Source organism: Mytilus californianus, unplaced genomic scaffold, assembly GCF_021869535.1.
Source record: "Mytilus californianus isolate M0D057914Y unplaced genomic scaffold, xbMytCali1.0.p SCAF_5, whole genome shotgun sequence".
Taxonomy (NCBI): domain Eukaryota; kingdom Metazoa; phylum Mollusca; class Bivalvia; order Mytilida; family Mytilidae; genus Mytilus; species Mytilus californianus.
This window is the reverse complement of record NW_026262701.1, coordinates 35326131-35444543: the sequence shown is the minus strand read 5'-3', so window position 1 is coordinate 35444543 and position 118413 is coordinate 35326131. Positions and strand designations below refer to the sequence as shown.

The window sequence follows — 118413 nt, the reverse complement described above, 5'->3', positions numbered from 1 at the left end:
AGACTAAGTTTTGTGGCCATAATCTTTCATTTTACGGGAACGTTAGTGAATAGTATGCATAACAACAAGGTAAGCGATACGGACTCATTGAAGCATCTAGTTTGTGTTTATCTAAGTTACACGTTTCCAAATCACACTATTCGAAACATCATTAGGCCACATTAGTGTATTTGGTTACATAATCGCCATACCCAGTTTAATTACTATATAATGTAGAAATGTAAATCAAGACGGTAAAGTAAAAACTGCCGGATAAAAATAAATATCAGTTATATCAAATGATAAGAAAGACTAGGGATTAAGGATGGTTTTTTATGCAATGGACAGAAAAGGTGCTCCGGAAGGGTAAGCAGATCCTGCTCCACATGTGGCACCTGTCGTTTTGCTCATGTAAGTACAAATCCGATGATAAGTCTAATTCGGTAGGTCACATTCGGGGGAAAGGGGACGGTATAAATAATACAAGGTATATAAAATCAACTTAAAGGCCTTGTATTCTATTTACCTGCGCCCAGAACGCTTAGAAACAATATTTCGAAAGTCAACCGGATGGATTTATAGGTGCTAAGTATCCAAATAGAGACCTAGAGAGAAAATGAATCGTGTTTACTGACAGAAAAGATTGTTACGTATGCAAAATTGGATGTAATAAAAGGTATATAAATCAACATAAAGACATTATCTATCATATATTGTACTAGTATTCTATTTACTGCCCCGAGAACGCTTAATTAGAGCCAATATTTTGTAGCCAAACGGATAGATTTATAGGAAGCTACGTATCCAAATTAATTCCCAAAGGGAAACCGAATCGTGTTTCAACCAAAAAAAAAGTCCTTGATTTATTGATTAAATATATAGGTAATTCAGCTCAATTCAAATCCAATTTTGTGCCAAATGGTATTAGGAAATATATTACGTAAACATTTTATTACAAAATATGTGTGAAGATTAAAAACCTTTAGAAGTTCAATATCATAAAGCCTAAACGACCCAAACATTCGGAACTGATATAATATCAATGCAGAAATAATTCATCCAATTTATTTATTCCGTAAAGGGATGTGTATTGACAAGAGTCACGTGATTTAAAGACATTTATATTAAATGTATATATAAACTTTTTGTGGTTATTCAAGTGTTAATATCTAACAAATGCATCGATATGAGGCGTATAATGTCATTAATATTGGTGTGAGCCTAGGGAAAAGTTTATCAGATGAAATACTATCACAAAAGATAGTCTTTGAAGGCTTGTCAACGGATTTTTTTTTAATTTGGTAAGTACTTTTTTTATTTTCTTACATTTTTTGCTGATTTGTAGGTAAGCGCAACATGTCTTCTTTGGATACAAGTCTTTTGGAATGGACAAGCTGTATATATGATTGTTTATGCGATATAGCGATCAGCTTGCGAAACGATGTTTTTGCGAATGCAAATATCCAGTGATGGATTGTAAATCTTTAAAGTACGACATAATCTTATGAAAGGGATATAAACAAACTTATAGTTGGAATACTATCTGATTTCTACCGTCGTCATAAAATCAGTAAATAAAAATTGCATTTTTGAATTCATTGATAAAAAATGGCTTAGCACTATATGCTACGTGTTTGATCTTTTTATAAATTTCAATCATTTCCACAAAAAGGAGCTTTTCTTTCCGATGTCTTTTAAATGTTGCTGCAAATCTCCTCTGTTCAGTTTCCTATCAAAGAATAAAGGAAATGTATTTGGAATTTTTCGTAAGGATCATTCCAAAATTTTAATATTGATTTTAAGAAAAAAATAACATAAAATTTCGCTCTTTAATATCTTTTACTTTTTTTCTTTTTGATGTCTATAACTTGTCAAAATCGATTCCTATGCCATTTATCAAAATTGTATATATTTACTTTAAATGTATCGAATAAATATTGCATGTCAAAATTGTTACAACAATTTGTTCAGTTGACGTAGCAGTGATAATAAATGTCCATAAGACTGACGACAGTATACACACATCAAATATTTAATTTGGCACTAAATTTCTTTATGTAAACCTTGACTCTGATTGTACTCAGAAGTAATTTATTGATTATCTTTATTTGGCCCCAGACACAGGCAGCATTGTGGTCAGAGCTTATATTAGACTAAGTAGTAGATAAGCGGTATTAGCATGGAATGCGTCCTTGTTTTAATGCATGTATATGCAGGCTTTTGTGTACTTATATTTGTTTAAATAATAAGATTAAAATAATAAGAGTTGATTAGGATATTTATTGTTCCCAACACATGTCTGGTATATGTTCCTTGGCCACCGCTTAAGACCCCGTTTCTGTTGCTATATTCGTAACAATAACATTTAGTTGATTACAATGCACCAGATTGCTGTCCATTTAAGAACAATACACACGTTTCTGGTTGTACCGATCAGAACCTGTGTAAAATCCTTACAATTTGGACATGTTTAATGATTTTTTCCTTAGCTAATGTATAGTTGAAAATATATTAAAAACATAAGAACTATGGAATGGAGGTCTAAGAACCGCATGTCATAACATACCCGGTACTAGGTAATAACAATTATATAAAGGGAACATTATTGCTGTTCTACATCTCCACAGTTTTATTTCTTAGAACGAATTTCCTGTAACGAGGATGTTTATTGCTTGCACCTGTCATGTGACCTGACACCAAGATTATAACGACTTTACCTCATATCCCTTTTTTATTCAAACAAATGTGAACGACAAAATTTACAAAAAAAAAATGTTCAAAACATAGATTATGATTCTGCTTCAGTCTTTCCAACTCGATTAAGTTGTAGTGCGGCTTTTGATTATTTTAGTTGTCACGACCTTTCCACTTGCCCATATCATCACAATTATCCGTTGACTGTCACATGGGGCGCCATTTCTTAAAATGATTTTTTAATAAATGACAATAAGAACTTCATTTTCTCAGTTTTATGCTTCAGTCCTGAACAGTTATTAATTTTATAGCTGTAAATGTTGTCATTATGTCAAGAATCATGATTTAATGTCAAATTTACTTTAAAATTTATCCCATTCTTTTTTCCAGAAGATTTTCGACTAATTCCTTTAATAGGGTTATTGTTATTCAACTTTATGAGTTTTTTTTATGGGAACACCCATTCTAAATACGTAAGGACACGCAATAATTAAATTGTTTTTTCTGTCAATGGATAATATATGTAGTTCAAATGAAATGTCATAAAACTGATGTATTTGTTTTGTCAGTTATTTAAAAGACATTTGTATTAAGAACTTGACAACAACATATTATACTGTTAAGGTATGCACGAAAAATTGAAAAAAAAACTTCTTTGGTTTTACTTAGTAAAGTCTGTTATCTATATAACCTTAATAACCGTAATGTCGGTATGAAGTATGTTGCTGTTTATAGCTACAGGGACCAGTTTGCCCAATTTGGGGTTTCTCTATCACCATATGACCCTTGTTTTTTCCTTATCTCTTCATCATGAATATTTATGTCTTTTCTTTGAACTCGCTTACCTCGTTTTTTGTTTTATTGTTGCATTACAATATAAGAAAAACATTAACTGTCTATGCACATGATCGTGACGTCATGAAAAATGAATGAGATATCAGCCTGTCTACAAAAAGAAAAGACAAAAATTAAAATTAAAATTAACAAAAATACCGAATTCTAAGGTAAATTAAGATAGGGGGAAGTCTATGAAAACTGACAAAATCAATCGTTTGACTATATCAACCAAATGAACGAATGGAAAACAACTGTCATATTCATCAACTGTCATATTCATAACTTAGTACAGGCATTGTCCGAAGAAAATTGTGGGTAAAACCTGGTTTTGAAGCTAGATAATCTTCCCACTTAGGCAAATTGTGTGAGCAACCCAAACAGACATAATTGGTTTTAAGTGTGAATAATTGGGACCCTGCAGCCAAAACTCTGTAAACATACATCAAAGACATGCAACAGAATATTCCTTTAAAAAATATTTGACATCTGAAAAACGAGTGCATTAATGCATGTATATTATTATGATTACTTACAATAATGCGAAGTTTGGCGTATTGTGGTTTTCGTGGTCTTTTCATTAAAATATTTATAGTTGCTACATAATCAGTTTGTTAATTGTAGAAACAAAAACAAAAAACCACAAACTGTCAGTTGATATATCAAAAAAGAAAATCAGTAGTTTGTTTTCACTTCATATACATATTAAACAAAAACAATGTACAATACGTGTCCGTTGTAATATTAGTTGTATATAGTAAACTTAAAAATGAAATTAAACTGGAAGACCACTTGCACAATCTAAAAAAAATTAATAGTCGTCAACTTTTAACAACATTCCGTATAAGTGACCATAACTTGGAAATTGAAAGAAAGAAAATTCCAAGAGACCATAGAGTGTGTAAAGTTTGCAAAATTTTAAATGATGAGAAACACTTTTTCCTTCATTGCCAAATCATCAGTAATATTAGAAAACCACTTATAAATGCAATTAAAACCCATTATCATAATTTTAACCAGCTTGACTCAAACTCTTATCTTAGATCCCAATAAAGGTATTTTGTCTAGTGTTGTGAGCTATATAAAGCAATCCATGGAGTTGAAAAAATAAGTTACACATTGGTCAATTATCTATATACTTATATATGTATATTATTAATATTAACTTGACTTGTTTAGAACACTTTCATATTACCAGATTGTACGAAGCAGGCAGTTTACTAATAATATACTACTAGTACTAGACCTTTTCACACGTGCAATTTCCAATTCATTCCTGTGGTTATCTTTTTCATCTGATTAGGTATAGGGTTGCTACACTGAAGGTCCAAAGTCAGCACCCCCACATTGTATATGGGGCACTTACAGATTCTGATCCCTTCCAAACTTTTATAAAATAGAGGCGGAAGATATCAAAGAAAGAATGAAGTAATAACTTGTAACTCGTTAAACTGTATCTTAAATATCATCCACTGATCAAAACTTATATGTGTACTTGCTGTCAATCTAAAGATAATCAAATGTTACTTGCTACTTTTAATACTTTAAGGATAGCAAGCAGCATTTGGGATGAAAAGAATAATTCATGTGAAATGTGATTTTTCAAAAATCCCATAAAACCCGATTTGCGTATTTGAAATACAAACTTGAAAAAATTGCTCTGTCATAAATGGAACAACATGTTGGTTTTTCAACTTTATGACCTTTTAAACCTATTATCTGGACACGAAACTTAATATATGGCATATCAAGGATTTAAATTAGATTCTGTAAATTCTCCATAAAGTCATTTGTGTTACAACATTGTATAAATGAAATTTCATTTCCAAAAAGACATTAACAGTTTTATCGCTTAAAATCAATTTATACAAATCGGTAGTTTTCAAAAACGATATGTAATTGAAAATCGTTTAAAAATCACCAAGATCAAATAGTATAGACGATTTTAAAAGAAAATAAAAGACTTTAATGCCACTTAATTTAGTCAAGGTAGTTCGAAATGGTTTTACTACGTACAGAAGGAAAAATTACCGCTTCAAATTATTATCAAAATAAATGACAGGAATTTAATAATCTGAATATATAATGATCTCTTGGAGGTTTTATGGATTGGATTTCTTTAGTTAGCCCTCGGAGATGTATTAGTTGCCAGGTATAAGTGATTTCCTTAAAGTAGTCACGAAATCAGTTTGTTAGTAGAAAAAGTTGGAATATGCTTAGGTGGAAATCGACAATACAAGGTTAATAAAACAAAAGATATATAGCGTAGGTATATTTTTTACATACACAACCACATATCAAAATGCAAGCTTGCAAATGCCAAATAATTTTTCCCCGTATCATCGCGATGAAATAGGAAAAATTTGGTTCGTAGAAATTCTTTTTTTGTTTGTTTAGATTATCAAAGTAATCTTTTTAAAAATGCCATGTGTCTAGTAATCCGAAAAACGAAATAACACATGTATTTCCTGTTTAAAAAACTTTCCTGAATGGTTTGAATATAGAACAATCCTATCTTTTATATCACCTACAACATATTATGCAACTATATCATTTACAATAGTTTTATCACGTGTAACAAACGACTTTGTCCCGTAAAACTATATACTTGAAGACCTGAGCATTTTATAGGTATGCATGTTTATAAGTATATCGGTGACAAACTCGTTTATTTTTTTTATTTTACATTATTGTTTCGACATCTTGTACATGCAGTACTTGTCTACACGTCCGCAATAAGCTATTTTTACATTTCAGTAGGTTATCATTACTACAACATTACAGATAGCACCATTACTTAAACACTACATAAAAAACCATTACTACAATACTACAGAAAAACCATTACTACAATACTACAGAAAAAAACATTACTACAATACTACAGAAAAAACCATTACTACAATACTACAGAAAAAACCATTACTACAATACTACAGAAAAAACCATTACTACAATACTACAGAAAAAAACATTACTAAATACACTACATAAAACATCTGATTACTCCAGCACTACACAAGACACCATCATCACAACACTACATAAAACGCTATTACTACAACACTTCATAAATCACTATTATTACAACAACACTTAATAAAACACCACACTACAAACAAATCATAAATACAACACCACAGAAAACACCATAACTACAGAAACCACTATTACTATTACTCTACATCAAACATCATAACTACAACACTATACAAAACACCATTTCTACTACACCACATACACCATTATTACTACAACACTACAGAAAACCATTACTACAAAATTGCAGAAAACACCATTATTTCAACACTACATAAAACACAATTACAACTTCACTACAGAAAACACTTTGTATGAATTCATTATGGTAATGTATCATAGGGAAAACTTGACCCTGCAGACCATTAATTGTATTCCTCTATTAAACAAATTGAATAGTATATTAGACATACAATGTACTCATAAGCGTGAATAAAAAGCTGAAATTATACATAAAGCACTGTAGATGTGCACGAACAGTCTTTTTAGTCTTTAATTCCATATAATTTTGATCTCTGAGATTTAAATTAAAAAGTTAATTACAATACGATGGTCAATATAAAGTAAACGACATAAGATAAACAATTTTTGATAAAAAGCAGTCCGACGCCGTATCCATTATATATAAGGCAAATAAACAAAATTAAATTTCCCAAATTACTTTTGTACAAATCCGGAATGAACAACCACCACTGGTTTACAATAAAGGTGACTTGTTTGTTCTTGGTATAAAAGTGGTTTTAGTTAGAAATTGACAGGTGAATTAAAAGTAGACCTTATATTGAAAAGTCAACAGAATCGTACAGTTCATTAAAGGACTAGAAAAATAAAGCCAATAACGTTTTAGATAAGTATTTCAAATAACAGGTGCGACTAAAAGGTCAACATAACTTGTTTAAGATACCATTTCGCCAATGCACAGTTTTACTTCCAAATACACTGTATAACTGCATGATATTGGAATAAACATCGGTTTCTGCAAACTCAGACCTAAATAATATGAACTAAGCATAGCTATAAAGTAAGCTCAGCAACTACGCTGCGTTCACAATAGTGAGGATACAATTGTTTCCATGCCTTTATTACACAATCAAACGACGGAAACGGTTATAATACACATTTCATCCGAAACTTATGATCTAGTTATGAAATTTAAAAAAGATCGCTGTATCTGCATTAGTAAATTTAGGTTACAGTCCATAGCATACTCAACAAGTAGACATGATGTATAAAGATTGGCTGTGTCGTCCATATCTATGTGACTGTTGAGATGAACTTTCTGTGTCGTCCATATCTATGTGACTGTTGAGCTGAACTTTCTGTCTCGTCCATATCTATGTGACTGTTGAGCTGAACTTTCTGTCTCGTCCATATCTATATGACTGTTGGGCTGAACTTTCTGTGTCGTCCATATCTATATGACTGTTGGGCTGAACTTTCTGTGTCGTCCATATCTATGTGACTGCTGAGCTGAACTTTCTGTGTCGTCCATATCTATATGACTGTTGAGCTGAACTTTCTGTGTCGTCCATATCTATGTGACTGTTGAGCTGAACTTTCTGTCTCGTCCATATCTATGTGACTGTTGAGCTGAACTTTCTGTTAGGTCCATATCTATGTGACTGTTGAGCTGAACTTTCTGTCTCGTCCATATCTATATGACTGTTGAGCTGAACTTTCTGTGTCGTCCATATCTATGTGACTGTTGAGCTGAACTTTCTGTCTCGTCCATATCTATGTTACTGTTGAGCTGAACTTTCTGTGTCGTCCATATCTAAGTAACTGTTGAGCTGAACTTTCTGTATGGTCCATATCTATATGACTGTTGAGCTGAACTTTCCGTGTCGTCCATATCTATGTGACTGTTGAGCTGAACTTTCTGTCTCGTCCGTATCTATGTGACTGTTGAGCTACATTTTCTGTAAATTATATTTGAGATTAAGCCTTCAATTATCTTGGCATTCTTCGCTGTGTACTTATTGAAAGCTTGAAAGAACATGATTTATTTACAAGTTTTGACTTTCTTCTAGCTTTCAGTAATTACGAGCATGATAGATTGAATGTTTTGTCTTTTATTTTATGATAGTTGTTTTTGTGCTTCTTGCAGATCTGATGAGTCAAGTCATTTTTATCTGATTTTAACAGTTAGTTCTTATGTTTGTGCTCTTACACTACTGTCCCAGAGTAAGGGGAGGGTTGAGAGCACATGCTCATAAGGCTTTTTTTATCGTTTCAACTGTTTCACATTTTGTCATGTCACTGTCTATAACTATAACTGAATATACAGTACCATTTATATTAACTGAATATACAGTACCATTTATCTTAACTGAATATACAGTACCATTTATCTTAACTGAATATACAGTACCATTTATCTACTGAATATACAGTATGATTTAGCTCATTTTTGAAATCCGTATGGTGGCCCATAGTTGCTTAAACCCGCTTCATTTAGACTCTGTTGGATAGTGTCCCTTTGGCAATCAATCCACATCTCTCCACTTCTATAGGTCACCGTACGGCCTGAAAAAATTGCTTGGTTTTCTTTAAATTATTTCACTCAAGAACAGTATTGTTGTCGTGTTTGAGCTAGTGTGAAGCAAGTTGTTTTGTTACAAATCAAAGGTTGAGTGAAATAAACTTTATTATAAGCTGAGAAGATATTTTAAATTGAAAAGAACAGTTGATGCACCTACGTATGTATGTATATGTATAACGATATTGTGAAGGTTACTTTTTAATGTGCAAAAACCAATATCGATTTTTTTCTCGCATTTTGTTGTTTGACCTTAAAATGCTTACATACAAATCTCATGTCGACATATATTTATCAATTCAAATTTATCAGTTCACCTTTCAAATCTATAAATCCGGTCAGAATTTTCTATTCTGTTTTTACATTGGTAAATTAAAACAAGACTGAGTATATACGTCATGTACTTGGTGACTGTGAACTGAGAAGTTAGCTCAATATAATGCAGAGGTAAAAATTGCCAAAATGAAATAAAATGTATTTGTGAATACTACAGGGGCTTATCTATACTGTGTGGTTATTTGATTTACAATCTGATTAAAGGATTTCGTTACAATCTTACGACTGGAATGCACATTACAATGCACAGGTCACAAAATAAAAATCGTTCGTTCATTTTATTTCATTTAGATGCAATTTAAAATTTCTATAAACATAAATGTTAAATAAAGTGGTTTTTTTTAAATGAATAATATATTTATATTTTTTGGTAAATTAGTTTGTTACGTTAACATATAGTATACTTATTTGAAATTTCAAAAAGATGGTGCATTTTTCTTATATCATGAACATGAAAAAAATGTATTCTAGTACATATAGAAAAACATGATCCCACTATAAGATAAGTGGTTTTGCGTCGAATTAGACATTCTAATATCAAGGAAGTTATAAATTATATCTTATATAAACTCCTTGGTAATTGTAAATATTAACAAGGGAATGTTGCCATGCTGTTGTGTCCATGGAGAGTAATCGAAATGTGGTACTGAGAGACCGACTATTCATATAAGTGTATGTGTGTGTGTGTGTGTGTGTGTGTGTGTGTGTCGGGGGGGGGGGGGGGGGGTGTGTGCATATTTTTGTAATCAACAGTTTGATTCTAAATGGTTAAAAAAACAAAGTTCAGATGGAAAGTGAAACTAAATAGTTTGATTCCATTGAAAATCACGTGACAATATTAATTCACAAATACTGTGTTTCAAAACAATTCTTGATCTTATATTTTATTGAAAATTTTGTTATTATTTTTTTTTTGTTAAAGTTGAGAGAAAAATGTTGTCCAAGAAAAAATCCATGTCCCCACTAAAATGAATAGTCGGTGACTAGGATGAACAATAAGTTATAGGATTCACACATATTTCAATATTGAACTTCACAAATTGCAAAACTAATCCTTTTGAACTGTTTAGATTTCCGGGTAAGCGGACAGGAATGTCCAGTAAAATTAGTCTAAATATCGTATTAAGCAACCAATAAAAAGATTTTCCACTTGAATGTTGACCACCGGATGATAAACCTGTCATCCCTCAAAAATAACAATAGTTAAATTAAAATAGTACCAATTAAAATTTAAATTTATGACAAAATCTTCAAAGATGAGACACATAAAGAAAGCAAATATCAATCGACGCATAAATCCGGATAAAGCTTTGTAAATAAATTCTTAACCTTTTCTTTATGGTACATTTCAATAGGATTTTATACCTATTTATAAATGAAAACAACCCTTGGTACTTTAACTTGACCGTTGTTCCGAAGCAAATGGAATGAAAACACGAAAATTTTTAGACTGTACATTTAAGAAGTTGGATTTCAAAAACAATTTGAGCCCTTACTAAGTAAAGTAGATAGAGAGGTTAAATGGTTCACGCTCGACTGGATACAAAGTGTTGAAGGATTGTTTAAAATTTAATCTTTTATTTACATGACATCAATATATATAAATCATTTGGATGTGTATTGAATGTGCATGTTTACCTAAGAATTTAAACTAATATTTCAAATTAGGGGTAAGTTTAACTATCTAGTAACAAAATTGTAAAGATTTTAAATGTCATCTTACATATATTCGAATAGTCTTGATAATTTTTGTACTTGCAACTACTAAATGCTGATCTGGCTAATTTCATTAAAATGTATTTGTACTAAATAGAATGCATATGTTTTAGATAAAAAAAAAACAAAACAAAGTACAATGGAAGTACTAATGTACATAGACATGATTGTACTTTAGCAACAGTTTGACCATATTTCATACTGTCTATTTTGAATGTCAAGGACAGATGGTAAACAAAACATTTCGTGACATGGAAAGCGTTTTTGCTAGTAAACATGTCTTTACCTTGTCTTATTTATACCGATTCCATCACAGATTTTATAAATTCGTTTTAGTTTGCAATTGTTACATGCAGAAATAGTTTTTAAAACCAGTCGACAAAAGCCGATTTCACAAATGTATTACTATGCAATGATGTTTAAGGCACCAACGTCAACAGGCTCAAACTTTCACCAAGCTTACCTTTTATACTTAGTCTGGTAAGGACGTCAGAAGTCAAAGATCAAAATAGCACAAAAGAATCAACTTTCTAGATGCCTGCACTGAGGTATTAAACAGTCCTAGGTTTCAAGATCAAATGCCAATGAATGGAAAGCAGTCATACCTTTGGTCTTGTCAAGCGTGTGTAAGGACTTTTGTCATGAATAAATATACTAAATCCTTTCTTTTACATAATATTAAATCTTCTGAAAAAAAACTGTTTTCCATATAATTCAAAAATAAGAAGATGTGGTATAACTGCCAATGAGGCAACTCTCCACCAGAGACCAAATGACATTCTCATGCATTACAGGTCACAGTACGGGCTTCAACAATAAGCAAAGCCCATACCACATAGTCAGCTATAAAAGGCCACGAAATGACAAATGTAAACCGACTCAAATGAGAAAACAAACGGCCTGATTTAAATACAAAATAATTAACGAAAAACAGATATGACACAGTAACAAATTACAACCACCGAATTACAAGTTCCTGACTTGGGACAGGCACATACAGAATGTGGCAGGGTTAAACTAGTTTGAAGGCGCCAACCCTCCCCTAACTTTGGTCAATGGTGTAACAGTACAACATAAGAACAAACTTTAAAAATCAGTTGAAAAGGGCTGAACTTTTCAGATCGATACAAAGCCGAATACATCTTACAAAAACACAGATCCGACGTGGCAGGGTACTTGTATATCCCCACAACAAAAAAGACACTAAGTACAGATTTGAGAACTCGCAGTTACTGACAGCTAATTCAAAGCCAATAACAACTAAGACACAGTATAGAATAATAAGTGTGTAGATGTAAGTGTTAGTGGTCTGACCACGTGTAGTTACCATGGCTGTTCTTTGCAGTTGTGCTTTGATATCAACAAATTGAACTTCCGACATTCACAAGCTTTTTTTTCTGTTTTCTAGCTCACAGTCTAAGATTACATGTCATTGACAAGAAAAAGTGACAACACGAATGACGGATAGAGTACATGCATGGAGTGCTTCAGAAAATATTTGATAATAAGCCATATGTATATATAGGGTATGTTTCATAGTAAGTTTTTCTTTTTTCTGTATACAAAGATCAATGTGTGGTTTCATCGCGTGTGGTCAGACCAAAAAAAAGTAAATTTAAAAATAAGTATTTACTTTCCATAATGTACAGAAAACATTAACGCAAGATGATAATATGAAAAAAACCAACAGCAATTAAAAAAAATCTTTTTCAAATAGCCAGAAGCGGATTAACAAAAGGATGAAAATTTATTAATGTCCCGTACTGTCATTTCTTTATTTCTTTTTTTTTAAACAACTGTAAAAATAATATTTTTGTTCTTTTGTATGTGAAGTAAGAAACGCACAAAATATTCTATCTTCATTTAATTTGGAAGCATTTTTGAACAAACCAGAAAAAAATCATTCAAATCATTTTCTCTGGCGAAGCATAGCTTCTTGATCAAACTAAAATCATATGTTTACTGCGTAATTTCATATCAGAGTTTAAGCACTTTTGCTTATATGAATGAAACCAATCATTTATCTCTAAATCTGCGAATAACCTATCTTAAATAGATTTAAACTTCTCAACTATATATAACAGTATTACTGGTAAATACATTTGGTCACTCCTTCAAGTTTTAGCCCTTAATTAGTGCCACTTAAATCCTGATGAATATATTAATTATCCCTAAAACCACTTAAAATAAGTACTTAGAGATACTTCATTGTATAATATTTAAGTTCAAAGTTTTTGAAAGGATGTATAATATTTCGTATTTAAATTTAATATTTTTTCATTCTGTAAGTAATTATAGTTTTAATAAGGCATATGATATTTAAAGGTTACGAAGGGACAAACTGCTTGGTGGTCCTAACCATTCAGTGCTGAGAAAATATTTTTCACCTGCGTGCAAACTACTTCTTTTAATGAAGAAATAATGGTAGGATAAAAAAAAAATCGTTTTACTATAGCTTCGTGAGGTGTTGCGATTCTTTGATATATAATATATAAACATTTTGGTTAATTGAAAAAGCATTATAAAATGTTAACTCTTTGTGAAGTTCGGCAATTTGAAATATTACGTTTCTGTAATTATGAAATTACTTAAGAAGTATCGATAGGTGTCAGGATATTTGTTTTTCCAGTTAAAGCTCTTTGTTATTTTACTTACCAATATCAAATTTCTATGTATATACTTGTATAAATGTATGTAATGATACAAATGTCACTATAATAAATAATTACTTACTAACTTACCAGTTATGTTAAATCGGGGATGAAACGTATTGTTGACCGTCAAGTTCCATTCGTAAGTAGTTTGCATTTTTTTTTTAAAAGAATATTGAATTTTTGTTCATATCGCACACCCTCAAAACCCGGCATATCAAGCATTAACAATGAAGCAACTATTTAAATAGAGGGTGTGTTTTCCTTTGAAAAAAGCCTGTTTAGAAGCATGATGTCATTTGCATACGCATGACACTTGTTACTGGAATAATCGTCATGAGGTACACAAGAGACAGAAGGTTTGGAAAGGTACAAATTTGAAACTTTTGAGAGCAAAAAAACAAAAACAAAAGGATCAAATCAGAACAGCCAAACCGACTGGAAAACCTGTTTTCATGCATCCTAAAAATAATTAATCAATAAATATATAAGAAGATGTGGTATGATTGCCAATGAGACAGATATCCACCAAAGACCAAAACGACCTGATTTATGTACAGAAGAATTAATGACAAAACATATATCACAGACAGCAACCAACGACAGCCAGTGATTTACAAGCTCCTTACATGGGAAATAAACCTACATTCTTACCTGGGACAATGGTTTAACAGCGCAACATAACAACACACTATACAAATCAGCTTATCTTGCATATATGTATAGTCCAGCCCTTTAAATATCTTTAAAATTATCAGACCACTAGTTTTATTTAATGTAATATTAACATTGCCTATTCGGCACAAAAACATATATGATACATTTATCTGGTAGAAACTTCTTGTTGGGATATTCATTTCTAAGAGTTGTTCAAAACGTTTGCACTACAGCGCCTATAATTGGCAACCTCTAGGAAAACCATAAGTCAGTCGACACGTCGACAAGTACCTTTCATACATTGATAATGCGAGTGAGCACTAATCTCAAAAGGCTAACAGGAAGATGTATTAGATATTGAAAAGGCCAGCGATAATCAGCCATAAAAAAGATAACTTCCCTTTGGATGTTTATTTACCACTATATACCTTATATTTTTCATTTTAGAGGTTTCTGTACATGTGGCGTAGATCAAATATTCGTTTAGCAATATTTCAAATTAACACTATAAAAGTTTTTGATGAGATGAACATTCTTTAATCTTATTCGTAAACATGAACGTTATTATTAGCAAACTTAATTTTAATGTTAATCAAATATTAAAGATAAGTGACCTGGCTTGAGAAATCATAAGCAATAATATTTAAAATGACACTTTCGATGACTGTTTCGTAAAATTGTTTCTTTATGATCTCTTTGAAAACAAACCAAATTTTTAAAGTTAATGTACTTCAAAAAATAAAATAAAAAAAGATCAGACGTTGTTCTTAATAATGACTGTAAATTAACTTTGATAGATATGACATCTATATGTTAAATGTTACCTTTAAAGTTGCATTAAATATGCAAATGAGTATAACCCAGTGACTGTTACCTACCCTGCAGATCTAACTTTACAACCGTGATGATTGTCTTTTTAAGATAGAAAATTATCACTGAAGCAATTTGTAGTAATAAAATGACAATAACTATTTTATATCATCAACCTTTACATACTTCTACGTTTTAATGTTGCTTTTGATATGTTTTTGTAAACTGAAAGTGTACTTTTTATAGACGATTGTAGAATATTTCCCTATTCCCGTAATTGCTGTGTGATTTAATACATATAAGGAAATTCTTGAGTTAAAGGAGAACGGAATTCACATAAACGCTCTAACATACTGTAGATCTTAAAAACATAATTCACAAATTTTCGTTAAATCTACATGTTACTTTACGATATTCGAGTGAACCATTCATGTCATTTAGTTTATGGCGTTGTTGGGTTACTGTCTCCTTTCGTGTATACCAACATCCACATATGATATAATAGTTTTAATAAAGCATATAATATTTAAAGGTTACTAAGGGACAAACAGCTTGATGTTTAGTATAAAGTATTAGACAAACTGTAAGTGCAGTGATGCGACTTTACGCGTTTATTCATTATTGCTGGTAAGATTTAATTTTCGTCCGAAACGGACTCTATTTTCCAGACTTAATAAATCGTTGTTATTCGTACGGTCTATGTAACAAACATATATTTTAATCCTGATTTTATTTATATAAAGATTAATAAAGAAAGAAATGCAATTCTAATTTTAAATCAAGAAATTAGAGCGGATTATGGCAGTAAATATATTCAATATAGACTATGTGTTTCAACGTTACATTCCATATCACATAGAATATATAAAACAAAATCAACCAGGGGATCGTCGATTATTGCATATATTCTTGGAGATATGTATGTAAGGGAGCTTGGAAGTAATCAATATTGCGATTTTTCAAGGACTTAACAGCAATTTCATATATATATATACTGTAAATTCAGAAATTATTGCGAGGTTTTCATTAATGCGAAAAATGCGACTGGGTAAATATCACAATAAAAAGAATTCGCATTCTGATATCTGATACATATATCTGTATGCAGATTTTCCTGAAATCGCAAAAATTTATCTCACAGTTATGTCAATTTTTCAAAAATCGTAATAATAAATGCACGCAATAATTTCTGAATTTTCAGATTATAAATATATATATTCGTAATTACTCTAAATATCAGCACAACAATGTTAAATCTGCAAATTTTGCGGAAGCAAATTTTTGTTCTTCCCTCGTCGGGATTCGAACTCATGCTATTGGGATATCGTGACAACACCGCCTGCACTGTGTCCAGCGCTCTAGGCCACTCGGCCACCTAGACTGAACTAAAAAATTCAGATTTCGGTGGCCTATTGTTACCTTTCCTCGTCAGTAGAATCTAGAGTTGTAACACAGTGCATGTATATATATATAGCTCTTTCAATCGACATTAGTATGCATTGGCGGTGGAATATGCTTTTGGATGAAAAAGTGCAAAGAGTTCTTTGTCAAAAAAAAAATGTCTGTCATCTTTAAAGTAGTAGCATGCCTTAATGAATTAATTGATTTTAATGGTCAACATTTTGTAATTAACTTTTCCACAACTTTCAATATATTTTAATGAAAAATGTAGCTGGCAGTTGATATTCTTGCTCATTATAGCCGTGTTTCGTGGTCCACGCTATTGTATTGATATAGCAACATGCACAAATAGAGCATAAGAATTCATAATAAAAGTTTTTAAAAAAGAAGCGGATGATACCATTGGGACATGCAAAATTCAACAGTCTAGAGAAACTGACAACGCCAATGCAAAACACGAAAGACCACTTAAAGATAAACAAGTTCACAAGACACTAACTCTACTTAAAAAACTACAGACTGAGCAACATCAAAAGAATTTGAGGTGATCTCGTGCTCCGGAAGGGTAAACAGATGCTGCTCCACTATTCGCATCCGTTGTCTTTTGGCTTAAATTAAGCACCTGAATGACTAGAATATAACCTTTTAAACCTATCAGCCTCTAAAGTTATTGCCAAATTTGCGACCTTTAAGTACTAAGCTGACGTAAAAACCTTTATATCAGATTACAAATGTTCGTTTCACCAAAAATTTATTACATACACTGGGTATATGATAGGATCTAAATCGCTCCCAATCACGTTTTCAATTCCGGACTTATCATAGATACAGATCTTTAATTTTACTTTTCCTTTTTGACAGACAATATGTGAGTCAAGTTTTTCTTTCTTCATTGTACTATTAATAGGGAATTCAAATGAAAGTAGATTTGGGGTAAAGTTTATTGACAGTAATAAAACATAATTTCATATCAAATTATATTAGTTCAATACTTAATTATTTCATTAGAAATTGAAGGCTGAAATAGCAAATTTATGTTCCATTCATGCTAAAAAATGCTTAATTTTTGGCGAAAATTTAATGAATAATTTAATGAATATTGCTGTACATGATACGGGCAAAGTTTGCTTTTTTGCAACATCATCATGTCTGCCTAGTATGATCCTAATGTAAACTGTTGATATGTCCAGTTGCTACACTAGCCCCCTATTATGGGTATGTTGTAACTGATTACTTGCTCTAAAAAAGTTTGAAATAAAATTTAAAAAAACTTTACACTAGAAATTAATACATGTTATCTGTTCTATCATCATATTTTTGCTCGGAAATATATCTCTTTTCTCCTCCACATCTGGAAATCAAATTGTTGGGGTTGAAATCAATTTTCACATTAAAAGATAGAAAATTCACAGAATTAAAAAAATAAGTCTTTTTCTTGTGTCATCCGTCTTGTACTTTACGAGTGAATTTTAAGTTGACACAGTGCAGTTGCATGCATCAATTATAAGTATATGCATGATGATAATACACATGTAATATTAATGATAATAGTAAAAACAACAACACATATTAGTTGTATACAGATAATTTTAGCAAATTCTGAGGCCAGAAATAGAAGGATATAACAGAAAGATACATGTATAAAAAGTAATTTTAAACTTCAAATCGGGTTAAATAAGGTAATAAACTAAAAAGATGCCAGAGGTAAGATATTAGATATTTCAATTTCAACACAAATATATTCTTAAACTATGAATAGACACATGAACTGTTTGTAATATTAGTATTGTCATACGACCTAAGGCAGAGTTTATTTACATTAAAAATAAATTAAAGAATCACATCATAATTCCATCTTAGGAAAATTACAAGTGAATGTGTATTGCATTAACAAAATGAATTGAATTAGGACGTGTGAAATTATAATTGGACCGATATTCTTTATATAGGTTTCTCGTTAATACCGTTTGTACATGGTTATTAAAAGTGTTGATAAAAGTAATCAGAGTAGATATTGTTGGCATTGAATAAAATATAAACCAAAACTGAAGATAAAACATGGCATTTTAAACGGAATTAATCTGCTTATAAAATATTTATTGGCACTCAAGACCTCTTTTCTTTAAATACATACATATTTTTTTTTTAAATGTTTCAGGTTAAGGTAGAGTATTAACCCAAACTGATTTTTTTCTTGGTTTTTCATTCGTTCTCATTTGCTCAATGACATAAGCAGCTATACAGTATCTCACATTTCCTTCCATAGCAGAAAGGGGTCATTGACATCTGTGGTACTTGATATGTGACTACATTTGTATAGGCTACAATTATTATTATCTGTAGTTCTTCATTGTTGAAGGTCAGCCGCTTCGATTTCATTCAGAAGTTACCCTCTCTACAAAAAAAAAAAAAAAAAAAAAAATCAATAATAATTAACAGTAGCGATTTTACTTTCTATAGGATGTATTTTCAAGCTTTTTATGAAGAAATATGTGTTTCCATGCCACAAGCTATATAAGCTTGGTGTCTCGTTTAACTGTGGTGTTCATTTCGTACACTCATTTCTAAAAACGATCCCTAACACTAAAACAAATATATGACACAAAAAAGAAAAGTTATTTAGTAAGATTGATAAAGGGTTAGTGAAGTAATTTGACAGAAACGAACCAACAATAGCGAACTATTTCTATAATCGAGGTTGGGTCTTCAAAAATACGACACCGCCTCGCCTCTTAGTACTCGCCTCGGGTGTTGGAAGTTGTGGGTTTAATCCAAGACTGGCTCAAACCAAAGACGTTAACTCGGTATTTGCTGCTTCTCCGATTGACAAACGGATTATAATTAGTAATAGTAAAGACACTGGTCGGCTAGGCGTCCCAATAATGAGTCCGGATTGGGTGACATGTCTTTCGAATTGCTACTTTATGAAAATCTAGCTCAGCGTGTCAGTCTAGTACATGTACAAAGCAGGGTCCATATTCATATCACATTAACATCTTCTCATCATGTGAATGTAATACTTGCCACTGGACCTTACACATTATCATCATCGTAAAAAAGTGACAACTATTACTACAATGTATTATACCTTTTATAAAAACGATAAGAAAGTCACACAGTATAGCATTAATAACATATCAAAGTCAATCTAAAAATTAAAAAGGGAAATGAATGATGATCATTTTGAACTTGAAAAACTTATGACCAAAAGTTGAAGAAAAACAAGCACTGAAACTAAATATTTTTATTAGATCTATTCTTTAAATTGAAAGAAAACACTCCGTGTTTATGACGAAAGGCCGCTGATGACAAATTTTTAAAGTCCATACGCATACATTATCCTACACTATAATAAATATATAAATTCCTCAAACAGATTTAATAATTTGCCTGAGGTATCTACCTATGAAGTATATTGATAGCATAAAGGTGTGATTTGTTTAGCTGAATATTCGGACGAAAATGAAACATGTGCAGAGTTTTAATATTCGATATTTCAAATAATTAATCAGAAAGTAAAATGTGGATCTGATTTATAATTCAGGTAGGAAAATAAATAAATGTGTTTATAATATTGAAAACAAGGTGAAAACAATCGAACACGGTTTGTTTTTTGGCTAATTTCTTCCATGAAAAAGTGAAATTGTCCTCATGTCTATTAATCGTCATATATATATCCGTAATAGTATCAATTATTTTTTTAAAGCATACTCGAAAAATCTTACTGAAAGGAAATGTATCTCCAACATCATAGTGTGTTGTCTACGTCGATCCACTTCTCAGTCCGTAACAAAATACTTTTATCTCTGACAAAAGTTTATGCAGTTTACATTGAACAAAACTAGAAATGATTACTTGATACAATGTGTATATCCCTTTCATCAACATTGATTTATGGTGTTTATGGGGACTTTGTTACTTTAACATTTGAAGAAGAATGTCAATGTAAAATAGCATTCAGTTTATATAGAAATAAAAATAAGAAGTCAAGAAATACTTCATACCATGTATAGTTGTACACTTACCTATAGCTCTGATTTTAAATTAGACTGATTGTTGATATGTCAAATGGCCTTTGTAATTTCTACATTTGTGGAAGATGGTCAATGCTAGGTTTTTACACTGCACTTGGGACATGGATCGACCTCCTTTTCTACTTCCTTTTTTGGGGTTTTTTTGGAAAATATTCTTCAATATTTAACTTGTATTCCCTTATTTGATATATGTTCTTGCTTATTCATAAGATATTTAAAATGACAGTAGTATATATCGGTTTTTAATGCTCTTCAACTTTGTAGTTTATGTGGCCCTCCAATTGTCGTGATTTGAGCGCCACTGATGATCTTATATAGAAAACAAAGCGCGTCTTGCATACCAAATTATAAGCCTGATATCTTTGATGAGTTTACCCACATATAATAGACTGATCCTCTATTCTTTGTTTTATCTTGTGGTTTTCGTGTAAAACAAAGAAACACTATTGTTGCTATATGAAAAAAACCAGTCTAAAAACAATTCATATTATCAGCTGCTTAACACAATGAGAAGCATATTGAACTCGTTCGCTGAACTCATTCGTCAAAAAGCTTTATGATTGTGACTTGCAGTTTTTATTTCATCAATATGCAAAAACCCTGATAATCGGTCCTGATGACGTTGTTGTATGAATTCCTCTCGTCTCACTTTTAAAAGTAGTCGTTGATATTAGTTTAGGACTGCTTGATTTTATTTCATCAGGTTAAGATTCCAATTACTACTAGCATTCTTTGATACGGTGTTGTTTGAAATAGTTTTGCTTTTACTTGTATTTTTTTTAATCTATTATAACGTTATAATAGAGTTAAGTAATTTTCCTGTACAGATTTTTATTGTACATTCTTGTATGCATATTTTGTTATTCCACTGGTTGAGCCAAGCCACTTATTGATGTGTCTCACTTAGTCGGGAACCATGTCAGTGGTGTCTTTTGTTATATTAGTCGGGAACCATGTCAGTGGTATCTTTTGTTATATTAGTCGGGAACCATGTCAGTGGTGTCTTTTGTTATATTAGTAGGGAACCATGTCAGTGGTATCTTTTGTTATATTAGTCGGGAACCATGTCAGTGGTGTCTTTTATTATATTATTCGGGAACCATGTCAGTGGTGTCTTTTGTTATATTAGTCTGGAACCATGTCAGTGGTGTCTTTTGTTATATTAGTAGGGAACCATGTCAGTGGTCTCTTTTGTTATATTAGTAGGGAACCATGTCAGTGGTGTCTTTTGTTATATTAATCGGGAACCATGTCAGTGGTGTCTTTTGTTATATTAGTAGGGAACTATGTCAGTGGTGTCTTTTGTTATAATTCAATTTTTTTTTTTTCATTTTGGAGAATTTGCTGTTGATGGCAGAACTTTGGTAGTCTCTGAGACAGCTACCCAAACGACCTAAAAGAAAAAAAAGACAAACAAAAAAACCAAAAGACAGCTAGAGTTCAACATGCGGTCTTCAACGATACGGACAGTTGTCTTTAAAACCGGAGTCTTGAAAAGTTGTGAATAAATTAAACAGAGATGATCAAAGATCTATCATCAAAATAAAATTACCTACATTACAAATAACATAAAGATGTAATATATTAGATAGACTACAATCGGCAATTTTTGGAATTTGCTACATCCGATATTACTTTGATAAGAATACAAAAATGGTTTTAATTTAACTGGACTAGACAGACTACAAAAAGAATAGTTGATACAACATATTACATAATTAACAGGAAGAACTAGATATGAAATTATCTTTTTTTGAAATTTTTATTTTCTAATTTTAAGTAACTCGGGGTATGACCATTGCGTGTATTGTCTATGTGTAGACACAATATTTTAAATGTTATCTTTTTGTGAAATAATTGTGATATTTATCAAGATATTTAAAGTTCTTATGTTTCATACAATGTGTCTTACATGGTGTGTAGGATGATCATAAATTGTATAAACAAATTTAGATACAAATCAGTTACTCGGAACTACATTTAATACTGTTCTATTTCATATCCAAAGTTCACTGCGCTTTGAAATACGACGAAGTGACTTAATTAAAGTATGTAGCTTTTGTAAAATATAAAAGAGAACACAGTATATATTGTATTTCATATTAATATATGAACTATTCATAACTTTAGATTCTTTTTTAACGACACAATAAATCGGTCGAAAAAGCAGAGTGGAAAAAAGGATTTTAATGATGAATCACGGAAAATTATAATAAATAAAAGATTCAGCCATTTTAATCGGCTAGTCAGGAGTACTGAAGGGTGAAATTCATTTTCATTTTTTATTTTTAACCGTATGTTGATTGATTGGTGTTTAACGCCACTTTCAACACTATTGTGCTATTTCGTGACGGTCAGTTTTTATTGGTGGAGGAAGCCGGAGTGAACCACCGACCTTCGGTAGGAAAACTGACAATTCTAGTCAATTAAGATTGGAGTCGAGTGCACCTGCCCCGTGCGGGATTCGAACTCACAACCTCAGTGTTGACCGGCTAGTGATACAGTAGTTCGACTACTTAGACCACTCGACCACCGAGGCCCCATTAACCGTATGTCTTCACAAGCTTACAAATTATTTCACTCACAACTTTTCCAATTATTATTAGATTATTTTGAAACTTTAGTAAAAGAATTTCCGTTTCTTTGAATCTTACAAGCTGTTATTTTGTTTCTCCACTGTTTGTTAACTGTACTTGCAAAGATCCCCTATATTTGTTTCACTAAGACGATAAAAACAAAGAAATAACACAAATTTTAATATGAAAATTTTATTATAGTTAAATAAATATTTGTAGTTTAAAGATTTATCATAAATTTTACCAAAAATTATTTGACTTAAATGGTATATGATTGTAAAATTTTGCAGCATCGGTCATCCAAAACCAAACTGAATAAGTTTTATTGACATCATTTTTGTTTTGATTTTGAAGGTTTTTCATAATCAAAGACAAAATCTAACAACTTGTAGTTGTAAGCCACCTTTTATAATTTATGATTTTAATACGACATAATGCTGTTAAAACCTATATTAGAAAGTGAATACATGCATTTTGTTTTATTAAAAATTGAAGTGATTGTGGTTTATATATTGAGGGGAAATATACCCTGACGTTGCGCACGATGTTGGTTCTACTTAGCGTTTCACGACGTTCCTCAAAATAAGGCGATTTCGACGATTTCAAAGAAAGTTTCAGGCGTTCAAGCATATTATTGATGATGTCAATTTACTGTTGTGAATTTGGTAACCGATTTCGGTTTGTCTGAAAAAATGCATCAATTTACAAATAAAACTCAAAGTGGTCGTATAGATATTTTTTTAATGAAATTCATTTACAGGAGTTGTCAGTCTTTCCAGGCCATAATTGATAATTTTCCTTTCGGCAGCAGTTCGCATTAATGAATCCGATACAATAATTTCCAAATTTACACAGATTTATTTTTAATATAAATTTGATTTTGAATTCATATTCTCCTATTTTTTGCATATTTATTCCTTTTGTTGCATTTCTTCCCGTTTCCGTTTCCTTTCTATATTTTATCATTTCCCGATGCTTTCTTTGTCGCAAAATATTTAAGAAGTTAAACATTCGGGACTCATGTTTTAAATTTTCTCATTTCCGTATTTTTGTGGCATATCCTTTGTTTGTTATAATTGCCAGCAATGGGTTTTCTCTATTTTATTTTATTAACAAAAAAATATACATGTTACTTTTGACGATTTAAAACTTGCAGATAGACAATGTTCCTTATATAAAACAAATATGCTATAAAAAAAAACCCTAAGATCCCGATATTTTTTTTATATCGATCTCATTTGGTCAACATTTGAATTTAAACTTAAACTATTCCTTTCTCATACATTGGTTGTATTGTAATTTATACATGTATTTTTATTTTCATTCGAATTAAACTGGAAACAAATAATTACGATATAAAATTAAAAACCAGAGCATGACATCAATTACGTTTTGCGAACGTTGGGACAAAACGGCTATACTTTTTGAAACGATCTAAAAACCTTGTTGCCTAACGAAAAAATATTAAACACTATATTGTTTAAGAAGAAAAACAGAAAAACCTTTACCGCCAAGTTTTATTTTTTTATGATCTAACTATGCTTATTTGATAGACATCTCGTTAAAACCTCAATTTTAAAGAAAATACAGCGTTTTTTTCGTTGGGACAAGATGGCTATACTTTTTGAAGTCATTGCAATAGAAACTATACGCATGGTTTCCGGCAAAAAAATATCATGAACCAGGAGAAAAGTAAAAAAACTTTCAAAATATAATAAATATTTTTTCTCTCAGCTTTTTCAATTTCACGGTATAAATGCGCAAACCCGAAATATACTTACTTTGCATACGGTTGGACATTTTTCAGACCATTTACAAAAATAACATTTTCCGGATTACGGTTTCAGTGATATTGATTTTGCTTTAACACGCGAATAATTATAACAATAGCAATATTATTGTGAAGTTTTACGATGATCAGAGAAAAAATACCGTAGGAGAGAAACGGAACTCTGATCTTTTGCACACAAAATGAAACGTTGGACATTACGCTTTTGCGTAAAAATGGGATAATTAAGTGTTATAATTCCTGGTATTTTAAATTTCGGTTCCTTTTTTTCTTTAATTTCAAGTCTAATGGAATGAATTCAATCAGAAATCATTATATTTTTATCGAACTGACCAGTCTACGTATTTATTTTTATGCTAATCTATAGCAAAATGGAATTGGTACCAACATCGTGCGCAACGTCCCTACCTTTTTCACGCACGTATAGGTCAATCAGTAATAATTATCGACGGGGTTACCATTTTATTTATTGAAAATAATAATCATTATGCATAAACTAGTATACCGTATTCATACTCTTATAACATAATTAAAATTGTTTCTGTTATTTCAGTGGATAACTAATTTGAGATGGAAACCATAAAACAGATAAAAGAAGAATTTCTCGTGTGTCCGATCTGTATCCAGCGATACAGGAGCCCTAAACTGTTACCATGTCTTCACACGTTCTGTAAAGACTGTCTGGCTAAATCTCTAAACAAACTGCTGGACGATAGTCAACCGGAAGTAGTTATTAGTGGTGATGAAAATTGTAACGAGACTAGTAAATGCTTCTCTTGTCCCGTATGTAGATCAGAAATACAACTCGACATTCCCATTGGAAACAGAAATGTCCAGCAATGGGCAGAGGTTTTCCCGGATAATCATTTTATCGAAAGTTTAATGGAGAAACTTGATATGCACTCAACAGAAAAACACTGTGAATCTTGCAGTATAGAAGGACAATCTCGTAGAAATAAAGCTGAAAACTGGTGCCAAACATGTAAAATTGCATTTTGTCAATCTTGCATCAATGCTCATAACGTCATCAAAGCATGTCGTGAACACGTGGTGATCTCTTTGGAAGACATGCGCAGCAATCCAATGCAGTCGATTTTGAGCACGAGAAAGGATATCCCTTGTTCTTATCATAGGGACAAAATAATCGAGTTTTATTGTGTCGATTGTCATGCTGCGATTTGTTCTTCTTGTGTTGCAGTTCAACATCGACGATGTGAAATGGTTGAAACTGTTTCAGACGCTGTTCAAAAATTAAAACCAGAAACTGAACATGTTTACAAAGATTTACAGCGACAACGAGAAATTCTGTCAGAGTGGGCAACCGATCATTCCAAAGAGTTGTCGGAACTTGCAGATAACAAGACACACTTAATTGCAGAACTATCAGACGTTAGATCAAAAATAAATGAACTGTTACTTAATCTAGAAAACAAACTGATCGGCGAATTAGAAGAGAAACATAAATCAACTATGAATGAAGTCGATGTTAGGCTGAAAGATGTTGACGAAATGAAAAAGAACGTTGAAAATACAAACAACTTATTACAAAACTTGATGAAATTCGGAAGTGATTCAGAAATACTGTCTCTCTTTGATACTATCAAAGTCCAAGTTGATGACATGAGGTCTGCTATCCAAAAGGCAAAACTAAACAAACTGAATACGAGATACAAATTTTCCATAGATCCATGTTTACAGCGAATTCTTGAAATGAAATCGTTTGGTAGGATTATTGATGTTGTAGATTTAAACAAAGAAAACTATTTGAGTATGAATGGCTACGATGACGACGAAAGTCAAAATCGTACAGGTACCATTAAAAGGACGGGTACATTTAGAGTTGAAAAACCATCAGGTAAATCTTTAACTCCGACAAATAGTATGTCTTCAACGTCGAGTGAATCGGTAAGTTCACAAGAAGCCGCTCCTATTCCTCCTAGACGCCGAAATACTCCCATGCGAGGTGTTCATAAAGACAATGTGAAACAGAATGAAAGGAATGTACCTAACCGTGCCGGCACATTACCGAGACAACCTAGAACACCGAGATATCCGAGTGTATCTAGAGCAAAATCGCACAGTAATGCTGATATAAGAGAAGAAAAAACAAACCGAGAAAGCATAAAATCTTCAGTTCGAAATTTAAATAACGAAAGTAGACGAGATTCAGTAAGAACGTCAACACAAAGAAATGTTTTATCGCCAGAAAGAAAAGCTGACTCTGAAATTACTCCTCAGGGAAATATTTCTCGTACATCGAGAACTTCAATTAAACCACCATTACCACCTGAAGCTACGGTTACTCCATTTTCTCCACCTACTGGCAGACGAAATATAGAAAAGAAAGAACAAGGTCATGCTTTGTCATCATCCGTAACATCTAAATCTCAACCATGTCGCTCTAAATCTATAGAAGATGGAATAGACGACACAATCCCTATGCCTAAAACACAAAGCCAAGAAAGGAACAGAGACGAAGGCATGTCACCAAAGAAGATAGAAAGTTTGAACACTAGCATACCGTCTGACAGCTTAAACGGTCAGTTACAACAGAATCCGGTAAAATTAAATGCCAATCAAATATCACCTTGCAATACTGAACCACAATCGAATACAACGTCACGTCCACAGGTACCTGCTAAACCTGAAATGCAAAAGTCGAAGAGTATACCCCTGTTATTTTCTTTTAACGGAAAGACAGATGGAGATTCAAAGAAATGCTGGCCAATCGATATTGCAGTTCTTGAAGACGGTACGCCGATAATTACAGATTTTCACAATAAGAAAATTAAAGCATTTGATCCAAGTGGATGTGTCGTGGGAGAGGCATCAGTACCAAGTTGGCCTCACGGAATAGTAGACATTTCAAGTACAGAGTTAGTAGTCACACTTCCGGAACTTTCAACACTTATATTTGTAATACTTAAAGACGATGTAATGAGAATACGGAAGCGAATCCGAACTGCAAAACAATACAGAGGAGTTGCATGTGATGCGTTCTCCGTTCCTGGAAATCCATGTATTGTGGTCTCTTGTTGTTCTTCTGGTGGACAGTGTGTTGACGTCTTGACGGTAGATGGCGCAATTTTACAAACCTACCGCGATGACTATCGTCAACACGGACGACTGTTGTTTACATGGCCATATTATATATGCACAAATAATCAAGGGGAAATAGTTGTCTCCGATTGCCAGTCAAGAAACAATTTGATATGTCTAGGTAGAAACGGTAAAGCTAGGTACGAAGAATCGATGAATGAGAGTGTAATTAAAGATCCAAGAGGAATGTGTACGGACAGACTCGGAAACGTTATTATCGCCGACAAAAATGGAAACGCCATTCATATGTTAGGCATTGATGGGAAGTACAAATATGTAGTAATGACATCTAATGACGGTCTGGTTAGTCCTATTGCCGTATGTCTCAGTCCATTTGGACATCTAATTGTGACACAGGAAAACGGAGACATTAAAGTATTCAAATTTTGACAGGAAACGAACATCTTTCGTCCTGCCTAAAATATTTGAAAATTCATTACAGCCTGATCTCAATTTGGACTTTAAAGAAAATAAGCTAGTCGAATCTAGCTTAGTTTCTGCACAGTATTATGTCAGTGACAAAAGGGAAACAACTCTAATGACTATAATTTTCAAGATGGTCACCAATTTATTTTATTTTTGATAAAATACAAAAATTTTATTTTACAATGATCAAATACAAAAAAATAGTCTTTCAAAGTAGCGCCAGTTCATACTGATATTAATATTCATTATTACATAGCATTGTATCATATTTAATGTTATTTATTACTAATAAATTGTTTAATGTTTATCATTATATCGACATTCAGTACACTTATAAAAAATATGGTATATTTCTGATGATACATGACGGTAACACTAAATGAAATACATGTAAAAATTTTGTCGATAATACCACAACAGCTTCTGGAAAAAGGTGTATTTAGGGCATACGATACGGTTACAGGGGAGATAATGACGTCGCTAACGTAAAATGTTATTTTTCACGACATCAAACTGTGACATATCGGGAAAAGGTGCATTTTTCTACTGATTTTTATCATTCAGACTGATTTAACTTGAAAACGAGTTCATGGACCCCTCTTTTGAAAAATGACATTTGGCTTGATAATGTATGAAGATTATTTGTGCCATTTTTTATGAAAAAATCACGGATGGATTTTTTTTAAATTAGATAAATATACAGAAAAAAATGCCGTGTTTTTACTATAGACATGAAAATGTGATAAAAACGAATTATTTCCAACGCATTATTAAACAAATTCAAAGCACTGTTATGCAGAGAAGATAGTCCGAATGATGTTACAAAAATCCGCTTGCGTTTATCTTCTGAAACAAAAAAGTTCGGTATGTCTTTCTGAAGGATAGAAATGTCCAAGAAACCGAAATTTCAAGTAAATGTCTAAAATTTCGACCCAATTTATCTCTAAAAGTAGCACAGGAAGGTATATTTTTTATTACATATTTGAATTGACTAGGTGAAAATTAGCTTGTATGCAAACTTTCGTCAAAAATTCACCGTGGGATCAAAACTGTATCGTATGCCCTTAAAAATACCGAGCTCCCAAGTAAATTCAAAAAGTGGAAGTCCTTAAAATCTAACAAAATCAAACGTTATATACCAACGGACCCAGCGTAAAACAACTGTCATATTCCTGACTTAGTACAGGCGGGTAAAAATTATCTCGGACAGAAAAAAAGAACATTTGTCATGGAAATACATGAACATATACCCTGAATTTAAGCTTTATATCTATCGTATTTGAACTCTCAAGGAAAAGTAATTCATCTTAAGTGAAAGCTTAAGTTTAATTACTGTATACAAATAATGTTAGTTGAAATAAGTAATACTGCTTAATACTAGTAATACATGAAAATTGGTCCTTGTAGCTCATTTTTTAGTTTTCTATGTAGTGTTATGTTGTTGTGTCTGTTTTTATTGGACAAGATGTCTTGGTTGCGGATGCCCCTTGGTGTCTTGTCTCTCTCTTTTCTTTATACGGAACAAAGCTGACTACTGCCTGATTTCCTTTTAATCCAATTTCTTAAAAAGTGTACAATTTCAACAAAATGATAAATTTGATTAATTAATGGATGTTTTACACCCAGCGGTCAATATTACATGCATTCTCAGAACACATCAATCCACACCGAACTCCGATTATATAATCATACTTTGCACTATACTAATAAGATTTTTAACTTTCTATAGGACAAAGGCACAAATCCAAGATTTGAGGTAAATTGGGGCGTAATCTTAAGAAATTTCCGACTTGTTTTATTCACTTAAAAGAATTTTCTTCAGATTTAGGTGGATGCCAGGTGCACGCCTGCATTCATCGAGCCTGGAACAGAAATATAAGCTATTTTAAAGGCTTTGGTTAAGCTGGGGATTGAACCCAGGTACTCTCCGTTCTCGAGGTGAAATGGACTACCATCATACCAACGAAGAGGTACAAAATAGTACTCGATCTACACACAATTATAAGATACTTTTACTATGCTGGCATAGTTCATCAAAACAATATGAATGATTAAAGATGCTTCTTTCAAAATATGCAATGTTTACGTTTTCTTAATATCAAATTACGGTCTATGGCAAAAACACACGGACAGTAAAACATGTACTTAATCGTAAATTACACCCCCATATAAACCAAAATTTCAGGTAAAGATTCGTATAAAGTTTACTTTCGAAATTAATGATTTTTCATGTAAATGCATGGCTCAAACTAATTGAGATGTAATTTAGATTGTACAATTTTTCTCGTTTTTTGGAATCCTGTTTCTAGCTAACACATTCGTTTTTGTAAATTTGCAGTTTGTATTAACTTTTGTATGCGGAATTCATATTCTAGCATTTGTTGAAATCACAAATATTATTCAAAGTATCAAATTGTGTTTAACGCCTTATCACACGATGGAGCATTTTTTCCCGTTGAAAAATCATGGATCTTTAACCATTGATTCTTATTTTCTTAGAAAAAGTAAGCGGACAAAAGCCGACATATTAGCAACATTCACTATTAGCTTGCTCGAATGATGATCTGCAATAGATGCATTCACGTTAGCAAGAGCAAATGTTAAATGACTAGACTTTGGGAAGGATTTGTAGCACTTAGTATCATCCTGACCTTAGCTTAACATGAGCAATCTATGAAGTCAATGGGTGCAAGTACTCGATGAAGAGTATAAGACATAGGAACACCTGAGTACTCGCGACGTATAGAAAACACACAACTTCTCAAAGCTTTACTGTGTCCCCGTCCGTAGATATATATTTGTAAAATTAAAATCCTGATGATTAGTCAACGATTGACATGTATATACTTTTCGGAACGCATTGAATATATGTTTGGAAAAGCTGAAAGCTGAATACCGAAATATGTTATCGCTTAAAAAATAAATAAACAACATGACACTTATGTCTTGGTGAGCATATTTTTCTTACAATTTTGAAGTCATATATATATTTTTGTCTAGACTTCAATGATTTAATATTGTTTATCGATCGAGTTGATATCATAGAAATCTAGTGCCTCCCTTGCATTCCTAAGATAACTCCCGATTTTTTATGAGATTCGTGTTGCTTAGTCTTTAGTTTTCCTATGTTGTGTTTTGTAGACTGTTGTTTTTCCCTTTTGGTCGTTTTTTCGTGTTTTGCCATGGCGTTGTCAGTTCGTTTTCGACTTAAGAGTTTGAATATCCCTTTGGTATCATCCGCTTCTGTTTTGCAAGCAAACATTATTATGTAATCGGATAAGTTTATCTGTCGTCTTAATAGAGATAGTAATAACTGAATATAACAGGTTCCTGACTCGTCCAGGCACATATATAGTATTTCATGAACTACTGCAATGAAGGGTCGTACAATGGGTTTAGCGCTAAAAACATGTTTAAATTTGGACAAAGGTAGTTTACCCGGTTTTCAAACCTCATAAATCAAATGGTATCAGGTCGTTCCGGCCACAAACCGATCTGATCCCAAGTCGATCCGGCCCCAAGTCAATGCATCGCAGGTCGACCGACTTGGGACGGATCGACATTAAGGAGATAAAAGTTTAGGTAACAAACAAAAATTGAGGGAATCGCATGAAGTCCAAAAGGAGTGAGACCGTTAAACTTGTGTTAAAAGTTAATATTTTTGTGCAATAGTTTTCACAATTGACTACCTTTCATGCATATCCCCTCAAAAACAACAAATATAACCATAAAAATTCAAAGTTCTGATCAATTCGAGGAAGTGTATCCCTAACCCCTCCTTCCAACAAAAATTAAAACCAATTTTGTAAAACATTTTCTTTAATTCACAGAATCACAGTTTCATATGCCTACTTAATGTTTTTGCGTCAAAATATCTTAGTTTTGTAAACTATAAACCAAATGAAAGATGTTTTCAAATTGAAATTTTGAAGGATTTTCACAAATGATTGAGTATATTATTAAGGTTGAAAAGAAAAGACATTCCAAATCAAAACAAGATTTTTTTAAAAAGTAAAACTGTTGTCTTTCAAATACGCTGTAAATACTTGTATAATTCCTTTGTTTCCAGATGTTTTTCAATGCAAAATATCCGAAAATATGCAATGTTTTCTTATAATTGTATTCAACTGCTATGCTTGGGTCTTAATAACATAACGTTTATATGGATCTTTTTTAAAAAGTTTGAAACAATCTTCTCTATATAAAGGTTATGCTTTTTTTATTCGAGCGTCACTGATGAGTCCTTTGTAGACGAAACGCGCGTCTGGCGTACAAAATTGTAATTCTGGTATATATGATGAGTTTATTTGAAACATTCAAAGTCTATTAAAAAGTAAAATCACAAAAAAACTGAACTCCGAGGAAAATTCAAAAAGGAAAGTCCCGAATCAAATGGCAAAATCAAAAGCTCAACCACATCAAACGAATGGATAACAACTGTCATATTCCTGACTTGGTACAGGTATTTTCTTATGTAGGAAAAGGTGGATTGAACCTGGTTTTATAGCTAGCTAAACCTCTCACTTGTATGACAGTCGCATCAAATTCCATTATATTGACAACGATGCGTGAACAAAACAAACAAACACAATAGGTAAAAATGTCAAAATAGGGGTACAGCAGTCAACATTGTGTTATCATCTTAATCTATATAAAAACAAACAAATGTAACAAAGAAGCACAAAAAGGCATACATCAAATTTAACATCCTCATTATGCTTTTTTATTATACGAGTTTATTTATCTATGTAAAATCCACCCATAAAGGATGGAAGGTTTTAAGTTCTGGTGTAAAATCGCGCGTTTGAAATTCGCACAGGTAGACATAAAATAATTTTGTCGTTAAACTTTCATCAAATTACGATAATGACTCTTTATCAGAGGCAAGGGGAAAATGAGTGAAATGATTCCATCAATATATACAAATAGTATGCGAAGCAAATGAATTTAACAGCAAATCGCACAAATATTTTCATAAATATAACATCTTGCGCTATTCACTTGAAAATGTAAAGCTGTTCGTAATATATAGTTACTAGTATCCAACTATGTCTCCGTAACTACTAATTTCAGCATTCGTTTTGCCTGCTACAAGGTCTTGAATTATGACATTGACCATAATCAAGTGGAGGTATAGAGTACACAGGTGGTCTTATATATAGCATACTTTCATCTGTAATAAATTCACTGTTCTAAGATCTGAAATAAAAAATCAACAGTATTTATTTCTAGTCTCACTTGATTTTCTTTTTTCTGATTAACTGTAGAAATGATAAAGCGAGTGCATCATGTGTGTAAAGATATATTAACAAACATAACTCACGAGAACTGCAATGGCAAAAAAGTCGTGAATTCTGGTTGAGACCGTACAGATTAAAAGCTATTTTGAAACAACCACAATTATATATTTTTCAAAACTATCTGTTAAAGTAACATTTTTATTAAGAGTTTATGCAGAGACTGTTGAATCTTTAGTTTTCACTATATTGTTATGAGGACTGTTGATTGTCTGCTAGCTGTTCACCTTTTATCACGGTATTGCATGTACTACTTCACCTTCATATTTCTGATTACTACCCTTGGAATCTCCTACACTTTTTAAAACATAGTTAATATTGCGTTCGTTACATACATATCTGAATAATTTTAACTTTTACGGAGTCCATATTTCCCTAGCTTTGGTCTAAAATTTTGTTTGTCGTTAACATTTATGAATGTAATAATGATTATGTCGGCTTGGGTCTGACTTGTATTGTTCTATGGATAGTCATCATCATTTGTTTTTTTTCTCATAGCACAGTGACTAACCAGCTTTGATATGGTTTTCAAAGTTTTACCTCGCTCTCGGTCAGATCACAAGCCTTCACTTCTTTTGGTAATAATCGACAGCTGTAAACTGAGATAAGGAAGTTCAAAGCAGCTTGAAATCATGATAACTTTTTTTTATGATTGTTTTATGTTATGAGTTCAACTAAAATGCTACGATACTTCTACTTCAGAAAGAAATGTTATTTAATTGAAGCTTATTCATAATAACTCTTCGTTACAGCAGTCAACATTTATTTAAAAACAGATACATGCAACAGGTATTAAAAGACTTTCTCTATGAAAATGCCTTTAAAAGACGTCTGCTATAACGGTTTTTAAAATTTAAATGGAATGTTTAATATTTAACATGGAAATATTTTCTACTGTAAATGCAGTAAGTGCCATATTTTCTTGAAGAAGTCTGATCACTCTCTTTAATTTTTTAAAATATTTATTTTTTTTTTTTACCTTTTTTACTGTAATCAAAATTACATTCCTTTTTTGACAATGGAAACATAATTACCTACCTAAAATCTGCGGAGGTTTCTGAAAAATATGTGCACTTTCTCTTATCTATGGAGATACACTTTACTGTAATACAAATGGGAAGTTTAGCTTGCTATAAAAACAGGTTTAACCCACCATTTTCTTAAGAAATAACTCCTTTTGAATTTACCTTAGAATTTTTTAATACTTTTTTCTTTGACATACGCTGAATGAAGTTTATCAGAAACTTCAGAGTATGAGTGGCATTCAATATAATAAGCATACTCACAACGAACTTTGAACTCTCTCTAAAGAAACCGTCTCAGCAGAATTGTTTGTCACGTTAAGCTGTGTTTTAAAACTGTAAGAAGAATTGAAGAATTGTTAGAATTAGTATTAAAAATATATGTTACGTGAGTATTTCTGATCAAAACGACACATGAGTATTCTTATTTTTGGTCAAATCATAGAAATATAAAGGTGTTGCATGCACGCAAAATAAAGACTACATCATCTGATATTACTTTCCTTATTCAAGGAACCTTAGGTTAGTTTAAAGTTTTGCACGTTTCTAACTTGTCATTTGCAAAGTTATTTTCTTTTCGAAGCTTATATTTTGTAAATTCTTTTCGATGAGAAATCGTGTCGTTTGAACAAAAAATATGAGCATTCTAACAACGTAAGAACAATCCACATTTAGTGAAGTTTCAATACTGTTATGAGAAATCTTGTTTGTAAGACATTAATTTACAAAAGATAATCAATTTCTTCGTCAAGAAACTCCATAGAGTTCAGAAGCCCCCAATCAACAACCACACATCAAATGTGTATACAATTATAATTTAATTTGATAATAAAAAAAGATGGAAAAGATAATCCGAAGGCAATCAACACCATAATTTGTAGAAAGCATAGTACTACCCTCCCCCTTTACTAAAAAATAAAGAAAACACAAATCAACTGTCCACAAAGCACTACACAACTTAGAGATTGAATTACACGATCTCTACCAAAACACTTGTTTAGCTTTTAGTTTCGGATTCTAAAAACGAAAATAGGAGCATGGTTTCTAATCTTTTGGATCGAAAGGTCAGTATATTGAATTTATTACGATTGTCTTTGAAATAATATCTTCTTTTTCAATTACTGTCTACCCAAACACATTGTTGGTCTCAAATGTTCCGGAAAGGTCAACAGTTACAACTCTACTAGTGACACCCCAACAGACAACAATTTCATCTACTGAAAATACTTTATGTCTAACATGTGATAAATTAAAAAAATACTGAGATGGAGAAGCATATGTGATTTTTAACATTTCTAAATAAAGCGGCACCAACAGACCTGACGTCATATGTAAGTAAATTGCATTGACTTATTACGCACGCATACTGTATTAATACATACCACTTCCGTCTGCAAATGATAATTAAAACTACCATAAACATGATAATGGTAAATAAAACCACTATACTGATAGCCAATCCTAATATTGTAAAAACTGTAAAATAAAAAGGAAAACAATTAAAGTATAATTTGGATAATAAACAGTGGGAACGATGCAGAGTTTATATCGTTGATCTTTAAAATATCTCAAGTGAAAGAAAAAAAAAATAACTCTAAAAAAGTTAAAAAAATAAATATCTTATTGGACAAAAGTCATAATAATGTTTTGGTGGTCATTCGCACCATTGTATTCAGTACGATTTGAATCTATAACTACTAAAAACTCATAGCTCAGTCATAAATAAAAGGAGAAAAGACTGATATACAAGGCAACTCCTTTTAGCTAAAACCACCATTGACATTTAAAAAATATTTGAATTATAGTTGCTTTTACATGGTAATTCGATTTTATCAATAATCGATCAATTTGTCGGTGATAAACGTTGCACGTGTTTTATTACCACATGAAAAAAAAAAATGGCGTTCAAGAAAATCCTAACAAACAAACAACAGAGAAAAGAGAGCCTGCTTTACTGAAACATGACTCACAATACGTACCAGTGCCTGTATCATCAGTTGCAATTGATTCTAAAAGAAGTTGAAAAATAAACATTAGAAAATTAATTGCAAGAACTAAAACTAACAAAGCTTTGATAACATATTTCATGTTTATAAGTTATTTACATGTATAATGGTATATCAATAACTGTAAAAATATACACAATAAGTATTTATACTATTAAACGAGAAGACCTCATTTTGTGTGTCGCTTCTCTTCCTTCCACAATAAATTAATCATCATGCCTCTGTGTCCTATAGGTACCATGCATAGTCGCATTTGTCATCCATTCTTATGATTATTCAGATTGAGTTATTTTTGGAGAAAAACGGAAAAAAAGCGTCCCGATGATTGTTTCCGTCATCAGACCGACTTTTAGTCATGGATAAGACGTCAGGTTTTAAACTTGCACATGATTTTCATAAGTACTCGGAGAAAGGACAATTATTTTTGCGTTTATCTACATGTATACTATGATTATAATAATATAATATATAGAGACTCTCTATATAATTATAGCAGTGATCGCCGTGGAGAAGAAACTTGGAATTTGTAGTTAATAGCAAAATAGTTATTTATACGTATGTTCATAGTATACAGAAGGCTTCAGACCACAATTAATTCCCTTTGTTCGTGGTCTTGGAATATAGTTCCCAATTATTATATGGGGTCCTGCTTCTTAAGTATTCTGTCTACTGTTTCTTTGAAATGTTTACTATTTAAGGGGTCATATCAGTTGCTTATATATTGAAATAAGTAAAACATGTGGAAAAAATTTTATTGTTGAAAGTGAAAGTAGTGATTTGGCCAAAATGAAAGTAGGGTAGAAATTAGCCTTAGTAATTTATACAAGATCCAAATCCTACCATTGGCATGTTAATAGGGCTCTCAAAAGAAAAAGCACTGATGGATTGTCCTAGAAGCATATTTTATTAGAATAATAATGATCTATAAGCAGTTACATTTATTTCATGTTTGAAGCGGTGCAAGTTTTTTAATTTAATTTGACTTTTACCAAAAAATGCATTGTAGCAAAGGGGAAGACTAATAGTGGTCTGAGGCCAGAAACGCGAAAATAATGGAATTTAACAGAAAGGAAACAAATAACGGACTTTGGAAAAAAGGGAGAGGGCTTTTGATACCTTTTCTGAAATTCTCAAGACATAAAATCTTTTACAAAAATTCATTTTACAAGCTGTAAATGCCCTCGATTTTGCGGGTGTGTTCTAGTTTAATTGAAATATGAAGACTCACTGTTACAATCATCTATAGAAACAGAGCTAATTCCTTCAGTAGTTGTTCCAGTTGGACATACAAAACAAAATGTCTGGCCCGTCAATAGCTGGTATGTACCGACTTGACACGGTAAACATTCTTCATTTGATAGATAATGACCAATACTACAAGGAACTGAAGAAATAGAAATCACAAATGAATTGTTTATTAGAAATATGAATTAACGGTCACAAAATTCGAATGCAATAACATATTACGAGAGTGACACATATAGAAGGTTTTAAACATTAATCTAATCCAACCGTACCAAAAGGAAATCATCCGCCCAGTAGCCTTTGCTTCTGTACTTATATGATAAATGGATGGATTTTCAATGTTTTTTTCCAAATTGTTCTATAAGCCAATCAAAAGGACAATAAAAATTTAAAGGTCAAAGAATTACGGAAATATGGGCAACAATAGTTTACTGATGTTCAAATCTCATATATTTAAATTTATTTAGAAGACAAATAAAGCTAACAATAAAAAAAATGATGGAATAGAAGAATTCCAAAAGAGCGAGATCGGATACGTCGACGGGTAAGTGTTTCTTGCTATTCATGCATGATCCGCCACAGTGATTAACATTATAACACAATGTTGACTGCTGTGCCCTATTTTTGACATTTTTACCTATTATGTCTGTTTGTTTTGTTCACACTTTGTTATCAATATAATGAAATTTTATGCGACTGTCCTATAAGTGAGAGGTTTAGCTAGCTATAAAACCAGGTTTAATCCACCATTTTCTACATAAGGAAATGCCTGTATCAAGTCAGGAATATGACAGTTGTTTTCCATACGTTCGATGTGTTTGAGCTTTTTATTTTACGATTTGAATTTTCCTTGGAGTTCGGTATTTTTGTTATTTTACTTTTTCCACACGCGGTCAAAATGTCATAATCGGGAATTGGACAATTGGTATATTTATAGATAAAACGACAAATCTAGTATCTAAAAGTATAAGACTCATTGGAGCAGGCTACAAAACACTACACGGAAAACTAAAGACTGATCAACACAAACACTACCAAAAACAAACGGTTAATCTCAGATGCTCCAGATGGGTAAATAGATCCTGCTTCAAATATGACACTCGTCGCTGTTTATGGTAAGTATAAATTCGATGATAAGTCTCATTTGGTTATATCTCAACCGAGGAACCGCGAACGGGGTTGTAGCTGCTTTAATTATAACTATCCCTGATCATCTGTGACACGTGACACCGATATTCCATAACGATAAACCAAAATCATGATGGTTTTCGTAAAGCTTACAATTGGATATCTCCTAATTTACCACTAGAAATACTTATTCAATACCGACCTGGACAGCAGCAACTTTCTATCAAGAAATTGAAAATAACACTTAATCAATCTCGTCCATAGCCCTTTCCGTGATGTAACTTAACCAGAAACACTCGAGCCTAAACATTTTGAAGCCAGGGATGTATAAATACGTAATAACGTAAGGATATATATGACCAAAATGGACCTAAAAAGAATAGAAAAATTTATCTAACGTCAACTTGCCATAATAATTTCTTTCTTTTCAAACAGGGAATTTTAGAAAGTAGATTACAAATCATGTCAGTAGTGAGGCACTGACTACTGAGCTGATGATGCCATCGGCGACTAACAATCCTCCTGCAGTGGTATCAACCTAATGCTAGTAAATGAATATATAACTTCACAAATTTTGCGCGTCCGAAGCGCTTCTCTGGATTTAGCTTCTCCGGGAACGCTCAAATATATATAAGAAACGCAAGCTCTGGAATATCGTATCAACTTGAAGAAACATTACCCTTTTATGCAGGTGCTGCTGGAATAGAAATGGGAAATTCACAATTGGAAGCCGAAATCATCTCTTTTGTCGTTAAGTTTTGTTCTATTATCAATTTCCAAATGTAAATCAAGATATGAAGCATACTTAACTGCAACTTTGTTAAACTTGCAATTCCTTCAGTTTACAATAGAACGCTAACTTTCTGTAATTTGAAATTCCTTCAATTTACAATAGACGGTTTTGGATTGTTCTTTATACGCAATATACGCATATTTTTCTAGTATATCATTTAAGTATTACCACAAAACGCCACATTAGCAATAGAACCAGATGGACACTTTAACCAACTGTCTGAGGTCGATTGATTCTGTGTTATTTGGTAGGTATCGTTACCCAATGAGAATGTTAAATGATTGACCATTGTTTTCTAGAGACCTCATTTCCACCACTGCATCTGCAAGCCCGTAATAACAGGTCCGTGTGTCATCTTTAATAAATAAGTATGAAGACGATAGTTAAATTACATTAAAACAAGAATAGTTGACAGATGTTTGAATCTCATACTAGTTAATCGAGTTAGAAGACAAATCAAGGTGAGGGATTCGAATATACTCCAAATGGAGCGAGACCGGATGCGTTGACAGGATAATCATCAACTAGCCATGCCAATCCAGAATCAGTCAAAATATCGCAATCGGGAATCGGAGACAATCGGTAAAATTACAGATTACACCCCTATTTTTTGTATCTTTGACTGTGAGAGAATGTTGATAATGAGAAGAGACACAGAAAATCCTACATTAACCCCTGGATGTATATGTTTTGTAGCTTGACAAAACAATCCTAATTCCGTCGTTGGCGTTTGCGTCGTCGTTGTCAACATTTAGGTTCAGCCTGGGGTTAAAGATATTTAGACATCAATTACTTTGTCAAACCTTCATAGAATTTCATAAAACTGAGACAAGACAGCAGCTTATCAGTCCAAAGTCAGTATCCAGAAAAAAATTTCGAAAATATATATATTATTTTTTTTTGTATTTTACAGACAAATGCTGTTAATTTTTGTCTGGCAGTGAACATTAAGATATAATGCTTCGTTAAATCTTTTTAAAACATCAGTAATTATGTAAAACCGACAAATTATTTTAAAAAACTGTGACAGAAAATGTTAATGATTAAGGGGAAACAACTTCAGTATTTTTTTAGTTTCATTTTACAGTATTTTATTGATAGATGGACTATTTTTCCCAAGTTAATATTTACAAAAATGTTCAGTCTGGTATAATTTTTTAAAGACATTATTAATTTTGTTAAATATTCATTCAATGTTTCGAAACTTGGACAGAAACATCTTCATTATCAAGAATAAACATATGAAGAAAAAAGTTGGAATGCTTTTATATATTTTTCGTATTTTCCGAACTATGGACTTATTTTTTGGCAATCAATATTGCACTTTTACACTGACAGAATCAATCACTGGCAGGACACACATTTTGTATCATTATCTTAATTTATCAAATATCGTCCTTCACACATACGAACGTAATGAAAAACGGGAGTAAACTCAAATGTCCGGTTGGTTTTTTGTAATAATAGGAAAAAGTAACCTCTGTTCTATTTAATCATTTGTCCATGATAAGATCATACAAAGATTTGAATTTCATGAACATTATAGAACCCACATATAATAACGGTTAAAATTATTAAGTGCTATCTTATTTGAAAATTCGTTTACATTTGAATTAACATTATAGTAACATACAGCTTAACAATACTAAACCAGCTATGCGTTATAACGTGAATGAAAAATATGGATCCACAAAACAAAACACGAACGAAAAAATCTGAATCACTTTTCATTTTAAGCTTCCAAAATTGTTAAAAAGTTTATATACACCCAGCCTTTCATAGGGATTATTATAAACTATCTTAATCTTACGTTTTGTGGTATTGCAGGTAAGGGTTACCGTAAATCCAATGTTCACATTGCTGATATCACGCCTGGTACGCTGTTCGTTTTCATTACAATTATGAATCTCATAGTTTGTCATAAGGCAAGATGATGAGATATACCATGATAGTTCTTTATATCCATTGCTTATTTTTGATGCTATTGTCATTTCTGTTTCACTTTCGCATTCCCATAGGTCGTAAAAAGAAGTATAGTTCACATAAATCATCAACGACTCTTGAATTTCTAAAAAGCATAGAATATATTCAAAAACGAACGTTTGTATAACTGAATAACTCATATGTTTTCTTTTTAAAATTCGTTCATAGATGGAGAGAATAATGATTTTGAAAATCACATTATTAAAAAGTCTTTTTCTATTAATTAACATGAGTTAATCATTAATCATTAACCAGTAATCATTGAAATAGAGAAAATTCTATATTTGTAATAAGTTTAGCCGAAAAGACAATTTAAGATATCAAAAGTGGTCCATTACTTACCTGAGCAAGATGGGAGTCGTGCATAAGGATTTTCCTCCGTTTGAAAATCCCACAAATGGAATGTTTTATTTCCACACCAATAATCAGGCTTGACATCCTGATCGAACCAATAACCGTCATCACAGTTGTGATAACATACAATCATGTTGTTTGATTCATTACAGAAAAGGGAAGAGTGATTCGTAGTTCTATGCATTCTGAAATGATCGACACACAATTCCAATGTAAGCACTATGGACCTGTCATATATTTCTATATCAACTTTATGATAATGGTTATTTCATACAACCAACAGGAATTCTCCAAAAATTTAAGGCAGAAGACTATAAAATGGAATAAGAATATTTCTACTAATAAATCATAGTCATTAAATGTTTAATAAATTACTGTAGTAAGAACTATTATTAACAAATTGTTTATACGCTCTGAATTGAATATTGACAATTTGTCCTATTTTCTAACAGAAAAAAATACTATTACATAGGGGAGGGATAATTATGCCCAGTCAAGGTCCAAGACGTCTTCAGTGGTTGTTTTCGTGTTGATTATATCGTTATGTGTTAACCAATTGCGAAATTGGTCTTGAAGGTAGATCTTGATAGTCACTCTTATTTTCACCTGTCTTAACTAATTTAGAGCTTGGCATATTATTTGTAGCATATAGTGTTGAACACCGTATGGTGATATATATATATGTCTTTCAGATTATTTATCGTTGGATTTCCATTAATTCATACTCCACAGCTCCTTTTTGCATGACTGTGAAATTTAACGTGTACATTTTGTATCTGGACATGGTTCTGAAAGACAGTCCCCAATTTCTGTATCAGTTCCATTACATTTTTGGCCCCCATTATCAGGTAGAGGATTAGAACAAGATCTGCCTCTTTGTCTTGTCCCATAACCACAACTTGTAGAACATTCTGTCCAATTATCCCAATGAGTCCATCCACCATCAACTAAATACATGAAAAAGTGTAGTAGTAAAAATATGAGTGAGTAATGCTTCACATATCTAAGTCACGTTTGGCTGTTGTAATATTCATAGCTTTGGTGATATCTTAACACTTTAGTTTGACCCGCCATGTGTACTTGAAAATATCAAAACAGTGTTATAGAATTAAAATTCGTGAACCTTAAGGACGAGAAATTTCTTTTTTTTATTCGATAACGTTTTACCCTTGTATTTTTAACTTTTAACAAAAATGTCTTTTCGTTGGATATTTTTTCAATGAGCTACATCCCCGACTAATGTTCTTTAATGGTACACTACCAAACGTCTAATCATGATGCAAACTTCATACAGGAGGTTCTCTGGAAAAATCAAACGAAGGTAGCATTACCCTTTAGCTTCATGGTCCGCTATATAGACGATGTCGCAACTATCACATCGAACTTGAAATAAAGGATACAACAGAAGTTTGTCTCATGTCTTTTCTTGCAACTAGACATTTACAATGAGGGTCGGTTGGCAAAAAACTTAAGGACAACAAAGATGATTTCATATGTAGCAACATACCAGCAGCGCCTGCATATGGAGTGTATATCCAAATTGATACAATATTCCAGAGCTTGCATTCCTATCATGATTTCCCTGATAGAGTGTTGCTGCTTACAAGGAAGTTATTGAACAAACTAGAATAGTTGAAGTCATCCGTTCGAAAGTATTACGAACGCCATCACGATTTGGTTGACTGTTACTGTCATAGATAACCACGGGTATGTTCCAATTATTCTACCCACAATCTCGTACCCTTTTCCACGATTGTGACATCAGTGGATCATTTGTGAATGACACTTATCTTTGAGGGCGGTATTTTTGTTGATACTTTTTTATCACCTTTATTACTTATCAAGAGCAATACGACAGCAACATTCGGATCCAGATCGGCTTACCTTTCCGTATCATCTCAGATCCCCTCAGTTTTTTGTAGTGTTCGTGTTGCTTAGTCCTTAATTTCCTACGAAGTTTTTTGTAGACTGTGTTTTTGCATCTTCGTCGTTTTTCGTTTTGTCTTATATTTTTTTTTATTTTAATGTCCCTTTGGTATCTTTCGCCTCTATTTTACAACATCAAAATCGAAAAACATGTTTAAACGAACTTTTGAAAAATTATGTAATGAAACAGGTGACCCCTTTTCAAACAAAATGGAAAACACAGAGGCTTAATCGATAATGTAATAGACAAAACTAATTATTCTTTTCTCGTTGCAAAAAATAACAAAATTATGATAAACCATTATAATAATTAACTACATTTGTTGTTTCAAGTTTCTTACTCAGCCAGGAATTAAATAAAATTGAGAATGGAAATGGGGAATATGTCAAAGAGACAACAACCCGGCCAAAGAGATATGTTGCAGACATATCATGATTAATAGTTTCCTTAAGTTCAATGTTCCCCAAATTACTTAAAAATGGTATTATGCAATAAAAAATAAGAACAAATTATACCAACCTAAAGCAATTTCACAAAGCTCTCCCTTATATCCATTAATGCACAGACATGAGTAGGCTGAAATACCATCCAAACATGTAGCGTTATTTTGACATGCACAAGCGATACAATCATTGATATTAACATTACAGTTTGGTCCAGTAAATCCCCCTAGACAGGTACATCTGTAGCCTCCTAGTTTGTCCGTACAAGTTCCGTTTCCACAAGGATAACTCATACAATCATCTACATCTGTTATTAAAAAAATAATCAAATGACACATGAATTAATCGTATATCACTGTGTTTAATAAATGAATCACCCACACTTACATATACACAATCACCCTACCCATCTTTTAAATGACAATAACACTTAATTTATTCCGTTTGTCTGAAGCGCCTTTCCAGGAACACCCAAACTCAAAAGTAACGCACCATTGTTAAAACGGTATATTTTAAAGATAGTACTGACAAATTTTAGCTTAACCATAGACAGGCCAACGTCGTTGAGTTTTAAACTCTTTAACGTGATCTTACACGCTATTGAAAGTTACAGCAATATTTATCAATCTGTAATCAATCCAATTATACCTTTTGTATATTTCTAAAATTTCAATCAAACGACTGAAATACAAGATCTCTTGAAATAACGTACACGCTGTCTAACTGAGACCCTTCATATGATGTGAATAACTGAACAGATATTTCTGTGTAGCATGTTCGAGAAATGAAAAGAAAACTTAAGAAACATGTACTGCTCACTTTGCTTCTATGTACAACTTAAAATGTTATGGAGGAAACTTTTGAAAGTATCAATAAACTTTAATAACACAATAAGGGGTGGCAAATAAATATAGTGTTCGAATGTATCAATATTAAAATGGGTCTAAAGCGCATAAATGAAGTCAGAATCTTAGTTTTACTTAATTCACACGACTTATAATGTGACCTTACGGAATGAAATGTATTGTCCATCTGGTCCAATATCAATAATCGTCAATAACAATAAGATATGACAAGTCAGAAAACTTCATATTATTCTGAATGTTTTTTATACTGTGGATGATATTCGTGTGGCATTGTGATGCAAATAGAGAAGATAGTCTGATTCATAATTGAGTTTTATTCCAATTCTCAATGATTCAGTTGAAAACTGGTAACCATTTATAGATTCAAGATGTAAAAAGGTGCTAGGACTTTCGTTCGCATGTACCTGTAAATGTCCACTGTGGTTAAATCTATAAATGCAAATGCCATCTACAGCTTCCTCATATTTAACACATTTACATGCCTATATACTTATATTTGTATATAGAATACATGCGCAATACTTAGTTGGTATATACAAATCATTTGTAGAGTATACAAACCATCACACTGGCCAGGAATATTAATGAAGGCATTGACAAGATTACTATATGGAAAGTCTTCCCAGTTGACATAACCATCTTCTATGTCTTCACTATTGCACATGGGGAACGTGTAACCTTCTGTTGTGTTAGCTGTTAACGACCTTATGTTAAACTGTGAAATATATCCACTAAAACCACTCCCTGATGAAAAAAAAAAATATTTGACTATGTTAAACGAAAACATTGATTTTTGTAATTTTCATTCATATCTAATAAAACAACACCATTAATAAGTAAATTCCCTACGGATAAAAGGAGGTGAAAGTTTAATGTTTGTGTAGATGCTAAAAATTCAGAATTTCTATACGGTATCTATTACAACACATGAAATATAACCTGACCGATAGATTGAAAACATAACGTTTGAAGCCTAAACATAATTTTTAGCTGTACTCACAAAGAACAATATTAAGACTTTTCATTTACTATAAAATAAGGAGAAATTGTATGATTACTTTTATCTTTATATGTTTTAGTAATGTTTATTTTCTGTGGTTTTTGGTACAGTCATTTGTTAACGATTGTTTACACATCAAAGACATTAAAACTTTACTTTCCAGCAAAAAACATATTTACCTCCTAAGGTAACATTTAAGCCGGAGATCTCATTTAAATCAAAGTTGATCAATGTTTTGAATATTTCTTTCCTATCAATATACATAATGGTAAAATTCTGTTTTACATGTATCTCAATATACACCCATCGTTGACACAAATCTACTGGCATCTGAAATGTTTTACTAAAAGGAAAATGAATGAAATGAATAAAAACGTCCTATTTACATTAATGCGAAATTGTTTATCTGAATAATCCGGGAAACTTGTACTATGGCTTCAGATTCGGTAATGTGAAGAAAGACAACTCTTTTCTAGAAAACAAAAAATAATTCATAACTATTTCAATAGGTTTGCAAATATATAGTTTTGGGGTCTTTTTTGGACTAGTACACACAGTTCTTTCTCTCCCGTTATTTCTATGAAAATGTGTTGATACTGGACAAGTATTTCACGTTAGCATATATTTTTTCGGGCAATGAAATATATGCTTATTTTAAAGATCAAAACACTTCAGAATAAAATGTTTGAGAGTCTTTAGATGTTTTGTTTAACGTTGAAAAATAATTATAGTTCTGAGTTCGACATTAACAGAATATTTAAAATTAAGGATAACATCCAAATAGTTTGGAGAAATAAAAATAAAAAACACGAGACTAAATTTGCTATAGTGATAAACTAATGTCGGGTGTCTTTTAAGCAGCTTGTCTATTTAATTCTTGAAATATTTTATTTACTTGTAAAATACTACTTGTTTTACATCAATCTCTAAAAGTACAACCACGTCTGAGGATACGCGGAAGATAGTTCCAGAGGAATTCGTGTCGCATTTTGCATGCAATGTTACCAAGAGAGGGAAAGTTACGGTCGAAATCTCAAGGTCCGTGTAACTAACGTCTGACATATTAGGAAACCCTATGTCAAAATCTACAAAAAAAAAAAAAGAATTTTCATCTTATAATTCGTTGTTGGGGTTAAAATGTTTCTATTGGTTAATATAAGAATTAAACTTAGATAAACTCATCTACAAAAAACGCTTAGTCGATAATATTCCCGAAAGAATCATCAGCTCATTAGTTCTGATATTTCCTGTAAAATAACTTTTGTTATACTCTCTGTTTATTCTTTTGGAATTTACTAAGAAAATTATTAAGAAAAATAGATTTTCGATAGATTATTTGTATGTCCTTTTTGGTACTTATTCAAATACCTTTACATTCTTATCTTTCAAATAATTGTTTTGGTTTGAGCATTCCTTCTGAAAGTAACCTAGAAAAGCGATTCGGACGTCCCAAAATTATCAATCGTGTTTCGCATTTAAAGTATTAAGATATATACAGAATATTAATTAAATGAAAATAAATTACACGTGAAATCTGTAAAAAAAAATTGACCTTTTTATTATTGGTGTTGTCATTTATAATTAATGAACTGCATCATAAACGTGTTCCTTTATGTTTCAAATGTATCATTCGACTATTAATAAGAGTTTCTTACCAAAGCATTCTGACACATTACTTCTACTTTCCATTAAGGTAATTTTGTTACCGGGACATTTTGAACAATTCACAGATCCATAAGTTTCTTCATAATATCCGATATCACATTCAATGCAAGGTGGTAATCCAGTTGTAGACCATGTTCCAGGAACACAGGCTTCTGCAAAGTTCAATACAATATAGGTTGCATATTTAATTCAATTTAGATAGTGTTTTGCTATAAGGTAATATACGAGTATACAAACTGTGACTGTTATCATAAACTTCATGGTTTCATTATAGATTTCTACTGAAATGGGTTTTATCGATCTGATGAGTTAAGCCTTTTTCAACTGATTTTTATAGTTTGTTCTTATGTTGTGCTGTTACACCACTGTTCAAAGTTAGGGGAGGGTTGAGCGCTCACAAACATGTTTAACCCCGCCACATTCTTTATGTGCCTGTCCCAAGTCAGGAGCCTGTAGTTCAGTGGTTGTCGTTGGTTCATGTCAGTCATATTTGTTTTTCGTTTATTGTTTTGTTATAAATTATGCCGTTATTTTTCTCAATTGAAATGTTTCATATTTTTCATGTCGGTGCCTTTTATAGACGACTATACGGTATGGGTTTTTCTCATTGTTGAAGTCGGTACGGTTGCATATAGTTGCTTACATCCACTTTATTTGAACTTTGGTGGATAGTTGTCTCATTGGTAATCATCTCCTTATTCTTATTTTTCAATATCAAACTTTGATTTATTTGCAGACAATTATTTTAGTTAAAAATTGAAGAAACAATGTTGATTTAATGATACCGATAAACATATAAAAGAAATAACTATTCATAAGATTAAATCTTAATTTCATTTTAATATTTAAATTTGGCATTACTTTGAGAGTTAAAATTTACATAAAATTATCTGTTTTACAGATATAACCAACGGTCGACATCATAAGTTGATTTGATAAAATTAAAGAAAGTATTTGAGAGATATTACCTTCACATTCTGATGATTCAATAGCCCCTTCTATAGCTGTTATCAGCCTTTTGGGACATGAAATACAACTTCTTTGTCCAGAATTTGGCTGATAGGATCCTCTTTTGCACCTGATGCATTCACTCACTACACTATCATAATATGATCCAGCTGGACAAGGCACTTGAATGACAAATTGAAGATATTTCTTTTTCATTATTTTTTGATGAGCTATGGAAACATTCTATTAACTAAATTAAAAAATTATGGTCTTGATCATAGGAAAAAAGGAAAAAGGCACCACGGGGACAGGGAGATAGGAGGTGACAAAGAATAACCAGATGTCGAAGAAAGAGGGTCAACACATTGACCAAAGGAAAACTAGAACAAACAAACAACAGTCCGAAATAATACTACAAGGAAAACTATATGAGAAACACAATTACCACAAACAAAACCGGGGGTAAAAGCGAGTATATAATAAAAAATGGAGCAGTTCCTGGTTAAATAATGTTATCCGTCGTGTTGCTCATAACGAGTAAAAATCCGGTGATAAGTCGCATTTATTGATGTCATGAAAAGATAAAAAGATCCTTGGTCGTCAACTGCAAAACAAATATTACATAGTGGTCAACCAAAATATGAAGATTGAAAATAAGACTAAAGGGCCTACAAGTTGAATGACTTAGTATAGAATCGCATGGCGGTGATTTATACATAGCAGGTGACGCTTACCCTGTAAAACACCTGATTTCGATCATTTGGAGTTTATACGACGCCTCGGTTTCTGTGTGTTACATTGATTTCTATCATCTTAAACGATTTATGAGATTTGAGCATCGGTAAACTAATGTTGCCTTAATTAAATACATTTTTCTTTACCTAATTTGTATGTTCAATCGTACTTGCTTGATACAATAGAGCTTTGTTTTGTCAGTTTTTATTGACTTCCCCTTTTTCAATTTACCTTTGAGTTAAACATTTTAGTGATTACATGGTCATATATGAGCACTGCATGTACAAGACTACTTTTTCCCCTTAAAATTTCTAGATCACTATTTGTAAAAAAAGTCATTTACATATTTGTTTTATTAGTAGTTTAATAAAAATATCAGTATACTTACAACAACTTATAGTATTACAATACACAGGAATGGAATTTTCGGGACATTTAATCTCCAGTCCATTTGATGAAATTCCTAAAAAGTCTGTAGTATGGTTTCCGCTATCCAGTGTCACGTTCTCTGAAGAGAACTCATTTTCAATTACATACATCAGTTCTGTTACAGTCAGTACTTCTTCTTCATATTTGATCGACGAAACAGTTGTGTTTTCTATGCTAAAATAAATTTCCACATCAACTTTCAGGTTGCCAGTTGAACGCTTACAGGAGGTATCTCCGCAAACAACCTGAAATATTACTAGTATTCGATGCGTATTTAAAAAAATACTTTCACTTTTGTATAAAAAAGAATCAATGTGTTACTCAATGTGTTACTAGAATATCATCAATCATAGAGTTCGAAGAAAAGAACACAAGATAAAGTGTGCAGATTTATTCTTTGATTAAATATGGGATATAAACTGTCAATAAAAAAAATTATAAATATGAGATGTGGTATAATTGCCAGTGAAACAACTATCCACCAGAGACAATATTACGTGGATGAAAGCAACTATAGGTCACCATATGGCTCTCAACAATAATGAAAACCTATATTGTACTGTAAGCTATAACGTCCCCGATATTTGACAAAAATGTAAACCAATTCAAATGAAAAAAAAAACATTGGCCTGATTTTTGTAAAAACAATATGCAGATCGACACGAAGCACAAATAAAAAAGACAAAAGACACAAAGAACCAATCTTAAAGTAATCTCAGAAGTTTATTAATCATTGTGGTAAATCATTATTTTGTATCCAATTATCAATACTTACTATTAATGGACTGAAGAAAACCGAACATATATTTGATACCTCTACAGACGCAGAAACTGAATTTTCAACAAATCCAGTTTTAGAAATCAAGGCGAAGGCAGCTGGTAATAAATTTTCTTTGTTCGAATTAAGTATTTTTTAAACAAGTTAAATATAGGACGTGTGGAAACTGGGTGAACAGTTCGAAATACAAAACCATTACATAATTCTTGTTAAAAATCTTACAAACTGTGAGGTGAGGAAGTAACAAACTTCAAATTGTATCGGATAACTCCCAAAGTTTTTGTTATCATGAGAAATACTAGATCTACTAGTATTGAAAGTGTAAGACAGAAAAAAAGTCAGATAATTTGAAGTTTGAATTATCAAATAATTTTGTCTCAAGTATCCCTAGCGACATTTATAGTCAAAATGCTCATCTGATGCAGTAACATTAGTTCCGTTAATGTTACTATGCGATTCCATCCTCACGAAATCTAAGTAAAATTATTGGCCAAGAGGTTTTTTCTAGTGGTATGAATAATAATCTTTTAGACAAAAGAATGGTTAAATTATACACTTTTAGTTTTTTTTTTATTTGCAGGATTGACTTTTACAGGGCTTGTATTTGACAATGGTATTTTGTCTGATACTGGTATTTTGTCTGATACTTTGATATACCAACTCGCAGAAAATTGTTCGTCAAATATGAGCAATGCTTTGCTTACGATGAATGATGTTTTTACGGCAGATACGATAGACACAGAGCTTTCCTTTTCAAAATGTGACGGTAATTGTTTTCACTTTTCAAATTTTGACTTCATGTTTTTATCATTTATAGAACTAGTTTCATTTTAAAATATATGATATAGACTTATGAACAGACGGCTTCATCAGCAACTCAACTGGTGTCAATTGTGGAGAAAGAACTGCTCACCCTTAAAAGAACCATCATTCCCGTTTTTTGTCTCACCTTCGAAAATAGTCGTGATTTGTTAGTCATCGATGGCTTCAACACCATTAAAGGTAAGAAAGACGAGTCAAATCTCTGTGCTAACAGTTTTTTGGTAGGTTCGTGGCTCTCAATCTTTAGTTTTTCTATATATAGTTATTATCTCTTCATACATTTTGTTTTTGTTGTTTTGTTTTCTGTCCATCTTTATTTCTATTGCCCTTGTTTTTATAATAATTTTACTTTTCCTTAAAACTTTACAAGAGTATAGAATACAAGATGTCGGAATAACATCCAAACTTGAAAATAAAAAAAGCAAAACAAAATAGAAAAGGATATACAGATTAACATGGAAAGGTGGAACATAGAACTATCTTCAAACTAGGTAAATCCTTTACTAAAGTTTAAGCCAAAAGTGACCATTTTGTTCCCTTAAGTCGATAAAAATAACACTAGTTGAAAGTTTATAGATTTCGTTCGTCTAAAGCTTTTTTTCTTGATCTACCTTAATCAGGAACGCTCAAAACCCCAAAATTCAAGGGTTTATAAGTACTTGTAAATTTTTCTTTTTGGACGAGGATATTCCGTTGGTCCTTCTTACGGTGTGTATATATTCCTACTTGTTTTTTTTGCGTATGTTAGTAGTGATACATAACTGATTAATCATTCCGTCAAAATTACCACAAATTCATTAAATCTTGAATTAATCCTTTAATAATTGAAAAGATTTCGTTTGGAAGTTTGGCTGTGTCTGTAGAAATTTTATAACAAATGGGATATAACATCCTCGTTTTATGGTAATGTTTGTTTATGAGCTCGTTAATTAAGATACGATCCATTTACAATTACTAATCCTTTAAATTAAAACATTCTTGAATATAAAATTAAGCAGATGTTGTTAGATTGCCAAAGAGAGACAACTATTTTCAGAGTCCAAATAAAGTTGAAGTAAGCAACTAAAGGCCACCGTTCAGTCTTTAACAATGATCAAAACCAACCCCGTAAAGAAGTCTTTAAAAGGCCCTGGCATAAAACAATTTAAACAAGAATACGAAGGTGCTAATTTATAATGGAACAATAAAAAAACCAATTTGACATGTTTACCTTTAATCCGTTTTTTTCTGAGAGGCTTGGTTTATTAAGTTTTGAGTACCAGCGAGTACTCTTCTGTCGGTACTTGTTGCATTTGGTATTTTCGTTATTTTCTACTGTGCTCATTACTTAGTCGTTGAACCATTTTAAACTAATTATTGGAGCTTTTACTTAGGTTCTGTTAGGGAAGAGTTGATCACACACAATCAAGTAAAAATGCATCATTCATTTTTTTTTTCATATTTGTTGACACCACAAAGTTATCTCTGACAAAACCGTGCAACTTGAAAAAGATTTAAAGCATGGTGTAAAATCCAACTAAGTACGATACAATATTTGAGATGTCACCTTCACTTTACAGTTGAATTGTATTATATTAACTGATATGTACACTAAAGAGACAAATATCATATCTGTACAACAAATAATGATTCAAGAGTAACCGAGTCGACTGTACCAAATTAAACTCAGGGGTTTGTTTATTTTTCCCGTACTCGATCTGGGGCAAGGAAAGGCTCATAAAAACCAAGAAACGTTTTTAATAACCTTAAAAATAGAATACTTGTAATTTTAGTTTATATCTTTTTGCTGCCAGGCATTTCACTTTTCCTGTTGCACAGGTGTGTCTGTACTGAGAGTAAATTTCATGGTGCAAATACAGAAATGTTATGTTGGAACATTATAACGAATCTTAAATACGTCAATTGTTATAGTGCATATCCCAAAACAGAAACCTGTAACCCAGTAGTAACTGTTGTCGTTTGTCGCTGTCTATCATATTTCGATTTTATTTTCTCATTTTTATAATTTTAAATAAGACATTGTTGATGGCCGTACGGTGATCTATAGTTGTTACTAGTACTTTTTGTGTCACTGTGTTTCATTTGGAAAGTAATCTCATTGGCAATCATACCACATCTTCTTATTTTTATATTATGTATAGTCACAAAAGATATATATGCGAATAGAAAATATACCAGTCTTATTTGGAAATGTAGGTAGACACCAAATAAACTTTTTTTTGTACTTACAATTGACTTAGTATTAAATCACAAAATATGCTTACATTTTCAAGTATGAACATGTATCGTTCTCTTACTTTACTAGAGCCTTTTCATATTTTTGTTCAGTTTATAATGAATGTAAGACAAGTCCTTGTGGCAATGACAACATCTGTATAAGCGAACAGAATGGTTACAGTTGCCAATGTCTAAGTGGGTATAGTGGTGCTAATTGTGACATTCCACCAAACTTTTGCAAAGTAAATGGATGTAAAAATAATGCAACTTGTGTGAGCAATTTTGCCAATTATTCCTGTGTATGTGATTCAAATTGTACAGGAACGTTTTGTGAAACACAAATTGGTAAGTCAATTTTTTTAAGAAGTGTATAAAATAAGATGTTGGTTACGTATATAAAATAGAACTCAACAACATATGATATGAAAATAAGAACAAAAGGAAAACATACGTTTTGCAATGGCTTACACAATCTAAATTCTGGTATCTATGATGAGTTTATTTAGATATGTTGGTGGAGGTTTCCACCAGCCCACTGAACAGCACACGTCTGTGTTGACATCAATTATCATTGATATTGTCATATTTATAAATTAACTATTTACAAAACTTTGAATTGTTCGAAGTACTAAATATTTTCTAGTATAGCTGTATTTCTACCATAGCTGTGTTTAGCAAAACCTCTTAGAATTTTTGGCTTCAATGCTCCTCAACTTCGTATTTTATTTGGCTTTTTTACCTTTTTTATTCGAGCGTCAATGATGAGTCTTTTTTAGACGAAACGCGCGTCTGACGTACACAATATTAATACTGGTAACTTTGATGTGTTTGTTTTCTTTTCTAGCTGTAAAGTTCGGAGCCGACTTCTCGCACGTTCATAACATAGTTCTGATAATAACGAGCAACGCGGTTATTGAAATTTGACGGCAGCATGAAAACATCACTTGCAGTCTAGTGGAGACATAATTGATTAATATGTTGCATTTATTAAACGCTACTAGTATATATGATTACATTGTAAATAAATAACAGCCACTGAATCTTACAATTATACCTAAAAAGCGTTAGCAAATGCATAGTTTATGTCCGTTTGAACAGAGTGAATCAATAAAGTTTTTATATTACAGTGCATGGTAAATGGGGCTCGTGGTTAGGTTGGTCAGAATGTTCACAATCCTGTAATGGTGGAACCCAGTACCGAGCTCGATACTGCGATGATCCTGCACCTGAGCTATATGGATTGGAATGCTCTGGAACAAACATGTCATCGCAGGCTTGTAATACAGATCTTTGTCCGGGTAATCATATATATATATTAATCATTTGTATAGCAATCCATTACTTTAAAAAATATCAATCTACATTATAATCGAAATCATTCTATTAAATTCGACTAGTTAATACTATGTTAATAAAAGAGGGACGAAAGATACCAGAGGGACAGTCAAACTCCTCATAGATCGAAAACAAACTGACAACGCCATGGCTAAAAATAAAAAGACAAACAGACAAATAATAGTACAGATAACACAACGTAGAAAACTAAAGACTAAGCAACACGAACCCCACCAAAAACTTGGGGTGATCTCAGGTGCTCCGGAAGGGTAAGCAGATCCTGCTCCACATGTGGCACCCGTCGTGTTGCTTATGTTATTACAAATCCGGTAAGTAGTCTAATTCGGTAGGTCACATTCGTGAAAAGGGAAGGGTATAGTAGTTACGACATAGGGAACATATCCGATATCATCTGTGAAACGGTTATTCCATAACGGTCAACCAACTCGTGATGGCGTCCGTAAAATTTACAAAGGGATGATTTCAACTTCACCATTTGAAACTCTTGGTTTAATAGCTTCCTTGTGAGCAGCAATCCCCTATCAAGGAAATCATGATAGGAAATACAAGCCCGGGAATATCGTATCAATTGGGAGATTAATAATATGCATCCGGTGTGGATTAACAATATGAAAATAAAGGGATATGATTATCATTGATACAACTGTCAAAAAGAGTTCATTTAACGTGGATGAATAAAGTAAAATATAAAAAAATACCGAACTCCGAGGAAAATTCAAAACGGAAAGTCCCTAATCAAATGGCAAAATCAAAAGCTCAAACACATCAAACGAATGGATAACAACTGTTATATTCCTGACTTGGTACAGGCATTTTCTTATGTAGAAAATGGTCGATTAAACCTAGTTATATAGCTAGCTAAACCTCTCACTTATATGACAGTCGCATAAAATTCCCTTATATTGACAACGATGTGTGAACAAAACAAACAGACATAATATATAAAGAAGGCAAAAATAGGGATACAGCAGTTAACATTGTGTTATGATCTTAATCTCTATAAAAACAAACAAATATGTCAACAAAGAAAAAAAAAAGGCATATAGACAAAGCACATATCAAAAACGAAAGACAATAATACAAAAATTTACCTTAGCACAATAACACAATGACGGGATGTATAAGTACCGAACCACGTCAAATGGATATTACCAAAAATTGCCTAAACAGTAAGAGTAATTATAGTTGACCATACGCAATTCAACGATGAGAAAAACTCATACCGAATAAAAAGCCTCGATATGAAAATGTGAAAAAATTCAAACGAGAAAACTAAAGGCCTAATTTATTAAATTCAATTTACGAAAATCAAATGTAACAGATATTAACCAACGAAAACCATTAAATAACAGACCCCTAACTCCCGACGAGCGCACAAAGAATATAGTTTCCGATGTTTGTTTTTCTTATCCCTTAAAATTGTACCCATTTCTTTTATTCTAGTTTGTCTAAGTCATTCCACTATATACTCTTACAAAAACAGATTTAACTGTACGAGCATATCTGATTCTACTTCATGTGTGGTCACGTGTCAAGATGGGTATAGCTTTGTAAGAGACTATCAACCACTTGATCAATACGAATGTGGACCTCAAACTGGACATATTTGGAATGCTATTCCACCTCCATGTGCTCGTGAGTCATTATCCTATATCACTTGTATTGCAATATATCATATTGAAATAGAGAAAATAAATATGCAGTAAAAATTAAAACATTAGCATGTTCTTAAATGACTTTCAACAATGGGCAGATGCTCACATCATTCAATGCATTATATACTGGTAACATCAATCTGGTCTATTGATGTTTAAGGGAGTAGGTAATTCTGTCCTTCCTGTTGAATTGTATTTATCAATTTGACAATTGCAGCCTACCTATTCAATTTTAAAGGTACTTAGTAGTTTTGCAAGGTGGTAACATAAATGTACTAGAAAATTGATTTGAATTTGACCAGGAATGAATTTAAAAATATGCGTTTTTTAAATGCAGTTTTTATAGTGTTTGTTGTGTTTTATATATCCATGTATGTCGAAAACGTGTAATTAGTTTTAATTTGAGTGAGCAAAGCGAAGTAAACGTTATACAGAGGATGATATCAGATTAGTAACAAAGGTTCTTTTTTTTTGGTTTAATAAAATCAAATCAGAAAATTCCGCAATAATTCACGGCATGTTTAAATATAAACTATGCTTTAAATATATTAGAAATAAACAGAAGCTTTCTTTTAAAGTATTTTCACGATAATTTAATCGGTTCATTTTCAGTATCTTGTGAATCAAGAAGCTATCATTTGTAATCTATTCAATATTTAAGTAACTGTTTGCTGTTGCCCACGTCATGACTTATAAGTCTCATCGTTGCACGATTGTATGTATACGTTATTCTTCTAGAATATATGATTTGTACCAGAGAGCGTTCTTCAAATCAAAGCTTTTAATTAACTTCACAAATTAACACAACACTAACACAAATACAACATTCTGTATTTTGAAAGGTTCAGATTCACCTAGAGCAGTGAGGGCAACTGCAGCTGTAACATACAAATGAGGTGGATTGTAGTAATGAAGAAAGCGTATCTGATACACTGAATCAGAATTTAAAGAACCTTCAATGTGTGGAGAATAATACATGTACGGTCAGCACGTCTACGTTTGGATGTGAAAGTAGACGAAAGCAATCAACTGTAACATCTGTTCAAATTGTTATACAAATTTATTCTGAACTGTCAGAACACCCATTAATTTTGGAAGAGTTTTATTCTAACAATATAGGTTTGTTTATTTTTTTTTCTTCTTTTTTTGTTAGTGTGCGTATGACTCGTTTATTCACAATTGATAACATGTTACCGGATACCAATGTAATACCAATGCATCTGTGTTACACTGGGAAATAAATCGTTGAAAATGTATACAATTATATAGGTAAAAACACATCTTTCATTTAAAAAAGTTAAACAGCAGACATCTAAGATATTGCATATCAACACCTCCCTTTAATATGATACCTTTGCTCAGAATCCTCATTACGGAATCATTTACATATTCATATGGTAAAAGTGTTTTGTAAAAGTAATTATAAATCTTAGATTAAAATAAAGTTTAGGGTAGTTGACATTGAAGTTGAATTAGCATTTACTTGAAACTTAGTACTCATCATAGAAATAAGGAGTTGTGTTATGATTGCCAATGAAACAACTATCCACCAAGGTTCAAATGAAGTGGATGTAAACAATTATAGGCAACCGTACGGCCTTCAACAATGAGAAAACCCATACCGTATGGTCGGCTATTAAACAGGTTCCCTATTGACGGAAAAACAACTTTTGCATTCAAAACTATATACTTTTGTTGGAATTGATTATATGAAGCTACCTTTTATATTATAAAATTCCTGGTTTGTCTTCGCATATTTATCGGACTTCAACTGCAAGATTTGAGTAAATTTTTCATATGTTGTACACGTGTTTCATAACTTACGTATGCTTGGAAAGATTTTCTTCAAGTACATATAATTGTAGAAATTGGCGAAAAAGAGAGGCGAAAGATACCAAGGGACTTTCAAACTCATAAGTTTGAAAGTAGATGAAAGAAAGATAACGTACAGTTTTGAAAATTTTCTGATCGTCAGATTTATAAAAGGCATTTTATTCTAGGTCATGTACCTGTTCTAGTCAAGTTATAACAAACTTTGCACTGTTGTTGAGAGGTGAATGAAGGCTCGCTTTTGATTGTGCATTCGTGTTTTGACTGGATTATAATGACAAACATTACTGCTTAACTGAATGTCAATTACATGCTTATAGAATAAATATGTCCTATTTTAAGTTTCTTCGGGATTATTGGAAGTTGTTACAGCATACACGGATTTAACCATGTCACTTCATCAACTGAATACCACGGATGTCCTGATAATAGAAGACAAAGGCACTATTTATTCTGCTGACTTGTCTTCACTTATAATAAAAATCGACATTACATGTCCAGAAGGAACAGTCGAACAAGAGTTAATTTGTGGTATGAAAAAAAAATCTTTTAACTGTAAATCATATAACGTTGTTCTGGTAGTTTTCATGCCACGTTTTTCCAGACCAAGTTTTCTACTCGTATGCAATTTTGTATAATCAATTTTAATTCAAGGGTTTCCTGATAACTAATCTAATGCTATAGAAGAACCATTTTTTTTAAACTAAAGGATGTGTTTGCCAATAAAATGTTTGAAATCAGGTTTAAGATCCAGCATTTTTCACAAAGTGTTTTGAAAGGAAGGCAGCGACAAAACAGATACAACTGAATTTTCGTCCATTTCTCTTTACTAACTTTAAGTTTCTGAATATTCTAAAAACTGATTTGTTTCATGAAAATGAAAAATTTGAAGTTTTGAAATTCTATAAATTGAGAGAAGCAAATGTCCGTGTTGACAAGAAGATTGTGTAAAAATGTACAGAATACTTTTACTTTTTCAAAAATATTAGTGGTACTATATTTTAATGTTGTTGTTCGGTATATATTTGATATACTATTGTATATTGTATTAATAAAACGCAACCAACAAAGAACATATTTATTTACAACTGAAGCCACCAATGAGCATGCAATAAGCTACAGTTAGGACCAGCAGATGATCATCATAACAAAACTAATTTGATGTGGTATTAGAACAATTTCTATGTACGTAACTACAATACCCTTTCCTTTTTCCCAAATGTGACCTACCGAATTAGACTTATTACAGGGTTTGTACTAACATGAGCAACACGACGGATGCCACATGTGGAGCAGGATCTGCTTACCCTTCTGGAGCACCTGAGATCACCTCTAGTTTTTGGTGGGGTTTGGGTCACTCAGTCTTTAGTTTTCTATGTTGTGTTTTGTGTACTGTTGTTTGTCTGTTGGTCTTTTTTTCTTTTTTTGCCATGGCGTTGTCAGTTTATTTTCGACTTATGACTTTGATTGTCCCTCTGGTATCTTTTATCTCTCTTTTTCAAGACATTGTTTCTACTAACCTGCGCATTCACTTTCATTTTTAGAAGCGATGTACTGTGTCGTTAAACCATCAGGACATATTTTACAGTTTACTTGTCCACTTTCGTCTTGGTAAGTTCCTTTAGGACACATAACACAAACTCCGTTGATCCAATATGTACCAAAAGGACATTCGTCTACAATTATTTCACAAATTTAAATTAAATAATGTTCATTGTAATGATTTAATACCCCTCAATCGAAATTATAATTGTCTGGATAGTATATCATCGAACCTTTTAACAAACTCATTAGTAAAGGTTATTTTATAAATGTTGTAATAATATCTTTGAATATTGTTAACATTGGCACAAATATCAATTTTGTCATCAACAAATTAAAACATAACTAAATTTGTATTCTTTTCAAATGTTTTTTTTTTCGGATGTATAAATACACATCCACGTTCATTTTCTATATAGAGATTACATAAAATCATACACATTTATTATAAGGTGAAATCCTAACCATACTACTGCCAGTCGATACTTTAATTTTGGCATTGCACAAGTCATGTCATTAAAAGACTTAATCGCTGGGATGTGTTTTAGTTGATTTTAGTCTCTGATGCATGGGTTTTTATTATTAATTGTTTTGGCTTTTAACTAGCTTTCAGGAATTGCGAGTACTCTCAAATCCTACTTTCCTGTTAATTTGATCTGTTGACACAATTTGTAATGCATGTTTGTTATTCAATGTTTACTTATTTTGTGTCTCACCTTTGAGTATTTACCTTAAGTATTTAGTATCACGATAAATTTTTAATTCTGTTCTCGTACTATGAACAACAAATTATTTTTTTTTGTAAAATGATATTTCCGTACTCCATGTACTCCTTACTACAAAATTATTATATTTAGCTGTGTACGTTATTTTATTTTATATTTTGTCCAAGGTTATAGTTGTCTTTCTAATATTGTTTTACATCTTCTCCCCCTTTATTTTATTAATATTGTATTTTTATTCGGCATAGATCAAATTTATATATTAGTACTATGTATTATAAAAGATACCAGAGGGACAATCAAAGTCATAAGTCGAAAATAAACTGACAACGCCATGGCAAAAAAAGAAAAAAAGACCAACAGACAAACAACAGTACACAAAACACAACATAGAAAACTAAAGACTGAGTGACCCAAACCCCACCAAAAACTAGAGGTGATCTCAGGTGCTCCAGAAGGGTAAGCAGATCCTGCTCCACATGTGGCATCCGTCGTGTTGCTCATGTTAGTACAAACCCTGTAATAAGTCTAATTCGGTAGGTCACATTTGGGAAAAAGGAAAGGGTATTGTAGTTACGTACATAGAAATTGTTCTAATACCACATCAAATTAGTTTTGTTATGATGATCATCTGCTGGTCCTAACTGTAGCTTATTGCATGCTCATTGGTGGCTTCAGTTGTAAATAAATATGTTCTTTGTTGGTTGCGTTTTATTAACTTTTTTATAACGCTTTTCATTGTAACCATTGAAAGATTTCCAAGAAATTATCATTATACTTTTTCATATCACCCAAAATAGTAATTATGGCCCGTTTCTCAGGTATTGTTTTACACTAATCAAAAAAGAAGAAAGTGATTTACCTTTTCATTGCAAACTATGGACGGTTCTTTGAACCTAACTTCAGATGAGACAACTTTTTCATTGGGGTAAACGATTCCATGTATTCGTGTTAACGATGTTATGTGTTATTTATTAATCTACAGTTAAACAAATCTTCCAGTTTTTAACATCATTTCCATGGGCATTTTGATAATTTAAAAGTACATTTTGTCTCACATATCTTGATTTCGGAAGTGGTATAAACTGGATATCTATAGTAGTTTCTAATAAAGAAGGAACTATCTTGAAATCTTGAAACAGTAGAATTGACTTCAACATTGATTTTGTGGCTAGATCATTATTAATGTTCGTTAAATGTTACTGTCATTTGTGTAGACTATTTCATATCTCTCTTTTTATATAACCTTCTACATAACTGTTGAATAACGACACATTTATTTGATAATTTAGACAGGAAAACCAACGGTCTTATCTATATAAAAAAAACTAGAAACGAGAAACACTTATGAACCACATCAACAAACGACAACCACTGAACAACAGGTTCCTGACTTAGGACAGGTGCAAACAAATGATGCGGGTTTAAACTTTTTAACAGGCGCAAACCTTCACCCTAACTTAAAGTAGAGGTGTAACATTACAATATAGAAAGACAAACTATGAAATATCATTTGAAATGGCTTAACTCAATCAAAAACACATATTAACAAAAACAAGTAAACATGCACTTGAATAAATTTGATCTATGCCGAATAAAAATACAATATTAATAAAATAAAGGGGGAGAAGATGTAAAACAATATTAGAAAGACAACTATAACCTTGGACAAAATATAAAATAAAATAACGTACACAGCTAAATATAATAATTTTGTAGTAAGGAGTACATGGAGTACGGAAATATCATTTTACAAAAAAAAATAATTTGTTGTTCATAGTACGAGAACAGAATTAAAAATTTATCGTGATACTAAATACTTAAGGTAAATACTCAAAGGTGAGACACAAAATAAGTAAACATTGAATAACAAACATGCATTACAAATTGTGTCAACAGATCAAATTAACAGGAAAGTAGGATTTGAGAGTACTCGCAATTCCTGAAAGCTAGTTAAAAGCCAAAACAATTAATAATAAAAACCCATGCATCAGAGACTAAAATCAACTAAAACACATCCCAGCGATTAAGTCTTTTAATGACATGACTTGTGCAATGCCAAAATTAAAGTATCGACTGGCAGTAGTATGGTTAGGATTTCACCTTATAATAAATGTGTATGATTTTATGTAATCTCTATATAGAAAATGAACGTGGATGTGTATTTATACATCCGAAAAAAAAAACATTTGAAAAGAATACAAATTTAGTTATGTTTTAATTTGTTGATGACAAAATTGATATTTGTGCCAATGTTAACAATATTCAAAGATATTATTACAACATTTATAAAATAACCTTTACTAATGAGTTTGTTAAAAGGTTCGATGAGTTATATGTGTCCATTTCATGGTTCCAGTTCCAGAACACCTCATTTCACTCTTGAATGTAAGAAATAAAGAGAGAGACAAAATATTAAAGGGACAATCAAATATAATACGTCAAAGAAAAATGAACAACACCATGACAAAAAAGAAAATGGACAAACAGACTTAAAAACAAGAAAGACACCACAACTAGATATAAAGAAGAAAACAAGAGTCAAAAAGGAGAAGTCATGACCCACCTGCACCAGGAACGCCCGATGTCAAAAACATGAATGCGAGATACATAAATACCCTCTCACGTCAACATTCATACGACCAAAAGATAAATAATAGCATGAAGACAAATATTTTTAATTCAATCATTATTATGTGTATTAACATATTCATTTAGCGAAGATTTTATGTAAATTTAGTGATATACCTTTATCATCAAATGAATATAGCACTCTAACTAAAACAGCTTTGTTGGCTTAAATTGTGTCAAAAGGAAAATAATGTTTTAATTGTTTATGGAAATTAAATTTCAAATGCTTTTTTTAGTGTACGACACTGTTACAGATACTCCAGTGACTGAGTCCTCAGGTAAATCTTTCCACATAATTTGATAAAAAGCGTATCTTCTGTTAAGTCTACATAAATCTGTGCATCTTTTTTTTCAAACATATGAAACGTTTCTTGCTGTATAAAACTAGTAGAAATGTCTTGCTTAGATAAGTTTGCTTTATAAAACCACACAAAAATAAACTAGTAGATGATATTTTGATGTTTAAAGCTGGTATTCTATCTTTAAATTTGTTATATATAATTAGCAAATGACCCATTCAAAACTATTTCATACGGTCTGTATATTATTTAGTATATACATATGCTTGCTTGTACAATTATTTCGAAAAACGTACAGATCGTTTCTTGATAACGGTAATAAGACTCTTGTATAAGTTTAAACAATAGTCTTTTTCGTAGAGTTAGCTGAAATATAAAAAAAAACAATCTTTTTCTTTGGCTAGTTGCTCAGTATCTTTAGTTAGTCCAATGATCAAGGAAAAAGGGGAGCACTTATTGTTGAGATGTCTAGTTTAACCTCGTACAAAGTTGACGATAGATAGATCGGCTATATATGCCGGTCCTTATTAGTCATATAGCTCCTCAAGTACTAAAATATTTATTCACCCTTGGCTTTCAAAGGTTTTAGTTGGAGGTTTCCTGGTGAACGTAAATCCAGAAAAAGCTCCAGTTTTATTTTCTTTAATCATTAGACTGAATTTAGTCATATCTTGATTGAAACATTAAAGGATATAGTTTTGCTTTTTGGGGATTTTGGTGTTGATTGCAGATCTTTGATGTACCTGTTCAATTTATTCTTATTTTCTATCGAATGGGGTCAATTAAGGGCTGACATAAAGTATAGACAATTGGCTTATGCTGAAGATGAATTATTGACCTCTAGGTGCAGCTGTTGGGTTGCTATTTGAATGAAGTATATTCCAAATTTCCTTTTGTTCATATCAGTGTTCTATGATATAATCATCATTGACAAATTGTAACCAATTTAAACGAAAAACAATAAACAAGTAATTATATATAGATCCTTTAATATGATTTTCGTATATGACAACATGAAAATTGGCCAAATACTGTAACTATATACATATATGTAACACATTGATAAGTTGTGTTTGTTTAATATTTCAAATAAGTTTTTTTATTGAGTTTATATATAATTTTCTTTCCATCGAAAATTCATTTGACAAAAGATGATGTCTATCAATTTTTGACATGTATACCTTTTATGTCTGTCATACAAGTGAGAAGTTTAACTAGCTATAAAACCAGGTTTTATACACCATTTTCTATATAAGGAAATGCCTGTTCCAAATATGGAATGTGACAGTTGGTTTCCATATGTTTGAGCTTTTGATTTTGCCAGTTCTTAAAGGACTTTCCGTTTTGAATTTTCCTAGGAGTTTGGTATTTTTGTTATTTTACTTTTTTCAGAAAAACTTCATGTGAGTACACGTTTCTATCACAATTACGTGTCTAGTTCCACGGCACGTGAATTGTACTCCATATGGATATCATACGCCTATTACCTTAAGTTGTTTCAATGCTCAATAAAGCATGAATTACATAATATACAAGTACTGTGACTGCAAAATGTCTGTTTAAAAATTATTTAATTATTCAAATTAAGCTTTGGGTTGCAACACCAAGTCAAAACATAATCAATTTACTTTCTAGGAAATCAATCTGTAGCTGGTGTAGTCGCTGGGTTAGTTATTGCCTTGATCGTGATTGTTTTTATTGCGTATTTTGGATGGAAGAAATACAGGTAAGTATACAAAAATCTCTCAAATGCATTTTCGAAAATATTGTTTTACTCAACATGCACTCGATACGGTAGATAACAAAGCAGTCGCCTTCAATAATGAGGAAATCCATACCGTATAGTGGACTATAAAAGGTAACAACTACTATGTTACAAAGAAAAAATGTTTAAAAAGCATTAAAACGTACTAAAACACTTCATGTGAGTACACGTTTCTATCACAATTACGTGTCTAGTTCCCCGGCACGTGGATTGTACTCCATATGGATATCATACGCCTATTAGCTTAAGTTGTTTCAATGCTCAATAAAGCATATTGCACATCCTCATTTTTACGGCAATATTGTTTACCGTGCCCGGAAAATTAGAAACGATCCTGGTAGTCTTATCGATCCTTTAAATAAACCTATTCTAAAAGGTTACCAATTCTACACTGTAATTAGATCATTAAATATTGTTTTTATTGGTACTAATATTGATTTTGTTATCAGTAAATTAAAAGCAAACTAAATATTATTGTTATATACATATACACATTCATGGATCTATAATCTGTCGATACCTGTATCTTGGCATTGCACAAGGTCATGTTTTTCTCTGACTGTTTATGACGTCTTTACACTAAATCCATTGGATTTTGGATGTGTACGGATTGATAAGTTAGTCTTAGATGCATGATTTTTTTAATAGTTGTTAGTGGCTTTGAACTAGCTGTCAGTAACTGCGAGTACTCTCAGATCTGTTCTTAGTGTCTTTTTGTTGTCTGGATGTACAATTACCCGGCCACGTCCACTTGTATTTGTATTATTTGTATTTTATCCATCTGATGAGTTAAGCCTCTTTCAACTGATTTTTATAGTTCGTTCTTATGTTGTACTGTTACACCACTGTCCCAGGTTAGGGGAGGGTTGGGATCCCGCTAACATGTTAAACCCCGCCACATTCTGTATGTATGTGCTTGTCCCAAGTCAGCAGCCTGTAATTCAGTGGTTGTCGTTTGTTTATGTGTTACATATTTGTTTTTTGTTAATTTTTTTGTACATAAATTAGGCCGTTAGTTTTCTCGTTTGAATTGTTTTACATTGTCATTTCGGGGCCTTTTATAGCTGACTGTGCGTTATGGGCTTTGCTCATTGTTGAAGGCCGTACGGTGACCTATAGTTGTTAATTTCTGTGTCATTTGGTCTCTTTTGGAGAGTTGTCTCATTGGCAATCATACCACATCTTCTTTTTTATATAGCTTTACAGCTTTTAATTACTAAGCTTTCATGTGGAAATTTTATTTGCATTTATAAAATCGAACCTTTACAATTGGGCTTTGAATAAAGTATAGTAAAACGTTGGAAATACAAAATGAAAAAGCAATCTATGAATACAACAAAATAAGACACATTCTAATTGTTCTCATTGTTTTTTTTAGGATATACATTTATAAAGTAAGAAGGGAGGAAAAATTGCAGAAATTAAGGTATTAATTTATATTAAAAAAAAAATATCCAAGAATGACCTTTAACGTCAACACACAGATACACACACAAACAATTTAAACAGTGTTTTTTTATCATCACAATACATGAGGTATATTTGTAAGAACTTAAGCAAAAGATTCCAAATTTTAGTAAGAAATGTATATGAAATATTTGATGCAAAACAGAAAACCTGAGTAGAATCAAATACAAGCATATAATGCCATAGAAATAACACAAAATAGTAAACATGTAACAAAACGAAGTGTGTTTAACCGTATTCCAAAATCACAAACAATTTAAGACATATATGGAATAGTGGATGACATCAAAAAGCATGACTATTTATGTAAATGTAACACAGAAGCTTATAGAAACTATTTGTATTTAAAATCCTGAATCTTTTGAAAAATTCTTATAAAAGAAAATAAAAATTGAATTAATTCTTTCAAAAAGGTATTTGAAAATGATTTGATGTTGCAAAATTTATTTAAAAATTTTTGAATTGAAATTAGATATTGTTATGTAATTATTAAAAAAAAAACTTTCCTGTAAAAGTCTTTTTCTTTCATTCCAGCGAAATGCAGAAAAGAGAGGAAAGAACAAGCTGGTCGAGTTTGCATTATCAAGTAGACAACTTGAGAAATTGAACTGTAATTGCTATATTTGTTTTAGATGCTTTGTGTGCCCATAAAGTAATAGAACAACAAAATATAATTCAAACATATAAAACTTTCCTTAATGAAAAAATAAATAAAAACAAAAGTTATTATAGAATTTTAAGATTAAAAAAAAAGTAAATATAATTTATCTAATTTTAATCTAAAAGTTTCCATTTAAAATACATTTTGATTTGATAAAAAGCAATATAGATGAAAAGGAAAAAAAGGCTTTTCTTTTCTATCAAACAATTTTGTATAGCAGAATATATAAAATATATGTAGTGTGGTTAATCTGGTGGTTAAATTAACTTAACCAGCATACCATCTGTGTTAATTTGATAATATGAGTAGACACCAACTGTTCAGGGTCAAGTTCAAAATTCTTCATTTGATCTTTAGCAAATTGAGTGTACAGGGGGACAATAAACTAACATTAGATGCACAAATAATGACAAAATACAAAAGAAATACATACAAATCGTGCATATGATATCATGCTTCAACAATATATTTAAGTTTTTTAAAAACACAATCTGATACATGTTTTTTTCTAAAAAATACTTCGAGATCTTTTTTCAGGAACAAAGACAAATTTTTTTATAGTCGAACATGACATAATATTCATTTTTATCTCACTTGAATTTGTACTGTAGAAACTAGGTACCTATTTTTCTAAGTTGTTAAAATGGTGGAAATATACATGGAGATAAATAGTGAGATTCATTCCAAATTCCGTTTTTGTAAAGGTAACAAAATGTATTCTCCTTAGGTATCCCGGTCCATCTTCCAGTTTCTATAGTACTTGCACATCTCAATTAAGTAATAAATACCCTTTTTATGGTCCTCAAGATTCATTAATATTTTTCAAATTCAAACTTTGTGTTTGAATAGAGAACATAATTCTCCCCTTGCAGAATTTTGAATATGCGATACCAAATGTTGAATGAATTGTTCGGTCAGTTTTTGTCTTACAGATCATTAGTGTGGTTTTTATCCATATGTACCTGATAACTCAAAACAAACCTTAATCCACATTCGTCCAAAATAGATTTTATGTATGAAATCCATACGAACTTTTGAGGATTTGTTTTATGTAATTCAAACAATAATTTGTACATAATTGTTGACAACTTGTGATCATTTACCAATACATTATTCCAAGACAACATTTTATACAATCTAAAAAGGATTTCGCCTAGTTTCACCATATAGCATGAGTGGTGTTTCTAAGTTTCAGTATTTTTAGTTCACCTGGCCCGAAGGGCCAAGTGAGCTTTTCTCATCACTTAGCGTCCGTCGTCCGTCGTCCGTCGTCGTCGTTAACTTTTTACATTTTGAACTTCTTCTAGAGAACCACTAAATGAAATGAAACCAAACATGGCATGAATGTTCCTTATGAGGTGCTGACCAAGTGTTGTTACTTTGAAGCCGATCCATCATCCAAGATGGCCGCCAGCAGGGGACTTAGTTTAACATAGGACCCTATGGGAAATACATACAAATGTCTTCTTTTAGAGAAGCACTGAATGGAATGAAACCAAACATGGCATGAATGTTGCTGATGAGGTGCTGGCCAAGTGTTGTTACTTTGAAGCCGATCCATAATCCAAGATGGCCGCCAGCGGGTGACTTAGTTTAACATAGGACCCTATGGGAAATACATACGAATGTCTTCTTTTAGAGAACCACTAAATGGAATGAAACCAAACATGGCATAAACTTTTCTTATGAGGTACTGACCAAGTGTTGTTACTTTGAAGCCGATCCATCATCAAAGATGGCCGCCAGCGGGGGACTTAGTTTAACATAGGACCCATGGGAAATACATACAAATGTCTTCTTTTAGAGAACCACTGAATGGAATGTAACCAAACATGGCATGAATGTTCCTTATGAGGTGCTGACCACGTGTTGTTACTTTGAAGCTGATCCATCATCCAAGATGGCCGCCAGCGGGGGACTTAGTTTAACATAGGACCCTATGGGAAATACATACAAATGTCTTCTTTTAGAGAACCACTGAATGGAATGAAACCAAACATGACATGAATGTTGCTTTTGAGGTGCTGACCAAGTGTTGTTACTTTGAAGCCGATCCATCATCCAAGATGGCCGCCAGCGGGGGACTTAGTTTAACATAGAACCCTATGGGAAGTATTTACAAATGTCTTCTTTTAGAGAAGCACTGAATGGAATGAAACCAAACATGGCATGAATGTTCCTTATGAGGTGCTGACCAAGTATTGTTACTTTGAAGCCGATCCATCATCCAAGATGGCCGCCAGCGGGGGACTTAGTTTAACATAGAACCCTATGGGAAATACATACGAATGTCTTCTTTTAGAGAACCACTGAATGGAATGAAACCAAACATGGCATTAATGTTCTTTATGAAGGTTGACCAAGTGTTGTTACTTTGAAGCCGATCCATAATCCAAGATGCTCACCAGCTGGGGACAGTGTTTAACAAAGGACCCTATGGACAATACATACGAATGTCTTCTTTTAGAGAACCACTTAATGGATTGAAACCAAACATGGCATAAATGTTCCTTATGAGGTGCTGACTAAGTGTTGTTACTTTGAAGCTGATCCTTCATCCACGATGGCCGCCAGCGGGGGACTTCCTTTAACATAAGACCCTATTGGAAATACATACAAATGCTTCTTCTAGAGGTGCACTGAATGGAATGAAACCAAACATGGCATAAATGTTTCTTATGAGGTGCTGATGAAGTGTTGCTACTTTGTTGCTGATTTACTTTTCAAGATGTCCACCAGGATTTTTTTTTTAAATTACAGGGCCAATATTAAACCAAATTTGGCCTCACTCATTATTAGGGTATCTGTTATGATTTTAATCTATTTCAACATGATTTCCAAAACCAAAGTAGAATCAGGTGAGCGACACAGGCTCTTGAGAGCCTCTAGTTTTGTCAAATTGAAGGTGCATTTTTTTCAGATTGATAACACATTTTTGCAATTTATTCCACAATCCAAGACTCCAAAAAGGTGTCAAAAGTCAAAAATACCGAACGCTGAAGAAAATTCGAAACGGATATAAAACTGTCATATTCCTGAATTGGTACAGGCATTTTCTTATGTAGAGAATGGTGGATTAAACTTGGTTTTATAGCTAGCTAAACCTCTCACTTGTATGACAGTCGCATAAAATTCCTTTATATTGACAACAATGAGTGAACAAAACAAACAGACATAATAGGTAAAAATGTCAATAATAGGGGTACATCAGTTAACATTGTGTTATTATCTTAAACACTATAAAAAAAAACAAATATGTCAACAAAAAAAAACAAAAAAGCATATAGACAAAGTACATAATCAAAATCGAAAGACAAGAATACAAAAATTTTACCATAGCACAATAACACAAAGGAGGATGTATAAGTACCGAGCCAGGTCAAATAAATATTACAAAAAATAGACTTTACAGTCAAAGTAATGATATACAAAGACAAATAAAAGAACACTATAACACGTTATTTAGATGAAAAATAACGTTAGTACTTAGAACCTATACTTCAAGACCATCGTGTATTATTTGTGAAGTTGAACGGAATATCTATCAACAAGGTCTTGGTATCTTCCGGTGAACTTTTTTTAGAAAAAGGACGAGACGTTCTTTGACATTATCCTGGTTCGTCAGCTTTCTGCTCAGACACTGGTGACGTTTAACAAAGCCTGAGTAGCAGCTACAAGCTCTTGAATACCGAATGAGTTTGGTAATGTATATCCAATATGCAGATGAAGTTGGTATATTCCTACTAAGACGGGGGAAATTGATAACTTCATAATTAAGATCGTCTCGTTTGTCATAGATTCTAGTACTGCAATGAACACTTATGTCAAATTCGAGGTATAAGTCTAAAAATAAGGCAGAGGGAGCCTTGTCTATTGTTTCCTTATTTTCTAGTTCTGCAGGATATATTAAGGTGGTACATAACACTACAGGAAGATAACTCTGTAAAAATCAGCTGAACTTTTTAATCACGTTCTATTTTTAAGGAAATATTAAGCTTCTCAATGATCAAAAATAGTGTTTGTCAAACTGCTATATACCCAATGAAATTTTTCCGACAAAGTGTGTGGTTCAAGTTTTTTTTTAAATTTTACATTTTTGTCAAAGGGTCAAAGTGAATATTTTGTCAAAATTTTATGAAAATTAAACGAGCCAATATAATTTTAGCCCAGGTGTTTGGTACCACTTTAGTAGAACCCAATCGGAAAAGAAAGTTTGGATTATTAATAGAAAAAACATCATCAAAATATCTGAATGTGAAGTTGAATGATCTGGCTTCTTTGATCTTCTTGTTTTTGACAAGTGTCTAGAGGAACTCCGACTCATATGAGAATAAGAAGAGATCGGCAAGGAGAGGTACACAGTTCGTTCCCATAGGAATGCCGACAATTTGTTGAGGAATTTTCCTCCAAATATGTTGTCAATATGAAACTCCAGCATACTGTTCACTTGTTCCTCTGTGTAGCATGTTTTACCTTTTTGTTCATTATTAACAAAATATGCCGTATGGTATCCCAAAGTAATAAATTTATACCGTATGCTACCTTTTTTACATTGAAAAACATTGCGAATTATTTTTTTAGACGATTTTTTAATTTCTCATGGGGAATGCTGGTATACAGGGTTGAAAAATTAGAAGTTTTGATAGAACTAATTTCAGGAAAGATCGAGATTTAGAATTATCCAGATTTTCTGTAAAGTTTTTAGAATCCACATATGGTTAATACCATTACGCAAGTTAAAAGCTTCACAGCATTTCTAAAGACCCTCTTTCACTGCAGGCAGAATTTTTGTCAATCTTATGAACAATTCCTTCGTCGAACAATTTAGGTTCAATCCACCATTTTCTACATAAAACAATGTCTTTACTAAGTCAAGAATATGACAGTTGTTATCCATTCGTTTAATGTGTTTGGGCTTTTGATTTTGCCATTTGACTACACTGGATGTTTTGAATTTTCCTCAGAGTTCGGTATTTTTGTTATTTTACTTATTGATACCTTGTGTTTCTATAATATAACGAAAATGTTTTTTTATTGAGTTTATATATTGTTTTTATATAAGAAGTATTGTGACTGTAAAATATTTGTTTACAAAACACTTAATTAATTATATTTAGCCTAAGGTTGCAACACTTAGGCAACACATTTCTATTACCTATATTAGGTATTGACAATTCACTTGGAAACTCATCATATACCCAACGACACTTACTAAAGAGGAAATTCTGGAGAATCATAGGTCTTTTCTATGTTCCTTCTTTTAAACAAAAGATGAAGAACTGGATCTTCCATCAATGTATTGGATACTTAAACTACATACGAGTCCTTACATACAACGGTATGTTGCTGGGTCTTCCAAGTGCTCCACGAAACCTCGTTCTAAATTATTTACATCAATTTTATCAGCAATCAACCTAAAAGTGAAACTACATGTTCTGGAAGTGGCGAGAATCAGATATGGATACTAAAAAAATCCAAAGATCTTTTAGAGTAAATACATTTTGCAATAGTATTAAAACATTTGACTTTTCTACACTTTACACAAGTATTCCACATTCAAAACTAAAGACAAATTGAAAGAGTCCTGCTTTGTTTCATAATAAAGAGTGGCCAACGTAGATACAAGTATCTTGTCTTAGGGAGGGATAAATCCTACTTTTTAAAAAATCACTCTGATTCAAACAAAAAATTCTCTGAAACTGATATTATCAAGATGCTTGATTTCTTGATTTACAACATATTTGTTACGTTTGGAGGACGTGTTTTTCAACAAACAATCGGCATTCCCATGGGAATCAACTGTGTACCTCTTCTTACCGACTTGTTTCTTTATTCATATGAGGCTGACTTCATACAGGAACTTCCAAAGAAGAAAGAAAAGAAGTTAGCAGTATCCTTTAACTTTATTTCAAAATTTGGTGACTATGTTGAACGCATGTATCCAATCGAATTTGAGATAAAGGATGCCACAGATATAGTTATGTCTGCTTCATATCTTGACTCACATCTAGAAATTGACAATCGGTTGAAAACAAAACTTTACGACAAAAGAGTTGATTTCAGCTTCCAAATTGTGGACGTTCCATTTCTATATATGTAGCAACATTTCAGCAGCGACTGCATACGGAGTATATATCTCCCGGTTGATACGATACTCCAGGGCTTGTATTTCCTATCATGATTTCCTTGATCAGCTATATATATAGTGATATTTTACTAGTATATCATTAGGATTTGCACAATAACAGTCATTGTTTTCCTTCCTAGACGAATTGCAGATTTAGATTTTAACGAATAGCTTTTATCAGAATTGATATGTTAACGGGGAATGTGTCAAAGAGACCACAACCTGACCAAAAGGACAGAAAACAGTCCAAGTCCAGCAATAGGTCTTCAACGCAGCGAGAAAACCTGGCAGTCGTAGCCGGGCTTCAGCTGGCCAAAAAACAATAATGTATACTGGTTCAGCGAAATGGACGCCTCACCTAACTCCGAAACATATAAATCAACTAAAAATTAAAGAACATATAAGACTAACAAAGGTCTGAGGTTCCTGACCTGGATCAGGCACAAAAAATGCGGCGGGGTTTAACATGTTTTGTGAGATTTCAACCCTCCCCTATACCTCGAGCCAAAGTGGTATAAACAAATGCACAGCAAAACGCACAGTTAAACTCATTTTAAAAGAATAAAATTGAGAATGGAAATAAATCAAAGAGACAACAACCCGACCAAAGAGCAGATAACAGCCGAAGGCCACCAATGGGTCTTCAATGGAGTGAGGAAATCCTGCACTCGGAGGTGGACCTCTGCTGGCCCCTAAATAAAAATGTGTACTAGTTCAGTGAAAATGGACGTCATACTTAACTCCAAAACATATAAATGAACTAAAATTAAAAACAATGTAGAATACAGAAACACACAACAATACGCACAGTAAAACTCAATTTAAAAGAAGTCCGAGTCCGATGTCAGAATAAGTAAAAAAAGAAACTAAGGAAAATAACAATGATACATAAATAAACAAAGGACTACTAGCAGTTACTGACATGCCAGCTCCAGACCTCAATTAAACTGATTGAAAGATAATGTCTCCATCATATGAAAATCAAGCACAATCCTGATTCTGACCTTACTATATAAAACTTCAATTAACTTACTCGCAAATGTTGGAAACTTCAATTACTTTCTAAGCTTTACAATGCATGTGTATATGGTGTGTGTGTTTTATTTATTTGAATAATATTATAAATGATATATATAGGGACAAAGTATCTGAAATGAGTATATTTAATGAACGCCATCACGAGTTGGTTGATCGTTATAAAATATCCGTTTCACAGATGATAGCGGATATGTTCCTAATGTCGCGACTACAAGCCCGTCCCCTTTTCTCGAATGTGACCTATCAAATTAAACTCATTATCGGGTTTGTACTATCATGAGCAAAACGACGGGTGCCACATGTACAAATATTTGTACTGTTTTTGGAATGTATAAAATGTAAGTTATGAGTCAGATTTCAATCTTTACAACTTCCCATGTCCTAGGGGATCTCTGGCAAGGTCCGTCATGATTACAAGTATGTTATATTATATCTTACTGTAGTTATTTTCCGTCTAATGCTGCAATTTGATTGGTTGCCTTGAGAAAAGATATGAGCTCATACCCCCAGTGAACAAAAAACAAAGATCAAAATGGTAATTAATGTTGAAATCAGGACGCTGAATTACAATGTAATTGTTTTTCGGGCTTCACAGGAGATATGTGCATTTATATTACCTCCTATACATTTCTAGGAATATGATTGGTTTTAAACGACCGCGTGGAGCATTTGTTTATGCATGGACCAGTGGAACTAGGTTCTAAATATTGAAAGCTTGGTCACTTTAATAGGCCACTAGTCTAAGTACCACAAGTTAAGATAGTTGGTAAGATAAATGTGTTACACAGTGTGCTAGTGATATATGGAATTTACTGACCCCATAGATATCGTATTAGGTCAGTAGCACACTATGTAACTCATAATTTTCCCTATCATTGCCGTATATCTCTTAGTATATGGTATGGGGAACATAAAACATTGACAGAAAATATGTGCTTATATGCCCTGTAAAGATTCCGATTAACATAAAGTACCTACGTATAAACACATGAGCTAATATGGACAGCTAGATATCTTCTGGTTTTCAATTGATTGAAGAGTATATCTTAATAAAAACGCAAATGAATTGTTTAATATATTATATTTTGTACAGAATTGACCACAACCTCTTTTCCTTCAACACCTTTTATAAAACTCAATTAAAAGTAATACTTATTATATGTACATACTAGTAACACTTCCTGGGTCTTTCAAAGACATGCAATATAAATTTTCTATATGTTTAAAGTCCTGCGCTTTCATCGTTCACGGGACTTATTGATAATTATGTTCATAACTTTAGAAACACATTTTTATTTAAATAAATAAACATATATTAACTGTTTTCACTTAAGAGCCAATAATAACCAGACACCAAAGATAATAACCCCACCAGGAGCCAAACTTAAGTAGTAAAAGTTTCTAAATTTTGGAAACAAATTCCAAGAAATACCTCATCACTAATTTCAATTAAGAATAGACTTTTTCATATAACCAACTTTTACTCCGGGTATTAAAATTTTTGACAAGGTTATCTTTTCTGCCAGACATTTTGGTAATCGCTTAAGTGAGAGCAACAAACAAAAGTATAATCAATCTTAAAATCGGTGCAATTTGGGGAAAAACTGTTTTATGTTTTGTAAACACGACAAAATCATCGAAAACAGTTACGTTTTCCCAAAATTTCACCGACTTTGCACATTATGTTTTTTACTAATAATATTACAATCAGAGATTGGGATTTCTGCTAGATGTGTTCAATATTTGGCAAATAAGATTTAAAACTAATCATTTTATTTATACTGTGTTGTGTTAAAAGTCAAGCTTAAAACAGACTTTTATCACAACAATGCCAAACAAAATGTGTATCTCATTGCGTTTAGACAATACCAATGCCATTATGAAGAATATCAGTGTTTTAACATTTATTTTTAATCCTTTATCAGATTACATAGTATAACATTACAATTTGTATTATTTTTTGTTTTGGTTCAACTGTGTCACAACTTTTTAAGTGTTTGTCAGTTCATCCAAGCTATCTAGTAAGGACAATACTATCTGATATTTTACTTTTAATCTATTAAATTTCTCTACTATTTCTTTAACCCGAACAGAGCATATTTATACAAACACCTAAAACATTTTGCATTGAAAACTTACAGAGGGGAAACAATTAAATATATAACAAAGGCCATAACTTTATACTAATATGGTGTCAGATTTCGTAGTTGATTTTTTTAATAATTTATAATTATTTAGCTTTAAAAAGGTTACACTTCAACTTTCCTTGGGCCATTGAAGGTAAAATAAAACTTTTTTTTATTAAATAGTATTTGTAAAAAAATTGAAGAGACAACGTGACGTTAAACATTTAATTCTGTTTTGATATTTGTCTAAAAATGTAGATTAATGTCAGTATTTGTTATTATCTTTATACTTTTGTCCATTGAAAATGGTATGCTTATATGTATGTCGGATCTTAGGTAGTCACTTGAGTTCATTCAAATTTTAGCGCAATGTAAACCTAAAATTGTGTTTGCTGTTTTAATATCGTTCTCTACTAATCTTTTTTGTCAAATTTATAGTTTAAATACTCAAGTATAAAAGGATATTTGGGGTACATGTTAAAGCGACAGCAAGGTTTCGAAAAACAAAAAAAAACATACTGTCTTCGACAATAGACAGGTACTGTTTAAAAATCTAATTCATATAGAGAATCATATTAAAGAAATACCAATATTGTAATATTAATTTTTTCACATTTTTCATTTCGGGACATTTTCTAGTTGATTACTAGTATACGATATGAGTTTTTCTCATTGTTGACGGCTGTACGGAGGCCTACAACTGCTTGCTACCACTTCATGTTAACTCTGGTGAATAGTTGTCTCATTAGCAATCATACCAATATCTTCATGTGTTTCGGGGGGCCTCAGTGGCCGAATTGTCTATGTAGTCGAACTAGCCAGTCAACACTGAGGTTGTCAGTTCGAATCTCACACAGGGCAGGTGCACTCGACTCCTATCTTAATTGACTAGGATTGTCAGTTTTCCTTCGGAAGGTCGGTGGCTCTCTCCGGGCACTCCGGCTTCCTCCACCAATAAAAACTGACCGCCACGAAATAGCACAATATTGTTGTTTACTTATTCAATACTCTGACATTCAGAGTTATATTGGTACTTGTATATCATGTTAACTATTTTTACATTACATAATAAAATCAGAGCAAGTTTCGATTTTTTTAATCTCATGAATGTCAGAGAACTTAAAAAAAACTTTATATTGTGAAAGTAATAGGTTTATTACGTGGAATAAATTTTGAAAATCACAAAACACAAAGGTTTAATTTTCTTAAATACAGCATCATTCAATTACCTAATTGTTTCAGCCATACCTGATCAGGTAAACATTTTTAAAATAGTAATAATTCTTTTAAGAATGTCCCCCTGGAAAGTTTAAATACCGTACAACCTGAGCTGAAGATTTTATTCTGAATATATTTTTAAGTAAAATTAAGGGTTCGGTTGAATGAGATTATATTGTAACAACAATGATTCATCTTGTACCTTATATACTTTACTTAAAGTGAATTTATTTTTCTATGATTTATTTTTATAAACAGAATGTCATTAATTACAAAAACAACAAAATTAGTCCTTACTGTTAATATTATTTTCATAGGTATACCAACTGTAACAGAAAACCAGAACAATATTCTACCTACAAAGGATTAGACATCACACTACAGTGTTCATATACCGCAAATCCTACTGCAACCATGGTTAGATTGAAGAGAACTAATGGAAACTAATGGAAACACTGTCTAGGAGATTGGATTTACCACCAATTATAATAAATATGGTTCTACAGTTAATCCACCACCACTTATTATATATAATAGAGTGACGAAGGAAATTACAAAAATAAAATTACAAACAATGAAGGTTTAGGAATAAGTTCAAGTATCAATCTAGTCGTAGTTGGAAGTATATAACAAGTTATAACGCTTTTATAGATATAATTTCTGACCTCTCATCATAGAACGTACTAGAAAGTATATTCTAGATTTAGATTTTAATCTAAAATTATAGCTCAATACAACTAATGATCCTTACTAAGAAGAGATCATTGTTCACTGAAATGATTAAAATTACTAAAAAACATAATTCAATGAATTATTGGTACTTTATTTTAAAGATAAGAATTTTTCATTAATTTTCAAAAATAATCCTGTATAACTCTGGCTTATCAACTCACTGCAGAACCAAGCTCTTAATTCAGCATTTTGGCAGAAGGATACAGGAGGCAATACAGAAAATATACAGATAAATGGAGGAAAATACAGGCTATCATCAGTGACCAATCCTAGTCTCACCATTTCTAATGTTTAGTTTAGTGATACCGGAACATGCTACTGTTATTCAACAAACATCTTGGGAACATCATCGAGTACTCAGATTTTCGTAGCTGTCATTGGTAGTGAGTAATTTTCAATTTGCAGGTACTAGCATTAATCTATAGAACGAGTTTTTACATGATAATAATAATAATAATAATAATAATAATGCTGATTCTATACGCATCTGCATTATGTAGATGATAGTTTACCATATTGCAAGTAGACCCGACCAGGTATTGATGGCTTCATTTGGTTTTTTTTTATGTGTAAGTGTGCCTTTATAGATGGAACATACTTTAGATATAATAGTATTTGATATATTTTAGGTTGAAAAGTTGCACCTGAAGCACAAAGATTCTAATATCATTCATTTGATTTGTTTGTGTACTATTTGAAAAGATGAAAATAAATAAGAATGAAAAGCCATGTCCTTTTTAGATGGTTTAAAAAAATTAGAAACTTTCAGACACTTTGAATTTGATGTAAAATTCTGAATTTATGATGCAATTGTGTGAAATATTTTAAAATGTATGTATATTACAATTTATTCAACATTAAAATGCTCATACCACAACATATAGCACTCTCAGTAGTTTATAAATTTGAAAATAGATTGACTAAATGAAAAAGTAAGTAAACGGACATTGTTAAAATCATTTATATCTATTGATCTATAAACATAAATGAATGATCAAGACTGAATTGAATGCATTTTGTTATATAATTGTTTTATGTGTTTCAAATAATATTATGTTAAGTAAACTAATAAGTTCCCTTTCTGGATTTTATTTACTACATAGTGCTGTGCGTAGCATGCTTAGATCTGTTTTGAGTGGTGTGTTTTGTGTGTGATTTGGATTGCTGCTTTGAAACAAGAAAATCTTCTGTTTATTACATATATTTTGCGTTTATAATTAGATAAAGCCGAATTATTATATGTAAAAAAGGTGGAAAATGCACAACCGCTATTACTTTTATAAGCATTCTGTACTAATTTATTGTATATTGTTTTATTGTAGTCAGAGCGTGATGTAGTATTGTAATAAACATGCTCTGCAAAACGTAGAATTTTCATAATGCATTTGAAAGATTACAATAGTCAGGTGTTATTGATTGGTGTGGGTTGATATATTGTCCAATATTTTTGTAGATTGCTGTTATCCTTTTTATGTATTCATACAATTTGTTTCTGACCACAAGAATTTATTTATTCATCAACACATTGTTTTTATGAATCAATTATTCATTCATAAAAGTTTTCATATTTGAATTCTTGTATAAATTGTCCTTTTAAATTTTATGTTTATTACTGTTTCAGATAAACCAATTGTCATTGTACCAACATCTGCATACATTGTCGATGTTGACAGCTCTATCACTCTAGATTGCCAAGTTACTGCTGACCCAACTCATAATTTAATCTATTGGCAAAAGGTAACGGGAGGCAATACAGAAACTATAACTATTAATGGAGGAAAATACAGTGGATCATCAGTGAGCGATCCTAGTCTTACCATTTCAGATGTTCAACGCAGTGATGCAGGAACATACTTCTGCTATGCAACAAACATCGTGGAAACAGGATCGAGTACCCCAGTTGTCCTAGCTGTCGCTGGTAGTGAGTATTTGTCATTTTTCAGGTTCTAGCATTCATCCAATTAAATTGTGTTTTATCTGGTAATAATAATTGCTGATTGTACATGTATCTCCATTAAGTAGTTGATAGTTTAACATATTTATAGACCCGATCAGATCCTGATGAATTCACTTGCTTTTTTATGTAAGTTAGCGTCCCTTTATAGATGGAATGTACTGTAGTGTAGATGAAATGTTCTGAGGCGAAAGATACCATACGGACATTCAAACACACACTGAGAATGCCACGGCATAACACGAAAATCGACCAAAAGACAAACAACAGTATACAAAACATTACATAGAAAACTAAATACAAGATTGAATTTGTGTTCAATTATTTTACTGTATTAACTAAAAGCTTAAAAAGAACAAAACTTGAATTGAAATGCCATGTTTTCTTTATGTAGAAAAGAGAAAAGAAAAAAAGAAAAATTTTCATCTGGAATTTGAGTTACAATTTCGGAATTAGTAGGCAACTGTTTTCAAATTTTGAAAGTTATGCACACACAAAGTATTTTTATATCAAAAATGACAATTTATCCAAAAGTACAACAGTTACCAGTAGTTTAATCAATTATAGAATAAACTGATGATATCTACCTAATTGTTATCTTTACCTAAAAATAATTTTTTAATTTTTTTATCATTTTGTTTAAAATTAAACCATGACAAGTTATTACTGGCTCGGCATAGAAATCAAATAACTTTTGTAAACCTGAATTGATAAATTACTGTATTTAAAAATGGTTTTTGATAGGTTTCGTGTTGCTCAATTCTGAGTTTTCTATATTCTGTTTTGTGTTTTGTGTTATGGTTTTAGTTTTTTTGTCGTGTTTTTGTTTTTCAACTTATAAGTTTGAATATCCACTCTTTTGAAAATGCATTGATTATATCGAAAAGTAAAGAAACGCACATATTGTTAAAATCATTGATACCTATCGAATTATAAACAAAAAATTATGATCAAAAATTCAATTGAAAGAATTTCGTTATAATACTGTTAGTAGATATTTATGATTGTTTATATGTTTTTAATAAAATTTTGTTCAGTAAACAAATATTTTCTTGTTTGATAAACATAGACATATAAGTCATTAAAATGTGTGTTAGTTTCCCTTTGAACTATTAAAGGCTTTTAAGGAACAGTATCTCGTGTGGGAATCTAATGTCCTATATCAAATGTTTATTAATTAAATTTTAGACACCCCAAGTGTCAGCTTGACCCACAATGACATAGCTGTCAACAACGGAAATAATGTGACCATTGGATGTATTGTCTCAGCTAATCCATCGCACACATCTGTATATTGGCAGAAAATGTCGGGAGGACAAACGATAACTATTGACATGACAAACACAAGCAAATATGCAGGAGGAACCGTGGCAACACCATCTCTTCATATAATCGGAGCTGATACAAGTGATGCTGCTGATTATGTCTGTTTTGCTGCCAACTCTGTTGGAACTGGTCAGAGTAATCCAGGATCTCTTACTGTTGCTGGAAGTAAGTTATTCTAACTATTGTTGGCAGTAAGTAAATGGATCCGTAAGAATTGTTCAGGGACTCAGAGAGGTCTCGAAACTCGAAACTCATAGTGTTGTAGGAACAAAGTTACTCTAACGGTTAGGAGCAGTAATTTTATACCTTTATAAGAACTTGTTTGGGACTCAGAAATGTCTAGGAAATCATAGTTCCAGGAAGTGAGTGTTACTATCGGTCAAACAATCACCTTGATCTGTACCATTACAGTCAATCCCGCCCACACAATCGTGTACTGGAGAAGGAATGTGAATGGCGTATTTACATACCTACCATCAAGCAATAGATGCACGGGATCATCTGTATCTAACCCACTAACAATCACTAACACAGTAGCCGGAGACATTGGAGACTATAAGTGTTATGCCTCAAATAGTGTCGGTACTGGGGAGAGTGCACAAACTTTATTAAATGTGGTCAACAGTAAGTCAAAAGCTAGCTACTAAGTCACGGTTTTTTAACTGTGTTTTGCTTTCACCACGTTCAATGTTAATAGCAGGGTGTAAATTTCATGATCAGCTACAGTTTTTAACACCTTTTCTAAGATGTGGTTTTGGTAATTCCATATTTACTAGATTGTTTCCTATTTACCTTTTTTTGCAGAAGAATTCAGAATACATGTTTTTAACTTTTTTTACACTTGGTAAATTTTCTATAACATATGAAAAATTGTTAATTCTTTATAGTAAGGTGAAAAACAAGATGAAGCCTTGTTTTTTTTTTCCTTTGTGGAATAAAAGACATTTTCAAATAGGAGACATTCTATGTTAAAATGGAAGAGGTTATAACCATTGGTTTAAGTTGTGAACTAACTGAAATATGGACAAGAACGACATGTATTCAACCTTGCAGCCCTATAAACATGATAAACATTATGTAATGATCTGTATATTTACACTTGTTGAACATTTTGTTTAAGAATTTTTTCAAACTTTTTATTGAATTACGTTGTAGGTTTAGTTTGCAAAAAAAATCATAGCTTTATTTAGTTTACAGAAAACTGAAAGTGTGATAGAAGAATATTTGATGAGCCTTAAGGTTTAAAAAATGTAACTCTCTGTTTAGAGGAAAAGTTACTATACTTTAAGTAGATAAAACTGAGATAGTTTCACCTGATCAGCTAAAACAGCTACTTAGTTTAGGACATTTTATTCATTATAAGGTACACAAAAATGTTATACACTCATGAGTTTAAGAGAACTTAAAACAGCTTTCTGTTGTGAAAGTCTCATTGTACAAAGGTTTACCTTTTCTTAAATAGAACATCCTTCAATAAACTGTTTACCTGATCAGGTAAAATTGATATCGTAATAATTAGATATTTCATTTTAGAATTAACCCCTGGAAAGCTGAAAAGCAGTACAACCTGAACAAAAGACTTTAATTTTATGCTGAATATGTTTTTAGTGGAATCAGGGGGTTATGTTTAAAGAGATTATAATGTAAAAACAACGATTACTCTTGTATTCAATACATATCTCTCAAATCATTATTACAGAAAGGCTGTGCATTTTCTTTATTTGATGAATTTTGGTTTTTCTATATGTGCAGAATGTCATTAATTACAAAAACAGCAAAATATGTTCTGACTGTTAAATTATTTTGGCTTTGACTTAAAACTAGAACCAAATTTAAGAATAATGGTGCATTTGACTGCAAGTAGTAATCTTTGTGACACTGACATTTGGAATTTTGAACATGATATAAATATCTGATTAATATTGTTTTGTTTAGGTGCTCCTGTGGTCAATGTTGCATCAAATTCTTACTCAGTCAACATAGGCAACTCAATTACATTACAATGTACCGTGCAAGCAAACCCTTTCCATACATCTGTAAAATGGCAGAGAGTTGATAACAATGGTAATGCTGTCGATATCGATATGACAAACAGTCGATACACTGGTAGTGCTGTAAACTCACCATCTCTGGTCATCAGTCAGACCATGAAATCTGATGAAGGGCGATATGTTTGTTTGGCCACAAATGCTGTAGGAACTGGACAAAGCCAGCAGACATTCTTGACAGTTGTAGGAAGTACGTCTAAAACTGCTTAATTAATACACTTGTTAAAGAAAAACAATCAAATTGCAGTTGAAAACTATAAATGGTTGTTTCATCATCAGATTTAGATTTTATGTATTAATACATGATACATTAGATACATATTATATGAAATTTGTACTGAAATTTGTGAAAGAATTTTTTACATTACAGCTATTAAGGAAATTGATACTTGTCAAACAATTCATTCATTCATGATTTTAACTTCTATCCTAGTACATATTTTATTATTCATTCTTAGAAAAATTTTGATGCATTTCACATAAATTTTCCTGGCTACAAATTTTCACCTAAAATTTACTTCTTGTTTTTTCTTTTTTCCCCCGAGTAGTCTGGTCTTGGTGGTTGGTGCGGTCTGACCAATATATTTTGATGATTGCTTTTATCCTTTCAATGTATAAAAAAAACCGTAAAAAACTACTTCGATTTTTAACTTAGGTATACCAACTGTAACTGTAGACCAGTCATCATACTCGGCCAACAAAGGATCAGATATCACACTACAGTGTTCATACACTGCCAATCCTGCTGCAACTATGGTCAGATGGGAGAGAACTAATGGAAACTCTGTCGTAGACATTGGAGATACCACCAATAATAATAGATATGGTGGTTCTACAGTTAGTTCACCATCACTTATTATTTATAATGCTGAGGAGAGTGACGAAGGAAATTACAAATGTAAAGTTACAAATAGTGTTGGTACAGGAATTAGTACAATAACCAATCTGGATGTAGTTGGAAGTAAGTAACAAAGATAATTCTTGTACATTCATTTATTTTCCTGGATACCAATTTTCGCAGATTGAGGGGAAAATGTGCTTTTTTTTGTGTAAACTTGATTTCATAGTTTTGTCAAACCCTACACACAAGCCTTCAGAAAATGTGTTCTTTGTTGAACATTTAACTTCATGGTTCACCCAATCAAATCAAATGCACAAAAATTGGTATCCCACGAATAAAAATGAATCGACAATATGGTGTTATTGATAAAATATCTGTCCTCTCAGTATTGACCTTACTAGAAAGTATTTTCCAAGTTTTTTTATTTGTTATTATAATTATATTTCAACACAATAATTCAATGAATTTTGGTTAAATTGTTATAAAGAATATATAATTATTATTATGTTTTTGTCTTTAATCCTGTAGTATCTACTTAATCTGATTTTTTACTTAAGAATGTACTTAGGTCAGGTTTAGGAATTTTTGTCAGATGTTCGGTATTAAAAAATAAAATTCCATTTTTCTTTTTATCTGCAATTTATCTTACCTTCTTTTTTTTGGTTGAGAATATGAAGTAAAATGAAATAGTTAGTAAAACTACTTTTTCGCATACAAAACGTTTGGGATAGTTAATCGGTTGTATGAATGAAGTCGTGTGCATTTCATTGATAAATTGACGTGGATTGACTTGCGCACATGACGTTGTCACTGTACCAACATCAGCATACACTGTCGATATTGACAGCTCTATCACTCTAGCTTGCCAAGTAACTGCGGATCCAACTCATAATTCAGTATATTGGCAGAAGGTTACAGGAGGCAATACAGACACTTTATCTAATAATGGAGGAAAATATAATGGATCATCAGTGAGCAATCCTAGTCTTACCATTTCTAATGCTCAGTTTGCTGATGCCGGAACATACTACTGTTATGCAAAAAACATTGTGGGAACTGGATCAAGTACTCAAGTTGTTTTAGCTGTCGATGGTGGGGATTTTTTTTTATTTCAGGTACCAGCATTCATCCAATTAACTTGTGTTTTATATGATAAAATAATTGCTGATTGAACATGTATCTCGACTATGTAGCTGATAGTTTTATATTTGATAGACCCGACCAGATCGTGATGTATACAGTTGCTCTTTTGTGTGTTAGTGTGCTTTTGTAGATGGAATATATTGTAGTGTAGATGAAATATGCATGTACTATAGTGTAGATTGAATGTACTGTAGTGTAGATGGAGTGTACTGCAATGCAGATGGGATATACTGTAGTGTAGATGGAATGTAATGTAGTGTAGATGGAATGTAATGTTGTGTAGATGAAATGTAACGTAGTGTAGTTCGAATGTAAAGCAGTGTAGATAGAATATAATGTAGTGCAGATGGAATGTTATGTAGTGTAGTTGGAATGTAGATTGAACATACTGAGGCGAAAGAGGGCAAGTTTGTTGTTATGTTGTACAGTTACACCACTATCCTAGGTTAGGGAGACGGTTTGGTGCCAACAAACTAGTTGAACCTCGCATTTTGTATGGCCTGTCTCAAGTCTGGAGCCTGTAACTTAGTGGTTGTCGTTTGTTGCTGTATATCATATTTTTTTTTGTTCATTGTTTTGTACAATAATCAGGCCGTTAGTTTTCTCGTTTGAATTGTTTTACATTTGTCATTTCGGGGCCTTTTTCATCTGACTATGCAGTATGGGGTTTTGCTCATTGTTGAAGGCCATTCGGTGACCTATAGTTGTAAACTTTCATGTTATTTGATCTGTGTTGCATAGTTGTCTCATTGGCAATCATACCACATCTTCTTATTTTTTATATTATAAAAATGTAAACAACGCTGTCAAAATTCCATGCGTCCGAAGAGCTTTTCTAGATTTGCCTTCATCAAGAACGCTCTTTAAGCTGAATATTTGAAAGCCAAGGATATATAGGAATCGAAACAGTTGAAGAGTTATATGACCAGAAAGGATATAAAATAATACCCAAATTCATCTGAGGTCATTTTAAAGAGAGGTTTTTAAATAGTATTTTATGTTATAACTTTAAATCCAATATCACATGTTGATAACTTTATTTTTCAGACACTCCAAGTGTGAATTTGACCCAAAATAACATAACTGTTAACTACGGAAATAATGTGACCATCGGATGTGTTGTCGCGGCTAATCCATCTCACACGTCTGTATATTGGCAGAAGATTTCGGGAGGACAAACAGTTACTATTGACGTGACAAACACAAGCAAATATGAAGGAGGAACAGTGGCATCACCATCACTTTATATAATCAGAGCTGATACAAGTGATGCTGCTAAATATGTCTGTTTTGCTACAAGCTCTGTTGGAACAGGTCAGAGCACTCAAGGAACTCTGAATGTTGCTGGAAGTAAGTTACCCTAACTTTTGCTTGCAGTACTTTAGCAGCTTGATAAAAATTTGTCAGGGACTTAGAGAGGTCTAGGAACTAGGGGCTCAAATTGTAGAAAAAATAATTATGGAATATTTAAATACTTGAACTTGTATAGATTGCCCTGCTATATTTGTTTTGTATTACCCTTTCAGATATACCGATTGTCACAGTACCAACATCTGCATACATTGTCAATGTTGACAGCTCCATCACTCTAGCTTGCCAAGTTGCTGCAGAACCAACTCATGATTCAGTCTATTGGCAGAAGGTTATAGGAGCCAATACAAACATTATACAGATAGATGGAGAAAAATACAGTGGATCATCAGTGAGCCATCCCAGTCTTACAATTTTTAATGCTCAGTTTAGTGACACTGGAGCATACTACTGTTATGCAGCAAACACCTTGGGAACGGGATATAGTACCCAAATTATCGTAGCTGTCGCTGGTAGTGAGTATTTTTCAATTTTCAGATACCAGCGTTTATCCAATTAACTTGTGCTTTATATGATAATAATAATTGCTGCTTGTACATGTATCTCCATTATGTCGTTGATAGTTTAACAACATTTCATATAGACCCGACCAGGTCCTGGTGAATTCACTTGCTTTTTTATGTAAGTTAGTGTGCTTTTGTAGATAGAATGTACTGTAGTGTAGATATAGTATTTGATGTATTATAAGCATTTAAGGTTAAAATTTGTTTTTAAAGTAGATAGATTATATTTGCATTCAACTAAATTACTTTTATTTCCTGAAAGGAGAAATTGGAAAAATAATTAAAGTAAAAGGTCATGTCATTTGTGGATGGTTTGTAAAGAATTTTTTTTTTAATGTTTCAGTATACCTGGAATTTGAGTTAGCATTCCTGAATGATAAGACAACTGTATGAATATTTTGAAAATTATGAATAGATAAAATGTATTTAACATTACTTATATTCTATTACCTAGTAGTTTATTAAATATAAAATAAACGGATGCTATGTACATAATTGGAATCGTTACTTAAAACAATTTCAAATATTATTATCATTTCGTCAAATAAAACCATTACTTGAATGGCATATGAATCAAATTATTGTTTTACCAATCTTGATTAATCAATTAATTTATTTGAAAATACATTGATTAAATGGAAAGGTAATGAAACGCATAATGTTAAAATCATTCATACCTATAGAACTAAAGAAATACAGAAATGATTAAAATTAAATTGAAAGGATTTCGTTATGAAACTTTAAGTAGAGATTTATTATTGTTTATGTGTTTTTAATAAAAGTATGTTCAGAAAATAAATATTTTCAGTATGTTCAGAAAATAAATATTTTCAGTATGTTCAGAAAATAAATATTTTCACTTTCTAGCTTTTATTCATAGAATATTTCCGTGCTCTGCAGGCTTAATTCTGTTTCGATATTTCAATCCTCAATGCTTTTCAAATTCGTACTACATTTGGCCTTTTAACTTTTTTATTCGAGCGTCACTGAAGACGAATCATGGTATCTTTAATGAGTTTTTTTTTTGAGTAGTTTTTTCATGTCTGTGCTTTGAATTGCTGTTTTTAAACACGAAAAGCTTCTGTGATTTTCATATATTCTGCTTTAAGGTAAACAGAAATATTGAGATAGATAAAAGTCTGAAAATGCATTACCACTACATTTTTATAAGCATTCTGTATTATATAATGTAGTGTATAGATATAAGAAGATGTGGTATGAGTGCCAATGAGACAACTCTCCATCCAAGTCAAAATTTATAAAAGTAAACCATTATAGGTCACAGTACGGTCTTCAACACGGATCCTTGGCTCACACCGAACAGTAAGCTATAAAGGGCCCCAAAAATTACTAGTGTAAAACCATTCAAACGGGAATTGTTTTATTTTGTTCTTAGAAAGATATACTATTGCAATATACATGTTTTGAAACAAGTGGAATTTTCATAATGCATTTGAAAAATTGACTATTAAATATGAGTTCGTAGAGGTTTTCATTTTTATATATAACAGACGTAGACGTGTGCCAATGTTAATGAGGCAGCAAAATATCAACAAAATCAAACCAATGAAAGAAGGAAGAACAATAAGGTTTTTTGTTATGTATCTAAGATATATTTGTTTGTTTGCTTATTAGTTGATAATAGCAAAAAGACTGAAAATAAAGTTGGTGGCCTTAGGCTCTTTGGTATGGTTGTTGTCTCTTTGACACATTCCCCATTTCCATTCTCAATTTTAAGTAGTGGATTCGTAAACGATAATCAACGAGCGACTTTAGTCGCAAGCTGATTATTGTTTCCGAACCACTTCCTCTTATCAATTTAATAGCTTAACCAATTTCTAAACGATTGGTTTTTTTTTACGTTTTGACAATAAATCAACGGAATTTCATAAAGATAATTTCGTATTTTGTCTATTTTATTCTACAATAGCTGGATATGATTATATCCACATGGTTCACATCTGTATTTAGATATTTGACAAGTTAACATAAGATTAATATAACTTAAGTGGGGTGTTAGCTCCCCTTTTTAACTCTAAATTTCATATTGGTAAATACAAATATATTTAATGTTTAATCATTACAAATTATTTAAATGGAATAGCAACCTGTAATAGTATTAAGCTGTCTGAGGGCTGGGTACTCTTTAACCGTACTAATGCAAATCTATAAGATTAGCGTAATTGCGACAAACCTACCGTTGCATGATGCTCCATTTCATGTTGCTTCCCAAAATAAATAGAATAATGTGCTTAATGTTTTATTTGAACAATTATATATAAAGTTTGTTTAAACTGTTTCCGTTTCGCTATGTTTAGATTATTTTAGCGTTATTACATTTGGAATCTATCGTCAACCAGTCAATAAACTAGTATTATCTGTGGTACGCATTTTCGAATCCCCAGCAGAATTGCTCTTGCTGCAGATGTATAATTATGTTGATTTTACAAACTTGAAATCAAGTTGTTCATAGCCGGGAACGTCTAGTCGTTGGTAAAGAAAGTCATAACGGTTATATTAACAGTACTAATTTCAAACCTTGTACCCGGAATGAAATTTTTTATCGTAAAAAGTAAAATAACAAAAATATCGAACTCCGAGGAAAATTTTAAACGGAAAGTCCCTAAGCAAATGGCAAAATCAAACGCTCAAACGCATCAAACGAATTGATAACAACTGCCATATTCCTGACTTTATACATGCATTTTCTTATATAGAAAATGGTGGATTAAACTTGTTTAAACTTTTCTCTTAACCAAAATTATGTTTTCATCTTAGAGGTATTATATATTTCATTTTTATATATTGGCGATGATTTTGTTTCTGTTTTTACTGTCAAAGAGATGTTTTACGGTCGTGTCTTATAAATCACACTTTTTGTCAAATTAGAGTTCGTTCAATGTTGATTTGATGTATGTTTGGACCATATATAATGAAACAAACAAAAATTGATTATTAGTAAGATAATATTATGTACGTTAAAAGTGACAAGTGTAATGGTCATACGGATGTTTATTTTTTTCAAGGAATATATACAATTCATTGATTATATAGCGGTTACAACTATTGTGTAATAGCCACAATCGTATAAAGGTTCGTCGGTTCATTATAACGATGTTACAAATCGACCAATGTTCAAACCTGACATCCGGTATAAACACTTTTTTATAATTTTAAAGAAAAAGTTTTATTTATTTTTTCTCTTCTCTCGTTTCATATTTTCATACTGCTATATGATTATACTCAAGAACGTTCAAATGTAGAACATAATCTTCCTTAAAAAAATAACACTCAAAATAAAACAAATCAAATAAATCAAATTAATTTTAAAAGAATATGAACAAACCAAGACATTATATATATATATAAAGAACATGAACAAACCAAGACATTATATATATATATAAAGAACATGAACAAACCAAGACATTATATATATATTTCATAGATTACAAAGCGAATTATCAATGAGACAGAAATCAGTTTAGTCACATGTATTGATAATTAAGCGCTTTAAGAGTATAATTTAGATGTTGAATTATGTCAGCACTCGTGGTATAGTGGCATCATGCATAGACTGAAGACTCAACTGATTAACAATGAACGTTTGCACCCTGCATATGCAACTCGTTTTTGAGAGGATAAAGTTAAAATTTTAAAGTTATAATATAAGTAATCTTAATTAAACACAGTGGTCAGTGGATTCTTAAAATAATAATCTACAATAAGTACAATAGAATGACGTCAGTGAAATGGGTTAATCAAAGTGAAACAAAGGAATGTTTCGATAAACAGACATGTTTATGCGTGCGTGTACGATTATTTACCTTGTAACTATTAGAGACTTTTGAATAGAGATTTTAAAACAGTTATTAATGTTATAAACTATCAATTTATTTTTTAGACACTCCAAATGTCAGTTTGACCCAGAATGCCATAAATGTCGATTACGGAAATAATGTGACCATTGGATGTGTTGTCTCGGCTAATCCATCTCACACGTCTGTATATTGGCAGAAGATTTCGGGAGAACAAATAGTTACTATTGACATGACAAACACAAGCAAATATGAAGGAGGAACAGTGGCATCACCATCACTTTATATAATCAGAGCTGATACAAGTGATGCTGCTAATTATGTCTGTTTTGCTGCCAACTCTGTTGGAACTGGTCAAAGTAGTCTAGGAACTCTTACTGTTCTAGGAAGTAAGTTACTGTAATTATTGTGAGCAGTAAGTTAAGCGGGGTTTTTTTTAATTTTTCGGGACTCGGAGAGGTCATAGTGTTGCAGGAAATTAGTTATTCACGACTTGGAGTTAAGTTGTAGAAAAGGTATATATTGCATATTTGAACTCGTGAACTTGTATAAATTGAAAACAGCACGTTTAATAATTTCATGCGTCCGGAGCGCTTTTCTGGATTTACCTTCATCAGGAACGCTCAAAGCCAAACATTTGAAATTCGAGGATGTATAAGTACCGAAACAGTTGAAGAGCTATATGACAAAAATACCTAAAAAACAAATAGCCAAATTCATCTACGGTCAACATTGCTTGAGAGAGTTGAAACCTTAGTTTCTTTATAATTTCCAAATTTATAAACGGACAATTTTAGAGAGGTTTGTTATAAATCATGTCAGTACCGAAGTACTGACTACTGAGCTGATGATACCACCGGGGTCTGATAGTCCATCAGCAGAGGTATCGACCCAGTGCTGTAAAAATTAAAAAAAACACGTTTAATAATTTCATGCGTCCAAAGCGCTTTTCTGGATTTACCTTCATGAGGAACGCTCAAAGCCAAACATTTGAAATCCGAGGATGTATAAGAACTGAAACAGTTGAAGAGCTATATGACAAAAATACCTAAAAAAATAGCCAAATTTATCTAAGGCCTAATTGCCCTTTTATTGTTGGTTTATTAATGTTTCAGTTATACCAATTGTCACTGTACCAACATCTGCGTACATTGTCAATGTTGACAGCTCTATAACTCTAGCCTGCGAAGTCACTGCTGACCCAACCCATAATTCAGTCTATTGGCAGAAGGTTATAGAAGGCAATACAGAAACTATAGCAATAAATGGAGGAAAATACAGTGGATCTTCAGTTAGCAATCCTAGTCTTACCATTTCAAATACCCAGTTAAGTGACACCGGGTCATACTACTGTTATTCAACAAACATCTTGGGAACGGGATCGAGCACTCGGATTATCATGGCTGTCGCAAGTAGTAAGTATTTTTCAATTTTTAGATACCAGCATTCATCAAATTAACTTTTGTGTTATGTGATAATAATAATTGCTGATTGTACATGTTTCTCCATTATGTAGTTGATAGTTACAGCATTTCATATAAATCTGACCAGGTCCTGATGTATTCAATTGTTTTTTTTTATGTAATTTAGTGTGTTTTCATACAAGGAATGTGATGTGTAGACGTAGTATTCAATGTATTTTTTGATATTTAAGGTTGAAAATTTGCCCTTTAAGTAGAAAGATTTTAGTTGTATTTAATTGTTTAATGTATATCCTGAAAGCATAAAAAGAAGAAAAAGTAACTGAGGTAAAAGGCGATTTTATCTTTAAATGGTTTAAGAAAAAAAAAAGACGTTTTCGTACACCTTGATTTGAGTTTGAGAAATCTGGGTTTATACCATTAAAAATGTTTATTACTCAATCATAAAATAGACTAATATTACGGGGGCGCCCTCTTTATAATAAACCACTAAGTAACTTTATGAATACAACGACATTATATTTTTGATAATAAAAATAATAAGGATGAGATACTAATGAGCAAACAAACATACGTCAAAGAATAGCAAACGACTCCATGGCAAAAGAGAACAAAATCAAACAACAAATAGTAGTTTACAAAGCACTACACAGAAAATAAACCATAAGTCAAAGAGAAACTCAGTATTCTGGAAGCTTAACAGTTCTTGCTCCACTACTGATACCCACTGTGTTACTCTTTTATTATATTGATTAATGCTCGTTTTGATCGTTTCTTGTGCCTTGGAGTTACAAATGATATTTTCGGTTGTTTAATACAGTCTGATCATTCAATCCTTTCTATGCAATGCATCATCGGAAAAATATACCACAAAACTAACAATCCTCATCTTGCATTACCTCTCCGTAGACAAAAGGAAGACTATTGGATTAGAGAATTGAGAACTGTGACCTCATATGATTGCAATGACAAAATTGATGGTATAGGTATTCTATTTAATCTTTCCTGTGGCTCGGTGAATGTGATGATAATTTTCATCTCTATTTCTCGACGCAGACACAGTCATGATCATCGTCATTATACACCACCTACTCTCCATGATGTCTTTATTAATGACCTGCTGCCATTTATACAAAAGCCGTCTGGTATTCATCCCGTTCACTAGTAGCTCTATTCAAGACCCCTTTCAAAACTTCATTCTCTGTACAATTTATGTTTGGAAACAGTTGTTACAAACCCTTATTCAAACTAATACAAACTTACAGCTATCTTCTCAGATGTTGCCAGTCACAGACTTTTCAAATCAGTTCGTATTGGAAAAAATGAAAAGGCGAAAAGATCCTTTCTCAAACTTTCCTTTGCCAACAAAGGTCTCGATGTCATCAATTTGGGCAATATCCTTCGTGATAAAGACCATTCTGTACCTATCACTTCTTATACCTATACCAAATCAATTGCAACTAAAATTTTCAATTTCAAACACATGTTCAATATTGACGACTTCAAGTATAATCCTCCTGATTGCACTTGTACTAGTTTCCCTTTCATATTCCTATTCATATGTATTCTGACTGGTCACGTCATTACTGGTGACCTAAACATTGTCAGTAACACTTCTCTGCGAAATGTGTTATCCAAAGATCGTGAGCCTAAATCCATCAATTGGAAACGCAACTTCAAAATACTAGTGTATTCAGTCGAGGATTATGCCAGGCAATGGGATAAACGCGAAAAAGAAGACGTAGATACTCTTTCAAAATGGATAAAGGCTGTGAAATTAAAAAAACTGAATGGGTCTATGAATACATACGCTTCATCAATCTTTAAAGACCAAAATGTTGCAAAACACCTGTCCTACCTCTGTGACAGATATGAACTGGATCTTCCTTCACTGTATTGGATACCTAAATTACATAATTGTCCTTACACACAACGTTATATTGCTGGGTCTTCCAAGTGCTAAGCGAAACCTATTTCAAAATAATTAACATCAATTTTATCAGCAATCAAAGCCGGGCTTCAAAGTTAATCATGTTAATGTGAAACTACGTATTCTAGAGGTAGTGTGAATCAGATGTGGATACTATACACATGTATTCCCCATTTCAAACTAAAAGACAAATTGAAAGAGTTGGTCCTGCTTTATTCTATAAAAAAGAATAGTCAACTTAGATACAAGTATTTGTCTTAGGGAGTGATAAATCATACTTTCTAAAAATCACTCTGATTCAAACAAAATATTCTTTGAAACTGACATTATCAAGATGCTGTATTTCTTGATTGACAACATATTTGTTACGTTTGGAGGACTTTTTTTTCAACAAACAATCGGCATTCCCATGGGAACCAACTGTGCTCCTCTTCTTGTCAACTTGTTCCTTGGTTCATGTGAGGCTGACTTTATACAGGAGCTTCTTATGGACAAGATAAGAAGTTAACATTATCATTTAACTTCACTTTTTGCTATAAAGATGATGTTCTTTCACTAAATAATTCAAAGTTTGGTTACTATGTTTTACGCATCTATTCCATCGACCTTGAGATAAGGGATGAAACAGATACAGCTGAGTCAGCCTCATATCTTGACTTACATCTACAAATTGTTAACAAGAGTCGGTTGAAAACAAAACTTGGCGACAGAAGGGATGATTTCAGCTTCGAAATCGTGAATTTTTCATTTCTAAGTAGCAACATTCCACCAGCGCCTGCATACGGAGTATATATCTCCCAGTTGATACGATATGCCAGGGATTGTATTTCCTATCATGATTTCCTTGATAGAGGGTTGATACTCACAAGGAAGCTATTGAACCAAGAGTTCCAAGTGGTGAAGGTGAAATCATCCCTTTGTAAATTTTACGGACGCCAGCAAGAGTTGGTTGACCGTTATGGAATATCTGTTTCACAGATGATAACGGATATGTTTCAATTGTCGTACTAACCACAGTCCTGTCCTCTTTTCTCCGAATGTGACCTTCGGAATTAGACTTATCACCGGGTGTGTACTTACATGAGCAACACAACGGGTGCCACATGTAGAGCAGGATCTGCTTACCCTTTCGGAGAACCTGAGATCGTCTCCGAGTTTTTGTGAGGTTCATGTTTCTCGATCTGTGTTTTGTGTACTGTTATTTGTGTTTTCTTTTATCTTTTTCATTGTTTGTCATGGCGTTGTCATTTTATTTTCGACTTCCTTTTTTCGTCCCTCTTTTTTAAAGCTATAGTTTCAATTTAATTGCATTTGGATTATTTATTTTATATATATAAACCATTTACGAAGTGATTTATTGATATTACATTTTTATTACCTATAAATATTTAATACCACCCTAACCCTAATTAAAAATGAAAAATAAATGTATTCATTTTTTTCCATCCCGATTTATAAAGTGGACAGTCAATGGTAATTGGGGAGTTCGTCTTTCTATTCGCTTGTCTGTTCACTTGCCTGTTCCTTCGTCCTTCTTCTCCGCTATTGTATCTGCAAATGCTGCTGAACCGCTTAACACAATTTAGTGATTTTTTACAGAATCTTACTGTACTTCTGTACTTCTGAATGAATTTGGGTTGACTTTGGAGTGACGTAGACTTCGTCATATCTGCACACTATAGTACACATTTACATCCGCAAATCCTTATTAACCCCTTATTACAATTTATTGAAACTTTCCCACAATCTTAACCATACCATGCCAATGAGCACCTCCTATTCTGTTTTTGGTCGAAATATTGGGGATTTTCCTTACCAAAGTATTGTAATATTTTAATGTTTTGTAAATATTGACCTCTGGTTAAATTGGCTTTATAACTGTTTATTTGTGTACAGAGAAAATTAATGACGCAAGGCTAATTTGACAAATGGCTAGTTTTATTATCTGCAGTTAAAGTTGAACTGTCAGATGTAATTAAGACAAGTAGCAATGTCTTGGGGTGTAGGGTAATAAAATTAGTTATGCCTATTTGTTTGTCTAGAGATGCAGTAATTAAACTCTATGATAAAGGTCAGTTGGTCAGCGACTGGCAGATTGTGTATCAGCTGTGATACTGGAAGGATGTGATTTTCCTTGAAGTCTTGAATCAGTATAGATTCTGGAGGACTTGTATTTAAAGTTTATATGTTTAAACTTTGTTGCTAATAATTTGTCAATAAGTCTGAAGTAATGTACATTTGTGAATAAACTTGTAAATATATACCGTATTCTTTAGTTACTGGAAATTACCACAGGATACATTGTCGTGCCATAGTATGGTTATGTCCGTCCGTCTGTGTCGTTGTCGTTCCTCCCCTCGGTCACGTTACAATTTTTGGTGGCAGCGGTGTGGATATTATTAACATGGATTAGTTTATTTCTATTATAAGGATTGATGTGCTATTTGGAATTTAACAATGTATTTTGGCAAATTATATTCTGTGGATTTATAGTAATATTCAGATAATTTTGTGTGAGAGAATTATAGCAAATGGAATAAAATATTTCATGTGCGTAAATAAATCAACTGTAATTAAATTGTTATAAAAATGGATAAACATGATTCTTCTGATAGAGAAATTTATTTCGGAGGTGCAAGACCTAAAGTATCAATGGATACAGGGATAGGATTAAGTTCAACCGTGTTATCAGCTTCAACGCCTAGAATGATTGAAACCCAAAGAGAAATACAGCGTTTAACTAAAGAGTATGAAACTCTCCAGGATGAAATTTCAAGTGCTCCGACCCCGAAAAGATCATCAATTCCATCTGTGTTCCAACCTTCTCGTAATCAAGGATCGAATTCACATAAGCATATGGGATCTGAAAAGCCAGTTGTCCGACCCTCTAAATATGATGGTTCTGTTTCTTGGGAAGATTATAAAATTCAGTTTGAAATGATATCCGAATTAAATTGTTGGGCGGATAATCAGAAAGCAATGTTTCTTGCAACAAGTCTAAGTGGGAATGCGCAAAGTGTTTTAGCCGATATTGATCCGATAAAGCTTAAAGATTATCAATCGATATGTGCAGCATTAACAAGTAGATTTGGAACCGAAAACAGAACAGAGCTTTTCCGTGTGCAGCTTAAGAATATCCGTAAAAGAAGAGATCAAGAATTGCCTGAATTGGCGCAACATATCAAGAGACTAAGCCGTAAAGCATATCCCAAAGCTCAATTGGAACTACAAGAGATGTTGAGCCGAGATCATTTCATTGATGCATTAGATGACGCGGATACACGGTTGCGTATACATCAAGCTCACCCAAAGACACTAGATGATGCAGTTAAGTTGGCTGTTGAGCTTGAGGCTTTTTATATTGCGGATAAACAGAGGGACAAACCTTCAAGTGTTCGGAATTTTGCTATATCGGAAAGTTCAGAAGTGTCTGGTCAAATCAAAACACTATCTGATGTGGTAGAGGAACTTCGACGTGAGTTTCAGTTTCTTAAGAGCGGTATGAGTCAACAGAGAAGCGGATTTAATAACAATAACAACAAGCCGGGAAAAAGAGGATGTTGGACTTGTGGAGATACAGGCCATATCAGAAGAAATTGTCCTAAATATGACAAAAGTAAAACAAATTATCAACAAAAAGACAGAGTAAGAACCGGTCGTGTAGCGAGTGGCGATGGAGGAATGTATATTTCTGGTAAATTTCAAGGTAAAAACATCCAATGTTTAGTAGATACAGGTGCAAATGTGACAATTTTGAACAGTAAGGTATACGATTCTCTGTCCGATGGAAACAAAGTGGTGTTGCGTCCAACACATACAAACATGAAACTTGCCGACGGTACACTGTAAAAACAGTGTTTAGATTCTAAACACAATTCTAAACACTTTTTCTGTGTACGTTTTGAAACATGTTTAGCATCTAAACACGTTTAGATTTCAACAAGTGTTTAGATGTGAGATGTTTAGATTTGTCAAGTGTTTAGATGTCAGATGTTTAGAATTGTATGCTGACCCTGTTTGGACCTCAGAAGTGTGAAGTAACAAAATCTGTTTAACAAACCACTATTAAATGGTATACCACTATTGGTTGGTTCTGATTTCATGTCCTTCTGATCAATTTTACCACCATTCCTCTAAGTGTATATAAGAGATTAATATAATAATCATAATAATAATAGGGTAAAATAATATATTCTTCCCAAAGGCCCTTTTAAAGGCTGTAAACCATCTTCTCTAGTACAACATAAAATCAATTTAAATAGTTCCAATATTTTATTTGTCTCACTAAATGCATTCAAACATACAATCATACAATACATAAACAATAAATTTGTCTACATACTCCCATCTATAAAGATGTACAAGAGACAATAACAACAAAACAATAGGTTCTTGCATTCAAAAGAAATCATAAATAAAAATATACAACCTAATCCTGACAGTCTGTAAAATTGTAAAAGCTTTCATAAATTATATTATACAATTCAATAAAAAGAATTTGATTGGTTTCAATGTTTTGAGAAACAAAACCAAACTTTTTCGGAAAAATGACCAAATGTACACAAATTCAAATCCAATTTTATACTTTAATTGTGTCAATAAAATATACATATAAAATACCAGTTTTTAACCTTCATACTTGTGCCCTTGCACAAGAACTAAAAATCATAGGAAATTGCCCAAAGTCTTTTTAAGGAAGAAGATTGGCAAGTATTGGTTCAATATTTCTAAGTCTTTATCTTAATACATATTTCTATTGTACACTTGTGTGTACTATATATTTAAGGTAAATTGTTGAAGAACAAATCTGCCAACTTAAGATTATCCCAGATATATACAAAAACAGTTCTTTTAAGGCTGATTTCCCATACATGCATGTATTACTCTTCATAGACATATGCAAACTTTATTTCAAAAATATTCAACATTGATTTCACTTTAAGAAATTAAATGAAATGAAAACAACATCATAAAAATGTCTAAGACAAGACAACAATTTATCTGTTAGCTATTGACAGGATGATGAGCATTGGCTGTAAAAATGCGTTACACAAAATACAATGTAGCATGGTCACAGGAAGGTTCATCTTAAATTTTAGAAAGCCTATATATATATTTGTAGTTCTTGAGAAAAATGTGACAAAAATTTTATACATGAAGTTTATGATCAATAAAAGCTAAAAGTGTATCCCACAGTGAAGCATGCTCACATAAAGTCTGACACTATAATTTAGAAATACATACAGAAATAGAGAACGATTGTAATCAATTATCAACTTCTTCCCGGCTGACCGCATGTTGCAGGAATTCCTTTTCGAACTTTAGGTAATTTGCTCCCTTATGAAAATTGGCATTGTCTTTGAGGATAGCCATTTGCAAAAAAACCCAAAAGTTGGTAACATTTAGGATAAGACAAATCATATACATAGTATGTCACAAGAAGTAGTTGTAACAGCTGTTTTATGTCTGTTCCTGCTGATATTTGAAGTCCATCCCCTACCATATATGTATTGTTTATCGAACCATCTTCATTGGTAAGTATTACAGCTCTTGGTGGGCTTTTCTTTTTGGTAGTAAGATTAACTTTTTTAACCTGAAATGAAACATAAGTGTTAGTCCAACTTTCAAGTCTTCCAAAGAAAGCATTTTGCTTATAAAATTTAAATATCTACCTTAAAACTTTAAATTTGTATGCAACTGTCTCTAAAATATAATAATTAAGCAGGCTTCTTAAAAAAATTCATACAAATACAATTAAAAAAATTTAAGTTAAAAAGAAAATGCTGACCACAACAAAGGACTCATATATTGGAGGTAAAAAGCATGTTCCTAATTCCATACTTTTGATTTGTTATTCAAGATTAACAGTCAGACCTATTCTGCAATTTATGATTTTTTTTTTTAGAATTAACCATTTTCAATGTATACCAGAGCATCAGTGACATTTAACCAAATAGTTTCGCATAAGCTACTTAATAATATCCATATCTATTTACTTACATCTACTTTCACAATTAGATCATTCTGTTCCTTCTTTGATGTTCTAAATTTTATCTTTGCCTCAATTTGATCAACAATCTTTATCAGTTCCTGATCTGTGTTCAGGTTTTCCTCATTGTCACTGTCCTATAAAAAATGCATATAGAAAAATGAAAATAAGTCTTTTAAGAATACAGTAAAGCAATATACTTTATAATGGCTTTATTGCTGACCACTCCCCCTTTTTCCCTGTATACATAATATTACAGGTAAAATGACGAAATGGTTTTGTTTTTATTTGCAATAACTAGTAGTATCATAAAAAAATCTGAAAAATCATCTTTTTTGTAAGGTTAAAATTCCAATAGATATTCAAAGATTCCCTTAAATGAAACTGTTTAAAATATACATTTATACTGAAAGCTGTTCAGATCTGGTTTAGCCTTTACTAAATGTACCAAAGACAATGTTAGATTTTGCTTGGAATATAAGAACAAATCAATACACCTTATCGCTATTTGTCCGCCATTACTGGACATCACACAAGTTCCCGTAAAATTTTGACGTCATAATAGAAAATATCTGACGCCACAATGGAAAAGTGATTGTTGATTGACGTCAAAAGTTCGAGCGGGACTGATTCTCGGGTCAAGCGGGATTAGCGATAAGGTGTATTCTAATACAAACACTATCAAGACTGACATGAATTTCAAAAAAAATAGCTGTGTATAAACATAAATATATATGTACCTGATCATTACCCTCAAACATCTTGTCTAAAATGCCAAGAACATCTGTCCATCTATCTAGGAGTACATCCTTCTTTAGGTCGGGTTTCATCATTTCGAATTCTTTTACAATCTGTTTAAAAAAAAATCATGGAGTACTATTTCTTAAATGACATATACATATAATAATTAAACAATAGACATATACATTATTTTACCAGTATAATAATAATCATGATATTTCCTGCTGCTCCACACATTTTAAAGGGGCCCCAACCCAGGATTTACCAAATCGACATTTATACATTTAAATGTGTATATTTATGTTAGATAAGTAGGCCTATACATGCTATACAGTGTATTTTTTGTTTCATTGAAGATGATGCCATGAAACTATCCGACTATTATAGTTACCTTCCACTGCTGTTATTATAGCCCAGCTAAATTTTGCTTCTTTCAAAATTTCAATGAGATTTTGTGTATCTGTTGTATCATCGATCGATAAGCATGCTTGGTCGACAGGGTCCATTGTTAAGTTTGTCTCTGTATGTCTCATTCGTCTTTCGCGGGATGGGTGGCGTCTATAGGTATCAAATTACCACGAAAGATAACTCTGTGTGTTAACTAATATCAGCACGCAGTCGGACAGTCCAACGACTCCGGAAGAAAATATTCACCCGTATCTTCCCTTTATTACTTAAAATACTACACAAACACGCCCTTCATATGTAAGATAAAAATAAAATAAATTGTACTATAGCAATACAAATAGGGGGGTTGATACATCGATAAACACCAAACAGAGTACTGATTTTTACTTAACTAAAATTAAATACTTAACGTGGAATATTTGCACCATAATTTTTATATCATTTCAATCGAGATTGTGTCACAGAATGGACAGGATTTAAAGGAATTCGACATCGACAAAAAAAAAACTGGAACGGTAAAAAGTGTTTAGATGTTTAGGAAAGTGTTTCATAAGTGTTTAGATGTAATTTGGTGTTTAGCTTTCTTAACGTTATCAAGCATTTTTAAACTGAAACACGTTTAAATTCTAAACATGTTTAGGTTACATTGTGTTTAGATACATATCTGTTTAGATTCTAAACGCTTTCCTAAACATGTTTAGACCTAAACATGTTGTAAAAGCGTTTTAAATCTAAACGCTGTTTTTACAGTGTAAACCAGTTAAAGTGAGAGGAATAGGTAAAATGAACGTTGAAATTGGAAGGACACTTCTCACACACGATGTGTGGGTAGCTGATATAGATGAAGATATAGACTGTATTATCGGTTTTGACTTCATGAAACAAAATATGTGTTGCATTGATGTGGCTAACAATACAATGACTGTTAACAAAGAACAGATATCTTGTGCAGTAGTAAATACACAAGGTGTGCGATGTTGTCGGGTTGCTGTGTCAGAAACAACAGTTATTCCGCCGGGTGTCGAGCAGATTATTCCGGGGAAAGTTATTGATATTGGTTATGCTCCAGATTGTAGCATGTTAATAGCTTCAGATAAATTTGTGGAGAAACATCAGCTTCTGTTGGCTAAAACAGTATTTAATTCATCATCAGCTGTTGTTCCGATGCGAGTATTGAACGCAACAGATAAGTCTGTTAAAGTATATGCAAATTCAATTGCAGCGACATGTGAAGCAGTAACCATACTTAATGAGTCAGTTTGTTCTCAAGAATTGTCAACAGAAGATATTCCTGAACATTTAACTAGTTTATATACAAGCTCATGTGTACATTTAAATGAAAACCAGAGAGAAAGACTCAGAGCCTTACTTTTGATGAATCAAAGTGTATTTGCCAAAGATAAGTGGGACATAGGACGTACCGATATTGTAACGCATAAAATTAATACTCAAAATACAGACCCGATTCGTCAAAAACCGCGCCGATTGCCATTTGCTCAAAGATCTGAACTAGCTTCTCAGATAGATAACATGTTGCGCAGTGACATCATTGAACCGTCCGAGAGCCCATGGTCATCACCCCTAGTCCTTGTAAGAAAGAAAGATGGTTCTACGCGGATATGTTTAGACTATCGCAAGCTCAATGATATCACAAAGAAAGATTCATTTCCGGTTTCTCGTATAGATGATAAACTAGATGCGTTGTCCGGAGCAGAATGGTTCCATGTACTTGATCTTCAAAGTGAATATTTTCAAGTAAAGTGTGATGAAAACGACCGTGAGAAAACTGCCTTTGTGACAGAAAATGGACTATACCAATTCAAAGTAATGCCAATGGGTCTTTGTAACGCACCTGCAACGTTTGAGAGACTAATGAACAAAGTTTTAAAAGGCCTATCATGGAAAACTTGCTTGGTATACTTAGATGATATTATTGTCTTCGGAACGGAATTTGAATCTTCACTACAGAGACTACAAGAAGTGTTTGACCGTTTGCGTATGGCAGGGTTAAAACTCAATCCGAAGAAATGTACGTTGTTTCAAAAGAGTGTTAACTACTTGGGACATGTTGTTTCTAAAGATGGTGTTCGCGCTGATCCGTCAAAGATTGAGGCCATCAGTAATTGGCCTAGACCGACAACAGTAAAAGAAGTACGGGCCTTTCTTGGAATATGCTCGTATTACCGACGATTTATCTTTGATTTTGCAAAATATGCACGACCATTGAATAAGCTTACTGAAAAGCAGAAATTGTTTGAATGGACAGATCTATGCGAAGAAACATTCAACATTATGAAATCAAAACTTTCTAGTCCGCCGATTTTAGCGTATCCGGATCCGTCTGGTTTGGAGTTTATACTTGACACTGACTGTAGTAATTCTGCGCTAGGTGCAGTGATTTCGCAAGTTCAAAATGGTCATGAAAAGGTGATTGCGTATTACAGTCGAGTGTTATCTAAATCCGAAATTAATTACTGTACTACAAGAAAGGAACTTTTAGCGGTGATTAGCAGCATCAAACACTTTCATTGCTATCTTTATGGAAGAAAATTTACTGTTCGAACAGATCATAGTCCATTGCGCTGGATTACTAAATTCAAGGATATAGAGGGGCAATTGGCGCGATGGTTAGAAGTATTAGGAACTTACGACTATGAAATTGTGCATAGGCCTGGATTAAAACATTCAAATGCGGATAGTTTATCGAGAAGACCGTGTTAAGATTGTTCACACTGTGAAAAAGTAGAATTGAAATATGGTGTATCTAGCACACATTGTAATGTTATTAGCGATAATAAATCTAAAGTGTCAAATTCAAATAGTTGGATTAATGGTTTATCTGATAGTGAAATAAAATGTGCACAACGGGAGGATAAAAATTTAGCATGGATTATCAATTTGATGGAGAATAGTGATCATAAACCTACTTGGCATGAAATCTGCTCGGAAAGCGTTGTTGTGAAGGCATTGTGGTCACAATGGAAACGACTTGAAATACGAAACGACATCTTATACAGGAGATGGGAAGACGACACAGGAAAGAAAATTTCATGGCAGCTAGTGGTTCCAGATAGCTTTAAAACGGACATTCTAACAAACCTGCATGATGCCGTAACAGCTGGACATTTGGGAGTCAACAAAACTTTAGGTCGAATTAGAGAACGATTTTATTGGCCAGGCGTTGGGGAAAATGTCAAAGAATGGTGCCGTCGATGTCATCAATGTGGTTCACGAAAAAGACCTCCAAAAACATTTAGGGCGCCAATGAAAACATATAATGTAGGAGCTGTTATGGAAAGAGTTGCTATGGACATAATGGGACCATTACCGCTCTCTGAACGTAATAACAGATACGTACTAGTTATCCAGGACTATTTTTCGAAATGGGTAGAGGCATACGCATTACCCGACCAGGAAGCAGAAACTATAGCGCAAGTGTTTGTTGAACAATTTGTGACCCATTATGGTGTGCCAATGCAGATTCACACGGACCAAGGTACGAACTTTGAATCAAGACTATTCCGTGAACTCTGTAAACTCTTAGGAGTGGATAAAACGAGAACCACTGCACTTCATCCCCAATCTGATGGGATGGTTGAGCGTTACAACTCAACAATGGAAGCAATGCTGGCTACATGCGTGAATAAAGATCAGAAGAACTGGGATGTTCTACTTCCATTACAGATGATGGCATATCGTAGCGCGGAACATGACACGACAAAATACTCACCGAATGTGATGTTATTCGGGCGTGATGTAAGACATCCGATTGACGTGTTATACGGAACTGTTAGTAATAATGAGAATTTTGATAATCTCCCGGATTATGTGATGCAAATAAGAACATATTTAGACAATGTACATGAATTTGCTCGAGAAAACATTAATAATGCCAGTGATAAACAGAAATGTTATTTTGACCATAAAGTTAATTTTAAACCGTATTCTGTTGGAGATGCCGTATGGTTACATGATCCAAAGAGAAAAGTTGGGATTAGTCCGAAACTTCAGTGTAATTGGGATGGACCTTATCTTATTATAAACAGTATTAGTGACTTAGTATACCGCATTCAAAAGTTAGAATCGTCAAAACCAAGAGTTGTTCATTACAACAGACTAAAACCATATCATGGAGATTTTGACAATTGGCTAATTAAAACGGTAATTCAAAAAGACACCGAGTCTCACGCTACCGCAATCGAAGAAAATGACATTGAGTCTGACATTGAATTGAGTGAAAATGAACAGTGCGATATGTCTAATTTTCCAACTGACAATATTGAATACGGTCGCGGACATCGTGTGAAACGTCCACCCAACAGATTCGTACCTGATTAGAACTTTTTTCGAAGCTTATAAACTATGAACATTTAAAATGAACATTGAAATTAACATTGCACGTTTTCATGATTATGATTGAATTATTTGACTTATTTTATTTTTCAAATGTTGAAATTGTTTTTATTTTATTGTGCCAGAGTGTAAATTGTTTTTGATACATTTTGATTTTTCCTTGTATATTTTATTGCGTATTTTTGTTTTATTTTTGAAAAGTGGTCTTCCATACTTTAATAAGTTAAAGATGTTTTTTTTTATAACATGTGAGACACATGTTTTTCAAAGAGGGAGGCAATGTAATATTTTAATGTTTTGTAAATATTGACCTCTGGTTAAATTGGCTTTATAACTGTTTATTTGTGTACAGAGAAAATTAATGACGCAAGGCTAATTTGACAAATGGCTAGTTTTATTATCTGCAGTTAAAGTTGAACTGTCAGATGTAATTAAGACAAGTAGCAATGTCTTGGGGTGTAGGGTAATAAAATTAGTTATGCCTATTTGTTTGTCTAGAGATGCAGTAATTAAACTCTATGATAAAGGTCAGTTGGTCAGCGACTGGCAGATTGTGTATCAGCTGTGATACTGGAAGGATGTGATTTTCCTTGAAGTCTTGAATCAGTATAGATTCTGGAGGACTTGTATTTAAAGTTTATATGTTTAAACTTTGTTGCTAATAATTTGTCAATAAGTCTGAAGTAATGTACATTTGTGAATAAACTTGTAAATATATACCGTATTCTTTAGTTACTGGAAATTACCACAGGATACATTGTCGTGCCATAGTATGGTTATGTCCGTCCGTCTGTGTCGTTGTCGTTCCTCCCCTCGGTCACGTTACAGTATTTACTTTGTCTTTGCTTTATTTAGGGGTACACATTTTGTATTGGCAACTCCTCCTAAATTCCTTATTACAATTTATCGAAATTTTCTTACAATCTTAAGCATATAATGCCATTGTGTACGTCCTTTTTTATCAGAGTAAGGTGTATATGGCTTCCTTAGCAAATCATTGACTTTACAAGGGGCGGGACATCGTTGTGTGCTCTTTGCTAGTTCTTCTTGTCTGAGTAAACTTTCGAATGTTTATTTTAGTGAATGACGCCGTTCCAGATACTACGGTGACAGAATCTTCAGGTAAATTCTTATTTCCTCATTATTTGGTAAATTATATGTCTTCTCACTTCTGTTTATCTTAAATAATTATGTTATTCATTTTACGCTTTTCTGCCGTGATGTTAGTCGGTCAGGTCCGTTAAACTCGTGAAATAAGCTTTTTTCTTGATTTGTCACTGTACTAATAGTGCAAATTACCATGGCAATAACCGAAGAAATTATTATTTTTTACTGTTAATGCACTTCCTCTATATATATATATATATATATAACTGCAGTTAACTTACTTGATGATCAATGGAAAAATAAACATTCATGTTTCAAAATCCTTTAAAATCTATTCTAGGAAATCAAGTAATTGTTCCTGCAATTCTTGGTACCATAATTGCATTGATGGTGATTGTTTTTACGGCGTATGTAGTTACAGAGAAATATAAGTAAGTATGAAAAACTGACAAGAGTTCGTTAGTTAACGAGATAAATAAGGAAGCATATGGAATTCTGAAATACCCTTTGTGCAGGTTATTTAACCTGTCTTTATCAGTTGGCAAGTTTCCTTCTGACTGGAAATGTGCTAATGTTACCCCTGTATTTAAGAAGGGCTCTCCAAGTGACTACAGAAACTACAGACCGATCTCATTGATAAGCGTTATCGGAAAAGTCATGGAAAGATGTGTTTTTAAGCATATTCATAATTATCTACTTGCTAACCAGATAATTAAACCCAACCAATCAGGTTTCACTCAAGGGGACTCAGCCATTAATCAATTGCTTAATATTACAAATGAGTTTGGGAAGGCATTAGATGACGGGAAAGAAATTAGAGTAATTTTTTGTGATATAAGTAAGGCATTTGACAGAGTTTGGCATAAGGGGTTGTTGAGAAAATTAGAAGCTATTGGCATTAAAGGTTCTATTTTGGCATGGGTAAAAAATTATCTATCTGATAGAAAGCAAAGGGTTGTAATTAATAATGTATCATCCGAGTGGGGCAATATAAAGGCTGGAGTACCCCAGGGGTCGATCCTGGGACCTCTTTTATTTTTGATATTTATCAATGATATCATATCTGATATACAGTCCACTATTAAGTTGTTTGCTGATGATACAAGTTTATATTTGATAGTAGATGACCCCCGAGAATCGGCAAACAACTTGAATAGTGATCTTGCAAAAATCCATAGATGGTCTTCAAATTGGCTAGTGACCTTTAACCCTCAGAAAACCGAGACCATGACAATTTCACGGAAACTTCACAAACCTGATCATCCAAAACTTAACATGAACAACGTAACTGTAACTGAGGTATCTACCCATAAACACCTTGGATTACATATTTCAAACGATGGCACTTGGCATAAACATATTGATGTAATAACCGAAAAGGCATACAAACGACTGAATGTTCTACGAAAATTTAAATTCATCCTTGACAGACGAACACTCGAGACAATATACCTAACATATATAAGACCATTATTAGAATATGCTGATGTTATCTGGGACAACTATACACATCTTTTGATCGATAAAATTGAAAAAGTACAAGCAGAGGCTGCCAGGATCGTAACTGGGGGTACTAGGTTGGTGTCCCTAGAGAGATTATATCTCGAAACGGGTTGGGAAAAGCTTAAAGATCGAAGGGAGGGACACAGATTAATTTATTTTTACAAGATGAAAAATCATATTACTCCGGAATATTTATCAAACTTAGTTCCAGAATCCCATGCAACCATACATAATCATAATACGAGAAACTCGTCACTAATCCCCCCTGTTCGAACAAGAACAGCCCTGTATTCGAATTATTATTTACCGGCAACTGTACGTTCATGGAATCTCCTCCCTGAGAATGCTAAGACCAGTACTTCGGTGGGGGCATTCAGGAATTGTGTCCAGTCTCGGGTGACTAAGCCTCCAAATTATTATTACATTGGTAAGCGATTAGGTCAAATTTATCACTCAAGACTTCGAATGCAATGCAGTTCTCTAAATCAACATCTTTTTGTAAAAAATATAGTGGACTCACCACTTTGTTTATGTGGTGCTATAGAAACAACAGCGCATTACTTGTTGCACTGCCCCCGATTTCACATCATGCGTGAACAGCATTTTTATAACATCAATATCATACATTTCTTGTCAGAAGAAATTTTGCTACACGGTTCAACGGATTTCAGCTACGAACAAAACATTGAAATATTCTTGGCAGTTCAAACATTCATACTCAGTAGCAAAAGATTTGTCATATGATTACAATCATCTTGTTCAACAAGTAATACTTATATCTTAAATAATTGTGTCCGTTCGGAAACATACACTTTATTATTGTATATCTGATGTAAAAAAAAAAAAAAAAATTCTCTTTTGTGTTCACAACCTTATTACATGTATATGTTTTGTTTGTTTTCCATCTAGTGTAACATTGTTAATTTTTTTACACTCTACTTCTTGAGTATTACAATATGAAATGTTCTTATTTGAATTAGGAAACAGATTAATATAAGCTAACAGCTTGTTTCTGGATCCTATTAACTATTCACTTGTATTAATATGTAAATGCCAATTTGTGTACATTACTTAACCTGAATTTAATTAATAAAATATGTTTACACTAACGAGATAATTTTTATATATATATACCAGAAAATCTGTCGCATCGAGATGGGTTTGTTACTCTGTGACCGTTTGAAGTTTAAACTATATTTAGGTTTATCGCCACTAGAAAGTAGCACATGCATCAGGTAAGGTGGATATAAAGTTTAGATTTAACAATAAATATCGAGTGTAGTTCTAGAGGTTGAAAACAATAATTTTGGATTGTTCAAATCTGTTTCAAATGATTTTACGGTTTATTGAAACCTTATGAATATTATGTTATATGTCATTGGTGAAACGGTAGATAAATGATAATAAGAAGGTGCATACAGAAACTCATTTTAGTTAAAATACCCTTTTCATAATGTTAATACTTAAACTGATGACCGATTTAGAACAAAATTAATACAAAAGAAGCTTTTCAGTTGTATATTATGCCTAATAGCGATGAGCTAGTAAATGAACAAAGTACAATGAAACATCATATTTATCATGAAAAAAATATTAGTTCATCTCTAATATCGTTACGATTTGTTTTAAAACAGTCACCGCTTTCATAGACACAATTCTGACGTCGTTTAAAAGACTTCCATATGGTATAGTCACTTGTTTACCATTGTGTGTTAGATTGATAAGACAGTATATTTATTTTCTATGTAAACGTCATGAGTTGTTTTTATTTTCAGACCCTGAAAAGTACAAAAAAATAGATTATATAAGGGGACATAATTTAGACTAATGCATATATGAGAAAGAGAAACATTGGCAACTTAGAGATATATTCTAGTTTATGTAGAAATGTGTTTTTGGTTTTCTCGCATTGCTGTATTGCTTTTGCAATGGCGTATGTCACCCATCAACTTTTATTTGTGTTAAGTGTATGTATACTATGATCCTTCAATTACAGCCTTATTGAAAATATTCGATTTTATAAATTCCAAAAAACTCAACATCAAAGCTTAAAAGTTAAAGTGTAATGTATAGCTCATATGTTTTGATGCTTTTAAAACGGCGCATTCTGGTGACAGATGATATTCATAGAATCGTTGATGTTTTCTTTAACATTGTAATTTATGATAATGTTGTATTTTCTATGCTTTTCACAGAAAGTCTACTCGAACAAATGGCAAAGTTTCTAGACGCGCAAGTGTGGTCCATCCAACGTCGAAAGAATCGAATGGTAAACAGGTAAATCCTCTTCCTGTCGAGCAAGATACCATTGAAACGGCTGATACATTGCCCAGGGAGCACCAAATGAGTGAACCAAACAAGTTTCAATCGCTACCACCGATTGATAACCGACAATTCATAACCGACAAAAATTTACTTGGCAGACCGATGTTATTACCTATCGGAAAGGCATCTGACCTTAATGTTTAATGCTTCGATTAAACTCAGGGACCCATATATGTTGGAAATTTGTGTTACTGTTACGTTCTAAGCCTCGTAGTGTGTGTGTTTGTGTGTGTGTGTGTGGGTGTGTTATATAATTGGTTCGAGTGCGATATGTTATCTGTATAATATCATAAATCAAGAACTATTTAGGAATAAAGTAGCTAAACATTATTATATATGGTCACTACTATCAAAATGTTTTATTTTCTACTACTTTGATATGTTATAGCTAGTGGTGACTTTTTGACTTATTATGTAACAACGCCACGGAAGTCTGACTTTGAAATGACTATATCAAGGGTGAGTCAGAAAGTATGGACTGCCCTATGCCACAAATAAAGTTAATAGATATGTGAAATTTCCTCGTACAAATATTCTTACCGAGAGACTCTTTGCTGTTTTGGGGGTGGAAACAACTTACGGTACGATTGTAAATTGTATCTTTGCAACTTCTCATTTCAAGGGGCGCTTGACTGTAGGATACATAAAAACTCAACAAAGCCCGGCATGGTTACAATTATGCTGTATTAATTTATACCTACGTATAGACACCTGTCTATTGTTTAAGGCGTTAAAGTGGCCGTTAGATGTCTTTTGGTGTTGTTGGGTTGCTGTCTCATTATTGTATACCCAACATCCTTTATTCGAATTGTACATCTGTGCTTAGCTATTTGGGCGTCTGACATTTAGATTCAATGTCTTATGTTTCAAGTATATGTAGCCTCTATTGAGTTTCAGTGTGGATAACATTGCACATCGTACTAGGTCATTGCAAAAGTAGAAGTTTTCTAAAAGGTTTGCAATTAGAAAAAAACTGGACCGAGCATCTAGGAACAAGCGAAAAATAAAGGGAGATCCCTCATCTCCTATTAAACACATGGACCGGACACCTGCATGATTGATTGATTGGTTAGTTGGTTGATTGATTGATTGCATGGCAATTTCTCTGTGCGAATCAGCGGACTTAACGTCCATTTTCTGACCGAACGTGGCTGCGTATTTACACATCCCGCACAGCCAAACGGATATCCTCGTAAAAATTGATCCCAGCATCATCCGTTTATGAATTTTCTCTATTTTCTATGTTACTTCAGACTTCATATTTTATTTATTTGTTGTGTATGCATTTTGTTTGAATTTGTAGGAAAACTGAGTAACATTTTGTCCAGGAAGTTTCACTTTCTATATTTGGATGAGGAATGTTTTTATTCTAAACTTAGATCCGCGCGCGCGGAAGTGTTTGTGAAGTCACGTGATGCTCAAATATATATGTCTGGATATTTATTCCTTTTTAGGGGGACCCAGTGGCGTAGCTAGGCCATTTTTAAGTGTACGCCCGAACCTCGGCGAGGGGCCTAACGGCCCCCAGTGGGTTCAGGGCAGATGACCTTCTGGTAGGGGGTTCGAGGGGCGACGCCCCCGGAAGCTAACGCGTTATCGAGAAGGAGATACCATTTCTGTCATTAAAACTCATCAATAGCAACATACTTAGAGTCTTATTTGTTTATTTTTATGTTTAATCTATCTATGTGGGGTAAAACAATCAATCACAAAAAATTCAAAACTTAAGAGATAGTAAAAAAGCAAGTCTCCATTTCAATGTTGTTCTATTAATTATCAGTAAGACTTCATTTAAATTTCTCCCATTTTATGCGCAAATTCCGTTAGTAATGGACACATGACATAATTAAATTTCATAGATGGTCATGTGTAATATAAAATTTCGTAAATAGTTCCGTGGAACCCTATGTCTCGCCTGGGATTGCTGCTGTCAGTGTAATAGTGTAATGTTGACTGTAAAACGTGGATCCTTTTTTTCAGTAAAATACAGGATTTAAGAAAAAATCAAACTTTTTCTTTAGACGCTTTTTCTTGATCTTGAAGATTAGCTTATTTCCAAGTTTCATAACAATCTATATACAGGATTTAAGAAAAAATCAAACTTTTTCCTTAGATGCTTTTTTTTTTATCTTGAAGATTAGCTTTTTTCCAAGTTTCATTACAATCAATTTATTATGTAAAAAAAAATAATCCTGACCGTGTGTTAATTGAAAAAAATAAGTCAGTAAATTACTAACAAAATAAGATAAAAAAAATACTTTCAAAATTATGATTCGGACATTATCTTTTGATCATCAAAAAGCTTCTGCCAAATTTTTATAAAATTCGATGAATGTTTGACAAAGTAATTGATGTGTAACAAGCTTTAACCTCAGGCTGTATCTACTTATTACCTACAAGTAAAATACGAAAAAATAAAAATATATTTTCATTATGCTCTGGATACTGAACTTTCAAATTGATTTAAGAATGCTTGTATCCAACTTCCGTAAAATTTCAGGAAGGTTTGACAAAATTATTGACGTCTGAAAAAAAATAACCATAGACTGTATCTAAATATTAACTGTAAGTCCAGTTATAAAAAATAAAAATGAATATTTTCAAAATTTTGCTCTGAATACTGTTTTTAATTTTGTCATAAAAAGCTTCTGTCCAACTTCCGTAAAATTCCACGACCGTTTGACAAAGTAATTGATGTTAAAAAAAAACTTTAACCACAGACTAAACCTAAATGTTGACGGCGACGGAATCTAGGATCGCTAAGTCGCGTTTTCGCGACATAAATGTCACAGGCTCGACAAAATGCAAACCCCCATATCGTATCTCAGTAGATGATGAATTGCTATAAACAATAGGAAACTGAGTAGAATTCACAGTAGATTCAGACTTTGACAGAAAATAAACAAAATTTCAGACTTTGACAGAAAATAAACAAAATTTCAGATTTTGACAGAAAATAAACAAAATTTCAGACTTTGAAAGAAAATAAACAAAATTTAATATATAAATTGATACCATTTAATTAAAAAGTAAAATTCGTCACTTTTATCTTCAATTATAAGTCATTGAAGAAAAAATTACAAAACTCATGTGCCTTTTATCGGTGCTTTTGATTTATTTGGATTAAATAATTTTTTCTCCTAAATTCATGTGTACGCCCGGGTGTTTTGACGTAAACGTACGTTGCTACGCGCCTGGGACTGTTGAACAGGCCACATGTGTATTGATAAGAGTAACACGATAACTATTGATTTTATCTTTTTACAGGTAATTGATGTCTGATCGTGTATGCTTTTTTCATACACGTTTACGGGAGCACAAATTTGTATTTTAATAGATTTAGACAATATACGTATAGTGTCTTGAAATATGAAATTTATTTGTATGAGGCTAAGAAACGGGGGGAAATGCGAGGTTTACCGAGCATTTCCCCCTGTTTCGTGCCGAATACAAATAAATTTCATATTTCAAGACACTATTCGTATATTGTCTATATACTGAAATCGATAAAAAACATAAAAAAAAAATAAAAAACGTAACAAATTTATTGTTAAAAAAAAGTGTTTGGAATTTCCCTCTTGGGGTACCATTGTCTGGGTATTTCCCTATAAGCGTAGTAACTCATAAAGTCCAGGCGATAAGACATTGACATTTTTAGGAATTAGAAAGAGAAAATAAACTAATTTAATAATATTTAATAAACATGGTATGTAAATTACGAATTTCAAGACTTAACAAGTTTAAATTTACAAAAGTTTGACAATTGTTACTACACGTTGTCATGGTTGTGACGTGACATTGTTGATGAAATACAGTAGTTCCGGTAAGTAGGCGTGGCTAATAGGTTAGTTGAGGTCATTGACGTATAAAGCTAACGTTTATACGTATAGCTTTATATGTATAGTAAAATAGCTGATTGCAGTATAAATAGGAAGATGAGTATAGATATAGGTATGAGTGCCAATGAGACAACTCTCCATCCAAGTAACAATTTATAAAAGTCAACACGGAGCATTGGCTCACACCGAACAGCAAGCTATAAAGGGCCCTAAAAATTACTAGTGTAAAACCATTCAAACGGGAAAACCAACGTTCTAATCTATATGAAAACGAGAAACACGTATGAACTACATAAACTGACGACAACTACTGTACATCAGATTCCTGACTTAGGACAGGTGCATACATTTGCAGCGGGATTAAACGTTTTAATGGTACCAAACCTTCTCCCTTTTCTGAAACAATAGTATAACATCACAATATAGAAAGACACACTATAACATATCAATTGGAAGGCTTAACTCAATCAAAAAAACGTAAATTAACACACAATGAACGAATAAATTTGATCTGTGATACCTGAATGAAAATACATAGTTAATAAAAATTATAAGGGATAAATAATTAAGGTCAAAAGTAAATAAACAGGTTTAAACAAAGCTAAAGTATGATACCACTGTGAAATGTTAAACAATTTTTAGAAAATCATCACTTTTGAAAAAACCTGCGTCATATTATACACAGGTAAAGAAAATAATTTTGTTGTTAAGTATACTTCTTCTTCTGTGTGTATAAAATCTTCCGTTTAGGAATACCAAGAATTTTTTTTAATATCAATAAAACTAATCTAACACTTCGTACATATGGGTTGAATATCAACAATTAAACTATACAATTAGTGCTAGATAAAACTTCCTGTACAGGTGCAAGAACAGTAGTTAAGGAGAAATGAACTAATTTTGATGTTCATAGTATGAAGAAGTGAAAATTTGTAGTAATTCCAAATAATCAAAGCTGGTATATAGACAGGATCCATGTTAACATTAAATAACAAAAAGCATTACAAATAGTATCAACAGGTCAAATTAACAAGAAAGTACGATTTGAGAGTACTTAATGCATGTTTAGAAATTTGATTGTAGGAATTTACTAATATTTAAGAACTTGTGAGCGATTTCTACGTCATTGATTTTAATTTCTCAATCCAGGTCAGGTCGTCAAGCGGACCGCACGTGTATTTCGGGTGTTGTTGGACGGTGTGCTGTGCAATATTTTTTGGTAATTCTGTTAACTGTTATCCTTTTATGTATTAGAAATTTAAGGTTTCAATTAAACTGCTTCCATTCATGAAAGGAACACAATAAAAGGGTGATAAATGAAGTACAATTTTATATCAAACATAACTGACAATTAGCCCAAAAGCATGGATAGCATTTAAAAAGAATTTCCTTTTGTCATTCTTCCAGTTAAAATAGGTTAACGAACAGGCAAACCACATCCTGTCCATCTTAGGCGATTGACCTCCACCTTTAAAAAGAAAGGAGAGGGGCGCGAGAATTGTGGCTGTGCATACTATTGTTGACATAATCGATTCTGGATTAAGTCATTTGATGATTTGTTTTATCAACATTTAAAGGTAGGTGACTCTCATGGTAAATATTGGCTTGGTGAACTAAAGCTTGGACAGAACCGCACAATAATGGAAATTCCGAAGTGATTGAAATTAAGGACGAAATGTAAAAACTTTGTTATGGCATTTCTTTCTTTAAGACCACATTTACACAATTTCTTTTTAGAGTTTTCTATTAATCCTGACGAAAATGCCTGACCATGTTCAGTTCGAGGAGGAGACAATGTCTAAATCTGTCGCATGTATGTGCTGGGGAATTCAGATTGTTTCATGGTGTTTCGTCCACGAATGTTTCACCCACGTCGATAAATTAAGATCGTGACATAATATTTGAATAAAAATAAATGTTTTAAATAAAGAAGTTTTTAAATAACTCCATCATCCGTAATTAGGATTTTTACAATTGTTCTCAGAATGCATCCCCTTCATGTCTGATGTCGGTAAAAAGTTAAACAGAGCTTATGTTTTTTTTGCGATTTGAACATTGCCATGTCGCTGTGAGAAGACGAAATAAATTACGGTTGACGTATATGGAAGGCCTTTTACGAATTAATCCGACAACAGAAATAGCCGTGTTATATACAATTGTGTTGATAATTTAATGTAGATTAGCGACATGGCAAGTTTCAGCATGATAGACAGTCGCAGAATAAAAAAAAACGACGAAAGTTCGCTACCGAGTGTTATTTTCAAAAATGCGAGTTGGGTACATTTTTTTTATATTTAGGGATATAGTTTTTTTTCAGAGACAAGTGCGTGTATCTCCGGCTAAGAAAAAATAATATGAATGTTCAAATGTTCAACTTGCATTATGC

General features: G+C 32.4%; 6 protein-coding genes and 1 long non-coding RNA gene across 10 annotated transcripts; 4 read left to right on the top strand and 3 right to left on the bottom strand.

Annotated features, from left to right (window-relative positions):
* The first annotated feature begins 1130 nt into the window (after positions 1-1130).
* Positions 1131-28887, top strand: LOC127701537 (transcription intermediary factor 1-alpha-like). 4 transcript variants are annotated; one of them, XM_052205428.1, is made up of 3 exons: positions 1131-1280; positions 12546-12663; positions 25609-28887. In XM_052205428.1, the coding sequence occupies exon 3, from the start codon at positions 25626-25628 to the stop codon at positions 28542-28544; it is 2919 nt and encodes a 972-aa protein (XP_052061388.1). In that variant the 5' UTR covers positions 1131-1280; positions 12546-12663; positions 25609-25625; the 3' UTR covers positions 28545-28887. The 4 variants fall into 4 exon arrangements, with proteins under 4 accessions (XP_052061388.1, XP_052061389.1, XP_052061390.1 ...); XM_052205429.1 differs by having other exon boundaries at positions 12546-12675; XM_052205430.1 differs by lacking the exon at positions 1131-1280 and adding an exon at positions 11022-11091.
* A 3494-nt stretch (positions 28888-32381) lies between these two features.
* LOC127701540 (signal peptide, CUB and EGF-like domain-containing protein 3) lies at positions 32382-42576 on the bottom strand. The gene is made up of 8 exons (XM_052205434.1): positions 42397-42576; positions 41882-42139; positions 40240-40426; positions 38134-38289; positions 36879-36908; positions 36282-36375; positions 35164-35235; positions 32382-33779 (listed from the first exon to the last, which is right to left on the bottom strand). The coding sequence occupies exons 3-8, from the start codon at positions 40358-40360 to the stop codon at positions 33773-33775; spliced, it is 480 nt and encodes a 159-aa protein (XP_052061394.1). The 5' UTR covers positions 40361-40426; positions 41882-42139; positions 42397-42576; the 3' UTR covers positions 32382-33772.
* Positions 42577-42827: 251 nt separating this feature from the next.
* Positions 42828-50660, bottom strand: LOC127701539 (sushi, von Willebrand factor type A, EGF and pentraxin domain-containing protein 1-like). Its single transcript, XM_052205433.1, has 8 exons — positions 50381-50660; positions 49278-49439; positions 48300-48461; positions 47540-47729; positions 46824-46987; positions 46206-46388; positions 44855-45085; positions 42828-43355 (listed from the first exon to the last, which is right to left on the bottom strand). Exons 1-8 carry the CDS (start codon positions 50529-50531, stop codon positions 43165-43167), a joined length of 1434 nt encoding a protein of 477 aa, XP_052061393.1. The 5' UTR covers positions 50532-50660; the 3' UTR covers positions 42828-43164.
* Positions 50661-52180: 1520 nt separating this feature from the next.
* On the top strand, positions 52181-59888 carry LOC127701960 (protein crumbs homolog 1-like). The gene is made up of 7 exons (XM_052205935.1): positions 52181-52201; positions 52476-52512; positions 54350-54583; positions 55366-55536; positions 57038-57229; positions 58092-58368; positions 59422-59888. Exons 1-6 carry the CDS (start codon positions 52181-52183, stop codon positions 58142-58144), a joined length of 708 nt encoding a protein of 235 aa, XP_052061895.1. The 3' UTR covers positions 58145-58368; positions 59422-59888.
* Positions 59889-62921: 3033 nt separating this feature from the next.
* LOC127701542 (uncharacterized) lies at positions 62922-69285 on the top strand. Its single transcript, XR_007982098.1, has 4 exons — positions 62922-64252; positions 65909-65999; positions 67417-67464; positions 68040-69285. It is a non-coding gene; the product is annotated as an uncharacterized LOC127701542 (long non-coding RNA).
* Positions 69286-81003: 11718 nt separating this feature from the next.
* On the top strand, positions 81004-112518 carry LOC127701538 (basement membrane-specific heparan sulfate proteoglycan core protein-like). The gene is made up of 11 exons (XM_052205432.1): positions 81004-81328; positions 82550-82852; positions 84623-84925; positions 85391-85696; positions 87767-88069; positions 88246-88545; positions 92498-92800; positions 93527-93826; positions 108334-108375; positions 108701-108791; positions 112059-112518. The coding sequence occupies exons 1-11, from the start codon at positions 81010-81012 to the stop codon at positions 112330-112332; spliced, it is 2844 nt and encodes a 947-aa protein (XP_052061392.1). The 5' UTR covers positions 81004-81009; the 3' UTR covers positions 112333-112518.
* LOC127701541 (uncharacterized) lies at positions 101015-102674 on the bottom strand. Its single transcript, XM_052205437.1, has 3 exons — positions 102492-102674; positions 101763-101888; positions 101015-101355 (listed from the first exon to the last, which is right to left on the bottom strand). Exons 1-3 carry the CDS (start codon positions 102582-102584, stop codon positions 101101-101103), a joined length of 474 nt encoding a protein of 157 aa, XP_052061397.1. The 5' UTR covers positions 102585-102674; the 3' UTR covers positions 101015-101100.
* Positions 112519-118413: the final 5895 nt, after the last annotated feature.

Excerpts from the sequence above, each read along its gene's own strand:
- LOC127701537 (XM_052205428.1), top strand. The coding sequence starts at position 25,626 with ATGGAAACCATAAAACAGATAAAAGAAGAATTTCTCGTGTGTCCGATC.
- LOC127701541 (XM_052205437.1), bottom strand. The coding sequence starts at position 102,584 with ATGATGAAACCCGACCTAAAGAAGGATGTACTCCTAGATAGATGGACA. Across the intron at positions 101,889-102,491 it reads TGTTTGAGGGTAATGATCAG|GACAGTGACAATGAGGAAAA; the intron begins GTACATATATAT and ends CATTTTTTATAG. Across the intron at positions 101,356-101,762 it reads ATCTAATTGTGAAAGTAGAT|GTTAAAAAAGTTAATCTTAC; the intron begins GTAAGTAAATAG and ends GTTTCATTTCAG.
- LOC127701960 (XM_052205935.1), top strand. The coding sequence starts at position 52,181 with ATGGCTTCAACACCATTAAAG. Across the intron at positions 52,202-52,475 it reads TGGCTTCAACACCATTAAAG|CATGGAAAGGTGGAACATAG; the intron begins GTAAGAAAGACG and ends TATACAGATTAA. Across the intron at positions 55,537-57,037 it reads TAATACAGATCTTTGTCCGG|TTTGTCTAAGTCATTCCACT; the intron begins GTAATCATATAT and ends CTTTTATTCTAG.
- LOC127701540 (XM_052205434.1), bottom strand. The coding sequence starts at position 40,360 with ATGGTCAATCATTTAACATTCTCATTGGGTAACGATACCTACCAAATA. Across the intron at positions 38,290-40,239 it reads TGCTAATGTGGCGTTTTGTG|TTCCTTGTAGTATTGGTCAT; the intron begins GTAATACTTAAA and ends CTATTTCTTCAG. Across the intron at positions 36,376-36,878 it reads AACTGATGATACAGGCACTG|TTTTTACAATATTAGGATTG; the intron begins GTACGTATTGTG and ends TTTATTTTACAG.
- LOC127701539 (XM_052205433.1), bottom strand. The coding sequence starts at position 50,531 with ATGTATGTAATTGAAAATGAGTTCTCTTCAGAGAACGTGACACTGGAT. Across the intron at positions 46,988-47,539 it reads AAACAAGTAGTATTTTACAA|TAAAACATTTCAGATGCCAG; the intron begins GTAAATAAAATA and ends TTTTCCTTTTAG. Across the intron at positions 43,356-44,854 it reads GCTTTGTGAAATTGCTTTAG|TTGATGGTGGATGGACTCAT; the intron begins GTTGGTATAATT and ends TCATGTATTTAG.
- LOC127701538 (XM_052205432.1), top strand. The coding sequence starts at position 81,010 with ATGTTTATTACTGTTTCAGATAAACCAATTGTCATTGTACCAACATCT. Across the intron at positions 88,070-88,245 it reads AACTCTGAATGTTGCTGGAA|ATATACCGATTGTCACAGTA; the intron begins GTAAGTTACCCT and ends TTACCCTTTCAG. Across the intron at positions 88,546-92,497 it reads TATCGTAGCTGTCGCTGGTA|ACACTCCAAATGTCAGTTTG; the intron begins GTGAGTATTTTT and ends TTTATTTTTTAG.